At 41.5% G+C, this 132,396-nt stretch overlaps 3 protein-coding genes across 14 annotated transcripts; 1 reads left to right on the plus strand and 2 right to left on the minus strand.

The window, feature by feature from the left end:
- Positions 1–23,180: 23,180 nt before the first annotated feature.
- FAM76B (family with sequence similarity 76 member B) lies at positions 23,181–35,913 on the minus strand. Of its 10 annotated transcripts, none has more exons than XM_085575562.1 (10): positions 35,791–35,913; positions 35,220–35,284; positions 34,720–34,774; positions 33,039–33,194; positions 31,984–32,180; positions 29,978–30,025; positions 29,696–29,776; positions 28,889–29,021; positions 26,083–26,184; positions 23,181–25,440 (listed from the first exon to the last, which is right to left on the minus strand). In XM_085575562.1, exons 1-10 carry the CDS (start codon positions 35,896–35,898, stop codon positions 25,351–25,353), a joined length of 1,035 nt encoding a protein of 344 aa, XP_085431688.1. In that variant the 5' UTR covers positions 35,899–35,913; the 3' UTR covers positions 23,181–25,350. The 10 variants fall into 10 exon arrangements, with proteins under 10 accessions (XP_085431688.1, XP_085431678.1, XP_021400638.1 ...); XM_085575552.1 differs by having other exon boundaries at positions 28,889–29,024; XM_021544963.4 differs by lacking the exon at positions 35,791–35,913 and adding an exon at positions 35,384–35,587.
- A 254-nt stretch (positions 35,914–36,167) lies between these two features.
- On the plus strand, positions 36,168–58,092 carry CEP57 (centrosomal protein 57). Of its 2 annotated transcripts, XM_085575520.1 has the most exons (12): positions 36,168–36,287; positions 37,509–37,550; positions 40,543–40,699; positions 43,646–43,825; positions 44,142–44,263; positions 45,177–45,293; positions 49,260–49,337; positions 50,457–50,561; positions 50,722–50,799; positions 51,142–51,383; positions 54,717–54,861; positions 56,239–58,092. In XM_085575520.1, the coding sequence occupies exons 1-12, from the start codon at positions 36,228–36,230 to the stop codon at positions 56,473–56,475; spliced, it is 1,563 nt and encodes a 520-aa protein (XP_085431646.1). In that variant the 5' UTR covers positions 36,168–36,227; the 3' UTR covers positions 56,476–58,092. The 2 variants fall into 2 exon arrangements, with proteins under 2 accessions (XP_085431646.1, XP_021392223.4); XM_021536548.4 differs by lacking the exon at positions 37,509–37,550.
- Positions 58,093–58,269: 177 nt separating this feature from the next.
- MTMR2 (myotubularin related protein 2) lies at positions 58,270–119,113 on the minus strand. 2 transcript variants are annotated; one of them, XM_021536549.3, is made up of 15 exons: positions 118,954–119,113; positions 97,374–97,479; positions 82,663–82,738; positions 79,324–79,418; positions 79,042–79,152; positions 76,915–77,016; positions 76,142–76,225; positions 69,245–69,394; positions 68,284–68,472; positions 66,590–66,775; positions 65,539–65,745; positions 63,865–63,957; positions 62,793–62,906; positions 61,210–61,386; positions 58,270–60,226 (listed from the first exon to the last, which is right to left on the minus strand). In XM_021536549.3, exons 1-15 carry the CDS (start codon positions 119,031–119,033, stop codon positions 60,065–60,067), a joined length of 1,932 nt encoding a protein of 643 aa, XP_021392224.2. In that variant the 5' UTR covers positions 119,034–119,113; the 3' UTR covers positions 58,270–60,064. The 2 variants fall into 2 exon arrangements, with proteins under 2 accessions (XP_021392224.2, XP_021392225.1); XM_021536550.4 differs by lacking the exons at positions 97,374–97,479; positions 118,954–119,113 and adding an exon at positions 92,475–92,495.
- Between the last annotated feature and the right edge of the window lie 13,283 nt (positions 119,114–132,396).

Here is a 132,396-nt window from a genome sequence, read left to right on the forward strand (position 1 = left end):
GATTTGAGATATGTGCGCTGCATGTGAAAGCAACATTGTTTTCAGATGGAATACAGTTGTGGGGATATTTAAGCAAGAACAGGCTGCTCCAAGCAGAAAACATATGAAAGAATCAGCTCTAAAACCAACATGAGACAAAAAAGTGTATCTTAATATAAAGAGACATTGTTTATAATTTGCATGGCTAAAAAGAGAATGGAAAGCAACATCTGTGTCCTCTTTGCTAATTTTGTTTTACAAATGCACCCCAGCAGCACACACCACTTATTCTTGTGGAAAAAAGAACTGGTGAAGATTAAAAGAAGAATAGATAAACACTCTTCCATAATTGCAAGGTAAAAATAAGGTAAAGTTCTTTCCTATAATTATGCCCAAGCTTTCTGTCATTCCAGCAAAGCTATTTATTGATGATACATATTTTATTTACACAGAAAAAAAAATATTAAGGCATCAGTGAGAGACTAGATTGTTAATGGTTAGTGGCTCAAAAATCAGCAGGGTGCTTTGCTAACAATGTGCAAAGAATCCATGCAGGTACAGAGGGGTGCACACCCACCACCAGAGGCTGCAGCTGGGTGTTGAAAAAGATAAAGGAAGAGGCTGAGAAGAGGCAAATCCTGCCAAGTGAGGTAGTGCTTTTTGTCATGACAAAGTCCTTACACCAGTGGCTCAGCTGTGAAAGCTCTCCACCAGAGAAGTACCAGGATGTTCAGTCTGAAGGCATTCATCCTTTCTGGTGGGTCAAAATTGACTCAACTACATGTAACAGGCAGATGGGTGTCTTAGAAGGTGTCGAAGACTCCTAAAGTGTCCCATGATCCACAGCATTACATCACCCAGTGTAAAACTCCCTAGAGGAGGTAATTGGGCATTCCCATTGAGCCTGAACATAATAAAAAGCCACCAGACTTCATATTTTGTGGGTTTTCCCCATCCCTGATGGATCAAGACTTGGCACTAGTTGTACTTTTTCCATGAAAATGTATCTCAAAGAGTTGTTCTCATTCTTAGTAGCCTGGAAGAAGCAAGATAGCATAGGGACCTTGGACCCCCCCAGGGCTTGGAGCACTGGAATTTGTTTTGTCTTTCTGCCTAGGGAAAGGCCATGGATTCCTGATGGATCAAGGCCATCATTTCAACCAATGCAGTCTAGTTGTGTGATCCATGGCTAGTGACTATGTACCTTTCCACTCTTATCTTTTCTTACTTTTCCCTGATGCGTTTTAAATGATTTTTTGGTGCTTTTATATTGCTGCATTTCTAACCAAAATGGCTCCATTTTGCCAAGAACCTTGTTCTGCCTTAATGTTATAAAGTTTGTAAGTAAAATTTTGCTATTGGACTTCCTGAGAATTTTGCTGTTTCTCCTGCTCACTGGCACTCCTTGATGCTCCTCTGCTGACATACTCCAGAAGCCACCCTGGGCTGGTGACTCGTCTGACCTTCAATCTGCAGCCACTGTCCTGAGAGCCTGAGCCAGCAGCTGCCCTGACTCTGCTCACTCACCTGGGCTGAGCTGGCTGATGGATGGGCGCTGTGGTCTGCTCAGAGAAGTCTTCCATGCTCTGATTTTAGGGAACAGCACCGTGTCAGCATGGGTGTGCAAGCTCCAGGGTCACAGAAGGGAGATCTGAACACCATGGTCCCCTTCACTGACTTCTCTTTATATTTAAGATATGTTAGTAATGTGCTTAACTGGAAGCCATAGGACTTCTCCCTCCCTCCTCCCCAATATCAACAAATAGCTGATGGCATTGAAGTGAAACAAAAGCTTTGCCTTTGCTCTCCCTGCTGCTGAGGTAAATCCTGCTGTCAGGTTGCCATAGAAATGGCAGCTATCACAAATATCACTACACCGTGACTTCAGAGCAGCTCCAACAGCCAGGTCTTCCTTCTGGGGCCAGTCCTTTTATCCTTCATCCAGCTCTGTTTTTCCAACTCTTCTACAACATGCTGCAATTTTTGATGAAAAAAGAGAAATTTAAGTTTTATTCTTGGGAGTGGAGAGTTTTATCAAGGAGGACTAATTGTAACAACTCACACTTGTTAGCTCTCAAATTCTGAGGTGGAGTTGGACAACAGACTACGGAGAGTTGAGACTCTGGTGATATAAATTGTTAAGTCCACTCACATTAGGAAGACAGTGAAGAAAAAACTAATTAATCACAAGTTTATTTGAAATAATCTGTAAACAGCTTTGGCAGAGAGGACAGAGAGGTTTTGTTCCCTCAAATATTTATGAACCTAGAGATACAGGTGGGTAGTAGGTGAGATTTTTAAGAGACACGCTATGCTAATTTATATTCATCAGGGATTTTTTGTATTTTCTATAGCAGAATTGGAAAGCATTAGAATATTTCCCTCCAATCCTCCAGCTTCCCTATGGACAAATATCTATTACTTTCATTGAAAACCCATTATAACTTCAGTATTGTCCAAATAAAGGACATTGAGCTGTGTTTTAACTAATATGAGCGGATTGCTCTGTTCTAGTGTAATGAAGAATATCTATTGGGATAGGCTTGAAATCTCACCACTTTTCATTTACAAGCAAGGTTTCCAGTCACATCAGTACATGTTTCATGCACTGAGTAGAAAAGACAACTCTAATTTTTAATTTTTTTTTTTCCAGGGAACAGTAACATGAGTTTTTAAAGACACTGGCTTTTTATTATGAAAATGCCTGTCTTTTCTTTCATTTATTCTGCTTTTGCTAGCCACATGGTTAAAGTTAGGAAAACAAACAGCAGATACTTTCCAGTGAGGAATGTTTACATTACATCTAGCTTATCTGTGCAAGGAATAATCTATGAACTCTCCCTGGCCTTTTGGATAAGCAAACATAAACCTCATTTCCCTTTATTGTCCACTCCACGTAATAACTAGCCTTTCCAGAGGGCTTCACAGAGGTTATTCAGTCCAGGATAGCTCCTGGGGATTTCCTTTAATGACTAAAGGGATCACTGTGTGCATTATTGAGCAGACATACTGCAGTTGTGATGGTCTAAGGATAAAGCACACAAGTTTGTAGGGAGAGGTATCACCTTGTATCAAAACTAATCAATATAGCTGGGAAAAGAGAAGTCTTCAAGCATGAGTAATTCCTTGTATCTCAGGAGGCAAACTGATATGCTCCACAGGTTCATGCCTCCAACCCCACAGTCCCATCTCTTTTTTTGTGAGCATTCATATAAATCCTCTGTGAGCTAAACCAGCTCAGGAAACTGGTGAAAAAACTAATCCAACAAAAAGCAGTGGATTTTTTGGGATGGGTCAACAATATGAGTTGGCTGTTTGCAGGCTGATACTCAATGCCGTAGGTACAGAAGCAAGGGAGAAGATGAAGAAAAAAAGACAGGACATCCTTTTTGGTGACCATGAGATGTATAATTGTTGCAGTTGTCTCGTTTCATGGTGGTAAGGCTCTGGTTTGGACATTTCAAAGGGCTTCTTTAACTCTGCTCTCATGACATTCTTCAAAAAACAGCAATTAGCCTAACCAATGTAAGGATACACTTAAGCTTTCCATAGCAATCAAGAGGGGGATGATGCCCACCTTTCCTCAGAGCCTTTGCAGCACTTCCAGCAGCCCCTGCTCTTTCTGGCAGATGGGCACTAAGACTGTGGCTTTCTCAGGGCACTCACAGAGCTGTTGCCAACACTAGCCAAAATAAGATTCCTTGTTACTGATCATGCCCATATCTCTATGAAGACATGCAAGGTGAAATAGCTTGACCATCATAGTCTAAGAACACCAAAAGTTCCTAGAACACCAAAGTTATTGAAATTGCTCATGCTAATTTAAGTGAGATTTGGATCTGGTCTCACACATGTTGGCATTCAAAGCATGCTGAGGAATCTTGTCCTGCTGTAAAGATCATAGGATTTAAAAGGCAAGGTAAAACTATAAAATCTAAGCTGCAGTCTAAAACATGGCAAACAGTTCTATTTATTTATGTTTGTTTTTTTTATTATACATTGTGGTATAAATCTTCATTGGAGTTATTAGATAATTTGTTTTAAGGAGATGTACAATTTTGATACAAAAAGTACAAGGATGAAGTATTCACCACACTTATTCACTTTCAGTTATTTGCTCAAACTGTAAAAAATTATCAATGTCTTCTTAAATTTCTGCAGACTGGTAATGGATGGTTTGACAAAGCCAGCTAATAGCTGTCTACTTTTAAGAAGAAATATTTTTGAAGGAAATAAAGTTATGAGCTGAGAGGCTTAGAGCCCATATATAGTTCTAAAACCTCCTGTTTCATTCAATCCATAAAACCGCACTATGTTGTGTAGCCTCCCACATGAACACGAGCTGACTGGACTGAGGTGCTTGACTCTGTTAAGAGCACAAAATGCCTCACCCTTATCTCATTTTTTGGCTGCTTTCACATGCTGCAAACTTCATGGTGGTTCCTTTGAAAGCTGCTCTGTTCCAGTGACTCATTTGGAAATGATGGGGGGGCTAAATGTTCTGTTATGAAAGAGAAAAATAAAGATGCTTCACTGGTCTCTCATTTAAGTAGGCTTACACAGCTACTATGAGCAGTTAAGATTATTTTTCAGTAAAGGCATGACTCCAGAGTTTTACCTTCATATTTCTCTGTCAGAAACCCTCAAGAGAAATCTCTTCCCTAGGAAATATTTTTTTGTTATTTTCCATTCAGGTTTCCAATGTGAGATTTGTACTATAGAGAGACAGACTGCTGTCTTCCTGGGCAAGAAGAAGCTGTGGAGATGTGCAGGGAGAAGTGGCAGCAGCACAAATTTCTTGTGTAGCCTGTGAACGGATCAGTCCTGCAGCCTGTTATGGAGCTCAGCTCCCTGTGATGGCTCTTGCATGGTGTAATCACATCCAGACCCCATCGACCTGTCAATCACAGATGCTGTAAGCTCCCATCCTGCAAGCCACACTGCAAGCCATGGAGCAAGTTATTGCCACCAAATTTTAGACCTAGTGAAAGGCCAGGTCTTGGTGGCCAGAGTGAGGTAGCAGGGCAAATTAATGGCCATATGAATATGCTGTGTCACTCCAAAGGCAGGGGTATGTTACGTAAAAATCAGGCCAGATTTTCAAAGCAAACAATACCTCATACTATAGAGGAAGGCAGCTCTTCTCCCCTGAGTCATTGACAATCTGAGATGAAAGTAAATTTCTCATCCCAAATCATAATATAGGAGAAATAGGTAAATGAGCAAAACCAGGGTTCTGAGATACAGAAAAATACCTGCACTGAAACACAGCACCAAAGCACCATCAATCTGCAGGGAAGGAAAACCCTGTTCCCTACTCTTCCTGCAGACTAATCTCATAATTAAAGAGTGAAAATATTCTCCTTGACCCCCATATTTCTTATAGGACACACTTAAGTACTGAAAGGGCCCAGTTTGTCCCTCTCCGGAGCCTTCCATTCTCCAGATTCAGCAAACCATACTCTGCCATCCTGCGCTCACAGGAGAGGTGCTCCAGCCCCCTGATCAACTCTGTGGCCTCCTCTAGATTGACTGTAACAGGTCCACATCCTTCTTGTGGTGGGGACCCCAGAGCTGGACACAGCATTCCAGGTGGGGTCTCACCAGAGCAGAGGAGGAGAATGCCCTCCCTTGACCTGCTGGCCAGTCTGCTTTTCAGGCAGCCCAGCCATGTTTCTGCCAACATCCATCCTGCTGTTCTGATTTTTCTCTCATTTATTGAGCCAACATCTGAGAAACCTAAGTTAGATTTCAGGGTTCACATCTTGGATTCAAGCCTTGCAGGGCGCCTGCGAGAAACAAAATATCCCAAAACGTCTGCTGCATGCCAGATGCTTGCAAGGCAGAAACATCAAGGTTTCAAACACCCTGAAGCCTGAGGGCTTTCAAGCTTTCTACTCTTCAATGAGGAACACCTTGTAGTATTTCCTGGGTCTTGCCCTTTGCCCTGACCAGGCCTTCCAGAGAGAGCTCAGAGCCATATTGAAAACTAAGAATAGAAAAGAAGATAAAAGATGTTCTCTGGGGGGCTTGCTATACGTAAGGGCAAGTCTTCGTAACTGGCAGCACCTGGAAGGGAACCTTCAGATGCCCAGAGTCCCAACCAGGTCAATCAGGGGATGCAGATTGCTTATCTTACCTTGGGCCCAACTCATTATCATACTCCCTTTTTCAGATCTTTCAGACTTTTTTTTTATCCACCCTGGGAAACTGAACTACATTGTGCCTTTGGGAAGGTCTGTACTGGGTCAATGGTCTGGAGAGAGATTGTAGCAGTGGGCGTGCTCTGTGCATCCTAAGGAAAAGAACACAGTTTTCCAACTCGAGTGAATCACCATGCCAATTTCTGATACAGACCTCCCCAGCACTCCTAAATCTGTTCACAGTATGGAGGAGGTTGAATGTCACCTCAGAGGACCTCTCAGAATTAGCACTCTTTTACCAGAGAATTTTTAAAAAATACATTTTCCTAGATTTAATGCCAAATTCTGTACCTTTGCTGAATTTTATCATTTAATCTACTTTTGCACACTTTTTCACCATTTCTGTGACTGAAAGCTGCTTAGTCATCTCTGTTGCAAGACCTTTTGCACCTAATTTCCTCACATTTTCTACAAAAATAAAATTTAAAGACCTTTAGGGAAAACTGATGCTTCCTAGGTAATAAAGTCTAGACATCCAGTGGTTTATTTCTTGTCCGCAGATTATTTTTAGGGTCTGCAGGCACTGATAACACCAAGAGACTCATTGCATTGCCTTCCATAAATGTGCTACCAGTCCTTCCAGTACTCCTGTCACAGCAATCACCACCACAGAAGAGTATTTGCTAGGGTTCAGGTCTGTCATGATGACAGAATTCCTTTTTTCTCCTGAATTTGAAGTTTGCACTTGCTTGCCTTAATTTGTATGTCCAGGGGATTCTGTTTTCCATCTGATATTCTGGGGAGGATAATATTCTCAGTGACACTGCACTACTTTCCTTTTGTTGATTTCTTTCCCATGCACTGGGGAGAACATAATATTAAGATGAGCATTTTACTTTTGCTGTTCATTTAGAGCATTGTTTGTTGGAGCAAAGATCAGTGAAAGGCAAAAATATCCATGTTCCTCTGCAGGGCACTGGAACACATGGTCTGAGCTAGAGGAATGGTCCCAGAAAGAGCCGTGGCACGAGGCTCTTCACAGAGCCCAGCTGACCCTGACTTCTCCCTTGTCACACAACAGTGACAGGCAGCAGCCAGTCTGGACTGAAAAATGTTAGGTACCTGTTCTTTATCATTGTTTTGTTCTGTGGGTTGGTTCATGGGAAAAAGGGAGGAAGCATCATCAGTATTCTCAAGTGGATGTGAATTTAGCAGGAGCAGGGCTCAAGTGAGGATCCAGCCTTTTATACAAGAGTACAACACTCCCACCAACTTAGCCCCACAGGTAACCCATGCAAAGGAAAAAATGGAAATTTCATCTCACTTTCTTCCTCACTGTAAGCAAGTGGATAAAATTAATTTCTCTCTTTTTGTGCAGTATCTTCTGATGGAAATACTTGCATTCTAAAAGTCTTTGCTGGAACAAGTCTGCACGTTTGTTCAGCTTGAACTCCAAAATTCTAAATATTGTTATTTGGATTCTCCTCGGTTACGCAGGTTTGGCAGTGGCTATGCTGGAGTGATGTCAATCAAAGTGGAAAAGTCATCTCACTTTATTTTTTCTCCATCCTTGATTGTCTTTCTTTGCAGTTTATTCCTTTGCAAGTATATAGAGATCTGTCACATGATTATTAGGTGGCATAACTAAATTCAACAGTTAATAATCACTTTAATTTCATTGTTATGAAATTCCATGAAAAAGAGAAGATATAGCAAAAGTTTATCTGGAAAAGCAAACATTCCAGATTGGTATATTCATTAACAACTGTCTAATAGTCAAATTCTTGGCACATTATTGTTGCAATTTTTCCCAGCAAGACACAGAAATTGGCAAAGCAATCATCAAAGCACATAAGCATATGTCTTAAATACATGCTTCAAGTTAATCATATGGCCAAGTACTTTGCTGAACTGGGAGCTCTACATTACACAGTGACTGCTTCCAGGGGTATGGCCTACAAACAAGGAAGTGTAGGACTGACGAAAGGAAAAGCAAATTTGAAATTATATGATAACTACCTCTGCTTCAAATAATTCACAATCTTAGTGATGTAATGAAGCATGAATTTAAATTTAAAAAATAAAATTGTTTTACTAGTCAAGACTTATCCACAGCCCTGTACTCAGACCATAACCATGGAAAGACATCCATGGAAAAACAGGCAGAGGCCACATGGATAGAAAGAGTGTAGGAACAGGCAAAGGTGATTTCTGGGAGATGAGGACAAATGACATGTCAAGGCTGATGCTACTGGCAAACTATAAAGAATGGTTGCTGTAAGAAGAGGAGAGGCATGGATGAAGCAGAAGTACAATTCTGGTAGGAGAAGCTTTAGGCAACACAGAGCAGAAGAGTAAAGACCTATGAACAATTAATTACATGCAACCCTTCTGATTTGACTTGCTATAAGCTTGGCTTGATATGAATGTGCTGTCATACTAGCAGTGGTTGAGAGCACTCTGCCTCCATCCTCTTCCACAGCTCACCTAATCAACATAATCATCTCCACATCATTTGTGAACATATATGAAGAGGCATTTTGCTCCATTTCCATATGCAGGGATACTTCTAAATTCTGTGCTTCTATCTATTGGTCAAAACTGATTCTTTAGCCTATAAGCCTGGCCTGTGATGCCATTATCACAAGAGTGTTTGAAGTGTTTTTCCAAATAAAAGACAGGCACAGACTTTTAAAAACACTTAAATGACTGTAGTTCATGAAACCTGAAGTCTCCAGATAACAGAAAATAAGGCACTGATTGAAAGATTCTTCTGCACTTTCTGATAGGACTGTCAGGAAGACAGAAATTAGCTCTAAAATGGCTTTAATGACAATGTACTTTTCCAAGAAAACAAACATCATTTTCCACACAAAGTTCAGGGTGTGCAGGTTTGTAGTGGAAGTCAACATTTTTTTATATGCAAACGAAGTACTCAGTAAATATCAGCATTGAATCATGTAGTCATGCTATTTTGCAGGAACAAAATTATTTCTTTTATGGCTCCCATGGCAGACATGGATTATGAGAAAGAAATTAATTTGAAACAAATTATCACCTCTAAAAAACATAATAGCAAGAGGGAGGACTGCTTTTGTTCAAATGTATTTTCTGTTTTGGGATGAATGAATTATTAATCATCACTGTACAGGGAAGTGATTTCTTCTACACACAAAAAAAAACAAGACTAAAGTTAAAACAAAGTGGGCTCAGATTCTTACCCTAAACACATGAATTTAAGAGGAGGGTGTTTCCTTTGCCTTCAGCATAGTCTTTTTGTATTTAAGCAATTTAAGCAAGTATAAATGAGATCAGCAAACCTTTCAGATACCTGCAAGGAAAACATTCAAATAGCAAAACATCATTTCCATACAGTTCCAGTAAGTGCATTATGTTGGTAATTCAATGACTAATTGCAAAATCTATTATCTTGGAGATGAAAAGATTTTTGGAAGATTTAAGATCAGATTTCAAGTTTAAGAAAAGCAAGAAACTAAAAAGAAGAATAAACTAAATACTGGAAAACACATGCATGACTCAAAGCTCTGCAACAGAAACAGCTGTAACTTCTGTGCACATGAACATGATTACAAACAATTACACAATATGCGGGAAGGTTGAACTGCATATCAAATGGAATTTTAAAATTTCAGAGAACAATTGAAAATGTAAAGGACAAAGAAGCATATGCCTTGCTTTGCCAAAACTGAGCAGCAAGACAGTGACTTGCTGTGTAAAATCAGCCTCTGAAGAAAAGGCCAGTTTGTTTTGAAGACTTGAGTCAGACATAAATAATGGAAAAGCCTTATACTGGCTTCTTTCAATTGACTGAATTTAGCCTCCTGTGCCTACCCTAATGACTAGAAGCAGAAATAGAATATTTGGGGCAAGAAAAAGCACACTGAGTTAATTTAGAGCCGTTTTTCAAATAAACTTCTGGGCTAGAAGTTGGTGTTGGACTTGATGAACCTTGTGGGCACCTTCCAACTCAGGGTATTCTGTGATTCTAGGTTTCATGAACATTTTGCTAAGTTTGAAATATTTTTTCTTTTATCTCAGTCCCTGAAAGGAAAATAATCTTCAATTTTCCAGACTGTACATAACAGCTTCAAGTGCCCAGGAGGCATAGAAACATGCAAATCCTTGCCCTGTCTGGGAAAAAGAGTGTCCTGAAGTCACTGAAGTGCTGGAAAATATGAGCTATTAGTAGTATTGGCATAGATACATGTAATGTAAACTGGCAGCATAGACTCAAAACATTAATACCCAAGCAAAATTAACTCTGCACACTTGTAAGTACAAAAAAATGCCAAACAACTGCTTTGCAAAGAATGGTAAAACACAATGAAATGGAGAAAAGAAGATGATAAACACTTTAAAGGAAAGAAAAGTTGTGTTGATGCCTCCATCTTCTTCTGATCTTGTTGACCTACTTCTAGAGATGTATACATCTTATGCACACAGCTCATGTGCACAGCTTATCCCTTGTAATATATCAGTGTGTTAACTTAAATTATGCCAGTGCTTTAGAATCAGGAAATCGAGGATGATTGCAGATCTATTGTGCAATTCTCACAGGCAAGAGAAGGATAGACACCAGCTAATTTAAGAAGACCACAGAAGACTAGCACAAAGAAAGTGCATTTCATTTGGAATGAAGTTAGCATGTCCTTACCCAGTGGGACATTAAGCAGATTCCAGAACTACTCTTACTACACAACCACTATTTCATACAAGACCAACATTTACACATACACAGATAATAGGAACAGGAAAGGTCTCTATGCACACAAATACTTGTATGATGTTAGTCATCCCTGTAGTAAACTCTAATCATTCAGGGCTATAATTAGACAAGCAGGCAGAGGTGGGTCAAATATGCCTTTTAAGAAAATCAAACCCAGTCTCTCAGCCATTCAGGTCAACCAAATCAGGGTGGGAGGCACTGGGAAGGGCAGAAGTGAGACCAGACACTGACAAGTGATGGAAAGCACAAGATTCCTTCTGCTGCTTCTCTTTTTCTACCCCAGCTCCTTTGTAACCATTGATCCCTCCCACAGCCATAATCCTGCCTCCATAGGACCCTTCAGCCTGCACCCATTATCCAGCTCCTGGAGGCTGTTAGGAGACATCTCCTCCACAACCCACCCTGGGAGAGGAGGGGATAAGCACCCTACTCTTACTCTCCACAACGAACAGGAGAAAACCGAAAGGAAAAGGAGAAAATGATAAAGTGTGAACATCTCTAGTCTAAATGGTCAAGGAAGACAAAAAGAGCATGGAAAAAAGTAATCTGAATTCCATCTCTAAATGGGAAACTAAAAGCAGTGATGAAGTCCCAAGCAGACTGGTGGAGGAACCAGAAAGACAATCTATCTCTCCTAAAAGTGATGCAGTGTCAAGTTCAAGTCTTATTTGCAATATTTAAGATTTAATACAAAGAAATTATGTCTAATAACCAGCATTCAGCAGGTTGTTCAGACATGTTTTTAAAGCCTCTCTAATTTCCTTTTTTTTTATCAGATTTCCTACTTCTAATGTGAGATATTTACTGAGATCTATTTCTTTTCCTTCCTATGCTTCTTAGTCCATGTGGCTATCAAGTATGAGACCCTGTATTTTACTAAAATATCTGGAGTTACTGGGGCTTTTTTTCCAATATTTTCGGTTCTCTTTGTCTTATCCTTGTGCTTTTCTAGTCTCACTATGTGAAAGCAAAAACAAAATTAATATCACAGCCAAATGGAGGTGCAATTCATGAATACAAACCTAGAGAGGGATAAGCAGAAACTCCCTCTGCTGTCATGCATGGCATTCATTTCTCTGTTAATTAATGCCTCTTTTCCCTTAAGATTGCTTTGTCCATTGATAATTTCTCAAAACAGCTCATTATTTTATCCAACTGATTATATTGTTGCTTTATAAAAGGCATTTATTATTTTTCATCTTAAGAATTATTTTTACAGCCTCAGTGTAAAGACAAGATGTTTTGCTCTTGTTCTTCCTGAAGAGCTTGTATTTTAATCAATTCACAACATAATTGCAGTGTTTTATATAAATACCAACATAAAATTTAGATCTTAACTAGAACATTCTCCATTTTTCCAGTTAAGTGCTTCAGTGTTTCCCAATACATTTGTGTTTGACCATCTAATGTTGCTTAAGGTATTTTCATAGGGCAGAGCTATTTTCCTGGATAGAGAACTGAAGCAAAGTTGGAGAGTTCATCCAAAGAACAAACAGATCCAGATTTGCACTACTGATGGGGGTTGAGCTTGTCTCCCCACACACCCAGCCCAGGATGCTCCCAGGTTTCTTGTGCCAGCGCCAGCTCCAGCCCAGTGCAGGCAGCCAGGCTCACCAGTCACTGAATTACAGCTGCTTTTCCCTGGGCATCAGGGCCACATACTTCTGCCTGTTAAACCCTTTTGTTGCATAAAGCATGGATGGGCCTTTGAGCAGTCTGGTCTACTCAAAGGTAGACATGACAGGGATCTGGAACTAGATGATCTTCCAGCTTCTAAAATTCTGTCTTGTGAAGGGGTTGTAATTTGAAAGGGATTAATTTTTTTTCTATAGAATTGAGTTCAACCTGCAAGATGTGGTATGCAATAATATTATTCTAGAAGGATGTGTGGTGCTCTCCTGGAGAAGTCTGCCAGTTCATTTTGGATATTGGCAACAAGCTGCATCTTTCTCACAAAGCCAGGATGCATATCAAACAGGAACAGCAAGCAGCAATAGATCTCCTCTTTGTCATGAACAGGTACTATAAATTCTTAATCAGGTTACTAAGCCTCTTTGCACTCTTTGACAGAACCAGTTGTGGACTTGGCTATTTATTCTACTGCCAGAGGGAGGAAAGAGGAGCATGATTACACAGCAGTGATCTCATGATGTCCTCTCAGGATACCCCAGGACAGCAGCTGTGATTGTGTAGCTGGCACTGCAGCCCTCTGCAGTCTCAGCCCTATAGAAATGGGACTGGAAGAGCTTATCAGCAACACAGATTGAAATGCCAGGAATAGTTCAGCTATTATAAAATGGCATAGGTTGGAAGAATATAGAAATGATAAACAAGTAATTTAGGGTGAAAGGAAATTCTTTTAAAAAGCTTCATGCTATCAAACTGTGTGAGAGAAAAGATCCTTAAATACTTAAGATGGTCTGCAGCCTGACATTTTTCATGGCTCTTGGATTTCCAGATAGTTGTGATTAAGGGAAAAATACCCTGACTATCAGTATCTGGTTCCTCTTCTGGGGTCCTGTCTTAGCAGGAAGTAAGACGACCTTCTGAGACATGTTCTCCCTCCCCAAATACAACTAATTTCTGTTAACTAATATCATCCCTATTTCATGCCTGCTTCAGGATAAGACTGCCCAGTTCTAAGCATTGATTGGAATCCTAGGAAGCCGTCTGTTCAGGAGACATAGGTTTCCCAAAGTACACCAACCTGTCATTTAGCTCCATCCCAGACTCAGAGACAACATAACAACAGACAACCAATTTGGGTTCCAGCTGGTGATATGAGGGAAGGGTTAATTACACCTTTGAGTACTCCTCGATTTTGATAAGTATTAACAATAGCATGAAGGGTCATTTAAGACATATTGAAAACACTGGGAAATAAAAGTGTTATTAAGTTGTGTTGGTTTAGAGTACTCCTGTGATGTTATTTTAGCTCTAACAGTAATAAATTTGTTATTTGTTTTTTATACTAATATGTTTCCATTTACTTGGCAAAAGCGACGACAACAAAAGTTCTGTCAAAATGTCATTGGACCACATGAGAAAGTAAATACTTACAATAATGATTTGCTTAAATTATCTCCTCTGGCCTCCTTGGAGGTAATTTAGGATCACTGAGTTCTAGTATTGTCAAAAAGAGCCTTTGTAGAATACCATATGGCTAAAAACCATAATGAGTTTTACAAAAGTTCAGCAGAAGGTGTGTGTTTGTATGCAGTGACTAAGCATATGCAAGTAGGAGGCAATTACAGATGGCTGGAAATATGCTACTACTGCAGAACACATATGATGTTTTGTATCACAGAGCAGAAAGCAGAAATGCTCTGAAGTACCAAGCTTGGCTACTAGCTAATACCGTGATTCTGAATTTGTGTTATTTAGGGCCACAGCATCACACTCAGCAGCTGCAAACCAGCAAGAAAAGGTTGCTCACTTCTGTTTCTTAGATTGAAAACAAGTTAATGCAATCATGGAAAGTATGGAGTGGTTAGGAGAATAGACCAAGTGGGAAACAGCATGATACATCTAGTAAAAGCCCCATTAAAAACAAAGGTATGAATTAACTGTGACACAGCCATGCTTAGAGCACTTAGGAAATGAAATCTCTTTACTACATGGGCCATAGTGGTTAGCTTGCATTCTCTCCTCCATTGTGGGGTTGTCTTATTGATTCTTTACCATTCTACAGTTCTGAGATTGGTTTGGGCTGCTGCTGACTGCAAAATGTTAATTTGAGGAGTGTTCATTCTCTTAGATAAACTATATGTGCGTATTTGTCACCTTACTTAAGCAGTCACTGGTGCATTGAGATATCAGCCCTCGCATTATTTGCCGATTTTTACCCTAACTGGAGATGGAGGTATCCTGGAGAAGCTTATCAAGGGATTGCTTTGGAAGTGCTGAGTGGGAGCTGTTGTGAATGTGAAGTTTGTTGGAGAGGTCAGAAAAATAAACAAGTTGCGTCCCTTCCCACCCATGTGAAAGAACAGAGACCTGGCATTGGATGACAGGTTTGTATTTGGAAAAGAGGTATTTACAAAATAAACCCAAAACAACAACTTCAAAACCAAACCACAAACCACTCCCTATTCCACCCATTTATATTTCAAACCAAAGAACAACCCTACTGATGCCTACCAACTGATCCAAGGTGGGCTGAATGGAAAGAGACACCCTGCTTTTAAGAGAAAATAAGTCTATAAAAGGAAAGAAGGCATGACTAGGACCCACGCTACTGATCCCATCAGCTTTGTACTACGCAAGAGAAAAGACAAATAACAAAGCATTTTATATAGATATGAAAATATATTTATATTCTAAATAAAAAATACTATACAATACATTATGTGTTATACAATACATTGCATTGTATAATATTATAGTATATTATACATAATTATGTTTTATATAAATGATATATATAATTTATATAAACTAGAGCTACTCACTTCTTCTGTCTTTATTTTTCCCTCTAAGGTCTGTTTAGCAACATTATTGTAGGGTCAGCAGGGCATAGAATTCTGCCTTTAAGCCTCAAAATTGCATCAATGAGTGCAATTGCATCTTGAAAATCTGAGAAAATAAAAAGAAGGAGGCGTTTCCACTTGGATACAGGAGGTAACATACATTAGCATACTCTCCTCAGAATTTGCATGTACAGCAAAACCCTAAGAAATAATCAAACAGGTCTCTTTAGGAAAAGTTACTCTAAGAGCATTCACGCTTCCTCTGTTAGGGAGTTAAGACCCATATACAGTGATGTAGAATAGGCTCATCCAGAAGACAAAAATGAAAACTCTTTTTTTTTTTACTCTAAATTGCTCTCTGGTGACTTGATGAGAAGCACAGACTGACTGTCCTCCTGATGGGCAGTGTGAATGGCCCTAAGTGCCAGAGATGCTTATTCCAGTAGAACTGGTCATTGAAAACATTTCAGCTTGATCTTAAACAAGCTAACAAAGGTGTACTTTGAGCAAGTTTTGGTCTACCCCTCAGGGGCCCAGGATCTGCATTGCCTTGTAGATTTTCCCTCTCAAGGCTTCCATCTTGGGAGTGGCCATCAGTAATGGTTGCAGGGAGGCTGGCGGACACCTTCTAACACCCCTTCAAAGGGACCGAGGGAGAACCCTCGGCAGGATAAGCACCCAGCAATTCTGACTGCCTCTCTCTGGTTTAGGAAAACAGAGCCCTTGCTGAAGCAAGGTGTGCTGAATCTTCCTGGGGTGTGCAGGGCTGTCAGTCATGAAGACCTATGCTCCACTGCGAGGTAACGTGTGGTGGCTTGATGGGCGCAACTCTGCCAGCCTCTTGGAGAATGGCTGGAGGTGGACATGGGCTGGACCTCAGCCATTCCAGTGCGTGGGATGAATTGGAGAATAGAGTCACTGCAGGCTGGGCTGGAACAGCTCTTTCACTAGTGCCAGCACCCAAAAAACTGGGCATTTTTACTCTTGGTAAAAAATAGCACTAGAAAAACAGCTGGAAATGTGCTTTACATTAAGGAGCTGATGGCCCTTTTTTTGTTTTTAGCCCCCAGATACATGGCGACTAACTTATTGACTCCTAGAAGAACAAATCTTACTGCAAAGAGGAAAAGTCAATGGTGCTAATTAGCAACGAAGTGGTATAATTGAATAAAAATGCTTGGAGAATCTTTGAACACACTGATCCTTTAGGGCAAAGTCACAGTCTTTAAATCCTAAGCCAATGAATGTATTAATGTAGAAAAACCATCACAGAAATTGAAATAAAATTTATTTATTTATGGACATTTTGGCCAGAAAATGCAGCTATGCTTGCAACACTAGTAAGATTTAAGAAATAGAAGTGAGGCTAGAGGAAATTTCCAATGGATTTAAAGAAAAAACTTATCTCTCAAGAAATTATTTTCTGTCAACTACCAAAAAAATTCTTTCATGTTCTACTGGAGAAGCAAAGATATTTTTAGACTACAAAAATGACTGTTTTTATAAGCTCAATTCTATTTTAGTAAATAATATATCAATATCTGTGTTTCTAACTATAGTCAAAGAATGAAAAGCACGTTTTTGTTCTGTTTTCTAAAGCATACTAATTTTTTTGTTTTTTATAAGATTAAGCATGTTTATCAGCCTGATAGCAATCTTGACAATGGAATCAAGCTTATGAGTGCATTCTGAATCACGATAAAATTCATATTGACTGCTTTTTAAAATTATCTCAATAGCTTATGTTTTTTTTTCCCACACAATTTTACACCTAGTTTACTCAACTTAAAATGTTAACTTTGACAGAATTATGAATGGATTAAGACGGTATCTGATTTTTGCTATGGTTTCTGCATGCCTCAGGAACAATATTCAGTGAGTTGTTGCAAAGATACTTCTCAGGAAAATAAATGCAAATGTCCTCATGACAGCAAGTCAAAAAGAAAGCTACATTCCTTATTCAAGTGGAGGACTATTCTCCTGACACAAAGAAAGATGTGAGGAGCTACTCTGTACTGTGAGTTTGCTTTTTCAACTGAATTAATAAACAAAAAAATATATAATAATATAAATATTGTGCAAAAATAAAATATAAACCCGGACAGCTCCAAAATACTGCTTTTCTGACACTTGAATTAGAATTTTTATACATATTCAAACCCAGATTTAAGAAAACAGAGGTTGTTTTAGAAGTACACCTCTTGAGACTTCACTGACAAAATGGGATACAGACTGAATGTGATCTACAACTGTACTTCAACCATAGGCACTTGACAAAAGGTGAGAGCTATCTGTGGATAAAGGGAAAGGAGCACTCTTGAGGTCCTACATGCTTCACACTAAACTTATCTAGAATGCTGTCTCTAAACCAAAACAAAGCAAAAGGGCTTTAGAGATCTGGACAGCAAGATAAGTACTCCTGGGAACTTTACTAAATTTTCAAATAGACTTGTTTCTGACTTTGCATAGTATAAGAATTATATCATGTTGGCAACAGATTAACAGGAAAGAAATAGATGGAAAGTTACTTCTCCTTACTCTGTTTACTTGAAATTTGCTACCAAAAATAGCTTTTAGAAATGCTTCTTCATGCAATGCTATTTCTTTTACAAGCTCAGCAAACTATCTTGATGGTTATGTAACAATCATACATACAATTACCTATTAAAAAAAATGTTGTTGTTTTTTTTTTCTGTTCTATTCAAATGATCTGAACACTGTGAAGGAAAAACTGAACACATCAAAATATTATTTACCTATTTTTTAATTAAAAAACTGTATCTATTAAAAGACTGTATTTTAATAGATGAAGGAAAAAAAGTATTGCCCTGTTTAGGTTTCAGAGTTACAGGACAGTTGATGTTGGGAGTATCCTCTGGAGGTCATCTGGTCCAACCCTGTTGCTCAAGCAGGGCCACCTGGAGCCAGTTGCCCAGGACCATGACTGGGTAGCTTTTGAGTATCCCCATGGATGCAGATTTTACCACCAGCTGGGGAACTTGTTCCACTGCACAGTCATCCTCACATAGAAAAATCATTCCAAATACTATATTTCAGTATTCAGGATATTCTTATTTTAGCCTCAGTGTTGTATTTGAACAGGAGCAGCTATCCACTGTGGGTGCTGGCTGCTGCACAGAAAGCGGTACCATACACTGTAGGGTTTAAGCAGCATCTAGTGGCTAATCTTAGGTAGGCAGCCATCCTATTTAGCTCTGTTTTCCCTTAATATATTTAGCATCAGGAAGTAAGGGAAGGGATGCATTCCATCAGTTTTGATAAACATGATCCAAAAGTGTGCTTGCTTTAAAAAAATCTTTACATATCACTACCTTTAGAGCCAACTAAAAGAAAAAAAACACAGTACTAATCACACCTTTTAAACTGGAGCATATTTATCACTGGAGAAAGACTGAAGTATCTTCAATGAAAGAATGAAGAAATAATTTTCAAATGCATCTTGCAAGGCAATTTTTAATGCAAAATAGCACCATGCCCTTCCAGTAAGAGGAGGTACCAAGAGCTCGCTCTACATTTGCAGATGTTATATTTGGAGGCCATCTTGTGCACAGTGATCATGAAACATTCCTCAGGGATGGGGAAGGTCATGGAGCAGGTCATCGTGTGTGCAGCATGTGGCACATGCAGGAAAAACAGGGGATCAGGCCCAGCAAGCATGGATTTAGGAAAGACAGGTCCTGCTTGACCAACCTGATCTCCTTTTATGCTGACCCACTTAGCAGATAAGGGAAAGGCTAGAGAGATTGTCTGTCTAGACTTTAGTAAAGCTTTTGACACCATTTCCCACAGCATTCTCCTGGACAAGTTGGCTGCTCATGGCTTGGACAGGTGCTCCTCACTGGATAAAAAGTAGCTGGATGGCCAAATTCAGAGGGTGGAGACGAACACAGTTACATCCAGCTGGCAGCTGGTCACAAGTGGGGTTCCCCAGGGATCACTACTGGGGCCACTCCTGTTGAATGTCATTATTGATGATTTGGGGAAAGGGATTGAGTGCCCTCTGCCAGCTTGCAGGTGACACCGAGTGTGATTGTTGATCTGCTGGAGGGCAGGAATAGTTTGCAGAGGGAGCTGAACAGACTGGATTGGCGGCTTCAGGCCAGTTATAAAGGGTTCGACAAGGCCAGGTGCTGGGTCCTGCACTTGGATCACAGCTGAAAAGCCTGGGAGTGCTGATCAACAGCAGCTGAACATGAGCCAGCAGAGTGCCCAGCTGGCCAAGAAGACCAATGACACCCTGGCCTGTATCAGCAATGGTGTGGCCAGCAGGACCAGGGCAGGGATTGCCCCCTGCACTCAGCACTGCTGAGGCCACACCTCAAATCCTGTGTTCAGTTCTGGGCCCCTCACCGCAAGAAGGACATTGAGGGGCTGGAGCGTGTCCAGGGAAGGGCAATAGGTTGGGCAAGGGTCTGGAGCACAAGTCTGATGAGGGCTGGCTGAGCAAACTGCGGGTATTTAGCCTGGAGAAAAGGAGGAGTGGCAGGGAAATACTGCTCTCTAGAATCACCTTAAAGGAGGTTACAGCAAGGTGAGTCAGTCTCTTCTCCCAGATAACAAGTGATAGGACAAAAGAAAATAGCCTTCAACTGCACTGGGGAGGTTTATATTGGTTAAGAAACATTTCCTCATGGAAATGGTTGTCAAGTATTGGAACAGGCTACCCAGGCAAATGGTGGAATCACCATTCCTAAAAGTGTTCAGAAAATGTGTAGGTTTTGTACTTAGGGACATGGACTGGGAGTGGACTTGGTTGGGTTAACGATTGGATCTCCGTGATCGTTTGTATCTTAAACTCCATGATTATATGATAAAGACTCTTTGCCTATAGTAACTTTATTGAATGCTGCATCCTGTCAGATATGTGACCTGCAAGCAAATCCTTGTAGATCTCGAAGGAATGATTGAAATTACTGTTCCTGGTTGTGTTTTGTAACATGCACTGCAACTACAGCACTGCAACAGGTTGTATGAGCATTATTAGACTGCTTCAGTGGAGTCAGCTTGAAGTAATGTTTGCCTTTCAGCAATGGTTTAAGTTATTTCTGCAAATACAGCTTTACAGCTCTCCCCCTTTTTGGAAGGTTGTAAAGTTTCCCAAGGAACCTCTATAAATAAAACTAAAGAGATGAGTTGATGCACCTGTTGAAGGACAAATTGTGAATGGTCTACACCTTTTATTCAAATAAAGCAAAATACATTTATCTGTTGATTCAAATAAGGGAAAACATCTTCAGGTTTTCAGCACTCAGTTCAAAATAAAATTGCTCTAAGGTACAGAAAAAGTGGGAGAGGTGTTACAACAGGAGGTAAAAATCAATTTGGGAAAAATCAATTTGCAAATTCTAATACCTACAGAAGCCATAGGAGGAATACTTCACATTCCTCTGACCCAACCCACAGTAAGATTACCTGGGTCGAAACTCTCATCTGTTTGTTAATACAATCTATTTTTGTTTGTCCACAAGCCTTCTGCTGTCAAAAGAACACCCTATAAAAGTTGTCTTCTGCTTATATCTCCAATACTGACCTTTTGTATGCAAGGATGATGCGGGTTTAACTTTAGCCTTCAGTATTCTCCAGAAGCTGGAATGCCTGTTTTCCAAATGACAATTAAAAATGAATGTACTTACCAAGTGCTCCAAAGTCAGAAAAGGTTAGCAGAAGGAAAATGGACACTTCACAAACAAAGCTCAACTTTCCTTCAGCTTGCCTAGCACATCAGCATCCATGGCACTTAAACCTCCTTCAGTCAAAATGCAAAATTACCTTTACCCACCAGGAGATACACTGAAGAGAAATTGCCAGGAGCAACAAGGTCAGAACAGTGCCAGTGTACTATAATGAACATTTTCAAAGGCAAACAGACAAATCCAGACTTGTTTTCTGTTTAGGTTTCAGCAAGGGAAAATGTCAATGATCCATGTACTGCTGAGTGACATACCTTCAAGGACAATTTCTGTCTAATGTGTAAGAATAGAGAGATAATCACTTGGGAGTCATATAGGGGAACTTGTACCACTACCCAGCTGGGGTTATGGTATGCAGTGATCTGTTGCAGTTTTGCCTGTTTTTTTTTGACTTTCACAGTTATGATTAACTGCTGAAAAGGTGGATGTTACATCTTTGGATTTCAATTTAATCAAGTGGTTTATTTGTTCATTTCTAAAACCTGAACTCTAATATTGCTAAAAACAAACAAACCCCAACAAAACCAAAAATCTCCCATAAGCAATGCTGCATTTTACAGATATATAAAATGTGTATCTCTTAAAAAACCCTAGCTGTGTGATTCACCACATTGTATAAACAAGTAACATGGGATCTCAGAACTCTCTCTTCCCCATTAACCCTGACACCCTACTCCTTTCTCCAGGAGCATCACAAATATCTCCTTTCACCTCAATAATCCCCTTGTCTGATACCCCCTACTTCTTCTGTGGGATTCAACGGAAGTAATTTTATATATCAGTACTTCTTTCATGAGGAAAGCTAAATAATTGCACAGAATATATCAGAAAATGTAACTTCTATTGCAGTACCAATATTTTAGTTATAATTTGAATGAATAAAAATGACATGAAAAACTTTTACTCCATTTTAAAAACTATAGTTTATAATCATAAACATCAGTGTTTTCATAAAAAGCAGTGGGGCTTCTGAACTTTTTTTAGGTACTAAAGACCATAAAGAACTGCCTGAATGCCTATATACAGGTTCTATCAGTTTAAATCTTACTTTAAGGAAATTTGCTTCAAATGATGCAAATCTCTTTTCAGGAGTCAATTGGTTACATGGCCAGTTACACACATTCTGCATGTGTCACATGGAAGCCACACCTAAAGTACACTTTAAAAATAAATGGCTTCAAAGCTGCTGTTGCAAGTTGGCATTAAAATCAGTCTGAGAACAATCTAGTATTAGAACAGCATATTGTTCATTAATATACCTAACACAAACAGTTTTGAGATGATCTGAAACTAAAAGATTCTCCCCTTCTCAGTAATTGCCTTGACCTAGATAGACAGAGAATCTTACTCTCTTGTTGGACTTGGTTTTTTTGGTTGTTTTGCGTGTTTCTTTTTTGGTTTTGCTTCTTTTTTTTTTTTTTTTTCTGTTTTGAACTTTAATTCTTGAATGAGAAGTATTCTTCTGGATAGGGGAACGACAAAGATTGATTGCTGAGAAAAATAGAGGAGCCACTGTGACTGACAGCCAGCAGGATGCTGGCATAGGCACTTAAATCCTCCTGACACAAGAAAGGGAACAAAGAAATTATCAATGTCACTTCATGTGTTTTTCTTCTCGATAGGAAAATATTTCTATATATTATAATTCTGTTGTAGAAAACAAATATTTTCATGAGACTAAGTAATCTCTAGCTCTAGTTTGTTACAATCTGTAGACAGCCCAAGGTGTCTAATCTTAACAGAAATTGAAATATTAAACTCTGTCCATCTTTTGGCCACAGACTTTTAGTGAGTGACATAGCATGAAATATGGATTTTTGAATAATTTTTAAAGGACAGATTAATGTTTTGACAATATTTTATTGTGAAACATTGGATTTAGAAAAGGTACAAAATGTCAACGGTCAGATGTGTGCCAGTACAGGATTTCAATTATCTATACATGTGGACAGCTGAACAGCTTCACTGCAGAACATGAATTTGGACAAACTATCTAAAAGGGGGCTGCAATATTCACAGGCTTAAAATACATAAATAACTTGAGCCAAAATGGCCATTACTGGTCAAAGCTAATCAACATCTGGAAACAGGCTAAGAAGCACAATACAGTACAACAATCTCCTCGCAGATCCACGTTTAAAGAACATCAGTTTATTATGTCAATAATCTACAGCTCCAGAACATGATTCTCAGGACTGGGATTCAGTTGGCTAGTTAAGAACTTTAAAAAATTAATGTTAAAAATGAGATTATGTAAGAAAACCCACAGGTATTTAATTCAAACTAAACACTCTGAAATCCCCAAAAATTCTTCTGACTGGGATTTATGAAGTCAATTACTTCTAATACAGAACTTTTGCTTGTTTCTTTTAAATGTCCTGAATGCAGCTTGAACTGATATAATTAAGTATTCTTAATTCAAACATTTAATTTTGCGATGCATTTCTGTATTTTAAAACTCATTTCACCGAGTATGGGTCACCTTCAAAATGGAAAAGAAAATACCCAAATATTAATTCTGAATTAATAAAAGTCATAAATGTTTATACTAAAAAAATTAATAACAACCCCAAAGATAGCAGCATTCTCTACCCTAATTTAATGTTTAAAGAAGAGTTTTCATAAACTTACAAAGTCGATTTTAGGGTATAAAAATACACACATGCTATATGAAAAAACATAGCTCAAGTTTTTCATATTTTTCAGTAGTCTGTCACTGCTGGAATGCATTTGAACTACTGAGAAAGTGTTCATAGTTCAGTACCTGGGTGAACAGCCAAGGGTCTATAGACTTTTGTTCTTCAATTAAAAATGTGTAGCTGTTTCTACACAATTAGGCTTGCTGAAATATCAACAGCTACCATGTTACCAGCCAGTATCCAGAGCTGACTCAAACCTTCACCTTCCTTTTATGCTGATTCATAACTTACCTTCCTGAACATATACCTTGGGGTATACTAAATTATTGTTTAATAGAAATTTCTGAATATGACTCAAGTCCATTAGGAGCAAAGCTAACCTTAAACTGATGCAATTTAGAATGAAAATCCACCCAAACATTAAAACCCACCCTATGACACCACATCCATTCCTTGAATTAATTTTAAGACCATCAGTTTTGGCTACTCTTTTCTTAGTGTGCATCTTCAGTGAGGGATGTGAATCTTGCAGTTCATTAAGAATCACCATGAGTTACAACCAAGTACGTTAATTCAGACAATGGGGAATAAATGCATTTAAAACTTTGAGTGTGTATCACTAGCTAAGGATGTAATATTGGAGTACAATGTCTGCTATGGAATTAAAATTAGTGCTGTGCCAAATGGGAAAATGTATAAACAAACCACAAACTCCAGTGTGGCAAAAAAAAAATTGTTTTTTGTTTAGGACGTATTTGGCATAAGCAGCACTAATAAAATTCTACACCTCACAGACACAAGCTACAAAGGTTATCTAAAGCCAATACTCACTGTCCATCAATCATCTAGCCAGCTCTTAATGCTGCCTCGAGCACTGCACTAGCCACTTTGATCTTTCAGATTCCTCTGTACACACATTTATATTTACATAAAACATTTATTAAACATGATTTTTAAAACATAAAAACCTTATGTACAAAATACCAACATTCCTATAAATAAACAGTTGGAGAAAGGCACTTGCAAGAAAAGTCTACAGTAAATCTTACAAAAACCACACTGCCTCTGTTACTGTACAATAGATAATCTTTCAGTCAGTCCCTATCACAAGAATGTAAAACACTAATTACTTGTTATAACTAAGAATATAACCGTTACAGTCGTATTTACACGTACATATATGCCTCTTTTTAGTTCCACTTGAGAGCACCATGATTTTCATTCCAAATTTATATTTTCATACAAAGTAAAAGAACAGTTGCCAGAAACCAGTGTTCAGTGTCATTGCAGATTCATGAACTTTTGGCTGACATCATTATAGTTTAAAAGACTCAGTTGCTACTTTGTAAAAAGTACACCTAGTTTGTTATTGCATGTTGTCCTTTCAGAGAGAGCACTGCTATGTTCTCTATGCAATTGTTTAATACTATTGCTGGCAAAAGGTTTCCAATATCAAAAAAATAAAAACATTCTTCAAGCCAGTTGAAGTATTTCATCTGAACAGTAACTAAAAAATGCTGCATATTAATTATAAAAACATGTAGGAAACATGCCAACTAATCTGGTGTGCAAAAATATTTTTTCCACTACACAGGATTTTAAGGGCTTCACAGAATTACTCAAATGTACATTGAGTAGCAAACCCCACAATGAACCAGTTCCTCAAGGAGATGTGAGGATATTCCCACTTTTATCAAACTTTTTACCCTTTGACAATGCTGCGACCTGTTTGAGCAGTTCTCTGTTTTTGGCCTGCAATACAAATTAAAAATGTATGAGTTACTGAAATAGTAGTGTCATGTGTGTTGCATTTATGAACAAATTCTCAAAATGTACATGCTAAGAACATTCAGAGAAGGTAATGATCACTTTTCAAAGATCTGTAGATGTTTTTTGATATGCATAGTCTGTCTTCAGAGAAAGTAACCACACTCCCCACATCTCACAATTTAGTATATCCACTATTGCACTGAGTGTCTGCTCAGTCTGTGATTTGTAAAGTAACTAATTCAGGCTATCCTCCTGATAAAGCATACTTTAACAAGAGACATCTAGCTGCCACTGTGTTATTGCTGAATGCTTAAATCAGATCCATAGCCCAATGACAACTGATAAATTGTCAAGAGAACAGACACAAAAAATAAACTTTGAGAAAACATGTAAGGTAAGGCTTTACCTTTTAAAGTTCAAAGAGTGAGTTTAACTCATATGGAGACTGTCTGTTAACTGCAGAACTGCTGTACAATGCATCCAAAGTTAAGCATGGCAATGACCACTCATGAACTTGTTACTACTGCATTGAGTGAACAATCCTGAGTGAACATGCTGAGTGAACAGTTTGAATATATGATTCCATGAGAAGTTTTTCCCAAGCACTGATAAGCAATTACACACCTGCAACTGTTCCACAGTTTCCTTGTGAGCTTTCTCCATACTGTTCATCTTTGTCCTCAAGTTGGACTCTTGGTACTGGAAGTCTGCCTTCAATTCTGTCAACTTAAAAACACAGATTTTATGAAGATTCCTCAAACTGCAACAGGATACATCTTCTAGTCAATATATGAAATCATCAGCAAAGGCTCAGGAATCTCAGGAAACATTGTATTTATTTACTATTGCAGTACTGACAGCTCAGCACTTGAGAAGCAATTTGAAAAAATCTGTATACCTATTTTATATGCAGAAAGCAACTGCAGTAATATAACCGTACTGTTGGCTCAGGATTTTGTATAGAACAGGCTAAACCTCAACAAAAAAAATTCAAATACAAGACTGGTGATTTATAACGTTTGCCGTTCTTTCAGCCATGAGATGCTTACCACAATCTTCAGTTACATCTCTCAGTTATATGGTGCGGTAACACCCAAAAAATCTTCCCTACAAAGATAATAAAAAGGATGTTTTTGTGTCCTTCTACACTACATTTTGTCCTAAGCAGAAGGGAAAATATATACAATGTATACATTCCAGATTTATTAGGAAACGAAGCCTCTTTGCTAGCAAAGATGCCTGCCATAACAAACCAGAGCATACCCTCCTAAAGTGACTACCAAGACTCCTATTGCCAACCTTAGTATGTGTTAAATCACACATAGTGAAACAGACATTGTTCAAAAGAACAGGCAATCAGGTCAAGTGCAGCTGTGTTGCTATAATGGTACATAACTCACTGAACACACACTGCTGCTCAAGGCATGCACTTATGGCTGTTGTAGACTGCATGGCATCCGGTGCAAACCCACATAGCTCACACTAAATATAAAAAAAACTATGGTAGTGTTGCACCACAGTGAAGTATGCAACTAGCCAAGCAAACACACTACCTGTGAACACTCAGCAAACTGTGGTCCTGTCCTAATAATGAAGTCTCAAGGCCCCACAATAATGTGATAATGTTTTGGTTTCTCGTTACCGTTTTGTGCAGAAAGACAAACAAGGCTAGTACTGCAAATAATAAGCACTGATAATGACATGGCTGATACCTTGACTCATAAAAGAAAGTGATGAATAAGTATTATCTGTAAAACTGGTGTACTGAGCTGTTTTTGTTGCCATGCTATACAATTCAGATGTTTTACTTTTGGAGCATTCAAAACTGTTCAAATGCTGTCCCTCACAAATCTTGAGACATGACCTTAACAGCAATCTCCCACAGGTATGGCTCAGGCTTTTCACCTAGTACATGTCTTCAAACTTACTATCTCACAGTGAAAAAAAAAATCTGCAGTATGTTCATTTGTTGTAATTTTTTCAGCAATCCAAACAGTGTATAATGTGTTCAGCTTTTGTCCTCCCTGCAGCAGCTGAAAAAGGAAGTGACATTCTGAAAGTGAGGACTTTGTGCCTGAAGGAGACTAAGTTTGAAGAACTCTGAAGTTAAATAGATTTTGCAGCGAGGATATTAAATTCAATAGATGCTCTCCCTATGGAAACAGCACAAAACAAGTCACTACAGTGGTTATGCAGAAGTAGGTGACATTTCCTTACCTACCACTTTTGTTAGCTTTGCCCAGTAGATTGAAAATAAAAAGAGATAAGTGAATTTTCTACTGACTCATGATCTTCTCCTGGCTTTATAAGAGAGAGATCAGGGCCTAATGCCTGTCCTCTGAAGAAAACACCTAAAGAGAATTCATGACAGACTGCTCTGCTCTTTCACATTAAACACTTAAAGGCTTAAATAGCACGTACTTCCAACATTAGGTATATATTAACAGTGACATAAATCAAAATAGGTTCAATATCCTTTACAAAACAAACTATGTGTAGAAATGAAGATACTGAACTATGGTTTAAAAGTGGAAGCAATTTCCTTTCAGTATGAATGAGTTTTTCTTAACCATCAGTGTTTGGTAGGGTACTATGTGTTCACAGCCCAAATTTTAGTTAAAACACCAATAAATTTGTTTGGAATACAATTCCATAACCTACTCAATCCTGAACAGACATTTTAGAGCCACTGTTACCGTGCTCTAGAATGCACATAGTTATTCAGATGGCAGAGAAATAAAATAAATGTAAATCAAAGTGTGTATTTGTTGTTATTTCTTTTTTCTTGTTAGCCATTAGTTTGTTTGAAGGGTGAATCTTCTGTAAGAGTTCTGCTGCAGCCACTCGGGCCTATGATTTCACTTAACTTTTGATGACTGACAGCCACTTAATCCAAACTTTTCTTCTAGTCTCTGACTACCCACAAAGACTTGACAACCCACAGTACACATACTCACTTACATACATACTTACTAATTCTATAAAAACAAACCACTTAATTTTCAAACACTACAAATGTAAATTTGAATATCGCTTTATTATGGCTAGAGTTGCTTTAGTCTAAAATTGAATAAAAACTATGCTAAATTCAGTATGGCTACTACTCTTTGTCATGACTCAGTTAAGAGCATGTAAAACATGCAAACTACTGTCCAGCACTTTATCCATGACCTGTGGCATGCAGCCTGAGTAATAGGCTAACTTTTTCATGGCTGAAGTGAGGTAAGATGAATTACTCTTTGACTTAATAAACAAAATATATTCATGATACAAATGTCCAAAAGTTTTCCTTCAGATGTTAAGATCTGATTAGCTGCTATATAAAACAACAGTATCTGACTTTTGTTATCTTATTGTTTTGACATTTTTAGGAGACTACAAAGCAGAGAACAAAACTGGAAAGTTCTTATTAAGCAGGTGCAATTTTTACCTTTTTATCTTTCTCTAAAATAGTCTGATCTCTTTGCTGCAGAAGACGTTTAAGTGACATTACTTCTTCTTTCAGCTGACTTATGAGGACAAAGTTGTCGGTTCCTCCACTATCTGCAGACTGATTTATAGAGCTACTAAAAATGAAAACCAAGAGTTACTTACAGTGTCAAAAGAAAAAAGAAAACCACTTAAAAAAATTCAAATTCAAGAATTAATAATTCCATAAACATCCTTAAGGACTAATGCAAAAAAAGTATGTACCTGACAGAAATGGATGCAACTGGCAAATTACCTTACTAATGGCACACATTACATACACCTGCAGAAATATAATTCAGTATTAGCTTTTGAGGGGGACAAATACTTTTTGACTGAAGCAGCCACTTTTAACTTTCATTCTGACCATTTGGCCAGAGACAGAGTAAAGATTCAGGCTCCCACATTAAGGTTCAAAATAATTCTCCAGATACTGGGCTAGCTTAAAGCAGCAGGTTCTACCCTGCATCTAACTGATCAAACAATTTCCCAATGTGAGGGAACACCACTGGGTTGATAACTGTTACCTTATACATAAGCTTTGTTTAATTTTGCCCCAAACAGTTTAAAAGCAGGAAAATAACTGCTAGTTTTCTGCAAATAAAGTAATTTAATTGACTGACAGCATTCAGATGCCACCCAATAATCCATCTGGCAGGACACAAGTTTCACATCCCTCATTCTTCAGGCAAACAAAGAAAGGCAACTGGCCACAAATCAGTGCTCTCTTTGGTTGAAATGGCTCAGCTTTACAAAAATGTAACTTTACCTATCTCCATTTGATGGCTTGGATTCCAGTTTGGGTTTTTTCTTTGGAGTTTCATTCTGAATAGCTGCAGAGGATTTATGGCTGAAATCAAACAAAATGTAAACCTAAAGCCTCATACTATGCAACTCTCTAGTATCACCATTTGGTACATGAAAAAAAGACTAACTCATGCTCCTAGGTGGAATGCTAGAGACTAGCCAGAAATGCAAGAACAAAAAAAATTATTTAAATTAAAACTGCAAAATAAATTAAAAGAAAATTAATAAAGAATATAATATTTACCTCTGTTTCCATAGTCCCTGATCTTGTTCTGGACTCAGATTGCTGATTCTGAAATATGTGAAATGTACTTGGTAACTGATCAAACATACCATTATTTGTAAGTTTACATGAATGGTATCTGTACTAGAGAAAAATCCTTCCCCCCTTTATTTTTTCCTAATATGGTGATCATTTATGAATTTTCAGTTGGACACTGGAGTTCCTGGCCATGGTTTAGTATGTCAGGATGCTATAAAATTATTTCTCCACTAAATATCTACACTATTACAAGTCACAAGGGGTAGACCTCAAGACTGATGGCTAAGCCTTTTTGCTGATAACCTCACAATTTTTGCAAACTTTGTCTTGCTAATCTTGTATTCAGCCAGCTAGCAGCTCTCCTGGGATCCCTATGGCACGGCCCCCAATACCCCTATACTGCCATTTGAACATTGCCTGAAATGGTGCTCATTTGGCACCATAAGAGTAAAGTTAAGTTTTGGATGCCTGAAAATAATTGCTTCTTGGGTGTAACCATTTATTTTCAATTGTTTCAAAAGGAACTAATAAAGAACACTGATACAGGACTGGTAGAAATGAAGAAGAATGCACTGAGTGAAATCGTTCAAAGAATCTGTATTTCTACCTCATTGTCTCTATTGTCTGATCTTAACAAAAACTGAAATGGTCAGGGGAAAAGAGTCTTATTAATTGGACCAGAAGCAATGGACCTGTGGCACACTACAGAAAAAAAAAGGTGGGAAGCCAGGAACATTGTGATTTGTAGCAATATGCGTACTGTTATAAGTCTTGAGTATATCAGAAGCTCTGTCCAGTAGTAAAGAGCTTATTTTTTTTATTTAATCCCTACTGTACCTGTGCCAAAAGCATTAAATTAATTTAACTTTCTGTAATTAAATTTTCAGCAGAGATTTGAAAGAACAGGAACAGTACAATAACTCTATACACAGACAAGAATAATTTTTTTTCTTTGAATTCCTAAAACACTAAATCTTACTTCTCTCTTTTTAAAAGTGAAAGTATGGACCTTTCTCTTTTACTCATTACCAATATAATTTCATCTTATTTTGCTTCTATCTTTAAGTCACACTTAGGCAAGTTTCAGACAAGATTAAAAATTATAAGCACTAGAAACTGAAGTTTAGAAGGAAAGTGTCTGTGTGTCTGGGGTCAGGATCATTACCACTGCAGACACAGTATAAAAAGTAAGTAGTTCTGAAGTTATGCTGTCACAAATCTATCAATGAAAATAAGAATAATAACTACTATTATAGCAGCACAAAATCCAAAATGAATTCTGGAGTTTATGACTAATTAAATTTGGTATGTACATTAAGATTGGTATGCTGCTTATGCCACGGCCAGAGAGGATGTGTTGAGAAAAGCTGCAGAAAATGGGACAAAACTATGTGAAATGTTATTAGAGTGACAGTAACTGAACCGACAGTCTTATGTCCCTATGTCTGTATCACAGCTGCTCCCAAACTGCCTACTCCAGCAAGACTTGATTATAAAAGCTAGCAAAGAGGTACAAACTGGTCCTAGACAGAAGGCAGTCGCGCACTGTTGTTTCTGCTTCTCCTCTTAACTGTGAGTATTCGTACACAAATAAGTCAGGGTGAAGTGAGTCAGGATGAAGATTCTCACTGCTAAAACACCTTTGGCAAATGCAGGTACCACAAAGCAGTTCTGTGTAGAAACCCAAATACAAGTTTGCCCTCAAGTAACATGTTCCTATAGCCATTCCATAAGCCTTTTTTCTAGCCTTCTTACCAATTTTAACATCACCTAGTTTGACAATCACCAAGAATTCTCTTTTTTTTTTTTTAAATGAACCACCTTCCTTTAAACTCTAAGAATCCAAGGACTTTGAAAGACCATGAAGAACAATGCTCTGCTACTGCTTTTGACACCATGGTTTAAATAGTTTTCCTTACAACTCAGTACAAACAGAACACAGAAGATGAAGAGCTACCAACAACTATTTCAATTTTTGAAATACTTACTTATGATGACTGCTGCTGTGACGATGATGATGGTGGTGATGGTGGTGGTGTTTTGAATGATGCTGGTCTTTCTCAGTAAGAGATGAGGATGAGGAATTAGAATGTGAAGATCCCAGGCTCTTCCTCTGTTCTTTTGTCTTCTGTAGCACTCTCTTGTAGGACAGTGTGCAGAGCCAACACAACAACTTTCCATCAACCTTTTGAGAAATAATTCAGGTTTTATTTCCAAATATATTGCACTAGAGAGACGTACTCAGTGTTTGCAATAAGATTTTGTTTCACTTCACCCACTATCATTGGGAAAACCAGACATCTTTGCTATGAAACATCGTTATTGTATCTCCAGTATATGTAAGTTTCTTTTAGTAATGTGAATCTTATTCCACTTATCCTTTAAAGTTATGCTACAAAGAGTCCTAGCAATTTTTGGACCTGCTCTACAATGCAGAAATAACAAAAACTTTTTAAAAGGACGAGTCTTTTTTACAACGTTGTTACTTGTACCAAGTAAATTCTTCTGTAAAAACAGCATTATCCTTGGGTTCAGTCAAGAGGCTTTTGAGGTCATTTTCTCAGCACCTTCTGGAATGAGAAAGTGGCACTCACCAAAGCTATTTAACAAAACAGAACACAAAGGGCTGCTCAGAGCAGTCTACCTCTCTGGTGCTCTACTTAAAGGCAAGGCAGGCAAATAAGAAGAGGTAAAGTGACAGACTCAAGTTATGAACATACAAGAAATCCAACGGATAGGAAAAAAAAGTAAAATAAATATCAAAATATGAGGAGCTGTTGAGCTGTTTAACTTCTGTTCCCCAGATACAACTGTCTGCGAACACATATGCCTATTTTCACAAAAAATGATTTAATTAAAAGTTAGCTCAGTAGCTAAAGTAACAATTGCAAGTTACAAAATTTAATTAAAATATTGTAAAGCACATATCAGCAACTTGAATCTAGTATTAGAGAACTTAAGACACATTCCTGTTAATCTTTGTCTTCTGAAAGAGGAACACTATTGTCAGCCTAAGCCATGAGAGATGTGGAACAAAGCCTACCTTCCTTCTTCCCTCCTCTTTTCGATCAAAAGCACATTGCTGTTTGCACTGCTCACAGGTCTGGGGTGGACCATACTTCTTCTCTGAGTTGGTGCAACGCTGGCATTTTGTGCCAATAAATGCTGCAATAATGTTACAATACTGACAAGGCTTGGGCTGAAAAAAAAAGTCAATACATTTGTATTTGCAGTAATGAAACTTCTGCTATTTCAATTCATACAATCATGCTTCGAAACTGGAAGAGTTTCAAATAATCTACCTTAAAGAACCTTTTTCCTACCATTTTTATCTTCAGTGTTAAACTTTTCCTCTAAAGTGATGCTTCTGCAAGGATTAAAACCAGCCTAGACTTTCCATGAAAACCCAGACACAAAAAAAGAAGCACACATCTATCTGGTTACTAATCTCTACACCTACTGCATTTTATTTTTTTAAATATATTTTTTAAAATATATTTTCTCTCAGTCTTGCCACACTACTTAAGAAATTACTTGCACAACTTTAAAATAAGAGTAATCAAGTGATATTTTTTAGACTGGAAGTCTCTGATGGCATCCCTCTCCTTTGCACAGCTCAGGGATTCAATAACCCTACAGTTCCAAGATTAGTATCCTAATCCCTGAAATTCTGCAGGAAACTTAAAAAAAAACCAAACCAAAACAAAAAAAAACCCTACCACCAAACAAAAAGCAATCAAATAGATCTGAACTATCAGGTCAGGTTATCAACTTTTATATCATACAGTCAACTAGACTAATAGAGTGCTGAAAAATAAAATTGATGTCAGTTTTCATAGGTTAGAAGTGGCTCATTATCTTCAGTGCAGTTCTTTTTTTTGATGAACTACTGATAAAATCGTTGATGGTTCTGTCCTGCAATTCATTTTGCTGCAATTTAAGCTTCTGAAAGCAATTCTTTGTTCAGTTTACATACACATTCACAAAGTGCCTGACTACATACCAACAGCTATTACGCTTCTCAAAAAAGTTGAATTTCAACTAATACAGTTTATGTCAAATATAGCAAAGTCATGCCTTTTTGTTTCACAAGATTATTTTGATACCTCCTAAAAACTCATATCTGCACAGTAGCTCAGATAGAATGTGTGCATTCATATGATAGAAAAATTAATTTTTCCAACAGAACTGAAGCTAAAATACAACATGAGAAAATATAAAGTAACATGAATGCTGATAATACTCCAAATCTTTTGTACCTATTAGTTTAACACGATTAATATGCATTTTTTAAGACTTACGTTATATAAAGTATGTGGTATTACTAGACTTCCACATTTACCACTTGTTAAGAACAATGAGAGCTAATGGTCTTCCTGCCATGAAGCATGTGCTTATGAAAATATGCAGGGAATAATGGAACGTGTGTGGTGTGAAATAACATTGCTTTGTTACAAATAGCTATATTGAAATTATTCTTAACTGTTAAGCTATATATTACCTAAATGGGTTTCAATTTGGGAAAAGAAACAGTAGCCCACAGAGGAAATCAGGATATGTCAGGCTTTTCCATCACCTTTCTAGATGGCAATCTATAGTGTGGATTTGTTTGTTTTTTTTTTTCCTCAAAAGAAAATAAGAAGATTAGTAGCAAGAGAATTTTGTTTTTGGTTTGAAGCACAAACAAGCTAAACTTCAGCATAAAGAACCAAGTAACTACTCACCGTTCCGAACTGCTTCACGTTTTGGGCACATTTCTTGCATATTGTGTTGGTTTTGCTAAAGAGATAAAATAGCACAACATTGAATTAGGTGACAAACATGCACTTTGACATTGTTCCCCATGCAATTACTTGCAAGCAGACTCTGAGAAGACTTGGGTTGGAAGGGACCTCCAAGGCAGAGTCACCCAGAGCGGCGACACAGGAACGCGTGCAGGCGGATCCTGAGCGTCTCCAGAGAGGGAGACCCCATCACCTCCCTGGGCAGCCTGATGCAGTGCTCTGCCACCCTCAGTGTAAGTAAGTTCTTATGTAGAGGTGAAACGTCTTGTGTTTTAGTGTATGGCCACGGCTCCTCGTCCTGTCGCTGGGCACCACCCGCTTGGCACCCGCCTCGGAGGTATTTATATGCATTGATGGATCCCCTCTCAGCCTGCTCTTCTCGGGACCGGCCAGGCCCCGCTCGTGCCACCGCGCCCGGCCCCGAGCAGAACCCGCCGTACCTCTCCTGCTGGAACTCGGAGCGGCAGTAGGTGCACTTCACGATGGGGTGGGCGATGCGGCACTCCTGCGGGGACAGCGCCGCGTTACTGCCCGCCGAGCCCCGGCCCCGCTCCGCCCCCGCCCGCCGCCCCAACAGCAGCCCCGGCCGGGGCCGCCGCCGCACCTTGCACAGCTGCTGGCCCTGCGAGAGCTCCTCGAACGGGTACCGCTGGTTGCACTTGGTGCAGGCATAAAGCGCCGGGGCGGCCGCCGCGCCCGCCGCCGCCATCCGGCGGGGCGGACACGGGCGGGCCGAGGGAGGGGAATGGGGAGGTGCCGCCGGGGCGAGGGACGGAGCGGCCGCCGGGGCCGCCGAGGAGGAGCCGGGGCCGCCGCCGCCGTCCCGGTGCCGCTGCCGCCGGTGCCGCCCTGGGCCCCGCGCGCCGCCCGCCCGCGTCCCCCTTGTGTCGGCGGCGGCGGCGTCACCCCGCGCGCGCCCCCCGCCCTTCCTTCTCTGCCTCCCTCCCTCCGCCCCGGGCCCGGGCTCGCGCTGCGCCCGCGCAGCCAATCGCCGCCCCGCGCCAAACCTGCCTTCGAACGCCGCCGCCCAATCGCCGCCCCCGCCGGCCCCGCCGCCGCCAATCCCGCCGCGGGCGCCCTGCCCTGCGCCGGGCGGTGGCGGCCGCCCTGCGCTGCCATTGGCCCAGGCGCGGGGGCTCCTCTGACAAAGGCCGGCCTCTTCCGCCATCCTCCCTCCGCGCGTGCCCACGCGCCGCCCCCCCGCCCGCGCCGCTGGCTTCAGGGGCTCGCCCGCCGCCCGTCCCTCTCGATTGGCCGAGCGGCGCCCTCGCTCTTCTCTTATTGGACAATTTCCGCGTCAATCAATGCTGAGAGGAAGACGGGGCGGGACTTACGCGCGGTCCTCCCTTCTCATTGGCAGGCTGGGATAGCAGTCAAGCGAGCGAGCCGCCGCGCGGGTGCCGAGCCTTAAAGTGACATGGGCCGGAGCGGGCTCCCTTACGGCCGACATGGCGGCAGCTAGGGGCGGCCGGCCGCACACGCTGGGGCTCGGAGGGCGTCTCTCCGCGGTGAGGAGCAGGACGGGCGGGCCGCTTGTGAAATCCGGGGGGTAGCGGCCGGGCAGCGCGGGGCCGGCGGCTTGCGTGCCGGGAGCCGTACGGGCTGTGGAAGCTGGCTTGTCTGTTATGCATGTGTGTGTATATATATACGTGTGTGTGTGTATCTACACGTGTATATAGATGCTTATGTGTGTGCATATATATATTTATGTGTGTATACGTGTGTGTGTGTGTATAAACATGCCTATATACACATGTGTATGTTTGTATGTATATCTGTATATATGTATGTGTAAACCTATGGTGCATTCACGCATGTTTTCTAAAGCGACAGAAGAAAAGATACTCTGCTATTGAGCATCTTTCTGTCCCCACGCCAGCGTCTGGAGATGGTGTTTGCAGGTGAACGGAACAAAATGCTGCCTTTGGTTTGCTCCCAGACGTGTCCCGGGGCTTCGGCTCCGTGGTGTTCGCCGCTTTCTGGAATAAGTTGCAGTTTTAGTTGCTTTTCCGTGTTTTGGCAGTTTTTCGCGTGAGAAGCTGTGTGTTGGGCGCGCCCTGGAGGAGCAGGCTGCGGAGGGGTGGTCCGCTCCTCTGCGGGTCTGGCGTCTCGCTGCCGGGGTGAGCGCCCGGCCTGGGGTTCTCTTGGGTGTCTCCTGCCCTGCAGTGTGCTCCCATACCTGGGCCAGCAAGAGGAATCTGGGCACTCTTTCCTCACCAAAATTGTTTCTAGCAAGCCTGGAGAGCGATCTCAGAAAACTCGTTTCAGTCTACAGTAGGTAAATGTAGGCTCTTTAATAGATTTGGTAAGCCAAACAGAACTTTTGGGGAAAAAAGTTACCTACTGTATACATCTGGCACTCTACAGCAGATAGTTGACAAAAATTACTGTATCGTGCCAACATTTTTTCCTCTCCATTTGATGTAATTGCTTAACTAAGTTAACTTTTTAATGTCTGTTTTAACTAGAAATGTTACTGAAATGTAGAGTGCTCCTGACTCGGTCTCTATCAGGGAGGCACAGCCAGCACTTAACTTGGTCTGTGGGTGATAGGAGCTGTCCTTCCTTCCCCTTCCCTCCATTCCTAGTTTGAATGACTGGGTACTTGAATGTTTCATAATCACTACATTTAGTATCTCATTATTTTTGGGTTTTTTTCGTTATTTTGGGGGTTTTTTTCCTCATTCCCTACATAATTTTCCTGGGTTGACTTTTTTTTTTTTTTTAAGCCATGTGCAGAGGCTGCTGTGTATCGCTTAAAGCATTGCCAGGTATCAATCTTTTTTTCTTTCTTTTTTGGTTATGAGCACCCAGATGAGAACTTGCAATAACACCCAATTCTAATTTAATCCTTTTTTAAAAACTCTCTGTATGAGTTTGTGTCTTTGTTTTCCTCCCACTGTGTTTAGCCTTTGAGAGCTTTGGGAGGTCCCTGTGCTGGTGATTTGTTAAGTTATCTCTGCTCTGTGTTTTTAATATTCCCTTCTTTCTGCTTGAGGAGGCAGCTGCTGATATTTTGGGAGGCAGTGTTCTCAGACCTGTGAAGATAAGAAGTGCTCAGCTCACTGTTATGTAATAGGGTGCATTTGTCTCCTTGTGGGACTGTTAAGCTTCTTCACTTACTACTCTGAGGCTTTAGTGCAGCTTAAAGACTATGAGGAGTATCCTGAAAGAGAGGAGATATAGTTAGCAAACATGATCTAACTGAGATTCAGAACAACAATATAGAGCTTCCTGTTTTGTTTTTTTTTCTCAATTTTCCTGAGCATCAGAGCATGATACTCCCTGTGAGACTTTTCCAATTTAAATGGTTTTTAATGACTTCAGAGATAGGGGGGAAGAGCAGAGAATCACTGTGATGTTTGATGGGAAATTCCTCTATGCTGTTTGGTAAACTTTCCCAAAGTATTCAGTCAAATGATTTAAAGTTGTTATTTATGAAACTGAATATAAGCCACTCTTTTGCTTAAAAGTAGGTGAGAAATATATGTGTGGTAGCAAATTATTTAGACTGAAAAAAAGAGCAATTGTCTGTGTAATAGAGTATATTCCAGCACAATTTTTTTCAGTAGCTATTTGAAGCAGATATCTGTACTGACTATTACACTATTCAAATTAGTATTACTGGCTGTTCAAATTAGGTCCTATTGCCTGCATCCGTGTGACATGTAACCAGCCAAAAGACTCAATTTGCTTTGCTTTGTGTTAGTTTGGTGCTCCAGGGTTTTAAGTACAGCAGCTTTTTCTTTCAGTTAGACTGCTGTTGGCTAGAAAAATGTTACTAATGGCAGTAAAAACAAACAGAAGAATTCCTTTACTTTGGTGTTTTTATGCAGTTACATTTAATTTTTAGACAAAACTTTACCTGTGAAGACATAAAAGATGATAATGACATCTAGAAGGATTGTGATGCTGTCCAGCCCTACTTTGGCTTCAAGCTGATTCCCCTTTTTCTTTTGACTGCTTGATGGGGTACCTTTGGTTTGAGTCAGTGGCAGACAGGATATTGATATTTGAATCAATAGTTACTGTTTGGTTTACTGAGGCTTATGTTGCTGCTGTTCGTGTTTTGCTTGGTTCATTTTTACTCCATCATTTGGTCTTACTATTGTGTGCTCATCAATGCCATATCCTGTAATGCTAATGACATTTTTGATGTTAGCACCTAACAGGCTTTTGATTAGGTGGATTCATGTGTTCTGGTTAGACTTGTGAGGCTGCTGAGTGTGAAACAGTGTGTTTATGAACAAAACACCTGTTCAAAATAGTTTTATTAAAATATTCTTGATTAGGGATTAGTGTTTTAATTCACTTTCTGTGGTAGAGAATGTGTGTGCTAATGCAGTTATTTTGAGAAAAGCTGTTATGTTGTGTAGGAAAACATTATAAAAGCAAACTGCAAAGCTGTTAATAAATAAAACTGCTTAGAAACACCAATTTATACACTCAGGATAGTTAGGATCCTAATTTTCTTGCTCACAATGAATCACTGTGTTTATAAGAGGAAATCGGCTGTGTAAGGGCTTTAAATAACTTAAAATTTTTCTTAATATTTTCCCCCGTATTTGGCTCCTCATAATGCATTTTGAGCTGTTGTGTAATTTGCTATGAGAGACTTAATACTTTCTGTATTTTAATTTAGGTCATTATATGCTCCCGGTGATTGGTATGCAAAAGTGTAAAAACACCCTGCCAAAATCAGCAATTGCTCATTTTACCTACTGAGGAACAGGGAAGCTGTAGGAGCTTTACATCTGCCTGCAGCCCACCTCTCTTAGGGTGCTTTCAAATTCTGTCACTGAAATGTTTAGTGATGGGTGCAGTTGGGAGAAGTTAAAAATAAGCATTTAATTTAATTTGTATATATGTATTTTAAAACTTAGGCCAGGTAGACAGTGTTTGGGTCTAAACCATAAACGCACAATTCTGCCATGTCTCCTCTATTTAGAAGAGCATCTTCCCAGCTAGGTGGCCCTTTCAGGTCATTGCAACATCCAAAGCACAGCAGGTGTTTGCAGAATTGGTGCAGACTGCTGGGAAATCCATGATTTCTACAGCCACGTTTTTCAGAACAGTCTGAAGCTGATTTAAGAGTACATTATTGCTTGGAGGCAGGAATACTTTCCTGGCTGTGATCTGCTGGTTTTCCAGTGCTGATACCACTAATCAGGTGTAGCATAAAGTCATCTGGATGTGAAGTCTTGGGAATTTCCATCTACTAATGGAAAGATAAGGAAAATGAATGAATAAGGAAGTGAGTGGAGTTGGAGGGATTGGTGCTCTCACCTCACCTTTCCAGCTTCAGTTTCCTGTACCCCGTGTGCAGTCAGTGAGCTCTTGTGTTACATCAGGGGGTGCAGGAGCATGGTCCCGGGTGTGCCTTATCAGGTTTGGCCACCTTAGTGCACTATCTTGTCAGTAAATGTAACCAGACTTTAAGAAGATGTTTGTTTTCCAACGGATTGTGGGTTGCCTTCTCCCAGTAAGTAGTAGACAGTACAAGTAAATGGAAAAAAAAAACAACAAAAGTGTAAATCAGAAACTAGTAAGGGAAAGACGATCTTCTGGTTGATACTGTTTTTAGTGGAGGGGGAGTGGGATGTAAAATGACACATCCTAAGGCTATAAAGAAGGAAGTACAGCTTTTAGATACGAGTCTCCTGTAGCAGTATTTCTACACATCATCTGATAGAATCTTACTTTATTTTTGTTGTTGTGTCAAAGAAACAAATGTGCTGAATAACAGGTTTATTTTGTTTTCAGAATGATCTGCAAAACACTCAGAGCTCTACATCAGCCACAGATGGACTCTCTTCAGCTTCATTTATAGACTATCCAAAGCACAAGCCATTTATTAATTCAGATTTGCAGCGTTCCCCATGGAAACCAGTAATTCCATATCCTGAAAGCCACAGCAGAGGTAATAGTTCAGCAAAGTTGTTTTCTTACATGTTTCCAAATCATAGTAAAATACTGTGTCTTCCACACCTATGAAGGTTGCAGTCTTTTTATCCTTTTATCAATTCCCAGTGATGTCCAGGTCACCTATTTTGTACGTTCTTGGCACTTCTCTTTCCAAGGAACACCTGATGATAAAGGTCATCTTACACATGGGGACATACTCTCCTCTTCAGTAGTAGAGAATTGTAAAATTGTCTGCCAGTACAAATTTATGAACTACTCAGGTCTTTTGTCCCTTCTTCAGTCTTTCTCTCCTTCAGCTTTTCCTCTGCTGAGTTCCTAGCTGAGTTAGAAATAAGGAGGTTTTAGTCCCCAGAATGGTTTGCAGCAAAGGAAGAGGTTTGGTCCTGTTAAAATTGGAAGGCTTGTCATGGACAAAGGATGTGTTGTGAGAATTTTCGTATCAGTGAAGACTTAAAGGATACAGAGGAGGCTTCAGCAAAGTGCTGAACTGGTGCTCACAACACCAAAAATGGAGGCAATTTTACTCCCATTTATTCTTGTTTCTAGGCTATTCCTTCTCTTTCCCTTCACATGCTGGACATGAACAAAAAAACTGTTCTTGGTTAGTTTTTGGTCGTTTTAGTGAATTAGTTTGTCATATAGTGACTCTTACACCAGAGCTGCGTTGGGGTACGTACAAGGTGCGTCATGAGGTGTTGGGAGACCAGAGCAGGACCAATCCTTTGAAGAGCAGTTTGGCTCAGGGTCATTGCAGAAATGCTCCCTTTTAAGACTTGAGTGTTATAGAGGCTTAAAGGTATTAATTACTTGATATTTTTTCCTTGTTGAGAAAAGTAAAAAATGTTTAGGATAAATCCAAATATTACCCAAACTAAGTAAAAAATCAGGATGATAGCCTCAAGTCCCTGTTCCAATTAATGTCTGAGTTACTAGGGACTTGTATGTTAATGACCTTAAAGATGAAATCTCAGTTCTTGCAGCACTATTTAAAATGTAGTATATACTCTCAAGGCCATCAGTTTTCAAAGTGCTGTTGACACAAAACTAAAACAATCTTTACAGATGAAAAATTGGATGTGCAGGAAAGAGCTTCCTTATGAATTACTGATGCAGGTGTATTTTTGTAGAGTGTGCTGCATGTTGCGTTAGCAATAAAGTTTTGACTACCAAGTTTTCACTTGGCAATTTTTTTTTCTGACAGTGACTCTGCCGACTCTGAAATAAGGATGGGTGGTGGAAGACAGTCAGATAAATTATATCCTGTTTTAGAAAGTAGCAATTTTTTTATTTTCAAAAAATGTTTAATTGAATTGCAAGTGAGCGTGAGTATGTACTGAAAATTTAATCCAACTCATGGATAATTCAGTATGTTTCTCTTTTCGCATAGCTTTTAAAAATGCAGAAATATTACTCAGTGTATAGCTGAGTAAATTTAAGGATGTGGAAATTAATTTCAAATGGCAAAATTTGATTATTCTTGAGGGTCCTCATTGCTCGTCCCATTCCCTATATTAAATCTTACTGAAAAATCCTGAAATTGAGTATAGTAGAGTCTGTTTATTGTGGGTTTAATGTCTTTGTATTATATGTGCGTGTCAACGTGCACAGTTGGCTTTAATACTCTAACAGGAATGACTGAATAGCACTTGGCCTGTTGGGTTTCTCCGTTACCTAGTCACTGCTTGAGTTGCTTCATTGCTGTGTTTTTTAGTCATTATTGTGTATATATGGAGATTTCAATGTAGCTTTTAACAATAATAGTAACAAACCTGTTCATTGTTTCAGCTATGCCCATTTCAAGTGAATCCTACGAACAGTAAATAGAGAAGAGGGTGCAATTGCTGGTTCTGACATTGCAAATAGGGCCAAATTATCAATAACTTACCCTTAACTGTGACTGCTGTTGTTACTTATGTACTGAACAGGTTTGCATTGATGTGATACTCTCATGTGTTGTTATTCACTTCAAGATTTGGTAATGTTTTTTAAATTTTTTTTTGTGTTATCTGGTGGCCAAACCAATATGCAGTCCCAACTCTTCCAGTGCTCAAGCATGCTTTATTACAGGTACATGCTTTCTCTGGAGTGGTTTTAAGTACAAAGGAATGGGCTAATGTGACCTTGCAGATTAGTCTGCTATTTGAGCTGTGTGTACAGATGTTGCTATGTTTAACTTCAGCAGCACTCCATAGGGGAAAGGGCTTATAGTTATGGTTCCCTTCACAGAATTAAACAGCCCAGCTATGAGACAGGTAATACATCAGATTACCAGCAGATGGTCTAATTGCAAGTTGAGGTGTGTTCTATTACAACTGCTTTTCCTTTTTTGGTGAAGAATATAGAAAGGCTTTGTTTAGTAACTGCTAAAGCTGGGAGTGCAGCAGAAAGGCAAAATGGTTCAGCACTAAGGAGATGGATGTTTTTAGATGGAAGAGGGGAACACAAAAACCAGAAGAATTAAAAAAGAAGTCTACTTATTTATAAGCCCTTCTCATTGTTAACCTTTACTATGCTGTGTGGCCATTCATGGGAACGCTGTTTGTGTATTTGTTGTGGTAGGAAGAATATTAACATGGAAAATTGCCACTGTTTTTACTATCTAGTTGTAATTTTTCATTTCCGTTTGATAAAGGGTCAAAGGATACACTGTTTGTTCTCAATTGACACAATATTCATACACTTTGTTCTGGGAAATAGTTGTATCTTTCCCAAATGTGTCAGGTGAAGGGTGTGCACTAAGGGCATCTATTTGTTTGAGACTAGTTTTAGAATCAGTTATGATTTAAATTAAATTATTTAATTCCTGGAAGGACTCTTGGATACTGGTAAGGAACACTCTGACCTTCTTACATTACATGCTTTTTTAATAACATTTCAAGTTTAATTTGTCTTGAAGTGATGATTTAATGGTGTCTAACAAAAGGTACTTGTTCAATTGCAGCAATATTTTCTGCTCTGAAGAATCTCCAGGAAAAAATTCGTCAGCTGGAGCTGGAACGGTTTGAGGCAGAGGAGAATGTAAAACACCTCAGCAAGGAAACAGCAAACTTTAAAAAAATACTGAGTGAACAAATGCAAGACAAAGAACGGGACAAGACTGAAGTGTCAAAGAAAAATCAAGGTTGTTTGCAAACTGTATATAGATACTATAGAACATTGATGTGGATGAAACTTGATTCCTATAAAGGCATAAACCCATTTAATTTACTTTGTTCAGCATCTTTTAATTTGCAGTGACATGAGGAGGTACAAAGAAAGAATTTTAAGGCATTCTTCTTTTTAGGGGTTTTTATACAAAAGTTCATTAGGCATAATATGCAAGTTTCTTAGGTTGTCCTTTTCTTGTTTGTTTTGAAACTATCCTGAAAACAACAACAAAAACAATCCCAGGAACAAGTAATGCATGATTTATACTTTCTGCCTTCTCTTATCTTCAGAACTGACTTCGCAGCTGGCAGCTGCTGAGTCTCGATGCAGACTTCTAGAGAAACAGCTGGACTACATGAGAAAAATGATCCAGCATGCAGAAAATGAGAAGTCACATCTCTTGGAGAAACAGGTGTGTTCCCAAAACTATCTCAGGGTTAAATCATAAAAGTCATTAATTATGTAATGATTTTTCATAGTTACTGTAATTTTTATGCCTTTAAGTGTGGGTGTCTACTTCAGCTGGCCTTCATATGCTTGGGTATGGATAACTTCCCTACTTAAATTTACCAGTCTTCTCATGACCCTGGTATTTTCTTTGTACACTTGTTTCTAAGGCAATAGCAGGCTCTGGCATTAATATGAATTGTTTGTTTCTGCATGATTGGCTTACTGCAGTAGCTCATCCTTATCCTCCAGTGTTATACCTGTGTGTCACTGGGAAACACCCTCCCTTTTGTGTTTGCAGTCTTCAGGACTTTGGAGAGTTTCTTTATTAGTACTGCTCTTGCTGAACTGGGGCTGAAATACTGATTCTGTAGAAATAGCAGTAAAATTTCTATTTCCCCTCATCACCCAATCATTCTCAGCCATCAGTGATAGGGATTTTGCCTATATCTAAAGTGAACTTTAATTTTGTTTTATAGGCATATAAAACATATAGGCTTTAGAGTTGCCTACAGCTATCTGTTCATTGGTCTCTGTGGCTATTCTATTTCAGTCTGTTAAATAGAAGGGAAAAAAAAGAAAGCTATTTCTAATTTTTGCTTCTTTTTTTTAATGTTTTGAGCTGGGAGGAAGGAGAGACTCCAGAATCTTCTCAGATGTGGTTAAATGTATGTTTCCCCAGCACTGGTGGACCGTGGTGCAGTTTGTTCCCTGATTGTGGCACCATCTAAAATTGCATAGAGGAAGTGGTAGTTCCTTTGGACTGTTTATGGACCTCCTTTGTGCTCCAGACACAAAGATGTTGCAAAGATGTTTACTATAGGTGGTCTTGTTTTCTTGTGCTTATAATTTTTTTTCTTTTCACTTCTCCCTTCAAGAACTTCTTGGAGAGAAATCGGCTTATTGACCAGTCACATGTTCAGTCTAAATTGGAAAAGCTGGATATACTGGAAAAAGAGTACAGCAGACTAACTACAATGCAGTCCACAGCAGAGGTCTGTCATTTGTCTTGGATACTGTATCAGATTTATCTTGTTTATTGTAATCTGTACTTCATAGCTTATGACAGTAGCAGACCTGAGCAAAACTTAGTGCTTTAGAGCAAGACAGCAACTAAAATTTATTTTAAACTGAGGTGTTATGAAAATTTGACGTTATTGCTGCAAAGGTACATGTCTAGTGTAGGCTTTGGGGCACTGCACTGCATTGCAAGAGTTGGAGTTTTGTTATGCCTTGATAGTCTGTTGGTGGTCCTCTTTTTTGCTTAGTTGATGCCTAGGCATTGTAAGATTGCAGCCATTGCTAAGATCTTGACTTGCGTCCATGCTACTGAATGCTAGCAGTTATTTTCTGTTATTATTGATATTCACCCTGCCTTGTATGAATTTGATGTTTTTTTTTTCCTCTTAGCCCTCCTTCTTAAGAAGCACAATTATTAGCAGTTTTGTGTACAGACTTCTGTGGCCACATGTTGCAAGGCCTCTAGCACTACGTGTCTCCCTGTGTGTTTGAGTCGGTCTGCCTTTTCAGGACTCTATTTGAATCAATAGCTTCTCCAAACTCAATGTGATCGTGTTTGGTTATATTGTGCTGTGGTGGGTTTACCCTTGAATTTTTATAATTTTCTTAATTTTATGGTGAGAAATAAAACTCAATCTCACCATGAACTGCAGGGGAATCTCTGCTCTGGCACCTAGAGTACCTTCTCCACTTCTCTGGTTAACCTTAGGGTCTGCAAGGCTTCTTCTTTCAAATATTCTCACTCCTCAGTTCTGGCTGCAGTTCTCCTGCAGGATTTTTTTCCCCTCCTTAAGTCTGTAATCCCAGAGGTGCTGCCACCATTGTTGTTTGGCTCAGCCTTGGCCAGCGGTGGGTCTGTCTTGGAGCCAATGCCATTAGCATTGGGAAGTTTCTGGCAGCTCTTCAGAGAAGCCACCCCTACAGCCCCATGGCTACCAATGCCTTACCACACAAACCCCATACGTCTCTGTGCAACCCCTGTGGTGTTGGCCTCTGATGCCCCACCTACATACCCCTCTCTGCTGCTATAAGAGAGGCCACAAATCTCCCAAGCCTGGAAATTAGAGAGAACTTAACCAGGGAGAGGCTTCCTTCTGCAAATTTCTTCCCTGTTCCTGCAAAAGGACCAGATAGCACATGATTGGATTGTAGTATTATGGATGGCAGTTCTGGATTCTATCAAAATCATAGGCTTGCTACCCTGTACACCAGCCCTTACCTCAGGTGGTGAAGTGTTTCACCAGAAGTACATAAGGAGATGTTTGGTGGTAAATCTTTAGCTGCTTGGCTTGTAGGACATGTAGATACCACAACTTTTCTTGGAAGTCCCTTGGAAGCTGCCAAAGCAGCTGCAACAAGCTTTTTAAGATCTTGACACCCTGGTGTGGTGAGCTGCAGTTGCAGAGTACAAGGGATTGCATTGTTTACTTGGGCCAAACACTGGCAAAGAGAAATAAGAGTCTCCTGGGTCTTGTACTCTGAAAGTAGCAGTGATTTCCTCCAAGGTTAGAATTGAAACAACCTGCTTAGCAGCTGGCATTCCTTCTGAAAGGCTTTTACTAAGTTTTTGACTGGTAGTAGCTGAAGTTTGTTGAGACTGGGTTGTCTTTTTGTGCTTGGCTAGTGAAAATAAATTCAGCCTTATGGTTCTTTTGGTGTTCTTTTCTGGGTCAAACTAGAGATCTTTAATTCTTTATCTTTAGAAATTAGTAGCTGTATCAGTTGTGTTTTAGAGGAATTGGGTGTTAAATTCACTCAATTTTGAAGAATTCTAGGACCTGAAATAATTCTAGCTGTGCACTCGTGCAGTGCTCTCTCTGGACAGTTGACTGAGAAGATCTGAACATGTCTTTGTCTGAAGATGGAGTAAGAAATGTGGCTGTTCCCTAAAAGTGCACTTTGGGCTGTGGTCTTGTTTGTAGCCAGACGGCCAGAATTTGAATGTGTGTGTGGATGACATTTTCAACAACATAGTAATTGATCTTTATGCTAACAGTGAGACTTAAAACCACACTCTCCCTAGTTCTGTGGATTGGGCAAAACACCAGAACAGATTGTCTGCAGAGGTGGTAGATACCCTGTTCCTGGAAACATTGAAGATGTGTTTAGAGAAGGCTCAGAGCAGCCACGTGGTTTAATGGAAAGTGTCCCTCGGACTTAAGTGACCTTTAAGGTCCTTTCCAACCTAAACCATTCTGGGATTTTGGGATTCTATGAGTAGGTGGTTGCATGAAATTAATTTTCTGTTACAAAACACGTCAGAAATAGACGCTGAAATATTTTATTTCTATTTTGTCAATAAAGCTTTTGCAGTGGCTCCTGATGATTGAGTGGATGTTCAAGCAGCCCAGTGCTGACCTGCAGTCTGCCTGCTGCTGCTTGCAGTGCTGTCTTACACAGATGGGCAGCACTGCAGGGCAGGGTCTGTTTGCTTGGCTCTGGGGCCTCTCTTAGTGACAATCCAGTAATCTGCATAATACCTTCTTCTATAAGTAAGAAAAAATGTTCTTTAGGGAATGTAAGTTGGGTATATAATTTCTAAGGGGGTGTCACAGATGATGCAGTAAGATATATTCTTGCTGTGTAGTTTGAACTGCACCCTGGAGCTGAACAGGTAGCTGAGGGAATACTCATTCATTTCAGAATAAAAGCCTTGGCCCAGCTTCATGTCAATATTTCATGTCAGTTCTAAACAGAATATTTTCCTCTATTTTCATACTCAAAATTCTGTCAGACTTAAGATGTTAACATAAGGTCTTTGAGACTGACCACATAGATAAAAAGAGTTATGCCAATAATTGTAAAGGGCAGAAGATGATCAAGTTACCTGGAATACATTTATTTTGAATGAAAAAAAAATCATCAGAATTATTCTTTCATTCAAAAGAAAAAGTTGGTTCCTTTATATAGTGCCTTTGTCCTCAATATTTATCCAGACTTTTGCCTTTTAACACCTTTGTATCACAGCTTGTTACATTGTTCTTGCAGTTAATGCTTAAGTAAAGCAGAACTGAAATATTTAGTACCTCAGTGTAGTGAATTTATAAACAAAAAAGTGTACAAATACAGCTGTCACTGTCTATAATGATTTTCTGCCTTAAGTTTGATTAGTGGCTCTGTGAATTATCAGTCTCTGGGGGAAGAGAAGAGAAATTGTTTTGGGGGCTGGAGCTCTGGGTTGTTTTTTCAGTGCTGTATAAAGCCAGAAAGTTATTTGATAACTTTCACATTGGGAATTTCAGTGTATCTTGTTTAAACAATGTTTTCATCTTGTTGGAGGTTTACAAAGAAATGTGTGCTTTCCCCATTAACCTTTTCCTTTGAAAAAGTGTTTCGAAAGAGGTCTTACAAGCTTTTGTGATAAAAAGATGAAATTACTTCAGTTTTATTTAAAGGTATCTCAGGGGCATCATACAACCTTTCCTCCCTCTTCTTTATGAGGAAGGTGGCTAGATGTTAAAAAATTCTTTTCTTGTAAGAGTCTAAGTTACAGATTTTAGCTAAAATACCATTAGTGGTCTAAATAAAGCAAGTCTTCTCTTGCCTTATAATGACACATCTTTGTTAGCTCTTTTGTAGTACAGAATCATGGAGGACCATGTACACAAAGCAGCCTACTGTCTAGGGTGTTTTTAAAACTGAAGAGAAAGAGCCTTGTGTGTTGCTTTGTGTATATTTGTCTGTGACCTAACTTCAGATACCAATTGTGAAAGTAAGAATAGAAAAATCAATTTAAATGTTAAGCATAAGCTTTTGACTACTGTATTTATGCCTATACAGGCAAAACATCAGCAGTCATTCTAATGCTCAAGTCTTCATTTATCCGTGAGTCGTAAGATGAACTCAAGAGTTTTGTGCAATCTCTTAATATTGTAGGCTTCAGAAAGAAAAAAAAAATTGTTTCATTAGTAACACTATTATTTTGATTCAACTTTGACTAGAGAAAAATGAAAGAGCTGGAACAGAAGCTTCATGAGGAAGAACATGCAAGGAAGCTTGTTCAGGAAAAAGCAGCTGAGGTAACCAACAGGAAATTTCTTTTGTACTGGTATGCACTGTAATTAGCTCTTCCTTTTTATCAACTTTTCAGCTAAGCTTACTGAAAGTGCCCCCCCATATGCCTCACAGAATAGTGAAATGCTGGTTTTAGTCTTTTTTTTCTGTTTTCCCTCTTGCCTGAGGTACCAAATGTTCTGAAGTTCTCTGAGTGTTTTGGAAACCACTGAAGCTTTGCTTTCTTTACTAAAAGTTGGAAAAGAGGAGTAGAAATTCAGACTAATCCATAATTATGGATGTATGAATAAGTATACATGGGAACCTTTCAACATATCAAAGTCAACAAATGGGCCCCCTTCTTCATAATTGTAATTAAAATTGTAATTAAAGAAGGAAGCAAAAAAGAGGCAATGTACTCTTGATTATGAGCCCTTAAGGATGCTGGCTGGTCTTCTAACCTGAAAGTGTGGTGTTTATTAAGCATTCATTGTATGCTGGAGACTTACGGACATAATGTGTTAGGCTCTAACATTAACCTTTGCCATAAGTTTGGTGTGATGGGGAAAGTGCTACCTTAAATTAATAATGAAAACTTGTGCTGTGAATGCTTCTTCAGGACATAATTTCTAAAGCCATGCCATATCGGCCTCTTGAACAGTGAAGCATGGTAGGATCCTCACTGTCGACAGGAAGTTCTAACCTTAACTCTTTCAGTAGATGGTTTGGTGGTTAGTTTGTTATTGTGGTTTTTGTTTGTTTGTTTGGAGTTTGTTTTTACTGTCAAATTTAATAGAACAGTAGGAGTAACTGTATGTCATGGGATCAGTTGATCATGGTTGGGTGGCTTGAGCTCCCCAATAGCTTGCCAAGTGTAAAGCACAGCTGATCTTTTGGCACTTGCCTGCATGGGACTAATGGACTAAGGCTAATTCTCTAATTTGCTAGGATTACTGATGAGTAGTGCTAACAGAGGAAGTATTTAATGTTTAAGTTGGCCTTTGACTGCAAAAATATCCTAAAAATTTGCAGCTCTTGCTTCTGGAGAGCCTGTGTTTTAAAAATTCTTGCAGTTCTCTGCTTGTACTGTCTCTGACTATATATTGATATAATTTCAGTAATTGGCTGTATTCCCTCAATTTTAGCTTCAGACAGGCCTGGAAACCAACAGACTGCTGATTCAAGCAGCATCCCCACTGCTTTCTCCAAAAGCAAGACAACCCAGGAAAAAAGCTAAGCAGCCAGAAAAGGTAAGATGTGGGAAAGAGAAGGGCAATTACTAAGGAGTTAAATAAGGTTGCGTGCATGTGATCAGGGAGCAGGTTGCTTCTTTTACTACAAAGTAAAAGGAAAGGGTGTTTGCTGTAGTATAAATTTTTTGCTAAATACTTTTCTTTTCTTTCTTTCCAGAAATGCTCTGTCAGACATTCTACTCTGCAGCCCCATTACAGGTTGTGTCTGGGTGATGTACCCTTTGTGGCTGGGAAGGTGAGCTGATTAATTCCAAAGCTTAGAGCTCAGTAGCTGCAGCTCCTTAAGGCACTTCGGGTTGGTGCGCTTCTGACACCCAGTGGTCAGATAATTTAATTTTCTTTGACACTTTTCATACAGATTGTCTTTGAAATGCTTGTTGGATATTGACAGCTAGCTGAGCTGGTACTTCCAAAAATAAGCCTGCACTATGCTGCTTGACAAGATGTTCTTGTTACTGCATATTAATTCAAACAAAAATTACATTCTTGTCAGTAAAAGTGGCACTGTTTTTAAATACTCCCCAGTATTACAAAGTCGTTGATAATCCCATTTAAAAGAAATCTCTTTTCCTTTCAGTCTACCAGTCCCAGTCATTCGGTTTCTGCCAATGTGCAACATGTGCTACACCTGATGAAACATCACTCGAAAGCTTTGTGTAACAGACATGTGGTGAACGATTGTCCAGCAAAACCCACCAGTGCTGGTCATCCTGCCAGCAAAAGCAGGCAGACATACATGCCAATGGACTCGTCCTCATCTCAGGAAGAGCTCTCAGAAGTGTTGCTGACTTTACAAGATGAATTGGGACAGATGAGTTTGTGAGTGTAGCATATATTCTTCTGAAGATTATGAATGCAGATGTTTCATATTTTTTCCTTGTTGCCTTGAATGTGGGAGGTTTTTCCTGAGAAGGTTCTTAGTTAGGAAATCTCTAGAATGTAATCTTTCTGGCTGCAAAGGCTGTCAATGCTCCTTGCAGTTAGAGGCTCTGCTAAACAGGCTGAACACCAGACCTGTGCTTATGTGCCAGCAGTATTAATCTCAAAAGAGGCGAAGGAGAAGTGTGGTCCCAACCCCAAATGCAGTGGGCTGTTGTGGTGTGGACCCAGCCAGCACAGAACCCTGCTGCCACTCACACACGCCCCCCCACCCCCACCTATCCCTCCCCCGTGTTGGGATGGGCAGTATTCACCCCTTATATTGTTCCATTTATATCCTGCCCAAGCCCCACACTTTTCAATATGTCCCAGTTAACCACCACCACCTTTCCAGTCTTTTGATGCAGGTACACACAGGTATCATTTGGTAGTCTATGGACTATCCCTTTACTAGTCCATTGAATTAACTTAGGCTATGACTTTGGACTCAGCTGTCATTACAGTCTTTCAGGGCAGGAAAAGGTGGTGGATAGCTGAATGGCTGAAGTGACTTGAGAGTGCTGGTGGGTGAGGCTGGACATGACCCAGCCATGGGCACTCACAGCCCAGAAAGCCACCCATGTCCTGGGCTGCATCCAAAGCAGCGTGGACAGCAGGGCCAGGGAGGGATTCTGCCCCTCTGCTGTGCTCTGGAGACACCCCACCTGCAAGGCTTGTCCAACTCTGGAACTGCCTACATAAGAAGGATGTGGGCCTGCTTGAGTAAGTCCAGAGGAGGCCAACAAAGACAATCAAAGGGCACCTCTCCTTTGAAGACAGGCTGAGAGCTGGGGTTGCTCAGCCTGGGGAAGAGAAGGCTGCAGAGAGACCTCATTGGGGCCTTCCAGGGCTCAAAGGAGGCTAGAAGAGAGGGACTTTTTACAAGGGTGTGTATAGTGTTCACACGAGGGGTAATGGCTTTAAACTAAAAGGGGGCAGACTGTGAGGATGGTGAGACACTGGTACAGATTGTCCAGGGGAGGTGTGGATGCCCATTCTTGGAGATATTCAAGGTCAGGTTAGATGGGGTTCTGGGCAGCCTATTCTAGTTGAAAATGGCCCTGCCTATGGTAGGGAGTTTGGAACTCAATGATTTTTAAGGTCCCTTTCAACCCAAATCATTCTGTCATCTCTTGCTCTTTGACCTTCAGCGGCCCCACATCAGAAGGGTCCAGATGCTTCATTTCCTTTGTCTCCAAGGACATGTGGGCTATGTGGAGAGCCCAACAGTACCCTTTTGAGTCCTTAAAATGCCCCAGCCCAAGACAGTCTCTGCCAAGGATGCACAGAGCCTCTGGGACAGTCACAATGGGGTGCTTTTGCCAGTCATTTTGTCAGGCTGGTTTCAGCCTCCAAGACTTTAGGGATGTCTCCAAGCTGTTGGGATGCCCCTGTCACTCCAGAAATCCAGAAATACAGGTGGGTTCTGCCCCTGTACAGTTTGATGGCGTTAGGGTACACTGTGCACCGGATCTGCTAAAGCCTTGTATTCCCATGGGGCTGATGTGCCCAGGTCATCTGATCCACTCAGCCCAGCAAACCTGGTTGTCCTTCTGCACCTGGTTGGAGAGGGGGCTCCTCTAATACTGGTCCTAGGATTCTCCATTTCCTGTAAAAAATGATTAGAATTCCTTTCCATAGGATTAGGAATAGCATCAGCCTTGCCATTCTGTCTGGGAGCTGCCCACTGAAGACTTAATCAGCAGCTTCCTGGAAGAATTCCTATTTGTGCGTTTTTTTTCCCTGCAATTCCCATACTTGAGCCTCTAGGGTCAAGGCATGGGTTTTCCATCCCACTTGATGTTCTCCCTGTGGTGTGTACCCTCTATATCATGTCTCTGGTGTAGAAGGTAGCTTTCTGTGCTGTGGTTTGACCAGCAGCTGCTCACTCACTGCCCCCGGGCACAAATCCTCCCCTGATCTGAGCCCCCTTCAGCACCATGTTGGATCCCAGCACTGGGACCACGCTGGTTTTGAGTCGCACGGGACACAGGGAGGCTCCGGGGCTGTTGTGCTCAGCCGGGAGCAGGAGGGGAAGGAAGGGGAAGGAAGGTGTGGGCCCGCGTCTGCGCTGCGGGCTCGGCCGAGCCGGCAAAGAGCGGGGTGTAATTACACCGCTGCGCCGGCAGATGGCGCCCGCAGCGCGCGCTCCCCGGGAATGGCACGGCATTCCCTGGCACCGTAAAGCAGCACTGCGACCGGCCACTACCGAACCACTACACCGATGCCTAGCAAAGACTTGTCTTCACACACTCTGGTCAGACCTGTCGTTAGCCCCTCACGGCCCACGTCGCATGCCAGAAAATACTGCCTTGGTTTAACCCCAGCTGGTGGCTAAGCACCGTGCAGTGGCTTCCCTGCACCTCTGCTCTGGTGGAATGGAGAGGGAAATCGGGAAAAGGAAAAACCCATGGGCTGGAACAGGGACAGATTAGTAACTGAAATAAAGTGTAATGAAAAAAGGAGAGGGATAAAATGCAAGGTAGAAAGTCCTGTGATGCATAGTACAATTGTTCATCACCTGCTCTCCGATGCTTTCCCCAGCAGCAGTTGTCCCTCATGGCTAACTCTCCCTAGTTTGTAATACTGGGCATGATGTTCTATGGTCTGGACTATCCCTTTGACCAGTTTGAATCGGCTGCCCCAGATATCTGCCTCAGCTTCTTGTGCCCCAAGGAGACACTGAAAAGCCCTGGCTTAGGGTACATACTGCTGAGCAACAATGAAAACATCAGTTATCAACATTATTTTCATATTAAATCCAAAATACAGCAATGTAACAGCTACTAAAAATGGAAACTATCCTAGCCAAAAGCAGGATCTGGGCAAATAATCCATTAAAGGACAGCTTTGCTGGGTGTTTTGCTTGTCCTGATTAACAGAACATGAATTTATACTGTATTGCACAGCTGCAGTAGGTACAGATAGACATAATATTAACTGAGTGCCGAGATCAAGCTCTCAAAGGGTTATTTGGTCATTTTGAATATGCATTTTGTAGTTTTAAGCTACTTAAATTATTGAGACTCAATGTTGTAGTAGCCTGCCACCACAATGTGCTACTGTAATAATGCTGCAAACCAGCAACACTGTTCTTACTGGTTTGTTATGGCATGTTGAACATGTCTGGCTGGTGATGCAGTGGTTTTCTAGAAGTGTTATTTCTGAACTGGGTACAAGATGTAGAAGCCAATGGAACCTGATGCAAGCCTTGTTCTGTGAATTGTGTGCTAGTGATCACCAGCAGCTGTCAAAGCTCATCCTGGAAGCCCCAAGTGATACAGTGAGGGAAGATCTGGAGAGGGAACTTGAGACACTGGTGGAAAGGATGGAAGCAAAGGCAGACCAAATCAGCAAAGTTCAGAAGCATCGTTTGCAGGTGAGTTTCCTTTGCCTGTGATCATACTTCTGTAGAGTTGCTGACTTAAGCAGGGTTTTTTTGTTATATCCTAATCTAGCAGCAAATGCATAAAGCAGAAATAACTAGAATACCACTGTCTAATTCTACCTTTCATGTCCCGAAGTTAGTCTGCATACCTCCTTCCATCCCAGTATTTTTGAAGAAACATCTTTTCTGTCACCCTTGTGCCCACTGCTGCACAGGGCTTTTGCATCTGTTCTCACATTGAATTTTACACTCCTTGTCTCTTGAACACTGTTGAACAGTTTTCCTTTACTTAGAGTAAATGACCTATTTATGTTTTGATTTGCTTTTTTTAAGACTCACAATACCTGTTTTGCTTATTTTATAACTTTCAGAATGTTTTAGTGTAGCTTTTTCATTCAAAGCTATAAAACATACTGATTCCCAGTTTTCTCTTGTCTTCATTAATTTTGGTGAATTTCTTTCAAAGAGCTGAAGCCCATGTGTTTAATCTGGTTCAGTTCATACAAACCACGATTCACCCTCACCTGATGTAACTTATACACAAAACACATGCTGAGACCTGACATCCAGAATGGACCTGTGAAATGCTTGCTGTTAGAAGCATTACTCACTTTTGATAACTTATGATCTTCAGAGGAACTGCTGCAGAGAAGCAGATGTGCTATAGTTCTCAGCAGTAATGATGCTGCATGTGCTATTGGCAAAAGTTCTAGGAGCTGGGGTTTAGGAAAATTACAGCATGCTGTCAACTAGAAGGCAAGATCACCACCACCTGCAGAGAGGGGAGCTATAGAAGCCACCCATGTTGTGGCTTGAGTGTATGAATGTGTCTGAACCTCAGAGTGTCCAGTTCCCCTTTCAGTCTTTGCTGGGGACTACTTAGACTCACATGCTGTGATTTTTACAGAGCTGTGTGTGGATACCACCTTTTCACCCTGGCAGAGCTCTAGTATTCTTTCAAAGCTACATCTCTAAAAGTGACTAGCTATTAAAATTACTATTATGTGTGTAAAAAACCCTTGTTTTATTTTCTTTTTTCATCATTGGATGGTAACAATGATAAATCAACTTTTTTCATCTGCATCTTTTTATGGTACATTCCTGATAGCACTGTTCCCCCATAACAAATGTCTCAGTTTTTAGAGAGGAGGTAGATCACTGTAAGCTAAACAGAGCTCTAAAGATACAAATATAACAAATGCTTTGTAAGGAAAATGAAGTATTTATTGTTCAGTGCAACTTGGAAACAACCATTTGCTTACCTGGGTGAGATAAGCAGTGGGATATTTCAGCTGATTGGAAGAATTGCTGAACATAAAACTAAAACAAGATCACTTCTTAATGTTTTGCTTTGGGTTTCTCTTTCAGCTAGAAAGACTTAAGAGAGAATACAAGTCCAGAAGGACTTCTGCTAAACAAATAAAAGACAGCAGGTTCCCAGTCAGTGAGGTTAAAGTAACAACAACAATAACCACAAAAGGAAAGAATGCAGGTCCTATCAAAGTGAAGCCTGGAGAAAAGAGTCGGAAAAATCTTCAGTTGCTGAGAGACATGCAGACCATAAAGACTTCACTACAGGAAGATGATGTCAGCTGGGACTACTGACTCTTTTGCAGGAGATGTTCTTGAAGCATCCTAACCAAACTCACATTCTGGATCTAAAGCAGCTGCCTTTCTTGCTGTGTGGAAGACTACTGTACGCTAAGCACATTTTTGAAATACAGGCTTACAGGCTCTTGACTATCCATCCCTGAATTTGACTGAATATATTATGGTCTAGCTTAAATCATGTTCCATTTTCAAGGTACATGGCCAGTGAATCTTAATAGTAGGGTTCCCCCAGTTCCCTATGTTATGGTTCCAGCAGTCTCTCTGTTTTGTTCCAGCACACCGAGCACTGCACACTTACATGGGTTGGTGTGTGTGTGTGATGCGCCCATGCCATTTCCTGCTGTTGATCTGGGAGGCCTCTCGGGATGCATCTTGTATGAAAATAGTGCTGCAGTCCTGGGTGGTGAGGGCTTTTGTCAGTTCTGTTCTGTGTGCAGCTGCAATGACTACCATCTCTGGGAGTGTCTGAGGGAGAACAGGTAAACCCCTTCAAAGGTGTTCAGTGGGGCTCTCTACAACAGGCATCCCTGCTTCTTGATCTGCTACATTGCATTAGTCAGCATCAGTGGGAGTGGATGTTTGACTACTTTGAAAAGGAGCAAAGTAATTTATGAATTACATTGCTTAATGATCAAGTGAAATGTTTATACAGAAATCCTGCTTTAGGGAAATGCTGTAGGCTAGGGGGTAATACCTGTCTCTAGCCAACAGCTTTGGGTGATAAGGGAGTGAGAGAAACCATACAAGTGTTTCAAATTGCAAGTGCCTCAATTGTGCCATTTAGTCCTGGCATCTTGCTTTTAACTTAAGTATGTGCTTTGATGAGCTATCAACTTTGGTAGTAGTGCAATTAAGTTTGTGCTCTGACTTGCACAGTAGATTAAATGTTATTTATTATGTTAATAATGTACAGAATTTCCTGTTAATGAATGTATAGAAGACCCAGATTACCTGTATATACAGTTGAAAAATAATAAAGCCAGCTTGCCTGTTGAATTAATTGTAGGAAAGCTGCACTTCCTCTACATTAGCTGGGTGTTTGCTGCAGCACTGTGCCACAGCCAGTGGGCCTTTCATGGCAAGGTGACTTCTCCCTGGTCAGGGTGATGAATGAGAGCTGCAAGTAAGGTTAAAGACAGAGTAGTCCACCTTTGCCTGTAGCTGAACAGGCAGAAAACTGCAGGGTCAGCAAAGGAGAAAGGGGTTGAGTTTGTTGCCTGTAGGTGATCCACCCAGCTCGTCTCCTTGCTCATAGGGTGTTAGATGCTGCTAACTAGGTATAATTGGAGTAAAGACTTAAAGAGCAGTTTGTGCCAGGGTTCCTAAAAATTCAGTAGCCGAAACTCACACTTGGTCATTTTGCTTGGAAAGGGCCTCTGGAGATAGCCCTGTCCCTGGAAGTTTTCAAAGCCAGGTTTGATGGGGCTTTGAGCAACCTGGTCTAGTGGAAGATGTCTCTGCCAATCGAGGGGGTAGAACTAGATGATCTTTGATGGTCCCTTCCAACTCAAACCATTCTGTGATTCTGTTTTTATAATACTGAGCAGCTAAGTGCTGTATCTGTATTAATCCTGGTCTGTATGGGATAAATGAAACTTGTCCAAAGATGAATCTTGGTTTTCTATCATTCTAGACGAGTTTCAACATTAGCAACTTGAAATACCCTCTACAGAAGAATGAGAGAGGTTTGGATTTCACACACTGAACTTGCAGTGCTATTTATTTAATCTCTGCATGTCCTGCAAGTCCTTTGTAAAACCACATAGTTGAAAATAAGAGCGCAGGAACTTTATCAATTTATCAGTTTTTATTAGCATTAAGGAAACCAAACAGCCTTCATCAAGAAACAAAATATACACACATAGTCAATTTGCTAATACAGAACAATGCTTTAAACCGTCTTATATAGTGATTGTAGGTAAGAGCAGACCTGCCCTTTAACCTCAAAGCAAATCCAAGTCCTTAGAAAGTATTTTGTGTGGATTCTTTGCACTACATAATGTGACAGGCTACCCCATAACAACTGTGGTGATGCTGTGCAGCCTGTTGCCCATCCTGTCAGAAGGTGGCTGTGGATTTCTCTGTAAGCATGGTGTGGTGATGGCAGCAGCAGAGCAGGCAGAAGTGGAGACTGCAGGAGGAAATGGCTGCTAACTGCCTTGGAAAGAATGTGGTTTTTGAAAGGCCATTTCTTAGGTGGAAATAGGTCTGCTCTTACACTCCCTTCAAAAATCCTTCTCTAGTGGAATAGCAGCTAACAGGTGACCACAGTCTAGATCTGATCCTAAAAGAGCAACACAGGAACCCACACCAAGCAGTACCCCCTTCTCCTCAGCAGAGTGGAGAAGCAGCCTTGCACACACTTAACTGCCTTTGCTCTAAGAGCCCTCCCCTGCAACCCTGTGCTTACCTGTTCGGAAGAGCAAGGAAGCAGACATGGTTTCACCAAGTATGTGTTGTATCTCCTACAGTAAATTTTTGTATTACAATTCAATTTCAGCTTGAATTTAGTTGACTGACACCAGTTCTTGAAGCAGACTATGAGGAAAAAGGTAGGGTTTAGAAAATGGCTAAGCTGTTCAGCCTGCCGGAGAAACCTAAAGCAGCAGTTGCAATGCAGGCAGGCATCTTTGGTTGATGCACAGTTGCTTCCATGAGTTAGCAGAAAGCTGAAATACCGTAAGTACACCACTATAACCCTGCACAAAAGCATTAAAATTGCTAATTATGCTTACCCAAGCAAAATGTAATGGCTGATCCCAGCAGTTCACATGTGCCCCTTGGTATTCCACTACCTTTTCCCCTGATGACTATGAGGCACTGGAGGCCAGAGGAGCTGTGGAAAGCCCAGGGGAGCCACACTGTGCTTCCCCCTCTGCAATAAAGGTGCTTAAGTTGCATCCTGGCACACCCACTGTAAACCATAAGTGAGATTCCAAAGTTGCAGAGATGGAAGGAAACGTTGTCCTACAAAATCAAGTCCTGTATTGTTGCACCTCTACCACAGTGTTTTTTTGGGAGAAGCTGCCCTTTCTTTCAATAAGGCATCATTTACATGGCTTCCTATGCTCTAGGTTGAGGTGAAGGGAATGACGTGTTTCAGACACTGCTGTTGCTTGTTTCCAGGTGTGCTGGCAAACGCCTGCATTGACTCTGCTGTGCAGGAGGGTGTGGGATGGCACAGCTGCATCTGAAGCTCCAATACAAAGTCAGGTTTGGCCTTTCAAACTTCTGAGAAGATGTTTCTCCTCCATGGCACTTCATGATCATTCACAGACTCTTTCAAACCATGTGATTTCCAGCACATCAGTGAACAAAGAGCAAGCTCCAGGCCTCTTACAGGTGGCAAGTGCAATTGGCTTGTATTCTAAGCTAGCCACTGTGAAGGGTAATTGCATAGGGGGTCTTGTCTGTGTTGATTTTTGCTTTAAGCTTTCTCTAGTGCTACAGTACTAATAAATTACCCTGGAAAGAAATAAATAAATAAGTTGGCATCTCCCAGGCACCATGCTGGAAATCCAGGAGGTTTCATAAAAGCTGCCCCTCATGGTCCTGGGAAGGTAATCAGCAAAAAAAGTCTGTATTATACAACTGTCTGTACAGGAGCGACGCACTGTGCGGGAGAGCCGGCTCGCTCCGAGGACGAGGTGGAACGGTTGGTGATTTCTCTCTGCAGTTCCTCCACTCTCTTCTGCAGCTCAGCCCGCTTGGCCAGAAGCTCCTTGTAGCGATTGTGAACAGGTTCCTGCAAGGAAATGTGCAGCTGAGCACTCGGAGGTCAGCGTGGAAGAGGGAGCCTGAAGCACAACTGCTGCTGACCTTACAGACAGCTACGAGGGAGGGAGGTACATGAGTGTCACCAGTCTCCAGCCCACAGGTACCTGAGTGGTTGCTCTGGCTCCTGGCTGCTTATTTGGATCAAACATGCACAGTGCAATGGTGGCTAAACAAAACAGTCTGTACTTATTTTGAAAGATGATGGCTGCCAAACTGATCTCTGACATTTCTGGGGGACACTTGCCATGGCATCTCAGCCTGGACATAATTTCAGGGGCTTGGGAGGAAAAAACTCAGGCAGATTCTTCTAAATATTTTCACATAGTTCTGGCTGTTGAACAGTCAGCACTGCAAAGTGTTTTCTGGGTTCCTGTCTCTAATGCTGCAGATCTGCAAAACTGCTACCTGCAGATGGGCACTGAGGCAATTGCGAATTTTTGTCCCTTTCTACTAAAAAGTGATGTCAGCCTTCAGGGTCATGCTCAGAGTGCTAGTCTGAGATGCCTGCCCTGGGCAAGCCAGCTTCCCTGCTGGCTGGGGTCAGACCCCTGTGCCTCAGGCAGCCAGAGCAAGCAGCAGGTTCCCATCACCAGTAATTTAAATACAGCCCCAAAATTCCTATATAGAGCCCCACATTCAGAGAAGTCTTGGGGGTTTTAGGATCTTTTGTAAAGAGAATTCAGATAATTTTTCCCACATTCGAAGTGAGAAATTTCCCAGTTCACTGGGAATCTTCAGCTCCTCTAGATTTCACAATGTGGTGATGTCCAGCTGGGCACCTGCATTAGGCAGCTCAAGGTCGTGCTTGCTCTTGCTGGCATTTGAATTTAGGGTTTGTTTTCAGATTTAAGCAGTGGCAGCGTAAGTCTGTACATTACCTAGAGGTCTTGACCTCCAAAGTAACAGGATTGGTACTAGCAGAGAGGGAAGCAGGAGCAGGAAGAGGCGTACCTGGGGCTTCATCCTGGGGTTCCAGCGGATGTAGTAGCCGACCCATAGCTCGAGGTGGCGCATGCTGGCCACGGGATACAGGACGTGGTTGGAGTAGCTCACGTACAAGGGGTTAGTAAAGTCTTCCAGTTGGCTGTTGATGTAAGACCAAAGTGATACAGTCTTTTTTGGAAGGCTCTGTAAGGGAAGGGGGTGGAGGAGGCTTTATTTGCCATACGAATTCCAGCTATCTACAAACTAGCAGCATAGCCATATGCCTGTCATTAATATGGAGCTGGTTGTGTTTTGTAGCTTAAAAAAAATCCCCAAAACTGTTCTTTTGATGTGGTTATTGTACTCAAAGCACATGGATGCAGGCAGGCCCACGCACCATGGCACAGAACAACCCCTTTGACCCACCCAGCTGTCAACACAGATCAGGAATCACCACTGCTACAGTGAGGGGACACTGGCATGTGAACTCCCAATGCTTTAGTTAAACTTCACTTCTCTGAAGTGCTCCTGGAGGACTTGCTGGAGTATTTAATTGCAAAGGAAGAAAAGAAAACATTTGACTTAGGCCCTGATCTAGTGGAATAATTACGCCTGTGAATACTCCCACTCAAACCAGTGCTGAAGTGCTTTCTAGATTAAGTACTTCACTAGGCTGAGGCCTTTAAAAAAAAAATCCAAGCCCATGTGTAAACAGCATACAGATTTTCTTTCCTGGAAATGACAATTATTCAATCACTGTGGACTCCAGAGAAACAGGGACACTGATTCCACTATAGTAAAATGCTATCACTTTTATTTTCCACCTAGTTTTTATGATTATTTTTAATTAATGTTCTATCACATGTAATCACATCAGGTCCACACACCACTGCCTCGTGTACCTCTGTGCTGTTAGGCTGCAGCCTTTGGTGACAGAATGCTTCATCTTTAGGTAGGTGAGACAGAGTGAGTGCCACTGTTTTCCTTCTAATTCCAGACTGGGTCTGGATGTACACATCCTCTATGCTCCTCCCTGGGCAAACAAACCCTGGCCAGACTGCAGGGCAGAGCTGGCTTGTGGCAGGACAGAGAGGCACGTCCTTAATAATAGTAGGAGAATTGTCCTCTCCCAGGAAGATGCAAGCACAGCAGGAACGCACATAAAGACCAGTTATTTGCTGTAACCTGTGTGTGCAGAATGACAGCACACACGAGGTAGTTAAAAGCACCCTAAAGGGATCATTGCAAAGAAAAGGCTCAACAAAAAAGTACCAGTTCCCACAGAGAAGCTTACAGTAAACTGAAGTTCAAAGTAAAACTGCATTTCCACTGCCTGGGAGACACCAGGAGCTATTCAACCTGTGACTAACTGGAAGTAGACAGAGTGTCCAGAAAGGAGATGGTGTTGCTCTGAAACATGAAGCCTCCAACAGGCAGTAGTTTATGCAAACAGGAAAATCCCCCAAGTCCCAGCTGTGGAGAAGGGGGCCTGGCATCTCTCAGACTCACATCTACAACTATCTCTGAGTGAAGAACCAGCTTCTGTAGCAATATCTGGCCAGCTAAAGCAATCGGGAACAGGCTTTTACCTTGGAGAGAAGCTTTCTTACCTCCTTCACCCTCTGCTGCTCACTGCTGCACAGAAAGGTCCCAAACAAACAGCTGTACAGGTGATCCAGGATGGTGATCAGGAAGTACTCATTGAACTCAAATGCTGTAGGAAACTTTAGGTAGAAACAGAAAATTAGGCTGGGATTTTAAAACAGGAAAATAAACTTTATCCCATGCTGTGGTCTTGGTAAGGAGTTGGTCTCTTGATTTCTAGAACAGAATCTATCCCTGTTCCCTGCCTGGCTGGATATTCAGGGTCATATTTGCTCCTTCCAGGAGCAAGAGTTTCCCTCTTGGAAAGCTGCTTTGCATGTTCAGAGTGGAATTTTGAGTAAAAGCCAGAGGTCTAAGGGGTTAGAGCACTGTATTTATGTACACTCAGTGCTGCTTCAAATTGAAGCTTGCTCTGCTATGCCTGTCCCTCATGACAAGCCACGCAGCCAGACTGTGAACAGAAGGCACACGTGAAATAAATACATTCAAAAAGTGGAAATTTCCCAGGGCCAAATGGAAATAACCTGGATGCCTAACACAGCACTTCCCAGAGGGAACAGCAGGGAGGCACCTTGTGACAAGAGGTCAGCAGGAGGGAAAGGTTTATGGACACAGGCTGTGTTTGTTGCTGAGTTCTGTGCAGAAACAATCTGACCCGAGACAAGAACAACTGAAGCTCCACAAAGAGTCAGTAAGAATAAATGCAGTGAACTGCAAAGACATGCAGGGGTGATGGAGAGGAGAGCAGGAGGCCTTCCTCCTTCACAACCACCCTCCTCTTTCCCAGGCTGACCCAGTTGTGACGTCCTGACCTCATCATATGCATCAGCTTGAGCAGAGGTAACAGAGATCTGTTGTATCCACCATGCTAGGGGGACTTATATAGTAGCCAGTGCTTTCAGGCTCTTTGCTAAACAGACTCCCAAAAAGCCTGCTGCCAGAATCAAAGCAAGAGCACAAGCCCAGGAAGGAGAGCCTGCACAGATCAGCTTGGAAATCATTCCTGTGTGCAGCCACCACACAGTCTCAGTGCACTGGGCATGTCTCTGTGGACACGGGTGCCACCCAGCAGTTTACCTGTCTCGTCATCTGCCAGACACAGTCGATGAACTGCAGGAAGACGGGAGAGCGATCCGCATCCGCGTGGTTCTTGTCCCCATGGCCGACTCTCTGCACCAGCAGGACAAAGAACACCAATCACACAGGGCTTCGTGGGGAAACTGCTTCATGGGATCTGCTCTCAGTCACCTAAACCTTTCTCAACGGCTTTAAAAAACTTCAAATGAGTCCTAATATTGTTTTGTCCATATCAGTGGGTAAAAGGAGTGAAGGATAGCTACTCTCTTTGTCTTTGAAGTGAAAATTCTTTATGGGGATATTTTCATGCTAAGTTAAAACAAGAGTTGTTTGAGTAGAGGCTCCAGATGCTATGCTGGCACTGATTTCAGTTAATAGCTAAAGTTCAGAAGGAAGAAAAATGAGAATGCTTTTTGCTTCAGTTGCAGCTGTTGTCCTGGCTACCTCAGTAGTAGAGGGTGCTAGATGCAAACACTACCTACAGGCACGGCATGCAGCGATAACCGTCACGCAACACCTCGCGGCTTCCAAGAGCTGTACAAACACAGCCCAGCCCATCTCCTGCCACCTCCAGAGAGGCAGCAATGACAGTATTCCCAGAAGCAGCCTCCAACCCTGACTGTGCTGTGTGGCCAACACGTGTGAGCCACAACTCCTCAGAACTAGCAGAGTACATTATTGGTTATGTATCAGCTGGGAGCCCCAGGTACTGTACAAAGGTAGAACAAGAACATGTAAGTAACAGAGATCCCCAATACCGTTCTCCCCTCACCAAAGGAAATCACTGTCAGTATCTTCCTTGCCTAGACAGTGGAGAAGCTAAAACACTCTTTGCTCAAATACCAGACAACAAGTTTTGCTGCAGCAGAACCTCAGTTGCTTTAGTGCCTTAGTTTCCCCACCTTCCTCAGAGCATTTGACAGTGCAACCCACCCCTGCAAGTACTGCACACAGATCTTATTCTAGCCCTTGCAAAATTAATAACCACTAGAAAACAGCTATGAGCAAAACACAATAGGAACAAAGACTGAAAGGATACTACTGAAAGGCTCTCTCAATTCCCATCCGTGCAAACCATAACAAACTGCTGTGTCACAAGCCCACAAAGCTGCCTCTCTGCCAACTGCTAGGGCACCAGCACAAACTACTCTTGGTTCAGGCTCAAACTGCTGCTCTTTCACCTAAATAATTAGAAGCCTCTCCAAAAATAAAGTGCGTCTGAAGAAAATGTGAGGTCAAGGCTATAAACGAATTCCCAAACCTATTCAATGCCAAAGCATTTCTGAGATGATGGTGCCCAAGCAGTCTGAGAAAATGGACTGAATCAGAAAGAAAGACAAAAAATACCCCAGTGGTGTCTGCCAGCTCTCAGCAGAAATGCCAGCACTGAACCCAAAGCACACCGCTAGTTTAAACCTAAGCATGGGAACATGACATTATCAGTCAGATACCTGAAACATTTAAATACTACCTGTTCCCTGTATCTAACCAATACAGTCTCAAGGAGGTTAAGAGGTGAATGAAATTATAGGTAGAAAACAATAATATCAATCATTCACCTCTCTCCTGTGAGTTCAGCTGGAAACTTCTCACAGGAAATCTTAAACTCCTCTGAAATCCTCCAAGAGGGATAACAACCTTCTGCTCAGTGCCTTCCATGGGCCAGTGACTCACCAGCTGGAACCTGTGGCCGAAGCTCAGCCACTCCTTCTCCACGAGCACCTCGAAGCCCCTGATGGTGCGGTAGTAGCCATCCAGCATGAGCAGGGCCAGAGAGGTGAGCTGGGCCGTGCGGTCCCAGCCGTCACTGCAGTGCACAACCACAGACGTCTTCCCCGATTCCACCTTGTCAGCAATCCGAAGGGCTCCAGCAAGAATGAGCTAGGACAAGGGAAGAAACAAATTACAAAATCTCTTTGGAACAGAAACTATAAATGAAAAATGGCCAGTGACAGCACAGGACAAACCAAGGGCTCTGCTTGCCTCAAGGAGAATGGTAAATCATTTCCAACTCCTTTATAACTAGGACGGCAAACTGGTGAACACATTTTCTGTTCCAGCAAGATGATGACACATCTGAACTGTAGTGTAGGCACAACTCTAGAAGAGCCTTTGCATAAAACTCAGTCCTTAGACAAGTCAAGATTTAAATGCAGGAGTGTTTTGTGTGTGATAGAAATGGCCATCACCTTGCAGCTGCCCAAGGAGCACATCTGCCCCTCTCTGCATTAGCAGAGCAATAATGTAAGCTGGACATTTTTAGAACAGAAAGCACATTATTTGAAAACCAGCATCTGGAGAAGTCAAAACATTTTGCCTCCATATTCTGACTCTGCTTGGATTTCTGAAAGGCTGAGAGGGCCCAAACTCCCAGCATTTCCGTGTCTGGGCCAGGTAATAACGCCAGGATGTCAAGGAGCTGAGCCAAGGACTTTGAAACTCTGTGACTCCTGAGTTCTAAGCAGAGCTTTCACAATTACATCATTCTTCACATCCAAAACACCATCTTTCAGTATTTCAGCCCCCTCTCTTGTCCCTCTTCTCATCTCCTTAAGATTTCCCACTCCAAGAAACTACAGGTTTAATTGCTTATAAATGGAAAACAAATTCTAAGTCTTTAAATTTACAAGGAGCTGAAAATCCTGGAGTTAGCTCTGGATTTCTTTCCCTGACTGGTAAGGACTTTGGTTGCTCAGTCACATGCAATGGATGCAGACATACATACCTTGATATGCTCTAGCCAGTGAGTTGACTCTAAATTAGACAGCCAATGAGTCTCCTCGATATTGGGATACACAATTTCTTTCAGTTTTCTCAGTGACTCTCTCATAACATGAATATTGTGAATATCCAGGAACACTAATTCTGCATTCTGATAGGCATCCTCGCTTTCATAGCCCCCTCCTTTAGCCTGAAGAACAAAATTCACATACAAATCATTAAGCAAAACCATATTTTGTACTTTATCCCAGACATTTGTCCTGAGCAAATAGCAGCTGAAAAAATACCACAGTGGCTGGGCTATCTAAAGCAGGCAAAAAACATTGGCTTTATCTCACAGCTAGAAGAAAACATGTACAGGCACACACTTTGTGTCTCCCTTCTGCAATACCCAATGAATGCTGTAATTTTTACCAAAGAATATCACATTACAAGCCTTCTTTTCCTCTGTAATTATAATTTATCTCCATTCAAGCCATTAACTCATTACATTTGCTAATCTATCATTTAAAAATTTACCATACTATTACAGAGGAGGATAACCCACACACTAATTGCCTTTCCTAAGTAGTGAGAAAGGCAGATTGAAAAAAAAAAAAAAAAAAAAGAAAAATAAAATAGTCTTTACTGTAACAAAGCAGCTCCACCATTAAAACAAAGCTTAAAGTGATGGCATGGAACACAATTTTTGGAAGGGTAGAATGATGGACCCTGTGAACTACTGAACTGTCAGCCTCACCTCTGTGCCTGGCAGGATCATGGAACAGATCCTTCTAGAAGATGTGCTAGGGCACGTGGAGGACAGGGAGGTGATTCAGGATAGCCAGCAGGGCTTCACCAAGGACAAATCCTGCCTGACCAGCCCAGTGACCTCTATGATGGAGAGACTACAGCAACATGTATCCTCTGGCTGTGACTATCCAACTTCTCATCCATCACACTGTCTGCCCATCATCTCCAATCTAGAGAGAAGGATGTTGTGGGGAGCTGTGTCAAAGGCTCTGGGGTCCCAGCATAGGAAAGACAGGGTCCTGTTGGATCAAATCCACAAAGATGACAGAGGTCTGGAGCACCTCTTCTGTGAGGAAAGGCTGAAAAGGGAAGGTCCTGGAGAGACTTTATAGCAGCCTTCCAGTAGTTAAAGGAGAATTATAAGAAAGATGGGGACAGATGTTTTAGTTGGGCCTCTTGTGATAGACAATGGGTAGTGGTTTGAAAAAAAGAGAGGGTAGATTCAGACTAGACATAAAGAAGAAACTTTTCACAATGAGGGTGGTAAAACACTGGAGCAGGTTTTCCAGAACAGTGGTAGATGCCTCATTCTTGGAAACATTCAAAGTCAGACTGGACAGGGCTCTGAGCCCTGTTAGAGGAAGCAGTCTTTCAACCACGTGAATTGAAAAATGGTGATACACAAGGTCTAGGATGCTAGAGTCTGGCCTCAGTACTACTTAATTTTTTTTTCTTCCAATGTCATTTCCCATTGTAAATTAATATAATGGATCATCAGCAGTCATACTGATATCTTACAGATACCAGTGTAGGAATAAGTCTGCCTAGAGAATCAGATCATTGCATTCAGACTTCTTCTGCAGTGAAAACCCTTTTGTGATCCTTAAGAATAATATGAAATGGTGGTGGGAAATGTGCTCTAAATTATTACATTCCCAGTTTTAGACAGAGGAAAAAGCACCCAACCTTATTGGCTACAGCATTCACACTAGGCCTTGCATCAAATATGAAGATTTTATGGGACTGGGCATTAGAATCCATGATGGCTTGAAGGTACTTTTCATCTTCCTTGCTCCGCTTGCCGCTCACTCCCACCATGGGCTGGCTACAGCGAGTGATCGTTGCTTGACTTTCTGGGTGAATCCATGACAGGACCTTTGGAAACAAATGGAAAATAAATAAAGGAAAAAATGTCTTAAACCAGTGAAGTGAATTACCTGTGATGGCTTGCTCTGGGATTCTCTGTCAGGGGGTTCCAGAAGGCTGGAGTCTATTAAATCACAACTGAATGAAAGAAAGAACTCTTCTGGCTTTATTCATTCTGGTGGCAGTCCCAAAGTTTGAACAAACAAAAGGTGATCAAATTGTTTGAGTCTGTTTTAAATATGATGCAGACTATTTTTCTGGCTGTTGTGGGACTCAGTATGTGGGCTATGTCTTACTTTATGTTACACCATGTAAAAGTTAAGCACTTTAGGAACAGACTGAATTTTCTATAGACTTGAGGAGTAAACCAGTTACCTCTGAAATCATAACAATGTGCTTTGTCTTAATTTCATTAAATAAACACTCTCATCAAGACTTATCACTACGTATTTCTCTGTCTTGAAAGTCAGAGTAGGCCAGACAATTGTAAACAGCCAAACAGGGCTGTCTTGTGTTTCCCGTGAACTGAACTGAGATTTGGTCTGAGTTGTGCTAAATTATCTTATCTTATAGTTTTGGTTTAGTCTACATGTCTTTCACAACAGTAGTTTCAGCAGATAGTGTTGTTTTCTATGTCCTCAAACATGTTGTTGTCACTTTTATTAGCCGCTGACCACTTATTTGCTCCCTGGAATCTACTCAGCTTGATCTTGGTATTACTTATTGCCCAAAGATATGTGTAACAAAACCACATCAAAGTGGCTTCTTCTGTCCCACTCACTGGAATGCGTCCTCTGGATCTGAAGGATGCCACTCTCTTTAACTCCTCATCGGGAATGTTTACAGGCACAGCCAGAATGGCAGGGTATGTATCACACAACTCATAGCGCTCGTTAATCTTGGTCAGCCTCCAGCTTTCATTGGGAATTCCCTAAAGAGGAAACTGCAGGTTAGCAAAGCACAGACAAATACCCAGACCTGAAATTCAAGACAACTTTTGTTAATGAAGGTCATTTAAGGCTGGCACCTGGAAACGCACTGTCTTGGTAACTTGCATTTCATGTCTCTCCCCAGAGAGGTGGATGTTTTGCTCAAGTCACTGAAGAACAGGGAAACTGGGCTTCAGGCAGGGTCACCTATGGCAAAGGAACTGTGGAGGCTACAGATGTAGCAACACAGGTGGTCCCCCTAGACCCAACTTTAAGATACCTCCTGGTCTCATTGTTGGCTTACAGGAGAGCCAGGAGCAGAACAGAATGGGTGATCAACTCAGTCCCTTCATGGCACTTAGTTCAAATGTGTTAGGTGAAAACTGGGGATACAAAATGGAGTTACCAGACAGGACGGAGGGAAGGGAGAACAGGCAGTAAAACACCCAAAAAAATCAGCCTGATTTGGGCTTAGTTCAGTGTTTGTGGCACAACTGTGCAAACCTCTAAAAACACCAAAAACTTAACAATTGTATGTCTCTGTTTGCATGACTGTATGTGATGTGCAGCTCCCATGCTCCCATCACACTAAGCTCTCTGGTTGAACTGAAGACTTGGGCTGGGAGAGCAGGGAATCCCCACACACACATCACAGAGCTCAGCATGCCCTGATGGGGAAGCCACTCAACAGCTTCTGAGACAACTATCTCCAAGTAACACCTGAAGCACAATGGGGACGACCATGACAACCTGCAGACGTGGTTTGGCTGAAGCTGGGAGAGAACAGATCAACAGGGAGTGGCTGGTGCAGCTGCCTGCCAGGAGAGATTTAAACAGACCCTGACTGCAGCAGGGGTGAGTGCTGACACAAAGCATCTCTTTGGGGAAGACACATCTGCTGCAGTAAACGTGACCAAGCTGTGAAGCACTGAGTGTGTTTTAGGGGAACGTCAACTCTTTGCACAATACACGCCTCTGTTCTAATAAACACTACTTCATTTTAAAGCAGGGTGGTGGGACACTGATTACCACTGTCACAGCTCCCACAGGAAATAAATGGCACATCCGACACGGGGCAGATGAGCTGTGACAATTACAGCTGACCCACACAGACTGCGGCCGCTCTCCCAGCCCAGCGGTGAGTCACACTGGCAAAAGAGGTCATGGTTAGAAATCTGAGGGGAGGCCAGACCTTCTGTCTAGCATCAGTCACACTCTGCTTTGTGAACCACTGCTGTCCTTTGGCCCGCCCTGGGAAGGAAATATTACTACAAGGCTCACCCCAAAAGCCTGAAGGAAAGCTATTTTTGGCACTGTCTGAAGCTGAAGAATTGGCAGAGCCAGACATCAAGCGGTGTGTATACACAGTTCAAGCTTACTGATGGGTTAAACATGCTCAGAGGTCTACCTGCTGTACACAGCAAGGATGGAATCTGCTGGGCCCACCAGCTCTGCTGCCAGCCAGGGAATAGCTAGACTCTTGCCAGTGACCAGTATGTTTACTACCTGGAAGTAGACTAATGGCTAATTAGTTCTCAGTCCTGTTCCTAATAATCACATGCAATGGATCCATAAGCAATTCCTGAAAATTTCACCTCCCCCAAATCTGAATGAAAATTACATTGTCAGCACAGTCTTGGCCAAAAAAATGGGACCTACATGGAAGAAAGACAATCAGCTACATGGCAGAAAGGCTCCTTTTCATTTTATCCAGCAACTCTGCCAATGCTCACGGAGAAGACCAAGGAGCAGGCACTGGAAAGCACCCTCTTCACGGTGCTGGGCAGTGTGGCTTCTGAACACACTGCTTGGGCTAGAATGGAGCTCAAAAGCTCTCCAAAGCTCAAAATCTTTTAGCTGCCACACTGATAAATTTGAAGGAAATCTTTCCTCTGCAATAGCCCAGACCAGAAAAATCCATTATGAGCCCCCAAAGAAAGAAACCATGCTGCGTGTCAGCATTCAAATTTCTTTTGACTCATGGGGAATGTCTGCTTTTCCCTGACCCAGGAGCCCTGAATCACAGAACCACCCAGAGCACTTTAGATTCGGATCGTGACTTTCTCTAAGGACTGGAAGCAAACAGAAATAAGCCAAGTGGGCTAGAAGAGAAGCTGAATTTGCTTCTTCCCTGGATGTTTGCCATAATGCCGTGTAGCTTCTGCATTTATTCGTGCTCCTTCAGATTTGCCCTTTCTCCAGCTGGAATCAATAGAAAAAGCTAAACGTGATATAAAGCACACTGGTATTTCCTCATCTAAGATGCATTTCACTGCTTCCCGGTAAGTTGTAAGCACCCAAAAGCCTACTATGAAACAAAACTGTTACAGATGTAACTCAATAGGCCTCTGCAGGGTAAGGAGCGGCTCTGGGCGCTGCCTGACTGTGCACCTGCAGGAGGATCTCAGGCAGGCTTCCCTAAAAGCAGGTTGTGATCATCCTGAAGCTGCCAGGGCACATGGCATGTCCACATTAGTGACCACAGACTTCTGCACAGCTCTATCTTCTTTGGGTAAATTAATGCTGCTAGCAGCCTCTGATTCTAGGGGAATTCATACCTCTGGTGGATGCCAGAGAGCAAACTAAGGAAGGCAGCAAAGCCACACATATAGTCATAAATTAAATATACCCGTGACCATTCTCACTGAGCCCAGCTGAGCCAACACACCTCATAAACTTATTTTATCCAAACAGGATATTCTGTCCAAAATGCCACTAGTGATCCTTAACTTGCAGTACCTTTGTACATGGCTAAAAACGCTCCAACACACTCACTCAAAGGTTGGATGTTAACAGCCTGGTCTGTAGCTATGCCTGAAACTTGCCCCTGTTCTTGGGAACACTCCTTACAACTCTATCATCTAACCACAGAGACACAGCCTTTGTGTCCTCTCCACACACAAACTAGACTTGGTTTCCCTCTAGATAAGACATTCATGCCTTACTGACTTGGGTTTGGTTATCACTTATTTACACTTGATGTTGCAGAAGATGGAGTTTCTTTGTTTTCAGGGAAAAACTGTTGAAGCCACTCCAGCACAGCACCGACACCACCACCTTGCAAAGCACATGGTTAAGGTTAAGCACACAAGGATCCTTCACTAACAGGAAAAAGATAATTTCCTTGCTGTAGTTACACATAGTCACACCTCTATGGGTTCATGGAGAGCCACTCTGAGCTTACATATCTAAGTGCACCTTGATCTGCAGCAGGCAACACAGGATACAGCTGCAGAGCCAAGCTGCTCCCTCTGCCATTTACTGAGCCCAGGCTGTGTCCACTCAGCACCAGAGAGCTGTGATGTGTTCTGCAGTAGAGACATACATAGCATAAGCAGCTCCTCAGTTAAACCATGGGACATTTAACAGTTCAATCCTCATTTTGCTCCCCTAAGTTTTACCCAAAAATCCTCTGGAGGATGATGTTATCAAGCTCTACCTTTCCCACTCTGCTTGTATATTAATGCTGGGCACTTCTGAGTTATTAGTTTCTACATGCTTTCTCAAAAAGCAGCAACCACAGCCCTACACTGTGGCTCCCCAATAGATAAGACCAGAGCAAAGGATATTAGACAAGAATTACTTTTGTAGGGAAACATCACACAACTTCACAACCTCTTGTAATATTTTCCAAATGCTCCCCACCTTATTAAGGAAAATAAAGCTTTAAGTTACTCCAAAGACATCTTAAGGACTTTTGGTTTCAAGTGAGTCTTATTCACTTTGCAATTCTGTTTTATATTCTGCCAGCCCATGTGTAATAAAAATCAGGGAGCAATTTCAGTTTTAAATTTCATTTGCCACATGTGATTCCATTTACCAACTAAATCTCAAACCTCTCTGAGTTCCTTTTGTTCTCTACAGGTTGTTTATTACTCCCCATAGTTTTACACAATCACAGATTTTTAATAAGTTACATACCTCCATCCTTCCCAAGAATGCTAATGGGGAAGTTAGGGGTTTACTATCTTTCCCAATTACTACAATTGCTATTATCTCAACATATTTCTATTAATCATAATAAAAATTGTAATAAATAAATAATAGAACACTCAAACTTGCCATGTCTACCAGTGTGGACATAGAAATTACCATGGACCCTGGCCTAGAAGTCTTTTCTGGATGCCTGGTAGCTGGAGTTTACTTTTGCTCCACTCCCCTATCCCTGTGTTCCTTCTCCCAAAGGGAAAAGACTGACCTAGCCTAAGATATAGCAAATTAATGCCTGGCCATCCTGCTGGGCTGCTGATGCCCTAGGCCAGCTCTTCTCTAACAGTTTCTAAACCAATTCCAGGAGGTCCTGCTGACAGTGCATATGTCCTGCTTTTCTATTTCTGATCACAATTCATAGAGTCCGAGACAGGTAATCCCATTATCTGATTTGATGATGCTAGTTTTGTTTCACTGTTAACAAATCCCTGCTGCCATTTCAAGACATAATCCTGATTTACTGTATAAACAGTTATTGCTTTAGCAGAACCTGGTTGGATTAAGAAAAAAGGCTGCGACACACAGATAAATTGAACATCCATAGTTACACATGCTGGAATTAAATAAACAGACTGAAATACCTAAAAGTTTTGGAGGGGACATAAAACATCATGCTGCAGGACCTAAATCAATCTAACAACAGGGATGAAGTTCTCCTTCTGGCCAGATCACAACATAAACATCAACTGCAGTACAGTTTGCCTCTTCTTCAGCAGCTGGTGTTGGTCACTTTTGGAGATAAGGAACTGGAATAGATGAATTGTATAATCTGGAATGGTAGTGACCGTGGCCCATCATGGGTAAAGCTCAGAAAGGCTGTGGCTGCAAAAAATCCTGGTTTGGATTCACTTTTGCAGTTACCAGTGTAAGAAAATAACCATTAACAATTATAACCATAACATTAATTTGGTTTCTTGACATAGAAGCAATCAGGCAAGTTTGTCCTTCCCACTCACAAAGAAGCAGGCTACAGCACAAGTTCACAGTGCAGCAATGCCTCAGCTGTGTCATGTCTTACACCCATTTTCTTTACAGAAAGGCCATGAAGAGCAGCAAGTCACAGGCATGCAAACACATGTATCCTTTCACCATGTCACTAAATTCCTGACAAACTTAAGGTGCACCAAATCACAGTATAAAAACCAGTATTGAGAGAAAAGCTTCTATCATAAAAACTGGCATGCCAGGATTTAGAAAGTGGAATAATCTACACTGAAATTAGCTAAAAATTATATAAATTATCTAAATCTACACTGAAATTATCTATTTCTTCTTTCCAGGTGTTGTAAAAATGTTTTTTGTACTTCATTTGTTTTGACTGATGCTTGGCTGAGTGAATGCTGTGCTTTCCAGTGGAGATTATTTTGATTGCACAGGTATTCTTTTAGTTGTGTTACTCCAAAATTTTCAGCCCTACAAAGAAGCATCTTGCTCAAATAGCTTGGGCTGCAAATCCTTCTCTACAGGCAGATCTTCTCATAAAATAACTACCAAGAAGGAGGTAAAGTTTAAACAAAGCAATAATCACTGCATTATCTGATCTTGTGCTCAAGCTGACCTTAGACACAAAGTGATTACAATCAACCGGAGTTTGTCTCGAGTGGGATTTTAGATTGTGGCATTGCATTGCAAATCATACACTTCTTTGCAATGAAGGCAGCATACAGTAAGATACAGTAAGCTACATCTCACTTCCCATTAGCAGTCTAGAAGCCAGCAATCTATCTTAGGCAGCTATTTTAGGAGAGAACAAATCACCCCCAACAGTGAAGCGCTCTCTCCCATCTGTTAATGACAGGCCTAGATAACCAATTTAGAAGGCATGCCCAGCTTTTAGCGGGCTAGAGCTAGAAAAATGAATCCTTAGGGTTTGGATTCCAGGAATCAGATGAACAACCAGGCTGGGACAGAGGTCTGGTTTTGCTTGATTTGATGAGGAAGACCCAAATAAATCTTAAAATTGCATGGCTCAAAATTTCTTAATTTTACAACAGAAAATTGGTTTTATTCTGATAGACTGGGAGGAAAGAGAAGCTTATTGTGTCTAGGGCAAACATGTCACCAGATCATGCTCCTTTTTCTACTTGAGAATGTTATGACAGGAGTGATTTCATTATAAAAATCAAAATTCTCCCATCTTTTATTCCAGAGAAGACTACTCAAGTTTTGACCACAGTATTCGTAATCGACAGCCTGTCACTACATAATCATTAACACCTTTGATCAGTCTACTCTGGACACACCACAACTGTGTGTTCTAAACTATGGTAAATCACAGTACTCTCTAGGTTGATCCCTATGCTGAGAAACCACACCTAAGAGGGTGAAGGCATTCTACACTTAGTTTTTTTCCCCCAAACTGCTGTTTAAGACAGGAAAAACTGGAAAGAATTAAAACCAATACAAGCAAGCACTGAGGTGTGAAACTCAACAATGGGATGCCTGTACCTGGAACACACACCCTCCATTCCCCACTGCCAGCAGTACCTGACCACCAAGCCAGAGCATCATTTTTTTCCAGCAGAGCCTAAAGTCAGCTCTCTGCCACCTGAGCTGATCTTCATCAGTGGATGCTTCTATTTCTAGAGCTGTACTGCTCTCAACAAGCACTGCAGTGTGGAAAACAACATCCTAAACAAGCCTGCACAGCATTTTTCAGCAGAATCATTCTCTGGTCCATGTAACCTCTAATTTTCTCACTGCACAGCCCCTTGTTTCTGAAGAGTAGAGGATGAGAAAGGATGTGGCACAATACTCACCTGTCTTCTGTACTCCCAAATTGGGTCATACACTTTCCATCCATTTTCTGGGAAAACCTCTTTGTACTCAAAGGCAAAAAGTGGCTGAAAGAAAGAAAATTTACCTTTAAGAGCCCACTCAGAGCCCATTTGTATGATGTTTGATATCTCAAATAGTAATTCATGATTGACCCTTCTTTTTCCCCACCATCACTTTTCTTTCAGGGTTTTATAAAAAAGATTAACACTCTTACTGTAGCAGGTAATTAGTACAACAATATACCTTCCAATATATCCCTGATCTTGCTTGGCTCTTACCTAGTACTGAGTGGACAAAAGAATTATGTTATTAAAGAGAGAAGATAAAACTACTTAGGCAAGAATGATCTTACAGATTAACAACCAGAGCCTTTCAACCAGCATTTGAAACAATTACAGTGTCATAACATTAGAAAACACAGGGGCTGCATTCCATATTTGGAGCAATGCAGTCACCATTAGCTGTGAAACTCCGATGGATGTCACTGTGATTTGAGTACTTTCCCTCTGTTACAAGGCTTTATCAGTAAGTCATTCCCCATGCATGAAAGATGGCACTGTAATAGATTTTCCCTGTTTCCTATATGACCCAAATTCCTACAGAATTAAGTTTAAAAACAAATTTGAAAACCAGCACTTCTCATCCCTCAAGAAAATGCACCCCATGTGAATGCTGTATCATGTAGATGGGACAGAACAAAACAGTTTACTGCTATTCTGTGTCTTTTGGCAAAAGCTGAAGAGAAAACACTTACCAGATTATTTGAAACTGGAAAAGCATATTTCATTAGGTTCTCAAATATGGATCGCCTAGTTCTCCCTTCAGGCTTATGAGCAAACCGCAAGTTTCGAATATCCTAGGGGAAAAAAAGAGGGAAATCAAGCTGCAAATGTCTGAACCACTTCAAAATCCAAGGAAAATCCAAAAGCCAGAATTCCAAACAGGGTCACATGACAATGCTCCTTCTAGCACTGATTTAATACTATACTTTGAACAAAGTGGTGTTGCAACACTGGGCTCGGCTGAGGGGATGTCTACAGCCTCCACCAACAGCAGAGCAGCCAAGGGAGGGCACAGCTGTGCCTGACCACAGCATCTTGCCTTCACATGAAGCTCTCCACCTGCTGAAATCTTTGGGTGAGCCCTGCTCAGGAAAATGCTATGTTTGACCAGCAGGACTTTGTGAGACAGACATCCTTGGCTCTCACTGAGCTCTCACACCAAGCAGTGCCATAAGTCCACTGGAGGGGATGGCCTAACAAAGTACCTCCACAGAGCTACTGCATGTAGGGGGCCCAAGAACAGCCAGCTGGGTGCAAAGTATTCAATGCCATCTCCCCTTAAAGCTCCCATCTCTCAGAGAGCACTCAAGAGGATGTCTTGAAATCAAGAACTCCTCACTTTGCACAGAAACAGTTTAGACAAAAAGTGGCCATTCAGTACCTCCTTTCCATAGTTATCTACAAAACCAAATTTGGAAAGTAAATAAAACATCTCTAAGTTTTTTTCAGCCAAGCCTGCAACTAAAATGCTTGCAGTAAAGAGTCAAAAACTCATCAACAGGAAATGAGCTATCAAGTTCAAGTACATGAAGATGGTAGAGCAAGTCAGAGAATGAGATAAACAGCTGAAGACTTTGTTTCCTCACAGGGATGGACTACAGGACTGGTCTCAGACAGAGAACTTTTCAGAATGCATAAGATGTATCTGTACCACTCTGTTATTTAACTAAACTGCTGTGCATATCCAGTGAAGCAGGCTGACATATTTAAATATGCTATAAGGGCCAAAACACCCATCCCATAGTTTGTGCCTGAGTTTGCCGTACAGGGAAATGATACAGTTCACTCCAAACCTGACCAAGTGTGCTTATAAACAAAATGGCTGAGGACTAGGAATCCAAAGCAAAACAGGGAACAAATTAGCTGGCCAGCACAAGCACCTCAGTCTATGCTAGCTGGGGTGGATTACGACTCTCACAGGACAAGGGAGCAGCTGGATTATTTAGTACAGCTTGCAGTAACTGGTCTTGACTCAGCACACCCACAGCTTGACAGTCTGCTTAGCTTCCTGGTGCCTCAAAAATCACTGCAGTGACCAGAGCACTTTGGGATTCCTTTTCATTCCTCTATCTGCTTTTATCCAGCATCCCTTTAGTATTGAGGGGCTCTGACAAGCTCTAATAGCCCAAGACCTACAAGGTTCTGAACCCAGCTCTTCCTGTGTGGTCACTGAGGGAAGCAGAAGGGTCATGCCATCCACAGATATGGATTTAGGAGGGGAGATGGTGGCTTTATTTACTTTGTGCATCTATAGTAAACAGACATGAGGAGGCAAATTGTTCATTTTTGTTGCAGTTTGTATTTCCAGTTATTACAAGGGCTCTTGAGAGGCATATGTGAACTATGTACTGCCTTGAAAGAAATTAAAGAACAGTCCTGATGAGGACTGAAGGCTACTCACCAGTCCCTCATGGCAAAGCACAGCAGCAGGTGGACATGAGCTAATGATTTAGGGGGAAAATGTGCCCCTTTCTTGCTCTTGAAATGCAAATGAGTGAAAGGTCTATTGAATTCCACAGTAACTGGAGTCTACCTAGAATAAGTCTGGTGGGCAACCCTGAGAAATGAGGATGTAGGCCTATACTTCAAGGATGAAGAAAAGCCATTGCTCAGCACAAAGCCTAAAAAAAAGGTTTGGACCTCTTTTCAAACGAGTGGAGCTGGAGAATACTGAAAAGTACTTTTAAAATCATGATTTCTGACACCTCTGAAGTCATACTGACTGAAACACTTTGCAGAACTTCTTACAGTACCACAGAGACAACCTTTAAACATATATGTTCCCCTTCCCCTGTTGTAAAACACAGATAAAAGTTTACCTTGCACACAATCTCCAGCCCGTATGAATTTTCACCGCGACTGGAAGCACCTCCAATTTTCTCCACTCTGTTGATTACACCTAAAGATGCATCTAGGACAAAAGGAGGGTCCTGTAGACAGTTGAAATTTGTGAGTTTAAAAAGGGGAGGGGGAAAAATCCCCAGCTCCTGCTCCCTTATATTCCCAAACATATAGCCACATTTCACACAGAAATACTCTCAAACAACACCTAGGTCTAAAGATTCAAAAGGTAGCAAAAGCAGATTATTTCAAAATCTTACCCGTTCCATGCTTTTAAAATACAGTCTATAATTGGTAACAGTAAGGGTTCCTCTGATTGCTCCAGTGAAGGGGCAGATGTAAGTAACATCCTTAGCTTAAGAAAAAAAAAAAAAAAAAGAGAGAGAGAAAATAAGAAGTTGTCAATTTCACAGTTAATTTATGGGAGAAAAATTATGCCAGCAACAGTATTTGTGGGCTCTACCTTGCAGATCATGAAATCAAAATAAGCTTAATCTGTGGTTCTAGCCTAGAGCTAACTTGCAAGTTTCAGTTCTGTGGAGAAAGTAAGAGCTTGGGTAGAGATAGTTCATCACCCAGAATCCTACATTTGAACAAAACTGCTACCCCTGTCAACAGGCCAATGTTTGGTGCAAACTGTTTGCTCTTACTGCCAGTAGCTGAGAACATCATGCATGAAAAGAGGAGACCACTCATGCCTGGATGCACACATTTGAAGGTGACAAGAATCTGCATAAAAGCTAAGGGTTGTGCCCGAGATGGTTTGTGCCAGCAGGGGCAGGAGAAGGCAGTTCTCTTCCATGTGGTTTTTAGGATGCTTGGTCCTTCTGTATGCCTTTGCACATGGAGTCAGCCCTGGGATGAAGGCCCTCATGCTAAAAGCCAGCAGAGCTACAGTGATTTGCAGGAGCCATGACTCTGTGTAACAGCCAGCTGCCGGTGATCTTAGGTCTGAAGTCAGTGATCAGGTTACTCTGCACAGTTCAATTATTTTGGAGCCTGAGTGACGGTGACTCAAAACAGTCCCCTTCTTAAAAGGCCTCAAACGTTTCTCACTTGCTCCAGCAAAAGGCAAGAGGTGCTGCTGGCTTTCCACAGCAAACACCTCTAACTGCCCTTCTGTTTTATATCAATTAAAAATGCCAAGATTTAAGTTGTTGCCTCCCCACCTCTGCTGCCTATCACATCTTCTGCCACTGAAGTAGTTGTCTGGCTGTGTCGTGGCAATGGTTTACACTATCACCAACAAGTAATGACACCCCTCAAAAACATAGAGGAGACCCACTGAGCTGCCAGATGCATGAAAAAACTCCCTGGATCATCTTAATAATCAAGCCTCCAAGCCCTAGGGAACCCATTTTGCAAGGGCTGTGTCAGGAGGACAGCTCTCCTCTCACCCAGGAGACAGCACCATGAACATGAGGTGTGAGGCTACTGCGGTGTCAGAATGGGAACCTAAATTTCTTCCACCTTGATCCCATGAGATTTAGCCCGAAGGGGGAGAGAGAAGAAGTCTGCCTTATTCCAGGGCACTGGCAACTCATATAACTAAATCATTCTTAAGTCAGCTCTGCTTCTGCATAGTCTTCATCAACTCTCAATATCTGAATGCAAAGAAAGATCCTTAAAATATCAGAAGTGACTAATTTGGAGCAAAATAGGTAGCACACAATATCTGATAAAAAAAAATAAAATATACATATCTGTAAAAAAACATGCTAGTAATTCCATTATTTATTTATATAAATTTACATGCCTTTGTTTGAAGCATAATTAAACACAAAATGCTTATAGCTATTTCTAATTAAACCAAGTGTTTCATTAGTGTCCGATTATTAATCACTTCTTTTCAAAGACTGGTTTGACAGAGGTTTGAAAGCAGACTCAGGAAGCATAATAAGGATGAGGGCAGCCTGCCTAGTTTTTCCACTGGAGTTCCCATTATTCAAAATGTAATTTTGAAATGTTTAAAAAAACCCAGCAAAATCCACTAATAAGAAAAGCGTGCATTTACATCTGAAAAGGAACAGGATTTCTGGGTAAATAGGAAAGGTGCTAGAAAAATGTTTTCCAGGTAAGGAACCCCAGGCACGATCTCAAACATTGGCCTTGCCAGCTTGTAAGCCACACCACCTTTCACATTTGCATTTTATTAGCCTGGTTTCCTAAGGAAACAATTTTACTTAATTACACTGCGCATGTACAAATGTACCTACACACATGGCTTGTCTGACCTTAACCCTGCCACAGCTGTATGATTTCAGCAGTCTCTACTTGATAAACAGGGATCTCCAAGGCATTAAAGTGCTTCACTCTTTGTGAGAATGAATGCCAGGTATAATAGAGAGGTTGTAGTGGTGCTATCACCACAGGAAAGCCTAATGAGCTCAGCCTTTGGTACGTATAAGAGAATACATATGGGAGAAAGAAACTGGAAACCAGATTTACTAATTCCCCTGCTTGTGGAATTCCTGTCTTTTACAGGCCAATCTTACTCTAGATTATTGGGTTGGCTGAAAACATTTTTTCTTCCCTTTCCTGTAAAATACAAGGAGAATTACATTTTCCTTTCTTCACACTTTTAACAGGAAACAATTATTGCTGATGAGTAACAAAGATTTCCTTTTTGCTGCCTTTAGCTTCTTGCTGGAACAGGCAGCTGCTGTCTGAGCTACTCCAAAAGTAACCCAGTCTTAGAGATTTAAGGGCTCATCACACCATTTGCCAACAGATAAAACACTGGTAACTCTGACCTCTTAAACCATTCCCTAGGAACCCTTCAAAATACTGCCTCACTGTCAGAGCTAATAGCATCTGTGGAGTGAGTTAGATATCAGTCTGCAGTGAATGGCTGGAGTATGAGTTCAAAGTCCTCAGGGCTCTGAGGAAAGAGGCTGAGAAAAAATTAATTATGGAGGTGGGTTGTTTGGAGGCTTTCTTGCTTGTTTTTAATATTGCTGTTGATTAGTGCATTTTTTTTTTGTGAAGTATTTTTAGTTTTCATTTTTTTATTTTTTATGTTTAGGACTGAAGTTGCACTCTCCCTTACCATTTTAAGAGGGAGGAAACATGTTAAAAAAGTAAATGGAAAATTTTTTGCAGAAAATTAATCAAGAGGCTTACTCAAGCCTTCAGAATGGAGAGCATCAGCAAATCTGATGCATGTCAGAACGCCTGGATGAAAAAATAAAAACCTCATCACATTAAATTCCCTGCAAAAGCACTGTATCCTTTCCTAAAGCCCATGCTAGAGATTTGACACATAATTGTGCTGTGTCAGCCTAGGAAGTCACCCTGTGGCAAGGACAAACTGCAAGAGTTGATCCATATCCTTTCAGAGGGCAGCAAATGCAGAGCTGTACAACTCACATCCCATCACTCATGGTAAGAGAGTTGAATTGCTTTGTACTTGCTATGTGCTAAAAGAAGACACATGTGGTGTGCAATAGCTCAATTAATGAAAATTAATGAAACAACCTGATCATGCTTCCCAAAACATCTGCAATGTGCTGTTGTTGGTCAGTGACTGCCAAGATATTTTGCTGTATGGATATTCTACTGTTTGTCAGCAAACAATAAGGAATTTCCTCTTCACATACCCATGTCTTTAATGGTTTCCCCAGGCAGCAAAGGTGGCTCTTCCATTTCAGCCAGTTTATTAGCCTCCCTCAGGACCTAGGCAAAAGATACAAGTACAAACACAAATTTATTATGTTTTCATAAACCAAGAAGTTTACACTTACAGGTCAACCATATCAAGGACAACAAATACTCAAAGATCTTAGAATACTGCCTAGGGTCTCTTCAGAGGTCAACCCCAGGCTCTGTACTTCGGCAGCACACTTCCCACATGTCCTTTCATGCACCAGCCTTCTCTTGCCCAGGCCACCTTCACAAGTCAAATTCCCCTCACAGTTATGGACAGAGCCAAAGGAATCAGTTCCTTTCCCAGTTGAAGTGCTCAGCAATTACCATAATGACATCAACTATTCAGCAGAGCAATTTCTAGTTTACACTGAGGAAAACTGAAAAGGACACCTTGGTCACTCCACTGTGCCCAGTGAGAGTCCCACAACTGCAAAAGTCCTGACTTGACTCAGTTACAAAGGTACTATTTTGACAGGCATATAGAGGAGGTATAGTTTTGATTTTTTTTTTTTGGCTGACAAACGACCCCTTCTCCACTTTCATGGGTTCGTGTTATACCACAGAGCATGACTTCTCAGACCTATGATTGCATTTACACAAAGGTTTTCACAAGAACAGCTGCTATCATGGGCAGATGGACATTTTAGGAAAGCATGACTGTAATGAGGAAAGCATAACCTAAGGTCTAACTCTATAAGAAGTAGGAGAGAAATGCAAATATAAGTGATCAAGATTAAGGCTAAGACTGTGTGGCCAAATGTAGATGGATTTAATCATGTTGTCCATGCCTCAAACTGGACAAATGACCACAACATCAGCAGTACAGTTTGCTCAACTTCTTAACACAGAGAGCAGGTAAGTTAGACCAGACTCTGCTTCATGCTATAGCAACCACAAAACTTTGAGTTCAAGGTTGTCGTGTGTCCCACCTGGTGAAGACAGGCAGAGGGAGCTCATTGCTGCTTACAGCTGAATGTGCAGGTTCTCCCAAAATGTTTTTTTTTTAATCATAATACAAGGAAAGAGAAAAAGAATTGCTTCAATTTACTATCAGGAAATCCCTCCAAAGAAAATTCAAAGACATAGCCTAAAGTAGCATTCTAGAATCTGACACGTCTGTGGTCAACTTTCATGTAGGATCAAGCCAGAGGGAGAGCCTCAGGGAAGAAAAATTCCCTAAACTATGCGAAAAAAATTGGAAACAAACCTAAAGAAAGCCCTTGCCACAATAAGAGCACATTCCAGCATTTTCACACAACAGATTGATGCATAGATGAAAAGATTAACAAGATCAAAGCCTTCTTGAGAACAAGATGTACATTTTTAAAAATGCATGCAAAAGACTCTTAGGAAAAAAATTAATAATAAAAGCAAGTACAGTCCTGGCTTCCTAACAGAAATCTCCCAACTGCACCCACTTAGATCAGGCCTTATCAGGGAGGCTGCCAGAGCAGCTGGGCTGGGGTCCACAGGATGAGTAAGGAGAGGTCAGCATTGACAGAACTCACACTGGCAGCAACTTGCTGGGAAGCTTCTCTTTCCCCACATCAGCAACATCAGTAAAAATAAGGCTTTGCTGGTATAATGAGCCGAAATCGATGCTGAGGACTTCTTGTCAGCACAGCTGTGTTGGCCAAAGATCACACACCCCATCAAAGCCCTGACTAAGGGCCTCTCTGACAAAAGCCTGTGATGTAGACCCACTCTCAACTCCTGTGTGTCCAATTTTGCGCTTGAGTAACAGCCCTGAAATTAGCAGAATAACATCTGGATTATGATAAATGAGATGGAAGTTTCTGGCTAATTACCCCTTAAGTGGTGGTCATCTTTTTGGCCTTTTATCTTGGAGGGACATTAATGAAAATACACTCTGCATTCAGAACATGATCACCGCTTCTTTGAGAAGGTCTGTACCCCACGCAGGCAGCTGCTGCTGCCAGGATCACTCTGGTCAACAGCTGGACTCACTGCCCTCCTGCAGATGTCAGTGGGAGCACGTCCAGCAGTAAACATTTGGGGGACTGGGTTGTATCTCAAGCCAAAACAAATATGAGGTAAGACACATAGAAAGCACTCGGTATGACAAACATCTGCTGAAGTGGCAGAGGTGGGTAGTTCTCAGGTGGGTTTTAAATCCTGTTCTGCAAGTGGGGGAGAGAAGGAGGAAACAGACTAGGTGAAAGACAAGGACCTCCATGTCAACATCATTCTCTAAAGACAAGGTTGAAAGTGTTTGCAATTTAAGAAGTGACACTTCTAAGTCTAATAAAATCCATCTGGTCACTCACACTTCTCTGAAATGTCCCCAGGATCAGAGGAAAGGGTTAGAAATGCAAACCTGTGCTCACTTCAACAAAGGGCAGCAGACAGCTGGCTTCCTGGAAGCACAGCGCATCAAAGTCAGCCTCCTTGCCTCCTCTCTTATTATTTCGGGGGTTTTTTGCTACAGTCTTGAGGACTAAACTCATTTTCACCACCCCTCAAGTGACTTCAGCACAGTACCTATTTCAGGTAACAAATCACCGTGGTGATTTCAAAGGCACAAGCACATAACCCCTGGACAACCGTCATCCTTTCCATAAGGCTGAGACAAACGTGGTCAGAAAGTCCAGGACAAACACTTCTCTGCTGTGCCAGTCTATGCATTGTCTGCTCAGCAGTAGATTTTGAATGAGCCTATAGTTGGACCATTGGCACTTGAAACCCAACCTGGCAGAAACCAAGAAATGAATGGTAGGCATTTTCCTGAAACCCACCTCCATCAATGACTCTTTAAAATTGATTCAGAGAAACACAATCTGTGTGGGGCTGAAAATGCAGGCAGGAAAAGATATCCGCAGCACCAGCCAAAGACAGGGGCCATCAGCAGGCAAGAAAAAGTGGGTGGATAAGAGAAGAATTTTGGAAACAGATCAAGGGGAAAGAATGGTATGGGACAATGCACATGAAGCTCTGAGATGACGTCAGTGTCATAAATGGACCCTTTGCGCCTTATATGACTAAGAAGATTACATGAAAAGCCCTTCCATATTACTGCCAATCCTCCTCTCCCCCTCAAAATCCAAAAATGGTTCATTAAACTGTGAGAAAAATCTTTTTTTGTACATTAGCCTATTTTCAAGACTCTAAAAATAACACTCTTGGGCCCAAATTTAGCCCTCTGCAAACCTTATAAAATTAAATTAAGAGCATCAGTAAGGCAAGGAAGCGGGGAAAGGAGCCAGGGACATGACTGCAGCAGCCTGGCTGCAGGATGGGGACAGTAGCTGCTGACACATAAATGCTACTGAGGCAGGTACCACACATGCCTGCAGCTGAAATGTGCCACCTCTGTGAGCTTCAGTCTTTGAAATTGTTCAGTGGGAGTAAAACCAAAGAATTCTTAGAGATCTGCAATGAAGAACACATCCAGAGCTGGGCAAATCATTATTACTTAGGAATAGGACCACAACGACCACAATGACTTAGGTAAAGGACCACACAGGGCTCTTTCTGTCATAATCATTACTAACATGGTTTCTGTAAGAAACCAATACAATGACCAAAAACCAGTGGAATATTCTCCCTTGCCTCAAAGTCGAACAAGGTCTTCATTATCTTTTCCTCACAAAGATGTTATGCTTGTAAGTGAATCTGTGGAGTAATGAAGTCCTCTTATACACCAGAACAGCCTTTGTTTCTGTCTTCTTTTACCAAGTAACATCATGTACCCATCCCACCTGTCAGCAGCTTTCTCTGTAGATGAAACAGCTCTCTAAGAGTCTGAGAATGGGAGTACCTTAGAACCTAAACACACATCCTGGCTCAGCTCAGAGGGTGTGAGAACTTCATGCTACCACCTACCTTTGTCCTCTGCTCAAGCAGCAACTTGGCAGAACAAACCCACACTGCTGCATTCAACAACCACTTCTCTACTCCAGGATCCGACCTTGTGTAAGCTCTAGCAGTCACCCCCAGCTGAAGGTGCAGAGTTCTCTCATGCCCTCCCAACTACTGGCCCCCAAGACAGGGAAACTGCTGTTTTGTTGAGGCAACCTCCAGATCTGAGCAACTCAATCATCTTCTTTGCCTGCGTGCATGGGGTCAGGGAAAGAGATTTAGGACCTGCTAAAAAGGTAAGACTGCTGCAATTCAGAGTACTGTAGTTCTGGCAAGTCTCTCCAACCACATGTTCGCATTGCCTCCTAACATAGCAGCCAGCATGCTGCTACAAAAATCCCTCTCCTGGATGATGTTCCTGCAAAACTCGTGCACACAGCTCATCCTGAGCAGCTGCAGTCATCCAGGGTGGTATAGAGCTGAATTGCAAGCACACTATATGCAGAGGGTCTTAGAGGTCTGTGCACCACTGAACACTGTTCTAGAAAGACCTGAGAGGGGACATGACACTCTAAATTCAAGGTTTGCTTTTTGACTGCGAACAAAGCAGCTGATGTGCTTTCCTTTTGATTGCCTACCAGTGCTGCTGCACAGCCTGGCTGACAGCCCCCATCCTGCACTGGCTGAAGCCAAGCCAGGACTGCCTCCTCCTACCCTCCCTGCCAGTGCTGTCATTGCTTCAGTGTCTAGTTCAGTCAAGATGCCCAGGGTCCACTTTTATAATGGAAGCTTTTCCATAACCTGGATCATTTTGCTAGGACTAGCTTAGAGTGGAACTGCAGGAGTGAAGGCAAGCAAAACCTGGGCAGGAGAGAGGGAGCAGCTTGAACCAATCAGGGAAAGTGTCATTTTATCCCTGGACACTGCACAAGCCTCCTGATAACAAAGATGCATGAGGAGAGCACCTGAGGTCTCTCCTAGGCATTTACCAGTTATTCTTTTGAAACCTTCTCCTGCATGTTTGAGTCCTGAAACCCACAAAGGTCAGATTGTTCAGCTTCATGCAACTTAAGGGGAGAGAGGTTTGTGGTACCAAATTGTTGTGTAACAATTTTCCCAAGTCCGCAGAGATTCTTCTATCCTGAATCACAATAAAAATGAGCAAAAGGAATCTTTTTTGGCTTAGACAGTATTAAAATGTACCCTTTTTTGTAATTTTTTTTCCTTTCCTCTGAGTTAATCTCTCCTTGGTAACCTCCTACACACTCCAAGTCACTTTGCACATTTTGAACAGAGTTGTTGAGCATAAAGCCACAGCACTGGTTCGACACATTCAATCCGACAGCATGAACACCTTGCTTCTGTACTACTCCTTTCCCCAAAACCATGTCTGCTCCATCTACTGAGAAGACAAGCTCTCCAAGCTGGGAACTGCTCTTCTTCCAGCCACACAGCCCTGTTTAATTTCCAAAGCTTGTAAGACAGCTTGTCTTAGCTGAGGTAAAAAAAACAGCTTTTGTGTCAGAGCTAGCTCTTGTCTGCTGTTACAAGAAAGAACACATAAGGGAAATCAGCCTTTCTGCAAAGACTCAACCATAGGATTACTTTTACATATTTGATTAATTTATTAATTTTGGTTGTAAATTAACAGCAAAACATATACACTTATATAACTAATGCTTCTGTGCTTTAAACACCTTTTGGGCAGGGGGGGGTCTCAAACCATATTCACCTATTCCTTCCCCTGAATTGCTCTACCACTCCATCCCTTTTCTCTTTCATGGCTGTTTCCATCAGTCAATCAATGAAGGACATTGCCACTATGGCAGATGCATCCAAATTTATCATTATTCCAATGATGGTGCAAAAAGGTCTGAAACAGAACAGATAGAGAAGCTCTTTCCATTCATGCCAGGAAAAAAGTCTCCACAGCATTCAAATTCTGCCCAGCTGACATTGACAGAAGCTGCAGAACTGACACAGATCTGTGCAGAAACAAGATGAGTATGCTTCTTAAGAACAGTTTTTCACAGGTGGATAGGTTTCTTCTCTAAATGAAACATTTCTTACAACAGAAAAAAAGGCACATTTTTCCTAGCATTTTAGTGCTAAGGTGCTTTTGTCCTCTCATTGCTCAACCATCAGGACTGTGGAACAGAAGCCATGCTTACTTGACTGCAAACACTGCACTACTTTGAGGAGAATTTCAGCTGCCATTTATGGCTGTTTCAAGTGTACTTGGAGAAGATTTGTGTGGTAAGAATCCTACTGAAAATGCAATAAAACATAAATCAAGCAAGTAAATGGACTTTGTTGATTATTTTTGAATCATTAAGAATACCACAGCAGAAAGACTATTGGAAAGAACAGAAATATCTCTGCTTGACTGAGGCACAGGGATTTTTCTGAGGATTATGACCAGATGGATTGAAAAACTATGTTAGAGACATTCAGAGCTGCAAGATATTAATTGCAGAGAAATGCTTTATGTCTTATTCTTTTGGGATATTAAAAGTTCAAAGGGGGAAAGACAAAACATCATGGACACATGGATCACTTAAGAAGAATACACAAAGAATCAAATATACTGTCCAAAGACCATATCAAACTCATTCAGCTCCTAAAAGAGCACTTGGCCAAAGGCACCAGCCTCCTAGCTTGGTTAAAAAAAAAAAAAAAGTTCTGACAACAGATCACGTATTACACTACTCTAAAGACAGTAATAACATACAAAGTACACTGCAACTGCCCTTTAACTACTCCTTCCTGACATAACTAAAAAAAAAACAAATCACAAACTGTGATCTCTACCTACCATATATGTTTTGAGAAAGCATAAAAGTGCTTGAGAAATCACTTGCTTACTTACCACAGTCCTGAAAATCTTTACAAAGAAGCTGAAGATTATTGTATTTAAAAAAAAGAAATACGGTCCCTAAAGTAATATAAAGAGACTCTTCTGCAGGAGGAAGTAGACACCATGCAGTGTTTCCCTGGAGTTTTCTGCTTTGTTTTTTCCACGATGTTCTTCTCCACTCAGACCCGCATGTCCAGTGACAAAGAACAGCCTCTCTGGGTTCCCTGGGCTGGTGAATCTCCTGGGCCCTCGCTGCACAGCTACAAGGCAAAGCTTAGAAGCTCAAAGGAGCACATTGTTGAGGGCCACTCGTTCAACCACGGCCGGCTTGTCTCTTCAAGTTTGTATGGCTTGGTGCCTCAAGACAATTCTCTCATTAGGCTCTGACAGAAAGTCGTCATTGACTCAACTCAGCAACACTCCCTGGCACAGAAGGTTGCAGATATTATCTATTCAGACAAGTCCAACATTTTTTAATACAGAACCTTCTTCACTGCCAAGGGTTCCACATACATCTCAAACCACAACCCCTCTGTTCTCCACAGGCTGCTCAAAAACTTTGGACATCACATTAGCTTGGCTCTATCCTTTATTTTTACTGAATTTTGTTTAGCAAACAACTTAAATGCAAAAAGAAGATTAAAAGTTTCAAGAAAACCATTAATGTAGTTCAGTGAATTTCATATCAACAGTCTTAAGTGATAGAAAAACACTCTGACCAAAACCAAAGTTATAAATTCTACCAACTAAAATAAGTCACAGAATACCCTCCCTTACTAAGAATTTCACTTTTGAGTTTGAGACAGATAATTATATATTTATAAGGAGCAAACAATCATACAGAAGGGAACAAAAACATACAGAAGGGAACAAAAATGTTTAATTCTGTGCAAAAACATCTACAGACAATCAAATCTTGGCAGGCACTGCATGCAATCACAAATCCATGTACTCCCTTTAAATACCATGCTTGTTCATTCCTGCCTGATCTGTCCTTCAGTTTACAAAACTATAACTAACAGGGGGCAGGGGGGGAAGCCACCTCTTACCTGGTTTTACTCAACAGAAAGAAAATTCTTGCACTGTGTAGCTAGTGGAAATATGGCAGTCGATTAGGATGAGATGAAAATATTTTTGAGAACATATGAAGGCCATTTGCTCATTCTCCTTAGCTTTCCATTCCTAATAGATGGCAATCATAAATGCTTCCAGAGATTTCTTTCACTGTGCATTAATCCATGTTCAAGCATTTAGGTACCTCTATATATGAAAAAATAGCAACATTCGCTGTCTTTGCTCTTTTCTAACTAGATGAGCACTTAGGGAGTATTATTTCCATGTAAAGGAGACAGAAAACTGACTGCATCTGGCTTTTTCCCCTATCTAATTTGCATGAAATCAATATTTTTCAACCCAGAGGTTGGCTATATATATTGGGTTTGTTTCCTTGAAAGGGGGAAGTGCAAAAAAGGACTTACTGGGGAGGCGCAAGGAGGGCACCAAGATTTTCCATCTCTTGGGATATTTTAAAAGGAAAATTCCTATAATTCTTATGAAATATGCAACACTTACTATAAACTGGAGTCCTTGAAAAATGTGGCAATGGCAGGGGCTAAATTGCAGTCACTGACAGGGCTGTCCTGGTATGACCATGTTTATGGACAAGAGCATCATTCATTCTCCAGAACTAGTCCTTTGTGCCTTTGTTCATCAACAGCTTAATGCTGCAAAGAAAGGAAGCCCATTTTCCCCAGGGAAACACATGCAATTTGTATGGTCAAAATCAGAATTTAGAGATAGTTAAAATATGTTTCCCTATAAGACTTCCTTACTTCTCTTCTGCTGCTCTTTAAGTCCCTCTGTTTGACACCTTTGATAACATAAAGCACTGCCTGTTCTTGGATTTGGCCCCTGGACTTCATCCCCATGTACAAAGGGACCAATGGAAATACTACTGCCAAGTCAGGTAAAGGCCACTTCTGCCTGCATAGCTTCTACTCCTGTACCAGAGACACGAAAATGTGAAGTGCACCTCCATGTGAGAAGGGAGCCATACAATGATGCAGAGAAATACACGGTCAAGTCTTCACACAGTGACAGTAAGAAGATGAACAGTTTATTCAATTTCACTGCTGCATCACCAGCTCACATGTAGCCAAGTGTTTTGTGACCACAGGTCAATTACCTTCACCATCTGGTGGCTTGCACAATACAGTCTGTAACTTAATAGCAGTCACAGCCCAGGGCACCAGGAAGGAAGGCTCCCAACACAGAAGACATCTTTGCATTTGCTATGAACAAGGCTGCTTACAGGCACTCCCATGCAAAGAGTCAAGGGCTAGTCTGAAACAGGAGTATTTATCTTCATGTATTATCATGGAGCTGACTGGCAGGGCCAAAGGTCTTCAAATACCATGGAGGAGCTTAGGCAGAGATTTTGTCATGATTTAGTGCTTCCAAGCCAGCATCTTTCACTGACTGAAAAGCCCCTTAAAATCAAAACTGAAAAACATTGCTTAAATGAGTGCTTAGAGTTTAAAACGTTATGTCACTCTCTAAACCCAGCTCTTGTTGAACATGTGTTACACATAACCAAAGCCTGACATATTTCCTGCATTGGCAGGGAGATAGTAATGGAAAAGCTCACTGAGGCTAGTTTTAGTGATTTACAGCAAAGGATGGGGGGTGGGGGGGAAATCACATCTTTCTTCAATATGTTTTTCTACTAACAATATGTGTTCTACATAAAACTAGACTAAGCTACTTTGCATTAAAGCTAGAGTAAAGCAAAGGTGGCAAAGTCATTGACTGGCATTTCAATTAATACTGCCCAATATCATCTGAGGGACAGGATTTACCTCAATTTTAGAAGCCTATATCTAGAGATACTGCACTCAGAAGAGAATATAGGTATATCTGGAAATACACAGTCAAAAGATAAACACTTTAGGTCCTCAAAAGAGATAAAACTGAACCTTTACTTGAGCCCAGTTAAAGGGATCCACAGAAATCACTTGCTACCCCTCAAAGTATGTTCCCACCATCTGTGCCAAGGACTTCTCTAGCTCAACTCCATGACATTCTCACCTAACATGGGCAGATCCTTAAAGCTGATATCGATCAGATCATAAATGATGCATGTCCTTCTACTGAACGTAAAGGAATTGTGGCTGGCTAGCTTCAATACAGACTTGCCCAAACAGATTTAATCCAGGAAACCTAAGGAGACAACAACAGTATCCATTTACTGTCTTGGAAGGAAATACTCCTTCATATACCTTTTGTCATGCACCAGTTATGTATCTTACAAAATAAACCACATGGGCTTGTCTACAGTCTCTAACCATACACATAATAAATAACAAATTAAAGTTACAAGCCACTCTGTTTCTTCCCATTTCTAACCTAAGTCCTGGGAATGCTACAATAATATTCTCGCACCTCATGCATAAACCTATTTACTGTGAATCCAACAATTCCTCATATATTAAAGAAGAAAATCATTACGTAGGGAGCAAACAGTCATGAACAGTGATATGCTTGTACAGAATTTTGTCTGGACTTCAGAGGAGTATCAGGAATTGTGGATCTCATTGTTGCCCTCAAAGGAGAGAACGGTTTAGTGGCAGCAACAGCAATGCTAACAGCAAAGATTTAAACCACCTTTTATGAAGGCTGCACAACCAAGCAGGTGACACAGATCTGCTGTAGCTTCCTTCTTTCTAGGTGCAAGAAGCAATATAAAGAAAACAACATTTGACTATCTGTCCTTTTGTTTAAGCCATTACTGCATATAATCCAAAAGCAAACATAATAGGCCTTAACAAATTATCAGGCAAAGGTACTGTTCTCAAGAAATGTGGCAGCAGGCTCTAGGGCCATATCCACTGCTTCTCAACTGCAAATGAACAGGATACAAGCCTTTTATAAGGGTTACTCCAAAGCTTTCAACATGGTAAACTTCAGGCATTACCCTATAAAGCAACAGCTACCTAAAAATGAAAATCCCTACTGAAAAAAGATAGAGCATCAGCAAGAAGACTTACGTACTATAAAATGCACAGACACATCTCCTCATAAGCACAGGAGAAAATATTGCCTACAGGACTTAGGAGCAAGAAACTCACTGTATTTTATAAACCACCAACTTCTCAGATCTGTAACAGCTATTTATACACTCCAATCCCTTTGGCAAAGTTGGCTTTATGGTGTTTTTAACATCTCAACCCAAATTACAAGGTATCTATGGATTTCCAACTCAATTTTCACTTCCAACTACTTAAATTCTGTTCTTGCCTGACCTATAACTTATGTTAAAACATATGGCAGTGTGTTTGCTAAAAAAATCCATCCAGATATATATACTCTAAATCAATTCTAAACAGCTTTAGATTTAAGATCATGAAGGGGGTGGAAGGAGAACCTAAGAGTGCTTTGTTGTTTTTCTGTTGGGGTTTTGGTTTGTTGGCTTTTTTTTTTTTTTTCTTCCCTATGAAACTAACTGAAGCAGCCAAAAGTTATTTAGAGTTAGTATATGAAGTGAAAATTCTGTAAACTTTCTACTGGAAAGGCAATTTAATCTCAGTTCCAGATACCAACATGCTCAATATACATTATTAAAAAAAAAAAAAAACCTTCATAAAGGTTGTTATTAAATACTTTGGAGAAAGATTTAGGAAAAATACTGCATATGCATTCAGCAGGAATCCCTAGTGGTTGTCTCATTTACCTCATTAGACACATGTGCGTGCACACACAGAGTGATAATTGCACTCCAAAAGAAAACTGCAGGCACAGACTGCAAGAAATTAGGTGGGTCCTTCCTCTGGTTCCCTCCTCCCAATGGACGCCTACTATTCTTCTAAAAATTCCCCACAGAAAAAGACAGTGCTAATTGTAGCTATCAGCAAGTGTTTTTCCATCGTCACAGAAATTTAATTCCTAAATTTGAGCCAATGCACACGCAGAGGTAGAGACTAAATAGAGGTAGGAGTGATGATGAATCCACATGGCAATTCACTCTAGCAGGAAAAATTTAAACACACAACAAGAGAATAATCCCATAACTGGCATATCCACATGAAAATCTTGAAAAACTTATTTTCAGCCTCTTAAAGCTAACTGATGCAACACCTTTCTGTGAGAACATTGCATAGCCCAGGCACTTGCCACCCATACCACAGAGTCACCACAAAATCCCTCTTCAGGGCTTGTTCTCTTACATTCTTTCAGGAACAACGTGGGACCCCTTTTTGTCTTACAGTAGCGACATGCTTAGCTCAAAGCTCAGTACCTGAGTACTCAAATCCAAGTAACACTTGGGAGTTCATGCTGCCTTGTGCCAATGAAAGCTGCACAAGTTGCTCAGGCGTGTAAGGAAAGAGCTGGAGTAGAGAACATGCTCATGCCACTGTATCAGTTAATGGTACTGCCTCATCTGCAATATCCAAGGCAAGGCCACATCTCAGAAGATTCAAATAAACTAGCAAAAACAATCAGGACCTTAAAAAAATCTTTCACAGAACTGACTTTCAAAACTTGTGGAACAGTCACATGACAGAGATGTCAATTCGAAGAAAACCAGACAAAGAATGACAAGCCCTGGGAAAGAACGTCCATTGTCCTCGACTTAAGACCTGAAAGACCACCACTCATAACAACTGTTCCCTTTGGGAGCTGACACCAGGCTGCAAGAGGAAGCCCAGGGAACAAACAGTAACACACCAGTCATGATTAGAGGACAGATGCTGGGTCTGCAGTTGCACTGGCAATACGAACGTGAGAGGCTGAACACAGGTAGAGAACAGATTGTCTGACCCGAAGAACTGCTCTCCAGCATAAGACACTCTCAGGAATGAAGAGTGAAATGATGAATGCATGAATTCTGCTAGGAGAATTCAGTCAATCTGCAGCAGTGGAAACTGTCCCTTTCTCCCTATATTCTCATACAAGTAGAGACATGGGAATGCATTTTCCCCAGGTCTGCCTACCACTGACAAGCAGCCACTGGAGTGCAAAGGAATGACCCAGCTTTACACCTACACACAGCTGCACTGCAGCCACTCACACCACCTCTGCAAGACTAAGCTTCAGGTAAAGCACGGGCCAAATTGTGTTCACACAGAGTTGATACAGGTGAAGAGTAAGAAGCCTTTTGCCAGCAGAAGCAGGTGCTTCCACTTAGCCTGCAGTCACACTGTTGTAAATATGTAATCTTCTGCTTTACCATCTCTCCTGAAACACTACTCTAAAACAAGAGGAGCAGCATTTGTTCCAACCAAGGCAGAACTTTAGATTGCTTAGAAATAAAAAAAAGTGGGCAGGCTGTGAAGAAACCACTCCTGCATATTATAGAAACTGTGGCACAGCATGAAATTATGCACATAGGCATCTTCTGCTTGAAAAAAATCTCTCATGCAGCTAAGTGAGCATTCCTCTGTGGACACTGGTTTTAATTGTTAGTGAGTACAGAGGCTCTGGGAAACCAGACAAGCTGAGGAGAGCTGGAATCCCTGCCCAGACAGTTTACACAGATAAGGTGACAAAAGGGAGGAAAGAGTCACAAGACACGATCGGGATTGCAAAGAAAACACGCTGAGCCATCTTAACCATCAGAAGAGAAAGACAAATTCTAAAAAGGATATATTGGCTTGTCTTCTACTTCTAAAGGTAGTCCTCAAGTGCCACAAAAACTGTGAGAAGATGAGTTGCACATCAAAACTGAAGAAAGAATTCCACATATGCAAGCTTCAGTAAAAAATTAAGAAAGTAAATTTAATTTTTTAGAATATTATATATATAACATAGTATTATATAGTTAGAACTGTAGCAGAATTTGCAATTTTATTCATATCAATAAGCCACTTAGCCTCAGCCTAAAAATTTCTGTATGTTAGAATTTCTGTATTTTCTGTATGTTAGAGTGACTGAATACCCAGGCTTCACAAGGGGAAAACTTCAGACACATTACAAATTTCTGTACCCAGGCATGTTCAGAAGATAACTATTTGTATCCATAGGCAAAAGACGCAAACTATCATATAATGAACATAAACTACTGATTAATTTCCAAATCTTAGCTTAAAATTGGCTAATAAGTTGCCTTTTAGAATGAAACATTCATACACTTGTCACTTACGAACAGGTGGACTATGTTACTAATTATGGATGGCTGAGACAGCACTCACGGGATGAAAAATCATCATGGTTGTCAAAGGAATTAGCTTTGTACTCAAGAGATTTTCATGCAATTTTACTGTGTTTACATTTTACAAAGATTCTCAACCACAGAGGAGAAATGCTAAGTTGTTAATACAATGTACTAGTACCAACAGTTTTATACCCAGGAACTTTTTTCTTTTTATAGCTAAGATATATCAACAAACCCCTTGGTTTCATAGGAGGAACATACAGATAGCTTTCAAAACTCCTGTGACAACAAACTAGAACTCTGAATTTATAATTAACTAATCTTAACTTAAAAGAGCCCTGTTTGGACCTTTTTTTATGTCAGAGCAATTCACTGTGACAGAAGATTATTTTTATCAGCTTGGAGATTGCAATCTTTCTCTGAAAGGAGATACTTCCAAGGACTCAGTGCTTACAAACAAGACTGAACACCTCATGTATATACCCATACACATAACATACATACATAAGGAAGAAAAAGTATATACAATAGACAGGTTGAGGATTTCACTTAAAACACTGAAAGGTAAATGGAGGGCTTTGAAAATTCATTTCCAAGTGAGGATTGCGAAGTCAGCTTTTTCAAGATTAAACAACTTTATAAAGAAGGACACCATATGGTAGAGATTAAACTTCAACTTCACCTGTTTGACTTCAGGTTCTTTCAGTAATTTGGATAAATATATTTTGGCATTACTGAAAGCTGACATTATTTTACCATAGCAAACTCACAGAAGCAAAATGCTCTCTCAAGGAGGTCACATTTTTGTATATTTAATTTTTTAAGACAAAACATACCCTTAAATCTGGAGAGAAGTTGTCTGCTGAGGTGGAGATGGAGTCAGACGACAAAGCAGAAGCAGATTTGGTGTGAGTGGAATGGTCCGACTGCGACGTGGAAGCGCTGTAAAGAGAAACACCAGAGTGTATCAAAACTGTGCTCAAGAAAGTTCAAAAGCTGACAAATCCTGCCCCTTCCTTACAGACACATCAGGCATTTTTCACTGTTCCTACCCTTTCCACTCTCAGTTACTCAGCCCTCAGCAGTGCTTTAAGAACCTGTTCTACTTGCCATTACCAGGGATTACCAAAGCACACACAACTCATTACTAAAACTCGGCTCAGACTGAGCCAACATTAACACAACCACCAGCTTGTGCAGAGGAACACACTCAGCGCCCGAGCTGGGTGAGCAGCTGCTGTAGAGCTGCAGGTTGAGCTGTGTGTGGTGAGAGCCCGAGCCAGGAGCCAGAACTGCCAACCCATAGCACAGTGAAGGGTCTGGGGACCTGTGACCCAGCCAGGTGACAGGACACCCAGAGACACGGCAGGAGCCAATGACCCCAGACATTCCTGCATTTAGACTGACAGGGTATGAAAGCCCAGGGTTTCCTTTGTTTGGGGTCCCTCCTCAGAGGCACCAGCTTGAGCTGCTATTTTATTATTTACTTACTGCACCAAGATTAAGTTTGAAGGATCGAGTCACCTGAGACCCTGCTATGGGAACTGTGGGGTTGAGATGGTAACGAAACTTGGTCTGTCTGAGCGTGGGGTGCGTAGCTGCAGAGGGGCTTTGGTCCCAGCTCAGGTGGTGAGAGAGCGACTGTCAGACTGCCTCCTGGATGGCTGGATGGGGAAGTTTCCTCAGCACTGGATCAAATCCTAAATTACAGAAACTAAAGGCCTCCTTTTCAGCCCTTCAGATGGGAGATATTAGTGCGCTGCAAGGGGATGAAAACAGACTCGCTCCTGAACGCACGCCAGCACAGCCCTGACTGCAGCTGTACAGTGGTGGAAGAAATTCAGAATTAAAACTCTTTTCATCGCACACAACTTTCCTTCTTCAAGGACACGTACAAAGCTGAGGAGAATAAAAAGACTCTCCCAGCACACATCTCTGGTGATATAAAATGCAGTTCTCTCAATAACAAAACAAAATTTTTCCTTTTCTATACAGTTTTTCTAATACAGCTGTAAACAATTAAAATAAGCTTATATTTTACAGCATTTTTATGCTGCAACCTCTCCTAGAACCCTAATTGCTTAAAATCAGCATTTGACACTAAGGCTTTTAAAACCCCAGATGACTGTAAAGAAAGATCCTATGTGGTACAATGTTACTCCCTGAAGTCACTGTACAGTGATAATACTACCTGTGCCAATTAATTCCCACACTCTTACCAACCCCACAAAGGTTTTAGCTGGATGAAAAGATACTCCTAAGGATCAGCTATCAGACTTGGAAGCCTAGCCTTGGCCAAAGCAGAATACCAGCAGGAATATTACTGTTACTACTTATATTAATTAGACATGTGACAACCTAGAAATAGCTGTATCTGAGCTTCCAAAGGGCCTGGAGATTTGGTAATTGTCTGAAAATTGTTTTGCTGCTGATAAATAGCCACCAAAAGGCCAAAATGTTCCATTTTTATTTTTGTTCTTTGTAGTTCGGCAAAATATTGCACAGGGAGTGTTAAAAACAAAAAGGACCACAGAAAAATTTGGCTCTTGATGGGAGTTAGTCCTGTCTGTTCAAGAATTAAGGAGCATTGGCACCTCTTTCATCCTATGAAGTAGAAACTTCAAAATGGAACCTTTAGGAACAGTAAAAAGTTATTTTAAAATAAATTACACTGGTGTGCCAATCGATTAGCACAATTCCACTGAATGCACTTGTTGTACAAGGTTCAACAGCCAATCACTCAGCTTTCCAATGTGCTCAGCTCCTGTGGTTGCCAGGTAAACTCACATAATTCCAGATCGCCAGAGGGACTTGTGCATACAACTCATGCCACAGCCACCCTACAGTCTCTGTTCAAGCAGAAAATTATCTTACACTAAAACAGCAAGAACTGAATCTGCAAAACCTCCCATTCTTGTGAACAAAAAAAGGCCTCATATAAGCACTGTATCTGTGTATAGTTTCACATTACACCAAAACTGATAAAATGTGTCTGCTGCTGCTGCTGATGGGCTGCTCACATTCCTCTCTACTCTCGACCCAGACTGCACATTGCTGCCATCTCCATTGTGCTGGACAGGCATCATGGGATGCACGGCTCAATCTGCTGATCATGGGCTGTAAACTATTAATAAACATGAAGAGAGTCTTCTGTTGGGTAACAAGGCTGATTGGATTCATTACATGGCTATATAAATCATCAGATGCAGCACACAGAGAGGGAAGGAATCTGTATCTGGAGATGATGAGGAAGGCTGAGAACACTTTGCGCACAGCAGCCTGCAGGCATGCTAAATTAGGCTTAGCACTAAACCACATTTTTACTTTTCTTAAATGAGCTCAGACCCCTTATGTGTTCCCTTGAAACTTCTTTCAGCCTGGTTTCTGCATGGTCAGTCTTCACCCTCGTCTTTGCACCCATTTAATTAACTTGATTTTTAGAAGCATGTTAAAAAAAAACAAATAAACACTTAATTTAATCATTCGACAGAGCAGCACCAGTTTACTGTACAGCAACCTATAAGGAGATAGTACTCAGAGTGTACTTTAAGGTACTCAAAGGTACTGTAGATGCCATTATCATTGGGTGACAAGCCTGACTCCTCCTGTGCCTGGGTCCTTCCCCCACCCTGGCTCCAGCCGGGGGAGCCAGAGGCTCAGGGTAAGCCTCCAGAAGCCATGCCTTCTAGATCCCTCCCCTTTCAGGGCCCACACTTTTGTGTATTTAAATGCATTTTAAAGGTCAGCAGCTCTGCTGAGTTTACAAATGCTTTAGCACAGGTGCAAGTACCTCAGCCAGGGCACACCAGCAGCTAACCTGGCCCTGTACCCCATGCAGGACAGCTTACTCAACCAAGCAACCACAGCAAAATCACAGTAACCCACTGGTAGAAGCATTTGCATCAAAAATTTAACCCCTTTAGAGACAGAAAAGGGAGCTGGAAAGACAGGACAGGTTTAGTGGAGTGTGCTAGTCTCTGCCCCAAAGCGAGGACAAGCTAGACCCGAACAGTTCCCAAGAACTGTCTAACTTGCTCTGAACAGCTCCCAGGGAGGGAGAGTGCTAACAAAAGGATCAAAATTTCACCAGTTTTTCTGCTGACACTACTTGTCTGCCCAGATACAATCCCAGTGACTGCTTAATACACAAGCAACGATTATCTAATCATTGTTAACCAAAGATTTTTATGAAATTGTTAATTATTTTCAATTTCAAACTAAGGGACAAACTGCATTATGCAGGGGAAAAAGAAAAGGAAAAAGGGGGAGAACCATAATCCACAGCATGTCGGAGCTGTGAAAGTGTTTTGTGTTTATTGATCACGCTTGGCTTCGAGTGGCTGTTAAAGAAGGAAAGCATTTGCATTTTAGAAGTGGATTTTCAAAACCTCCCCACACCAATGTCCCTGTGCTCCTGCAAAAACCACCAGTGAAGCCTCCCTCCAGAGACAGTAGTGGGGGTTTTTGGGAAGCGAGGCCTGCAGACACAGCGAACAATACCCCTGGATTATGCAGCTCAGCACAATATGCATAGGTTGCATATGTTTGGCTCGCTACCTCTGCTCTCCTCATCTGCCATTTCCAGGGAGCTGAGATGGAAGGAAGGAGCAGACAGCAGAAAGGCCGCTGGTTTGTGGCTCCCTCCTCTTACCGTCGTCAGGCAGCTGCACAGCTCCAGCTCCACTGCTTAGCAAACTAATTAATCTGGTGTTCCTGCATGCACATGAGAAGTTTATTAGTTTCAGTGGTTTAGTCAATCTTGGCTCCACTTTGCTGCCAGTGCAACAGTAAAGATCCTCAAATCACAGAGTTTCATATGTCTTTGGGTGAGGGAGAACAGGAGAGCATCCTGGGACTGGCACACAAACTGAGAGTGAGGAGACCAGAGCTCCCTCCATGAACCCACCAGCCCCTCTGCATCATCTCAGGCAAATCATTTACTCATGCTTCTGTCATGGCTTCTGCACATTATCCCAGCTTTTGCCAATGTGAAGTTAAAGCTGTCTTGTGCAGTACTTTTGGCAGCCTGACGGGTATGTCTGGCATCAGTTTAATGTGCTGAAGACCCCACTGAGGACATTCTGTTCTCACAGGGAAAAACCCCCAACAGCTGCATTTCACCAGTAAGACAGAGCAGACCTGAGGGATGGCCAGGGCACAATAGGCACATCTAAGTGCTGTGCTTGGGGACACCTGACAAACATCTGACAACACAGGTAGGTTTGGACAGATCTCAGCCAGGGTTAAAAATCACTAGAGCTCTGCCTGTCCCTGCTAGCTGCAATACTACTTAAACATGCAAAATTATGGTATTGGCTCTGAACCTCATTAAGGTTCTGGAAAACAACATATATTCAGATTCACAAAATACTTTGAGTCTGCCTACAGAAAATAAGTGAGCTCCTGTGAGGAACCAGGGATGACCAAGGACATCCCAGAGCTTTTCTCTTCCCCATGCTTCAGGCCCAGACAGCTCTTCCTTGTCCTTGCTGATGGATGTCCGTGTTAAGTATGAAAAGAGACCACTTCAACAGGTCAGAAGCACCTTCAGGGACAGCACCTTACTCCTGTGACTACCATCCCTATTTACTCCTCTCCTCATTCCTCCCCCACGCAGAAGCAGGCAACAGGTCTAGGATGCAACTAACACTGATTTGTCTTTCATCTTGGTAATTATTTTTATTATTTAAACATTTTTCTTTATAGCCAGATTTTATGATAAATTGTCCAAATGTGAGCTGTCGGCACAATAGTCTTATACAATGTCTGCATCCAGTAGTAACCCTTTGGCTATATGGAATATATACATACAACTAATAAGAGTATTACACTGGAAACTGAGCACAGTGACTCAATTCCTGATAAAGTGTTCATTGTTATTATTAGGACTATCCCACAATATGCCAGATGGTTTTCAAACATAATTCAGACTCAGACAGATGCCCTCCAGTGGTTCCTGTTCAGGCAATTGAAAGGTATTACTGCACCCATAGCAGAATTGAAGGTATGCCAGTATGCTGAGCTTAAAGTGTCAACAAAGATGGAAAGAAGCTGCAAACAGAAGTATCTGTGATGCACAAACTTGACCTGTTAAACTACAAACATGCATGGGAAATATTTCAGGTGAAACCTGCGATAAAGTCTTAAGCCACTTCAAAAACTATCACTAAACAGCATTTGCCATTCATGATAGAAGGTAATCTCCCTACAACATAAAAAATGTGATGTATAAGAAAGCCCAGGAAGAGAAACAAAACTCATCATTGCCATTTGGTTTGGCAACTGTTACAGTAGGAGTTTGAATATGAAGTTCCTTCTTTCCTAGCACAGAGAAGCAATAATTTTCCCTGGAAGTAGAAACCAGAAGTACAAGCTTCTGAAGAGGATGCTTTGACCTTGCGAGGATCTGAGCATGACAGTGAACCCAAGTCAGGTAGAAAATAAGCACAAAGATGCAAAGAAGAATCAAACCATTAAGCCCTGAAGCTTTACCTTGATGCAGACAAATGCACCATTTCTGCAGGACTGAGCTCTTCTATCTGTATCCTTAGCCCTGTTGTTGGGAATTTAATATAACTCAATACAATACAACTCTTCATACTCCAAAGCCAGGACACTGCTGTCTTCACACTCCACAGGAAAGAAAAACTCCTACTAGATCTCTGTAAAAAGCTTTGTGTGAACATCAGGCCTAAGGATCATATCACTCCATACAACCTCTTCCCTTAGATCATGTGACTCAAGAAAAAAAGTTACAACAACCAATTTCATGTATCACTTAAAACCAAATAACAACTTCTGGCAACATCTTAGACAGAAGTCACAAAATGATTATGAGGTGTGATCTGGCTAAACCATTTCAGCCTGTAATTACTGAGAATGATAATTTCTGAGCAAGCTCTTAGAAGTGTGCCTTATTCTGTTCAGCAAAAACATAAAGCATACATATAGTCATTCTACTATACTTCTGATCAGCAAGAACATAAATTATGCACACCTTCCCAAACACAAGTAAATCCTGCTCAGAAAGGGACTGGATATGATGAGGATGGTGAGACACTGGCACAGGTTGCCCAGAGAAGTGGTAGATGTCGCATTCCTGCAAGTGTGCAAGGCCAGGCTGGATGGGGCTTTGGTCTAGTGGAAGATGTCTCTGCCTATGGCAGGGGGGTTGTAACTACATGATCTTTAAGATCCCTTTCAACCCAAACCATTGTATGGTTCTATGACACTAGTTCACACTGGAAAGTTAAAAAGAGCATTTTGTCTTGCTTCAAAGATACTGTAAAAAAAAAAAAAAAAACACAACAAAAACCGAAACCAAAATAAACAAACAAACAAAAAAAAAAAAACCCAGAGACCATAAAAAGAAAGAAGATAAGATTAAGTTCTAATCTCTAAAATTCACCTCCTAAATCCAGGAGTGGGAATATGCATATGAATTTAATACCCAGAACTCTACAAAAAAATTAATGGAACAGAAGGGAAACACATCTCTGGAAATTATGCCCACTTTGAGTTTCAGTACATGCACAGGGCTTAAGGACACCTATTTTTTGTACCAATGTCTTAAAAACTAACTTGGCTCACTCCTATAAGTAACACAACCAAAATCAGTAGTCAGTGATGATAAAGCCACCTTTCCAGCACCTTCTTTATGAATATTCTTTCCCTATCAGTACAAAAAGCAGCTGCTTCATTGCTCTCAATGATGTGCCAATTACTCAGACACTAATTGGCACGAGCTGCTCACACCATTTCTTCTATATTAAACAGAATGTTTTGTTTCAATAGTCACTGAACTGACACAGAAAACAGGTGACAAAATGCACCACTGAGCAATACAGTTTCAGATACAGAGGTCATAAATGAGAAAAACACTGTAGAGGGCAAATTTCCATTTCCTCTCTTCCTGTTTTTTTAAAAGTTTCTCATTATGTACATTTCTAAAAATTAATCAAGGTGAAAACTGCAAATTAATGATGACGAATGGCAAATACAATTTAATTCAAAGTTTCAGATGCCAAGAGAGCAGGTCAAATTGATTTGAATTTACAGCAGGGCAATAAATAGAAGCACTTGTAGCACTTGAGCAGTTTTCTTACAAGTATAATGCTGCAGAGGTATTGAGTGCTCCCCGCTCACTTCCTGAACTCAGGCTGACAACTCTCCCTCCTCAATACTTCCAACACTCCTGTTTCTTCAAGAGAAGAAAAATGTAATATTGAAAAACCTCCTGGGTCACATCAGAGCAGAGGGAGACAAACCAGTGCTTGTTCTCCATGAATATGACTCTGTCCTAGCCAGTACTGGCTGAACTGGCCTGGGACACCCAGCTGTTGCCCACATCACACTCTCTCATTTGCAGCAGCTCTCTGTGGATCTGTGCTAAGGCTAAGTGGTCCCCACAGTCCTTATCTGTGTATACACACATATTCCTAAGGGTCCTTAGAAGTCCCTCATACACCCCTCTCCAGGCAAGCACTTGAAAGCTCAGTTGGCATCTTGCCGGAACCAGGGCCTTGCAGCAGGAGCTGGGTACTCTGTGCTGGCTTCCACTCTGCCATGAACAGGCTCTGCTCTTGTCAATTAAGTTTTAGCATTTTAACATCATCCCTCCCAGAACAGGAATCCCACAGTGACTGGCACCACATCTGCCCATTATAAAAGGCAATGCCTTTCCCAAAGAGATTTCAATGACAGACAAAGCAGTGGTATCTCCAGCGAGTAGTGACTGGATCTTAATTCTTCACAGTGAAATAAAAAGTTTAATCAGACTAATTCTACCTAGACAACAAATGCCACAGGAAACTACCTATAGCATAGGTAAGATGCAGCCTTTCCCCTCTGAGCACCCAGTACCATCTTTTTAAGCACATGCAGGACAGACAGCTATTATTTTCCGATGAGTTGACTGGAACTCACAATTTTTCTAACCATTTTAAGATCCCAGTTCAACCTCTGCTTGACCTGTGACAACCTCAGAGGGGAAGAACTAAAAGCCAAAAACAATTATGCTTTTGAAGGAAAGAAAAGCACAGACTGCCAGGCTGCCTCTGGAATTCAGAGAAGGCATACATTTATATTATATAATAATGTACTCTCACTATTTAAAAGGGCCATCAATGTCAAAGTTTACCATCATCTAAAAGAGAAGCCATTTTAGCAAACAAATCATGGTGCATGTATGTGACACACCTAAAATAGCCCGCCCATGCCACTTGCCTGGATGAAAAAGTCACTTCTGTTGCCAAGCAAAGCCGGGTCTCAGTCTGACTTCAATGTTCCAAAGGAGGAAAATTACATTTTTCAAAAGTTGATCCTTCCAAGTAGCATCCTGAGCTGAACATACAGTACATCTTTTCCCATGAGCCATAAAGAAAATGTCCTATATTTTGACTGTGAACAAGCTTTTCTAGGAATGCAAATTTTGCTCTCAATAGTTACACAATGGACTACAGTGTCACAAGCACCATTCGTGCTCCATTAGTCATTCTTTTTTTTTTAAACTGAAATTCACAAAAGGCCTACAGTGTGCATAGAGCACTTGCTAAACAATAGGCTGATTGTTTAAAATATTTGCAAGATTCCAAGAATAAAGACCAACGCCCATAGACAAACCAATATGCATCATGTAATTAATAACAGCAAGGAGTCCACAGTATCATGCTCTCATGAGTCAGCAACCCAGAGGATAAAAGCCAGGAAGGACAAGAGCTATGAGACTCCTGAATCAAAATTCTCTGATCAGCACAAGAAAGATAATTACAAAATTATCTGTATTCATGAGAGGAACAGAAGGGAAGTTCAGTTTCTAACAAGCTCCCAGCTGGTATGGGATGATCCTCAGCTACAAGAGAAAAGAATAAAAAAAAAATTCAAGTAGTTGTTAGACTTCCGCAAGGTACTGACATTTTGACTCTGTTCTACCAATTTAATTTCAGCCCATATCCAGGGAGTGCAAAGTTAGTTCCTACCTTTTGAAAACAGGCTGATAATCCAGTATTTTGGTCTGATTCCAGCTCCTAATGGAAATGTTTGGATTGCAAAATCCAGCCCAGCACAAGCACTTTTGCTTGCAGCATTAGGAGTCGGGGCAGGGAGTGGCAGGCAAGGCAGGAGTCCCTCGTTCCCCAGGTAACACACAATGGAGAGGCAGCCCTGTCCATCTGACAGACCTCCTAGAGATGGTGCACACATCTGGCTCTGTGCTCCAAAACTTAGGGGTTTCCAACCACCAGCACAAGCCCTTAGCACTGAAGATAAATCAAGACTATAAGACGAAGAGAGGTTCAAAACACAACCCTGTTTACTGCCTACATAAACAATGTTGTCTACGAGAGAACAGCGCTCTCACCTGCTTGTCTGTGCCTTCCTACACACTGAGTTACTGCTATACTTTTTGGCATCTCTGGTATCGTTCAGAAGAAGCTAGAACCTTTGTTTTCAAGTATCAGATGCTACAGAGGGCAGGACTAAACTAGAAATTAAGATCTTGCCTGTGCTGAGAAAACTATTTCAAGGTCAAAAAAATATGGCTGAGGTGGAGACATTGCAGCACCTCAGGCTTCAGATGGCTGAAGCAGTGCTGCACAGGGACAGACAGAACGCCATGAGGGAGACTGCTGATTGACAAGATGTCTGGCAAGAGATCTCCTGGGCTGTGATGGACCAGCACATGTCCTGACCTGCAGCTTTCTCCCTCAGATAGCCCAGGCAGCTGCCTCAGCCAAGGGAATCTCCATGCTGCATGACTGCTCTGGCAAAACGGGAACTCACAAACCCAACTTCAGGTGTCTCCTGGTGCTACAAGAAGACCCACTGTCTCCTAGTCCTGCCTGTGGAAAATGCTGATTCCAGGGCTCAGGATGCCCTGTAGCACAGAACTAAGACACCTGGGTGGTGCTGCTATCTCCTACATCAGAGCAAACTTGGATTTCCCACTGCACCCCACCAGAGAAAGACTGTTGGCAACATCTAATGTCTCCACAAGTACTTTGAATAAAGACAAAAGCCATCATGGAAATCCTACATACAATTCAAAATCACCCTTGAGTTAATCAATATTTATATCTACCTTATAAACATTGACACCCTTCCTTTAAAAACTTATCAAGCCAGAGAAAGACATAAAAGTAAAAAATTATCAGGACTTTGATGTGAATTCAGACATTCCTATGCCAAGTTGCAAAAATTAGTCCAGAAATGGAGAGTAAGGAGAGAAAAAAAAAAGAAAAAAAAATGGAAACACAGAACAACAAAGCTGTCATTTTCTTGTTAATTTATATTTTTTAGGAAAATCTATTAACTCGATAAAGGCAAGAAAGAGAAACAAGAATTATATTAATGAGTACTTACCTTAGGACAGAAACAAGAACTCAATAGAAAAACAGATGTAACTTCTCTTTTATAATTTGTATTCTGGCAGTGCCTCAATTTCTAGCTATGTACTAAGAATCAGTTGTGTTTAGATTAAGCAAACATACGTGTACTTCTCACAGTTCATGTGCTCTTTAGCTTACTTCCTATGTCCCTATTTAAGAAACACCTTAGTTAGAATGTAACACATATTGTTAAACTTACTGATTTTCTTTAAAACATATACCACACAACCCCCTCACCCCAATAAACCTAACACCCACAGGAATTAAAAATATCAGTGATTTACTTATCAATGACATTACTTGTTCCATCCTGGGAAAAATCAAAGTAAGGAGGAAAGGATGTATAAATATAGCCAATGTGGAGAGTGTTGTATCACCTATCAAAACTGTAACACCTTGCTAGGCTTTCACAGACACTATGCAGCCATGTGCTCTGTCACACTCAGCTCAGAAAACAAGACTGGGAGCACCTTTATTCTGTTGACAGTTCAGCCCCTGCATGAAATTAGTCCCTAGCAAAATCTCAAGGCTCAAGTTAGAAAAGTATTCAATCATTTAGGGGCTTCATTTCCAGAAATTCCACCTAGGCCAACCCAAGATGTTTCCAGAAACAGAGCACTTATGTGAGAAGTGAAGACTGGGAAGGGATCTCAGCAGTATCTCCAAGGTGGGTGCTGAGGGGATAGCTCATACCAGACTCATTCTGGTAGCACCGAGTGACAGGATGAGGAGCAATGGCCATAAACTAAAACATAAGTTCCATCTCAATATGAGGAAGAAGTTCCAGGGTACATGTTGAAAACAAAGGTTTTTCACATTCTTCTGCCTTGCAGTGAAATGAGGAATACAAGCTATGTAAGCTCATCTGAGGATTTCCTGTTCATCAGTTCTCATTCATCTGAAATGAGGGCTAAACTAAGATCACCCACAGCCACCTCCTCCTGTCACTTCTGCTTCTTCAAGCAGAAATCAGTGTATGTGAAAAACCCTCAAAAACGAGTAGGATCAATGAGGCTACAATGGTTTGCCTCTGGCTGGTGGATAACACAAGTGTGTTTGCTTCTACTTAGCCAAGGGAAACCCAGGCAGTGGAATTTAGACAAGTATTCAGCCTTCCCAGAGTGGATCCTTATCTTTGCTCTACTAAATTACTTATGGAGTGCATTGATCCTTCTGAGGGTAGAGGTTTTAGATACCTACTTCCCATGGAGATATAGCAATCTGAACCAGATCCTACCCTGGTTTCCCAAAGATCAGTGTCTTGTGGCAGACTAGTTTCTAATTGCTGTGTATTTAACTGAACACAGCTTTTTGCAGACACCAGAGAAAGCAAAGGGGAAGACGGAAATGTAAAAATAACAGAATATAATGTATTTCTCCAACCTGAGAGATGCCTTGTCCAAAACAATCTGCACATATTCACAATATCCTTCTCATCTAAGTATTCCCTCGTGTTGAAAATCAGACTTTTCCTGTAAAGGAAGAACTGCTGTGCCCTCCCTTTCTATATCCATTTTTGCTTAAATGCAAAACTTCTCACAAGTTACTATTTTCACTCCTCTGTAACACATGGCTAAAACTGTCCAAATGTCAGAAAAATTATCAGTGGACAAACTAGACAAATATATACACATACATGGAAAAATGGGGCTTAGGAAACCAGACTTCACATCTCTGCTCTCTTCTCAGTTACGAATATATTTAGTTAACATGTAAAAAAGAGGTATGCTGTGAGTTAAGAAATAGCTCCTTCCTTTTTTGGAGTTGAGAACAACCCAAATTCAATGCTCTCTTTGCCCTTACCACAATGATGGGGCGGGAGTTCTGTGTAGGTGGTCACATCTGAATTACTCACTGTGGGCTCTACTTAGAGTCACTGTGGAGAAACTGAGATGACTCATTGTCTACAAAATTGATTCTTTCTCATTGTCTACAAAAAACAAACAAAAACAAAAAAAAAAAAATGCTGATCCAATTAGATGAGAAAAATCTCATGCAGGATGCCTGTATTTCCCTGTGTGAAATGTGGAAACAGAAAGTGGAATCAGAATGTGTAACCTAGAATCAGAGTATGTTTTAACAAAAAAGGTGAACTCTGTCTTTCTGTGGTGCTGGACTCAGCAGTGATCAGCAGAAGCTGTACCCAAACAGGTGGGAATACTGAAGGCCCAAGACTGCTCTGCTGTACATACCCTGAACACATCCACAAAAGTCCCCCCACATCCTCCTTCTCACACCCCAGTGTTTAATGACTACTCTGTTAGCATACTCACCTTTGAGGAAAAAGACTTGGGAAGCACTCCCTCATAAGGTGTGGGGGTTCATTTGCAGTACGGGAGTGAGATATCAATTCTAAGACTGGAAGACACAGTCTGAATTTTCAAGAACAGTCACTCCAAAAGTCAACTTGGGTAAAATATGAGCAGAAGATCCCATATTTTTCATTTCTTGTCGGAAAGGTTCTACTTACAAGTGAGATGCTGATCAATTATGATTTGTTAAAGGCATCCATCTTCCGGTAAAACCAACTGATTTTAACAGTCATCCTTCAGCAGTTCATCTCTGGTACTACAGGTCCCTGTGACCTGCCCTTACCTTCAGCATCTGCTCTCCACATCAGGCAGACAGGTGCTTCAGTCTCACAACTGCAATGAACTCATTCCCAGCCTCCAGCCCTTTCCTGAGCAGATTTAAGGCAATCCTACTACCAATGTGTGCAATCTTTTTGAGTAGACCACTGAGCAGTGATATCAACTGAAGTCAACAATAGGATTTATTAAAACAGCAATAAAAACAGCAGAAATACTTTATTTTCACTAAAGGCAGAAGGTATGAATGAGGCTGTGGTTAAGCTCAGTACTTCATATACCAGTTCATTTTGTACGAGGGTAAAAATGCAACAAACATTTCAATCACAGAACACCAAGCAATGATCACAGGTATATTCACTCCAGCAGTTATATTTTATACAGAAAAAAATAGTTGGGTTAACCTTTAACCCTGTCATCCAGTACTGCCATTGTTCTTCATAGACCATGAGCTCTGTAGTGCATGTTCAAGGCCTTGAACATGTCACTCTTGCTTTGTCTTTTCTTAGCCTGCTTGTAGCTTTGGATTAACTGGTTTAGGTGTGACTACAATTTCTGTAACTGGTCAGGTATGTATATCCCTTCTATTTTATTTTTGTTTGTGTGTGGTACAACCAGAGTTTTGCACAGGCAGCAGTAAAAAGCAGCTATTCTATATAGAATATTTACCACTAATGCAGAAACTTTGTAGAGAGAAATGTAACAGCCTGGTACCACATCAGAGGACTGAGGGAGTGGAGACACAGGATGTGGCATGGAAGAGTAGAGGCACAGGATGAGAAAATCAGGGCAACAGGCTTGGCATCTGAGACCATGGCCATAAACTAATCACCAATGGTCAACCAAAGAAATGCAGACCTGGAGCTGGACAAAATTGGCTTCAGAGATAACAAAGAGAACAAAGAAATGGTATCTAATACCCATAAAAGCAACTATATATAGCAAAATTCAGATGCAATGTAGAACTGCAGACCAACGAAGAAAAGAGACATATGTAAAGTTGTTTTACCAAACATACTAAAATGACCTCAGGTCATTTAAAGAGGGAGAAATAGGGAGGGAAGGAGACGGAGGAAGGGAGAGGGAGGAAGGAACGGAGAGGGGGGAGGAACGGAGAGGGAGGGAGGGAGGGAGGGAGGGAGGGCAACATGATGAACATCATATCTCTCCCAGGAAAGGATTCCAGATGTTGACAATTTGCTTTAACACCTACTACTACCAAGATAAATTCAGCAATCTTGGAACCCATTGGATTAGAAGAGGGGTGAATGTAACACCAGGAAGGATAGAAACCAAGAACTAAAGGTACAAAATTTTTTACTGCATTATTATTCTTTATTTTTCTGTAATAATTGCGTCTGGATTAATCATGATTAGAATTCAAAAAATTCAGTATATGCTAAGAATAAATTCTTTGCTACATAAAAACACACTGCCTTTTTGGCTGTGAACAAGGTTTTGAGTGGAACATTTTGTCTGGACATGCAGTCTTGACATCACAGTAAATAAATCCAGATAAAAACGTTGTTTTATTCTAAACAGGTGTTGCCAGTCTTCTCAGAAGAAAGAAAAAGAAACCCATAGACTCCTGTTTTTCCAAATAGTTCAGCAGAAATATGATCACGCATCCATACCTGACCCAGACCAAATTTGAATCATTGGGTGACCCAGCATTAATGATTCTGGAGCCACAGCCAGAAGACTACAGGAGCCAGATCTGTAAAGTGGGAGCATTTGTAGAGGAGCCAACAAAACTACTAGAAAATCACCTTGAAGGGGTTATAGACTCAAACTGCTAACACTTTCTCTTCATCAAACATATCAGGGTTTAGAAAGAAATGGTAAAGAACTCACATAGTGGAGAAGCAAGAAAGAAACAAAAAAAAGAGCTACCTTGAAATCACTGGAAAATTACTGAGTGAGAACATTCTCTGGCAAAAGTAACTACAGATGGTAGAAAAGGGAAAAGCAAATACTTGAAAAGTTTCACTGATTTTTTGTTGTTGTCTTTCACTGATTTTTTTCTTCTATTACCTCCCAGTATTGCGGCAATAAAAAAGGCAAGATGTTATTTTAGTTAAAAATAAAGATGGGGTAATTACTGTAACAGTGTCTCTCCTGTACTGTCATTTCCCTGGGTTATCCCAGACATCTCTACAAACCAAGCACTTCATTCCCTTCCTGTCACACTCTTCCCTCATGGTGGAATGGGTTTCCCATGAACAAATAAAAGATCTTTTCATGTGCTGTATTACAACTACAATTGTACATAATACCTATATATCAAGGTGACCTCTGGACTGTTTCCTTCATTTCTTATGGAGGCCTGTTGTTTGTTTTCCTTGACTAAGCTTTCTGGTAACACAGAATATCCTGAACTAGAATGGACTCACAAGGATCAAGTCCAGCTCCTGAGTCAATAAAAGCCTTTGATGTGTGGATCAGGTCTCTTTTTACACTGCTGATAATCTCGGAACTGAAGAACCAGTAACAGTAAAGCAGGTAATCAGGAAAAGATTAATGAAAAAGAAGATGTGGACAATCTGCTGAGCCATTAAAGAGGTATTAAGACCTTTCCAAATGCAGTTCTTGCCTGTACACATGAGGTGTAAAATAATTAGCAAAGGAAGGGAGATGATAAAACATCAGAAATACGTAACAAAATATGTTTGAGACTGATGTTAACCTATTAGGAGCACAATCATGCAACAGATAGAAATTGTGTAATTTGACACTGTCAGGTCATCCACAATCTTAAAATTCAGGGTCTGTGATTGGAGCCATGCTGTAAATAGCCTGTAGTTAAGGAATTACGTGTACAACTCAGAGCTGTCTAGCTAACAGACTGCTAGTCAGCATAGCATTACCATCTCTCTTCAGAGAAGGCAGTGCTTGATGGGACCCAAGAGAGTCATGTTCTGAGCCTAGCTTCACTCCTCGCCAGTTGTCAGATCTTGCCTCATGTCTCACCTGCAGTTTCTCATCTCACCCTTAGACTTTCTCATGCTGTGCCCAATCTCCTAGCAAGGAGCCTCAGTACTCAACTGCACTTCCAAGATCTTAGTAAAATTACCCACCAGATATTATTAAAAATAGACTAGTCCTGGCTTAGGCACAATTAAATAGCTGGTCTCCATTTCCTCAACACAGAAAGCATCACCATCTGAAAAGCAGCTAGAACTACAATACTGTAAATTCCTGCAAGGCTTTTAAACACCAGTGTAACTTTAATTACAACACAATGAACAGGTGAGTGTCAATCGTATTTTATATTCTCAAATGGAAAATATGCTTAAACCCAAATGTTTTTGTCATCAATAAAAAGCCTTTTATTCAGTGGTCAGAATTAGGACCAAGAGACATGCAGGTGTTGGACAGAGAAAAAATTTTAAGCTGAAGTTCTCACACTCTGAGAGCAGTAGAAATAGTTTCTGCTGAATGCAAAAGCAGAAATGTGCATGGCAAAGATGGCTAGTAAAAATAATGTGAATTCTTTAAAGGTAATGGTTTCTCTTCATTGCTATAAATTAAAAGCTCTAAAGTCTTTTTAACTAAATGTTATTTTAATTATTTTATGTCCCAAACCCTGAGACTATTAAAAAGAGTCTCTTCATTTTGCAAATCTATATGCAGGCAGAACTGCTATTCACCTTCACAATACACAGTACACCAGAAAACAATACTCCTGCCTCAGAATGGACTTCAGTTGCAAGTAAGTGTTTGAAATTATCACTCATTTATTAAAATGAATGATAATTAGCCCGTCTGGAGTCACTAATCGGTTGTAGGCATAGTGTCAAGTCCAAGAGATGTAAACCCAGTTCATTATCAACACTCAGCCAGCAATGTACTTATCTTTCATGGTAACAACTCTTGAGAAGTCTTGCTTTGCACTCACAAGAAATCAAATGCAAGAAATGCTCTCAAAGCCCATGAGGAAAATGACAGCTATTCGCATTTCACTGAACACAAGAACTGGCAAAAATCTTCCCTTTCAAACTCTAACTTCAATGACTCATCACAAAACAACTCAATCGGCAAAGCTCATACATCTGGTAGCAATGTGGTGCTACAGCTAAAGCCCTCCTCAGCCAACAGCTCACAGACCCAACTCCTTCCAGCATCACTCTCACCCATGGGGAAAGAATTCCTTCAACACAGCCTTAAATCAGACCAGGTATTGACAGAGCCCTATTTGAGACAAGGGGGGAGTTCATACCTCATGGAGTTACAGGTTCAACAGACCTTCCTGCACTGATTTACACCGAGTTTATGTTTTCAGACTTATCCCTGCAAGCATAAAGACAAGTAGCATGATTGCTCTCATATGCTTCAGTAAAAGTGCAGTGCATAGGATCCACTGTGTCTGCAGACCTCTGTGGATGATAAACACCAGAACAAAGGTGATAACAAGCAACCAAGAAAGCCATAACATCAAGCATTGCTACAGTCATGCTGGTGGGAAACATTACCCACTGCCTTATCTTTCTCTAATTTTATACTGATGTTGAAACTTCACTGACATCTTCTATAGCAGCTTTTTTACAGTACAATCACCTCCACACTTTTGTACAGGCTATACAAATTTATCTTCAGCAGACCTAACAGAAAGCCTCTTAGATATCTTACTGGACCATTGCTTAGACTGAATAGTGATGTACTTTTTCTGAGGAATACAGAGAGATGTATGCTCACTCAGAAATTACAGAACAACCACACAGACTGCACAAACAAAAAGTCTAATCACTTCTCATGGAAACTAAATATATGAAATTTGCCACCATCTTTTTCTGTAAATTCATGTGTTCTGCTGAAGTCATACACAACTCTATGTGGCTTCCCTTTCACAAAAGGAAAAGATCATGGTAGAATTTTGTTGGCTGTTCCTTTGAATTCCAAAAGTCAGAGGGTCCATATGCAAAAACAACAATACAACAAACCCACCCACAAATTCATTTTAAGAATGATCTTGGAAAAAATCTGAATAACCAGCACCGCTGAACTGTGTTTATTATTCACTCACCTAGAATCCTCAGGCCATTCTAGAGATACAAAAGCAGTTCAATACATTGAGAAAAGCTCACTCTTCTGGACATAACCATACTGCAGCTCATCAAACACCTGAATCAGTGTTTTACCTCACTCCTTATTCTGTCTCACGGGTTGTTCCTGGACAGACACTGCAGACACACATGGACTTCTTGCAAGCTGCTAGTCAAATGCCACCACAGCTCTTTATGAGTAACTGGCTCATGGTCATGTGTCTTCCATGAGAACAGGATGGAAGGGGAATGTCCATCCTAAGTGCTGACCTTTGAAAACCACAGAGAGCTGCAGAACCCGGTGCTGTGCCACACAAAGCCAGCACTGGGTGAGACAGCTGAGACTTGAAAGCAGAACAGCTGTTTCAGCACAACTATGAGGGCGGCTGAGTTAATTAGCTGTGACTTGCTCATCTGAAACTAACTCGGTATTTTCACAGAGAGCTGGCAATTTCTCACCCTGGACAAACAACTACACTGTAAGTCTCATTAGGAGTTTTTGAAATATTTTTCTAGTTGGGATAGAAAGTAAGCAACATTTGTTTAATTTTTCCTACATCTTCCTCAAGGACCACAAGTATCACGCATTACTAGGGTCTACTAAAATAGCAAAGCAACATTCAGTCTCAAATGCCCTTACTGCCATATCTCATCTGCTTTATTAAAAGACAAACCTATAATGCTCTTCAAGACACTTATTCAAATGTAAGCAGCCTTATGTGTAAGTAAACTCTATCAAGCATGTCTCCTTGAGGAGCTAGATCTTAAGTACCTCTAGAAATAATAATACTTCCGATCAGGAGCTAAGACGATCTAAAGAATGCACTGCTGTATGTATTTCATATCAGCACCTTTCCAAGTCTTCTAAATTTTGCATAAAACAATTCAGTAATTACAACTCAGTAAGGCTTCATATGGCTAGGTAATGGTGATGAGTGACCTTTGAGTCATTTTTTCTTTTTTGTTCCTTTTAAATAAAATGAATTATCAAAACTGATGACAGCATCCTCATGATTCATCGTGTCCCTCACATCATCCCCAAAGCTAACTTCTTCTTTTCAAACAAAATCATTTGGCGAAAATGTGTCACAGGTTACAATTTGAAGCTGGTCTTGCTGTTAGATCACAATCACAGAGATTAAAATTAGTATATTTCAATGCATACAAATAGTCCATTTAGCTTCAGAGAATTATTCTGATGTATAAAATCAAACTGCAATACAGCTTTAATGAAAAAAAAAAAAAACTGATGATAATCAATCTACTGTCCAATTCATAGAAAATTATTTATTTGTGCATATGCATCACTGGATTGGCAAGGGATGCTGATAATAAACATTCTGAAGGTCACCAGGCATCTCTCATTACAAGACTCTGGCTTTATATTCTTGTAATTCTGTGCTAACCTTGAGCCATTTCAACTAAAACGTTCCACAGCCAACACCAACTCAAGATGGGGGTATTTTTATTAATAATTACAGATTTAAAACATTAATCTATTTCAAGTATCTATACTTTGTTTGGAGTACATTAAACCTTCCCAACTGGCTAGCTTTCTTCTATGGTCTCTAGATGTTCAAGCAGAGACTCAAGATGCTGAAAGCTTTTGAATAAGTTTTTACATCCCAAGGAATCTGTTAATAGTGTGGGCCTTTCCAGGGCTTGGAGGACACAGCCTTGTGCATGCTCAACAGCAACAGATTTATCATCTCAATTTCCCCACGGTTCCATCTGTGCAGGGCACGCTGCCGAGAGGCTCAACAGGAGCTTCCTTGTAGCCACTGGCTCTTCTGAGTTAAGCTCTCTTTAGTGTCCATAGGCCTCTTACAGTGAATGACCTCCAGATGGGTCCAAGTTGCCTGAGCTGATGTAAAGATAAAAAGAAGAACATACTGGGTCAGTTAGGTAAGGGGGAAAGAAGCCTGCAGGTTCTGGCATGGCACTAGTAGAACTGCACGAGGAAACCAGTACAGAGAGCAGCGAGTAGAATTTGATGAAGGGTGAAATGAGGGTCAGGAGTCACAAAGGACTCAAGAATGAAGAAACCTGAGTGCAAACTGGATGATGCCTGTCTGAGGAGCAGTTGGGTAATAGCCAAGGATGGGAGTTTTGAGATGCTGGCAACAAAGTGGCCACCAGCATCTTGGGCTCTAAGAACAGAGGCAGAGCCAGGAGATCCAGGGAAGGATTCCTCTCTACTCAGCTTTCAGCAGAGCATTTCTGGAATACTTCATCCAGGTACTAGCCCCACAGTCCAGGGAAGCTGCTAGGGAACTAGGGGGAGTACAGGGAAGCACCACTGGGATAGTGGGGCTGGAGCATCCTGCCTGTGTGGAGAGACAGCTTTAGGGGGAACAAAAATGCAGCCCCAGTGCTCGTGGAAGATACACAGGAGATGCTGATGGGCTGTCCCGAGAGTCTGTGTGCACTTCATCTTTGTAGGTTTTCAAGACCAAACTGGGTAAAAACCAGAAGTAGCCCCATCTGATCTTAAAGCTGTCTCTGGTATGAGCCAGAACTGGACTCGGGGATGCTGAGATTTCTTCAGCCTGAGTTATCCAGTGATCCTACAAATTGGGCAAGAGCAAGAGCAGCCAGAATGGGACTGAACGACCTTCAGCAGGCATCAGGATATCCTGCTCCCGGGGTCTACCACAACACCACGGCTTCCCACACCACCAGCCCTATCAGTCTCTCAGTACCTGCCCTTGCTACCCTACTGCAACCTTCTCCGTCAAACACAAGGCCCAAGCAGGATGTGCTTTCAGTCACTAAATTCAAATTTCACTGGTAGCTCAGGGACGGTGGGAAGAACACAAAAGTCTCCTTTTGGCTTCTATGATTTAAGGACCTTGAATATTACCCGCATGGCATTACAAGCCATTCAGACCGCAAAGTCAGGCTCTCAGAAAAAACCATGACGGCAAAACCAGAGGCTGAACATGCCACAGGAAATTTGCTCCTGAAGAGGGCAAGGCCTGGCGCGGGCCCGGCAGCGTGCTGAAAGGCAGCTCCCATGCAGGTGCCGCGCCGCCCTTCCAGCACCGCTCACCTGTGCTGCCCTTCTCCCAGACCCAGGCACCAAGGGCAGGGGCACTGCTCTGCCTAGGCAGGGATTTGCCGAGAGCCGGGTGGAGGCAGCATCTCCTGCTCTGCTTAAAGCCCTGGAAGAGAGAGGCTGTGCCGCAGCCAAGCGGAGCCCACGCCTGCCTTCCTGCTCCGCCACCCCACGGCCACCCCCAGCGCGGTAAACGATCCCGGGTAAACGCAGGAGCCTGCTGCCCACGGAGGGAGCAAGCCGCACCAGCTCCATCCCGTCGGTTCCTTTTCCCGGCGGCCCCTCCCCGCTCTCCCTCTGCCCCCACGCCCCGCGGTGGTCCCCGGCTCGGCGGCGGGCGGTACCTGGACAGGGAATCGCCGCTGGGCGGCCGCTCCGCCGCCCGCCCGGCGCCCAGGCTCTCGCAGCTGGAGCTCCCCTCCATGGCGGGCGGCCCGCGGCGGGCGCTGCCCCGCGCCCCTCAGCGCCGCGGCCGGCGCCCGGCGGGCCGGGAGGCGGCCATGCTGGCCCGGCGTGCCGCGCGGGGGGCGGGCCGGGGCGGGGCGGGGGGCCGCGCCGCCGAGCCGCCGAGCCTGGCAGCGAGGGCGCGGAGTGCGCCGCGATCCCTCTTTCTGTCCTCCCGAGAACCGAGGGAAGGGGGCAGCTCCCGGGTTCCATCCCCGGAGCACGGTGGTCGTTCCTGAGAGCAAAGAAGTGGCCTCTCTCAAGCATCCCTCAGCTGCGTTAGGCTTTCCGGCTGGGCTGTGTACCCACAGTTGGAGCAGTTGTGCTCCTCACGTTTGCAATTGCCCCTGTCTGCTCGGGAATCCTCACCGAGGCTATCCCTCGGCTGGGTGGAGGGCGCTGCGGGAGGTGGCGGGTCACAGCCTCACCAGCGCGGCTGCCGGGCGCGGATCCTCTGTGGCGCTAGCCGGCGGAAAGCTCGGATGGAAAGCGTCCATGGCCATGCGTGTCCGGAAGACTTCGCAGGCACAGTTCCCTATCGAGTGCTCTGCAGGAAGAGCCATGCTGCGCCCAGTTCCTTGAAGCAATCGAAGAGCTCCCGCTCTTGGCATTGCTTACAAAGACTGAGGGACTGCATGTTAAGCCTCCCATATCAAGGGTGCAGATGTCTTTCAAATGTTTAGCTGTTTTGGCAAGAATCTCATGAGGCAAAAATAATGAACCGCTGGGGATGTATTAGGAGGCTGGTGGGTTTCCAGAATGGCCTGCTTGTTGGTAAAGAGCATCTTATGTCAGGAGAATCCATCCAGACGGACCTTCCTGTTTAAAAAATACCTCAAAATAGGATAAACTCTGTGTCTTCTAAACATTTGTATACTTTGTGGCTGTAGAATGGTTACTGAAACATCATCTCTCTTCATGTGTTGATGTGTTTCCCTCTGTTATTTCCCATTTTGTTCCTGTTGTCAGAAGTCATGCAGGACGCTGAAGCAGGTTCGTAGCATCCCCACCTGAGACTGCATGATCCAGCTGTAAAACTGCCTCTGTTGCTCTTTCCTTTGGTCTCTATCAGCTGCTGTTGAGCAAGGTTGATGTGGGATGGTTTTGAAGCTGGTTTAAACTTGAAATGCGGTTTAGTTGAGGCAGAGTTTATTTTTGTATTTTTCATTTGGTCTTCTGAGCAAAGAGTTACCAAATTGGCAAATGAGTTTTGGGGGAAGAAAAGTTTCAGCCTAGAAAATTGTGCTCGTGGAGGCTTTTCTAAAATGAAAACTCTGTTTCATGGTTAAAAGTGAGATCCTTGTTCGAAAAATAAGCTAATTGCTAGTGGTTTATTGCAGCGTTAAAATCCAAACAAAATGCTTCAGCATCATTACAATTGAAAAAATCCATAGACCTGTGCTACAAAATTATTTTAAATGTTCACCTTTTTTCCTTCTCTCTGGTTAGGGGCAATGAACGTTTTAGAAGCACCATTTATTAATAAAAACTGAGGTATGAATGGCATACTGTCTCTCTGCCTCTGCTGTTTAGCTTTCCATCCACACCTGTGTCGGGCGAGCAGAGGGTGTCCTCTGTGGCACATGCGGGCAGGGGGTGCTGTCGCAGCAGCACTTCAGCATCTTTGCTAAGCAGTCAGGCAGTTCCTGGTAGCCTTTTCCCACTGGTGTGCTCTCTTCCCAGCCCTTCCGGGGATGGAGTTCCTGGCGGTAGTAACCCTTGGGAGCGCTGTAGAACTAGCACAAAGCAGTGCATATCTCCCTTTCAAATCTTATCAAATAGCCTGGTGGTGAGTTGGTACTACCTCTATTCCCTCTGCTAAGCTTAGTTTGATAGAGGTGCAGTTGTTTTAAAAAAGTCAAGTAGGAATAAAAACAATATATAAACCTTCATTGCTATGTGAAAGTATTAGAATGCCTTCCTTTCTTCCTAATTTGCTATTGATGTGGCATCTCTAAGTAGTTTATTGATGAAGTGCTCTATTTGCTTTTTACTGCCCTGTTTTGTTCTTGGCCTTATCCCCAGGGCCTGTGAAACCCTTTAGAAATTCCCACTGGTGCTTTGTAAATGAGAACAAAGCTAATCACCTCCTGCATCTCTCCTGCTGCTGAAAGAAACTAGCAGTCTGCTCAGTGAGTCTTTCTACTCAACAATACCACATTTTCAAAGTCAGTCAGAATATTCTCTCTGTGAAGTGTGTTTCCTCAGGGCGCTTAAATGTGATGGAGAATTAAATAAAGGCCTGACATAACCAAAACCAATTAAGGGCAATTCACAAGACTGTTGTATAACTGATGCAAAATAAGTGTTGTTCAGTCTCTTAACCTACTTTTGCTTGCCACATCCCCTACCATTATCTTACAAGTATCATCATTTTGACTTTTTTTTTTTTTTAATGGGGGAATGTTCTGTAATTCTGTGATTTCAATACAGAAAACAGTAAAATAAAATTAACATCATGGGTAAGTAATAGAATTATCTGTGTTCATTTTTAATGCCATGTGGCTGACACAGCTGAGTGATGTCTGAAAGAGAGAATGACAAGGAACTTCCTTGAATCAAAGGTGTAAAAGATTAATTCCAAGTAAAAGACAAGTAGACATCCTCCAATACTTCCTGAAATTGTATGTGGTTGTAGCATATACAAAGTGAAAAATACATAGCTCCAGGCTTTCTTAGGTGTTTAGAGGCTGTCAATGCTGTGGTGAACACAGCACAAAGAGGATAATATTATGTACATGTATAGCATGATTAAGTGAGGGGAAGTAAGACTTTTGCTTCAGTCCTTCTGGGTGAAAGTGAGATTCTGTTTTGTATCCACATTGTATTTAAACTATGTGTCTGTTGAATTAAGGGCTTTCTACCTCTGTATGTATGTGTGGTCCATGCATCTGCTATATCAATGTGCCAGATGTTATGAATCCAGATGTTCTCATTCCTGGATTCGCTCCTCAGCTTTGCTGCTGCACAGCCAAAAACACAGGTCTCTTGTGTCTCACACTTTGAGCATGAGGCTCACCAAAGCCAGGGACAGTCACACACACCAGACATCCTGGCACAAGCTTTTGCAGGGGTCTCGTGAGGATGTTTGGCCATGGTCTGTGACTGCTTGACTAAATGTCCCCAGAGCAGAGGAGGAATCATGTTTCTACGGTGGACAACTGGTAGACCATGAAGCAGGATCCTGTACGCAAATGGTCCACTCTGAGAAAGCTTGCTCCCCTGCTGCTGTTTTTGTCATAACCTGTCCTTACATGGTACAGCTCATCAGACATTCTCCCTCCCTCCCCCTCTTCCCACCACACAGCTCATCCCATGGTTGAAAGGCCTATGAACAATAGGGGAATCAGAGCCCTAATCCCTTTTGAAAATTATTATCTTTTGCTCCAATCCCAACATTAAAATCTTATCCATCCTAAAACTAGCTCTCTTTGCTGCAGCTCTCTGGATCTCCCATATTTTTGCCACTGTACTCATATATTCCTGTGCCCTCTTAGCGCATTAAATGGTTCATGGCAAAGGCAGCTTCACACACTGTGCCTTCTCTAGTCTAGTCCCCATCAATGGGTCCAAAAAATTTGCAGCATGACTCAGTCCCATAATTGTTCTGAAAACCACACAGCCAGAGACACCCTTGTCTCTCCTTTGATTCACTAAAATGGTTCTGAGATTTATTACATTTTCTGTCTTCTTGATCTACAGCTTCAGGGCAGTGGGCAGGCGATAAAAGATTCTCAGTGCCTTGGGAAGGGTGGATTGTCACTGGTGAGATCCCACTGTGATGTATGATCATCAAATCACACTGGATGTGGCATGTGTTCCTTTTGTCAAGCCCCATCAGCTGATAAAGTATGAGGTCAGAAACAGCAAGAGCTTTGGCACAGGCAGAGAAGTTGATGAAGAACAACTCACTGTGGCTGTGATTTGGAGCTAGAGCTGCTTGTGGTTGCAAGAACATCTGTTACAAGATGGTCATAGGGTACATGCATAGATTTGGTTCTGCTGATGCATAATGCCTGTGCTGTTGAAGTTGGAAACTAGTCAAAACAAAGAGAGGGACTTAGGACTTCCAGCTACACTGAAATTGTCACTGTGCCTCCAGTTACTGTACTTCTGGTTAACCTGATCAGAGTGGTCACCTCAGCTCACCCATAATCTGGTTCTGTACTGGCTATAATGGCACCCTGACAGTCCTTTTACCTTGCATTCCCTCTGTGTTTGACAGAAACAGAAGCTAATGATCCATGACCTTTTTACACTTTTTTTTTGATTGCTTTTTTTATTTTAATGCAGTCATGCACATATTGATGCAAGGTGCTACAGACGTGGGGCTCTGGACTCAACCTGGACCTAATCCTGTACACTATAGCTTGTTACCTGTTTATGAAGCACTGTTGATGGGCACACTGTTTTGTTCTTCCTGCTACCCTGTCTGTGTTCTGCTTTCTTGTCCTCACTCCCAACACCAGCTCGTGGCTGCCCACAGAACAGTCAGGCATTAAATACATCACAGGCTAATCAGGTTCCATCCATGTGTGCTCAGCATGCACAGTCCACTGGAGTCACCATGCAATTCACCTGGCTTTTAATTGCCTGATGCTTTTAATTCTCAGTGGCCTGTGCATTATTGCAGTGCTCAATGGCCTGTGCATTATTGCGTAGCTGTAAGCAAACACAGTAGCCTGTTCTTGCTTACAGCTACGTGATGGTACTGGCACAGTCCAAGGCACTGTAGTGCTGAGCAGACAGGGAGTCTGAGGGCTGTGGGCACCTGGAGAGCTGCAGGCCTTGGGCTCTAGGGGCAGGACTTCCACTGCATGCTGCAGAACACACAGATCAATTTTTTGTGTCAATTCAAATAAAGCAGCTTTTCTCCTGAAGGACTAAATGCATCACAGCAGCTGTCTGGCTGTTTGGGCTGTTGCACTCTAGCAGCTCTTTTGCATCTGTGTATTGGTCTTCAATCTGTAAACATGAAGTAAGAAAGAATTACTCACAGGAGTTAAATTTGAAAATTCTGACGCTTGTTAAACTGCTACTGCTGGAAATACATTTCCAGAAGTTGTAGGGTGATCAGGCAGGAAGGAATTATGTGGGGGTAAGAATTGGTTTGGTACTGTCAGACATTAGGAAGGTGTGTGAAGTCTCAGCACTTGCAGTCTTTGAGATGGGAAAAGGTGTTCATATGGAGGAGAAAAGTCTCTGTACCTCGTAGATCTCAAATTTGTGTTTTAGAGTTCTGATTTATACACTAATTTTCAAGCAAACATTCATTTAAAATTTAGCAATTTTATGTCTACATTGTCTGAAATAGTACTGTCTATATTGCCTATGTGCACACAGACTCCTTAAAGTGAGATTTTAATCTGCAGTTGCTATGTTTAATAGCTATAGTTAGGGAAATGGTTAAGAACACTGGATTTTATTGCATTTATACTTCCTTTTCTGTTAAGGAAGATGCACATTTGTGGTAGTGTTTTAATGAAACACAATAAAATGTTGATGGTAAGATCTGGAGATGATAATAAAATGAGAAGGGACACTTCTAGAATATAAAACACAGGAGAAATTAATTAATTTTGGTTTCCCTTTTATATATGTTGATGGCTTAAATTTCCATGTAGAAGGCTCATACTTTCTTTTAAAAGCAACAGGGTGTTATACTGTAGTGATGAAAGGGCAGGGGAGTTGCAAGCTTAACAGTGACTGCAATAAAAATGAAGTATCTGAGAGTGTTTGATTGTCTGCTCTGTTTAAGTTACGTGTTTGCAGTGTGTGAGCTGTAGAAAATGTTCAGGAAGCTACAGAAGACACATTTAGCTACAGAAGACACATGGATACAATGAGGGAAGAAGCTTATTGCCATTTCCAATGAAACTAAAGTTTGAAAAGGGCAGATTACAGGGCTTTAATAGGGCTGGAGGAGAACCAGGCTGAGTATTGCAGGGATGAGGCAAGACTGCTCCAGAAGGAACTGGTTCAGGTGTAAGCAGAAGGCAATTTGCTCCACCTGGCTCCATGGATGGCGTCCCCCTGACCACTTTTTATTTTAGCAATGTGGACCTACCCATAGAGTTGTTTCTCATTGACTCCAGGACCATTACACACCCACTATGAGGATGCTGGGCGATGTTTCTCAGAGCACCAGACAGATGGAAAGGGGAGAATGTGCTTCTCCAAGAGGGTGGTAGTGAGTGGCTAGTCAGGAAAGTGCACAACTGCAGGAGCCTGCAGTGTCCTGCAAGTAGTCTCAGACTCTCATTTTGACATGAGCTGAAAGCACTAGTTGCTGTTCCTGTTCTCCTAGGCATGGAAAGCACTGCCCTCCTTTTGAAGCTGGCTTTAGACCATGAAAGGAGCAGATAGCTTTTATCCATTCTGCCACTTGTTTGATTGATGAATACATCAATCTGTGTTGTATTCATCAAAGTAATGCATGAAAGAAATATTTAGGATGCAATGCCATGTGTACCAAAAGTTGGGAAATTCCTGGTTCTCAAATTTCCCTGTATAACCTAGAGGGATCCCAGTCAGACATCCCGTATCAGTGCTGGATGCAGGGAAAGTTCAGGACAAAAAGCATAAAGGAACTGTGCAATTAGAAACCAGTTTTATGTCTGCACATAACTGCAGGCTTCACAAGCAACACCATATATGCCACTTCGGGTCATAGTTCAGTATTTGGTTATCAACTGCTTTAACCTTGTGCTGAATTATAAGCTCCTGCAGTTTTTGAAGGCAAAAATTAAGCATTAATTATCTTGCATTAATGTAATAAGTTACCTTTCTGTTATCTACAGTGAGTCACATCTGAACCTTCAGTATGGTTACTCAGAGACTTTGATGATCTCAATACCCTCATTCTGCTTGTGCACATCTGTATGATTGGGGTCTGGGATGTTTGAAAAGGATTGTCTCCTGTTTAGCTCAAAAGATAAGGAGAAGGAGCACAATTCAGTATCCTCTTTCCTGCCCTTGAAGGACAGGAGCATCAAGTCCCTTCAGTTTGGAAGATTAAGAGGGACATACACTGCTGCTGGTGAGTGTATGAAGGAAGATGCTAGCCCTCATTTCTTAGCTGGGGAATTTTTGACCCTGACAAGGAAGGAGAAGGATGAAAAGTGAGTTTTAGTGCTGGATATGTTGGCACTGCTGTGGAGGAAGAACAAAGAAGCCTAAGGCAACTTTTTTTTTCCCCTGCTCAGGGATGGCATCCCTCAGTCTGTCATGAGGGCCCCAGGTGTAAAAGGATGGTGACATGATGCACAGTCCTCCACCATCTCCCAGCTGCAACTGCTCTGGCAGCTCGGCTGTGTCTCTGTGCAATATTTGCTGCTGCTCTGCCAACAAGTTCAGCCCATCTCAGCATGCTGACAGACAAGCTCAGGTGGCTCAGGAGCAGAGACAGTTTGGAGGTTGATGCTTTGGCTGGGACATGTTTGCTTTGGCCAACTCTGCTACAAAAGCAACTGCAGAGAGCAGAGGTGCTTTGTGGTGTTGGCAGTGCCTGAAGTCAGCAGGAATTCAGAATGAGCCCTGACTTGAACCATCAGCATGTGCCTCATAGCTCCCTCAGTGCTTCAGTCATTCTGGAGTGTTGCCAACATGCTTTCCAACCTAAAGAAACTGAGAAGTGAAATAACAGAGATTTAACATTCAATGTCTCAACCAAAGCAGAGAGGAATTTCCAAGTCAAAGATACTTTTTTACCCCAAGGACATTCCCTTTGCAGAGTATGAATATGTGCTTCCAAAAAATGGAGGTCTGATCCCTTCACAGAAAATGATCATGAGAGTCCATTGCAAAGGCAAGAGTTAAGTAACCCCAATGTAGGATAGACCAGTGTCCCCAGTAAGAGATGTTAATTCACTTTTAAAAAGGAAAACATAGAGAGAAATGTCCTTGTTCTGCTCCAGCATTTTTTATGGAGCAGGTATAAAGCCTTTGGCTGTATGAACATGTTGTTCAATAACCTGAATATCTGTTATCTCAGTGCACATTGTAAAAGTACTTGTACAATGTTCTAGGGAGCACATTCCCACTCTCATTAAACATAACACATACCTGAATACATTTCAAATTTATACTGTGATGACAGTGAAGATGAATAAAGTTATTTTCTTCACTGTGAGGCCTCTGAAGTCACAAATAATGCAGCTGCTTTAGGTGATGGGCAGCCTAGGAAGTCAGGGCTGTGTTTGTTCAGAATGAGGTTTGCTGTTACAAAGAAATTTCCTTTATTCTCAAAGGATGATATAAATTGCTACTAGTCCCAATTAACTGTTTCAGTGATGACATCTTTCAGAGAAATAGGCTGGAACAGGAGAGGAGAAATATATAATGAGTGAGGTTTTCGCCTTTGCTCTGCCTTTCCTATAATGAATCAAATAAGAATGAGTAGTGAAGAAGAATAATCCATGAAACTCCCAAATGCAGTTGGAAGAGATGTTCCCTCATGCAGAAAACAGCCATCAGTCTGCCTTCTAAAAATGCTTCTGGAAGCACTGGCCCTGGTATTGTGAGAGGATGATGCTGGAAACAGAAGGGCCTGGAGCTAGAGTGCAGCCACAGCCTCAGTGTGGAGCAGAGTGGCTGCCCTGGGCAGAGCTCTGGTGCCTGAGGGCAGGTGCTGCAGGCTGTGAGCCACAGCTTAGCCCTTGTCCCCAAAGCTGGCTAAGCTGTGCAGAATAGCTTGGTATCAGGGCATGCCAAGGTATCTTAAAACCCCTTTAGCCCTACTTGTGGAGCTGCAAGTTTCTCAGTTCAGTAAAAAATCTGATTTAATATCATAACCCCTCTGAGAAATAGTTTCCATTTCTCCCCTTGCCAGCTAAGGCACTGAATTGACTTGAATTCTTCATTAAGCTTTCTCCCAGAATGCACCTGCTGGCCTGAAAATCCCTGCAAGGGTGTTTCTGTTTCAGATTTGCCTTTTCCTAAAAGGTTATAGAGAAAGTTTCCTGTTTGGGCAACTTAAGAGCTTTGATTATTGGTACAAGGCAGATTTAACAGTAACAGGTGAACTGGTGACCACCCCTGGCTGCCCAAGAGAACTGCTTTGAGCAGAGGCCATGGCAAACACCTCTCTGCCCTTGGCCAGTTAACCCACAGCCCAGTGCAGAGGGGTGAATTGAAACCACTGGCCAGGGTGCTTGCCTTTTGTTTCCCAGGAATCCTGTGCCAGCTCTTTTGTCCATGTTAGGGATTGTTCACCAGTGTTTGAAACTGTGAATTTCATATCACTGTTTTATATTGCAGAATAGTATGCTCTTCACCCATCCAATAAGAACCATCCAGCATCTTTGTGTACAAATCTGTTAGGTCATGCTTGCATTTCCCTGCTATTGTTTTAGGAGTCTCCTTCCGGTACTTAAAGACGGGAAATATCTTCTTTAATATCTATCATCTTCCAGCTTTGGAGCTGTGCTGAACAACAAAGGCAGACAAACATTTAATTCTCCCCTAATCCTTTAAACACCTCTACAAGCACATTGCATTCACACTCCATTAAGTCCCCCTCCTGCAGCAGCGTACCTCTTCTTTTAACTCTGCCTCCAAAACCTGCAGCTTGAACTGGGGTGGAACAGGAGCCCGTGGACCCCGTCATCCTGTGGTGCCTGTCCTTCTGGGTGGCATGGAGAGGGATGGTTTTCCATAATAAAGCAGTCATCTGGATTGGATTGCAGATACCTAATCCTCTCACAAGGTGCTCCTGTTTAGTTTTGTGAAGTGAACAAAGACATCAACTTAGACATATTCCAGGCTGGATTCGGGTATCTCTGAGATCTTCTGATCATTCCTGTGATTAGCCAGTCAGATCTGGTAACTTTAACACAAAAGTGCAAGCACAGGATCAAAATTTTTTTCTTCAGGAAAGGGAGCTGAAATAGAAATTTTCTTTAACTTTGCTCCCCAGGAAAACATCTGAAGGAGCAGACATGAGAGCTGGGACAAACCCATCTCTTTCAAGCCTCCTGCTGTTTTTTTATTGTGTGGAAGCAGAGTGGGATTTGAATAGTTGCCTTACAAGATGGAAAGTCGGCTAGGATGCATTGCTGTTCATATGAATTGGTAAGTATTCATTGACTTAAGCCCCACAAATCATTTCTCACCCCCCCCCCCCCCCCACCTCCTTTCCTTCCTTTTCTCTTGTTTTCAATATTTTTGTTGCATCTCTGTGAGGACCCACAAAGACATTTGGTGTGTTCCGCTGGCTGAAGACAGATAACCACACCAGTATCACTTCTGACAGTTGCCTAAAGCAGGTCCTGAGGACCTTCAGACCCCATACCCCACTCAAACAGTCCATCCTCATCCTTCCTGTTACAGAATTCCACCTGGCATCTAACCTGAAGCTATGATTTCTTGCCCTGTAAAGATCATTATGGAAGATACCCAATCTTTTATCCTGGAGCAATGATCTATCCATTCAAAGACTCTCTTTCCTATTCCCACTCAAATCTCCTCTTCTTCAGGCTAAAGAACCTTCATTCTCCTCTATATATTTTCTAGATTTCTGTTCATTTGTGTTGCTTATTTCTGCCTGGACTACATCATATTCCCAGGGTGTCACTATTCTACAAGCTAAAAGCTGAGGGCCAGACATTGTAACTTCGATCAATGTAGGCATGGGAGCTGGGCTTTGGACTTCTTATTGAAAATCTTGCCTTTTATCAAAGGCTGTAATAGCCTGGTGAAAGCATTCTCAGATGAAAGCTTAGATAATTTAATAAAAAGTAGCATTTCTGGAGCTAATCTCTCATCCAAGTGCACAGCTACGCTGTGCCACAGAGTTGGTGGCCATTGGGAAATTTTTCTTTATTGCACACTCTCACTTGCTGAAAGCTAAAACCAATCTAATAGCAGGAGGCTTTGGAGGCACAGGAAAGTGTATAAAAAAGACTCAATTCTAAATTTTTCTGTAAAAGAAAACCAAAAGGGTAATCCAAAATAGGCCTGAGGGTTAAAAAGACAGATGTAACAAAAGAATATTTCTGAGGTTTTGTGCTGTTTTGTGCATTTGAGTCACTTATGAAAAGACTATATTCAGTGTTGAGAAACTAATGAAATGTTCTTCACGAAGGATTTTTTAATTACATTTTTTAATGGTTTACTTCTTTAAACAGCACTATCTTGTTATCTGTTGGAAGCTTCTCTTTGTAACCTTCTAAAGCACTCCATGTATTTTCTGTGAGAAGATTTTAAACTCCCCAGTATAAACAGATAGTCTATTGGTATTTGCATGTTCAGAAGCTAGCAATTTATATGGTAAAACACACTAGATTAAGTCTTTGGCATTGGAGGGAAAGTTAATGAATAAGATTATCATGTGATGTCTTTACTCCAGTAAGATCCACACAATTAATCAAGACCAGTGTGGCTATAATAACCTAAAGATGCCATGTAACTATGGCAAACTTTTTGGTTAGTGCATTTGTTACTGAAGTAAAAGGAAAAGTTGACTTTCAGGGCGTTATGCACGAAATCCTGATTTTAGCTGTACTAATGCAGTTAACTTGTGGCTCACATGTGAATGGGGACACCACATAACCCTGCAGCTCTGATCAGCCTTTTGGAAACACACATGGGGTTCCTGCTCTGCTGTACACATCCTGTGAGCCTGGTTATCCAACAGGCCAAGGCTAACATGTTCACACTAGGGAAATCAATGAGAGTACAACGGGTTTCTTTACACAGATTTTAATTTGCTATAGAGTTAGGTTATTCATAGAGGTACTATGAATAACATTATGCTAGCTAGAAGTCTTGCTGAAGGACAAGTAACATAATCCTTAAGAGGAGAAGAAACTCAGTAAAGGAATAAACATTAATTAACAAAGATGTTGTGTATATTCACAAATGGTTATATTGCCCAACACATGTATGTTTAGACATTCTTCAGTATTTACCTTAAAGACATTGCTAAATTTGAGGAATCAAATAATATGTCATGTGCGTTCTTACACATTTCTCTTTTTAAAAACTGCACTTTGGGAAAACTCATCATCTTCCTTCTCAAATAAATTTGAAGAGATGCGGCCAAATTACAGAGTTCCTCATGCATTTTTCCTTGAAAAAGTTAGATGTCTTTCACTGATGGAAATTTCATTGGTATACAAATTATATATTAACCTGAATGTTGTGTGTCCATTTGTTCATGAAATCAGCTTATGGAAAGAACCTCATAGGCCACATCTACAAGAACGGGCTTTCCATATCAGATCCTTAAACAATACCACAATTATTTTGTAATAAGTATTTCTCAGCAGCTGGTACTCTAGGGCCTGCTCAGAAACTAATTAAACTTAAAAAAAAAACTTTTTAGGCCTCTAGACTGGAAACTCCCTGTTGTACTTAAAAGGCCAGGTAAACACAAAAGGCTATTTGAATACATTCTCTGGTTTTATTTTCACCATAACACTTCAATATAGTGGTATCAAGGACAAACCCTTATGTTCATAGACCTTCACAACAACCAGGAATTTTACTATTCATCTCAAATTGATCTCGAGGGGTAGATTTTGCCATCAAATCTGTTAACTTCAACAAGAGTGCATGGATGCACCTATATTCAGCATTTCACCCAAACATTGAACAGCACCACAGGGTTTTCTCCATGTTCCTGGACAAAAGGGATAAAACAAAGCACCTGTCAAGCAAGGCAGACCAGTCAACCAGAGTGAAAACATGTCAGGCAGCCCTCCAAAATAAATGTTGATAGAGCATCTTTGTTGTCTGAAGCCACGTGCAGGAATGCAGGACTAGTCTGGGGAGAGCGAGCAGCCCAGCAGGCAAGGGGCAGCGCAGCCAAGCGGGGCTTTATCCCTGCTGCTCTGGGAGGCTCAGGCTGCCTCTGCCACTGTTGTCCTGAGGGTGCTGGAGCAGCTCATCCAGCCTTGGTACCCAGGCACACAGCACACCAGCAACACGGAGATCCACACGTGTCCACCCACAAGGGCCATCGCTTGCTGGGTGCTCACTCTTCAGCACACAGGAGGCTGGGTCATTACAGGAAAAACAATCATCTAAGCTTTGGCTCCTTTAAAGGAGATTCTTGTAATGAAAATGCCACTTTACCAAATGCTACTTCATGTTGAGTTTCTTTTGTTTGTTTTGGGTTTGACTTGGTTTTGTCTTGCTTTGTTTTGTCTGTGTAAGTTTTCGAGTTTGTTTTCTTTGTTGTTCCATTTTGTTTGGCTTTGTTTTTGGTTTTTAAAGATGAAATTTCTAAGTCCTAATAAACCTGCTTTTTTTACCTTGCCCAACCTTTTCTGGACCCAGAATGCCTCATTTAAAAATTAGAATGAAGTAACTTTTACCATGGTTGCAACTTTTATTGTGGC

This window comes from Lonchura striata, chromosome 1, assembly GCF_050655825.1.
Source record: "Lonchura striata isolate lonStrDom1 chromosome 1, ASM5065582v1, whole genome shotgun sequence".
NCBI classification, from domain to species: Eukaryota; Metazoa; Chordata; class Aves; order Passeriformes; family Estrildidae; genus Lonchura; species Lonchura striata.

Bases quoted from the DNA above. Each gene is read 5' to 3' on its own strand.
- CEP57 (XM_085575520.1), top strand. From the start codon at position 36,228: ATGGCGGCAGCTAGGGGCGGCCGGCCGCACACGCTGGGGCTCGGAGGG. The intron at 44,264-45,176 runs GTGTGTTCCCAA...TCTCCCTTCAAG, and splicing joins CACATCTCTTGGAGAAACAG to AACTTCTTGGAGAGAAATCG. The intron at 50,562-50,721 runs GTAAGATGTGGG...CTTTCTTTCCAG, and splicing joins AAGCTAAGCAGCCAGAAAAG to AAATGCTCTGTCAGACATTC.
- FAM76B (XM_085575552.1), bottom strand. From the start codon at position 35,898: ATGGCAGCGCAGGGCGGCCGCCACCGCCCGGCGCAGGGCAGGGCGCCC. The intron at 30,026-31,983 runs GTAAGTATTTCA...CACATATTTCAG, and splicing joins CACAGCAGCAGTCATCATAA to AATCAGCAATCTGAGTCCAG. The intron at 26,185-28,888 runs GTAAAAATTGCA...TGTGTTTTTAAG, and splicing joins TTTTAGAGAAAGATAAAAAG to TTGACAGAATTGAAGGCAGA.
- MTMR2 (XM_021536549.3), bottom strand. From the start codon at position 119,033: ATGGAGGGGAGCTCCAGCTGCGAGAGCCTGGGCGCCGGGCGGGCGGCG. The intron at 82,739-97,373 runs GTATGTTTTGTC...TCTTTTGCCTAG, and splicing joins ACTTCTCTCCAGATTTAAGG to GTCCTGAGGGAGGCTAATAA. The intron at 77,017-79,041 runs GTAAACTTTTAT...TTTTTCCCCTAG, and splicing joins GGCTGGAGATTGTGTGCAAG to GATATTCGAAACTTGCGGTT.